The sequence below is a fragment of the Balaenoptera physalus genome (assembly GCF_965194825.1).
Source record: "Balaenoptera physalus genome assembly, chromosome: 9".
Classification (NCBI taxonomy): domain Eukaryota; kingdom Metazoa; phylum Chordata; class Mammalia; order Artiodactyla; family Balaenopteridae; genus Balaenoptera; species Balaenoptera physalus.
Genome location: NC_138888.1, coordinates 91,011,485 through 91,139,153, shown reverse-complemented (window position 1 = coordinate 91,139,153; position 127,669 = coordinate 91,011,485). Strand labels below are relative to the sequence as shown.

General features: G+C 39.3%; 1 protein-coding gene and 3 long non-coding RNA genes across 10 annotated transcripts; 3 read left to right on the top strand and 1 right to left on the bottom strand.

Annotated features, from left to right (window-relative positions):
* Positions 1-6,467: 6,467 nt before the first annotated feature.
* LOC309666669 lies at positions 6,468-11,607 on the bottom strand. The gene is made up of 3 exons (XR_014267224.1): positions 10,754-11,607; positions 8,379-8,498; positions 6,468-6,690 (listed from the first exon to the last, which is right to left on the bottom strand). It is a non-coding gene; the product is annotated as an uncharacterized lncRNA (long non-coding RNA).
* Positions 11,608-25,445: 13,838 nt separating this feature from the next.
* On the top strand, positions 25,446-115,999 carry LOC309666689. Its single transcript, XR_014267245.1, has 3 exons — positions 25,446-26,777; positions 27,098-48,838; positions 114,816-115,999. It is a non-coding gene; the product is annotated as an uncharacterized lncRNA (long non-coding RNA).
* TPBG (trophoblast glycoprotein) lies at positions 73,048-85,239 on the top strand. Of its 6 annotated transcripts, none has more exons than XR_014267176.1 (3): positions 73,048-81,615; positions 81,741-81,864; positions 82,947-83,081. XR_014267176.1 is itself a non-coding variant. In XM_082474208.1 (2 exons), the coding sequence occupies exons 1-2, from the start codon at positions 81,901-81,903 to the stop codon at positions 84,539-84,541; spliced, it is 1,911 nt and encodes a 636-aa protein (XP_082330334.1). In that variant the 5' UTR covers positions 81,884-81,900; the 3' UTR covers positions 84,542-85,239. The 6 variants fall into 6 exon arrangements, 3 of the variants coding, with proteins under 3 accessions (XP_082330334.1, XP_082330336.1, XP_082330335.1); XR_014267177.1 differs by adding an exon at positions 82,114-82,233 and having other exon boundaries at positions 73,048-81,864; positions 82,947-82,965; XM_082474208.1 differs by lacking the exons at positions 73,048-81,615; positions 81,741-81,864 and adding an exon at positions 81,884-82,216 and having other exon boundaries at positions 82,947-85,239.
* Positions 85,376-102,869, top strand: LOC309666655. 2 transcript variants are annotated; one of them, XR_014267202.1, is made up of 5 exons: positions 85,376-87,844; positions 88,405-88,458; positions 89,884-89,951; positions 95,076-95,138; positions 96,435-102,869. It is a non-coding gene; the product is annotated as an uncharacterized lncRNA (long non-coding RNA). The 2 variants fall into 2 exon arrangements; XR_014267203.1 differs by having other exon boundaries at positions 85,376-88,458.
* Positions 116,000-127,669: the final 11,670 nt, after the last annotated feature.

The window sequence follows — 127,669 nt, the reverse complement described above, 5'->3', positions numbered from 1 at the left end:
TATCTTTTGACTCAATAGCCACCAAGAGGCAAACCTAGTTTTCAGGTAACAGAAACCCATGCGTAATAGTCTCTCAATAAGAATCCCAATTACCAGTTCAGGAATGAAAGAGTAGTCATCACTACAGATCCTACAGATGTTAGAAGGAAAAATAAGAGACATTACAAACAACATTATGCTAAAAAATCAGAAGAGTGGTTTGCCTTTGAGGAGTTGGGGATAGGGTATGAGAAAACTTTCTGAGGTGGCAGAAACACTTTGTATCTTGACAGGGGTGTGGGTTACAAAGGTGTACGCATTGTCAAAACTCAACAAATATACACTTAAAATTTGTGCATTTCATTGTTTAAATTTTATTTCAAAAGAAAAAAACAGTAAACAATATGAACTTTAGCAATGATTTTTATGCTGAAACATTTAGGTGTAAATTGATACCTGCAATTTACTATGTAATGCATCAAGAAATATAATTTGTATAAAAAGATGAATAGATGGTAGATATGTGATAAAACAAGTATATTAAAAATGTTTACTGTATAATCTTGGTGGATATATAGTTGTTCACAATGAAATTCTTCCAAATTTGTGGTATGTTTAAAATTTTCAAAATAAAAAGTTGGAGGAAAACAGACTTAAAAATTGTATAAATCAATTACAATGTATGGACTTTATTTGGATCATAATTTGGACACATAAGCTGTTAAAAAAAAATGACGAGACACTAGGGGAAATCTGAATGCTGACTGGTTACTTGTTAATTGTTTTTATGCCTGTATAGGAGATGCTGTCAGTTCCCAGGTCCCATGGTCACTCACCCTTACTACTTCAGGGCATGCTACCCAGAATTCAGCTGCCATCATCTGCATCTCTTTGCTGAGGGCTTTCTCCGCCTGCTGAAACCTTTGCCTGCCCTTGGTTGTCTGCAAATGCTGACGAGTTAATGCTTGCCAGAGCAGCTTTCTGCCAATGTCTAACTTACAACCTTCCCTTTGTCTCACTTCCCCCTTTTCCCTCTTGGGTCCCCCTCTCAAATAGACTATTTGCATTCAAGTCTTTGTTTTGTTATTAGTTTCTGGAGGCACCCAAAGTATGACATTGGGATAATGGCATTTTAGTTTTTTTTTTTTAATTCTTCATTTTTGGAGATATATATTGAAATATTCACAGATAAAATTATATTTTGGGGATTTGTTTCAAAATCAAGTGTTTGTAGGGAGAGCAGGTGGAGTTATGGATGAAAGAAATGGCAGAATCATGATACTGTTGAAGCTCAGTGATGGACATGGGTGTTCATTATACACTTCTGTCTACTTTGTGTATGTTAGAAATTGTACTAAATGACCAGTAGGGGCTAAGGATGATAAAGGGAGGTCTGTTAAGAACCTTGGGCACAAACTCTGGCCTGGGCTCTATCAAGCAGACCCACCTGAGAAAGACATTGGTTTAAAAGTTGATCAGAGAACCTGCACATGAATATTCAGAGCAAATTTATTTGTAATCCTTCCAAACTAGAAACAACCAGAATGTCTTTCAGTGGGTGAACACTTAAACAAGCTATGTTATATCTGTACCTTGGAACACTACTTGACAATGAAAAGTAACTAACTTTTCATTGTTAACTAACTAACACAATAGTTACATCTGAAGATCTGAATAGTTAGGATCTGAAGGGTAATATGCTGAGTGAAAAAAAGCCAATCTTAAAAGATCATATATGACTGCATTTACATAACATTCTTGAAATGATAAAAGCATAGAGACAGAGACAGATTAATGGTTGCAGGGGTTAAGGACAATACGCAGTAGGTAGGGTAGCACAAATGAGACTTTTACAGTGATGGACCAGTTTTGTATCTTGTTTTTGGTAGTGGTTACTTGAATCTATACATCTGCATGGACCTGTACACTCAAACTCACTCACACACATGTGTGACTCACTCACACATGTGTGACTCACTCATTCACATAAATGAATTCATGTAAAAGTGACAAAATCTGAATAAGGTCTGTGGATGGTACCAACCTCAATCTCCTTGTTCTGTTTGTATTATAGTTATATAAAATGTAACTATTGGGGGAAACTGGGTGAAGTGTATAAGGGACCTCTCTGAACTACTTTTGCAGCTTCCTGGGAATCTATAATTATTGCAAAATAAAAAAGGTTTTCTAAAAAATAAAGAAATGGAAATAAAGTTAAAAAAAAAAAGGCATCCAGATTTCAAAGGTAGTTAGGGTGAAGGCCCTAGCCCTTGAGTTCCATATCCAGTGTTGATAGTGCAAAAGAACAAGCTTCCATTCCTCTATCCAGAAGCAGAAGGGATACAGTCTTCACTGGAAAACCCAGTAGCCTAGTTAGTACAGGGCCTGTAGCGTGTAAACCTGATTATAAGGCCCTCTCAGAAACTGTAAGGTGCCCAACATCTTAATACATTCCTTTTCTGCTTAAACTAGACAATGCAGGCTCTGTTGTTTGCAGCTTTGAATGCTGGCTGGTTTTTATTCTGATGGTTTCAACTGCATATCTTAATTTTCTGAGGGATTTGAAGGGGTGATAAACAAAGCTGAAGCGTATCTCTACACACCGAAGCCACTGAGAAATTGATATCATGCTAGAAAGTAGTAAGGATATGCAATATTCCTCAAGAATTTCTTTGTTTTGACCCTGATTAGAGCTGCTTGGTTATCTCTAGAAGCAGAGAGAACTGGAGCTTAGGCTGCCTTGCAACGACTGGTGGCCCTCCCTTTCTGAGGCTTTTTGTTATTCTGAAATCCCTAAGAAGCCAGAATTCTTGCCTGTACTTCTGTGTCCAGAAAATAGATTTTTCTTCTGTAGCTTACTCGTGATATGAAGCACTGCCCTCCCTAAACCCCCTGAGTGGCTCATGCTGGTTTTCAGATGGAAGGAAGACTATGCCTGGGAAACCTTCCTGCTTTTAAGTAGAGCTTAAGTGAGGTCTCTGAAAGGGGGACGCTGGACAGAGCTGTACAATTGCCCTGTACAGTAAGCAGATCAGGAGTGGACAAGAGGACGGGCAAAGGGCCACAGAAGCAAGAGAACAGACGGAAACATGTAGTTCAGGAAAAAGGAATAAGACTTAGAGAAATTATCCTGGTCTAAGTCAAAGAAGGGAGAGCCAGCATCTTTAAGGACCTCATTATTTCCCCTATTACCTCTATGACTGCTTTGCATTCAATGTGTATGTGGTTTTGGATCCTTGCTGGTGTTGGTCGTTTGCACCTAATTTACAAATTAGGTACAGCTTTTAATGTGATGAAATTCATGTACAACGTTTACAGGAGCAGAACCAATGAACAGCTGCATTTGAATGGAAGTTTTCTTTGGTCCCAAAACAGAAAAGGCCATTTTTATTATACATTTATTTCTTGATCCCAGTTTTAGGTTTGTGGGTAAAATGTAGCTGAATAAGCACTTTCTAAAAATTTACTTAATTGCCCAATAGACCTGCCCCCAAAGGGAGGTGACAGAGAGGATCAACATAGGTACACGCTGTGACTTGTATAGCAGTTTCTTCTTCACAGCTTTGTCCCTTCTATATCTTCTAAAACTTCCACCATTAGATATTTAGATTTTTGACAAAAAACAAAAACAAAACAAAACAAAAAACAGGGAAGTTGGGGGTAGCTTTGGGCCAGCCAAGGTCCACCATTAATTATCAGTATCATTGCCTACTTTTCTTCGGTGCTTTCCAGTTTGGAAGTTACTTTAACATCCTTTGTTTCCATCATGATTTTGCTTCTTAGCAACAATCTTGAGAAAGAAGTAGGGGCTTACATTATAATCAAAAGGTTTAAAATAAAAAAGGGGATGCCTAAAGGGGTTAAGTAACTTTTTCAAGGCCACAGAGCTAGTAAAACGATCCCTCATCACTCACATCAGAAGCAGAGTAAACCTGCTGCCCTCTCTCATGCTAACAGATTAAATGAGAGAAAAGAGCCCTGGGGAATTTCCTCTAATCACCCCACATTAGCTGAATAGCACAGATTGCCTTCTACTTCCTCTCAAATCCCACTGCACTTACCATCTGTAAAATTCACCTGAGCTCTTCCTCATATTTTGCCTTGTCTTTCTTTTATGAGTTGAATAAGTGAATGGGGGAATGGTGTACGCGTATACTTCAACCCCCTCATTATATAGTATAAGTATTAGTAACAGGAACCTAGACTTCTGTATTCTCACAAAATTTAGCACAGTGCAATGCTTCTAAATAATTTTTATTTGAACTTAACTAAATTAGATAATAGCATGGAAAATACAGACTTTGGCCCCGAGAAGATAAAATAGAGAAAAGGAAAATTTTAATAAAGGTATACCAGGTACTTTTGTGCCTATGGAGTCTATTACCATCATTTAAATCATCCTTTTGCTAAGATATTTAATTCCCTGACCTTCTTAGTGCACACGCCCACCTCAATTCAATCGTAACACTGGATCAACCTACACGTACCCCTCAAGCCTTCTTCACTCCTTACCTTGGCTAGCCTAGAAACAAGATAACAAGCAACAGAAAGATGAACACACACTTGCTTAAATAATGAAAGGTATTTGGACTGAAAAGCCCGAAGGTAAAACTGCCTTCAAATGTGGCTTGATGTTACAGCTCAAATGATGTGAGCAAGACCAAGCTTCTCTTTGTCTTTTCACTCTGCTTTCCTCAGGGTTGGCCTTCTTATCGGGTCAGGCATCGCTCCATTGCCTTCTAGTGTGTAGCAGGGCTACTGAGAATTCTGATGCCATTCTCGTTCCTGGTGCTTGGTATGTGACCTATTTTTCCCCATTGGAAGCCTTAGGGTTCTAAAATTTCGAAATAATCTTTCTTCCTCATATCCAGCAGGGAAAAACAAATATGTGTCCCTGTATTCACAGTGAAAGTCCTAGGTCATGTGCCCACCACTGAACCAGTCACTCTGGGCAGGTAATTCAGATAAACTGATCATTTTAAGCTCTCTTCTGTGTTCCCATATTGGAGCTAGAAACAGAATCAATTTCCCTAGAATCCCATGGATCCCAAATAGAAATCAGTAGTTACTGGAAAGGGAGAAATAGATACTAAAGAAATAACTAACACGTTCTCCACTTTCCTTTATCTTGACTGATGGGTGTTACTAGAAGAAATCAAACAACTGTGTAATTCACAAATGAAAATTTGTGATCTCTAATGTCTGCAGGATTCTCGTTACATTAATTGTTCTCCCTCCTTCACAGTTCGCTCTCTACTAAGTGCTTTTCCTTGGCTTAGTGATCAAGTATCTCTCTTCACAAAAACAAACAAAGCTTAACTCGAACCAATGCCGCTTAACTATTACCTTGTTTATCTCCCCTTGCAGCCAAGCACTTGAAGTCTTCACACAGTGGAATCCATAATAAAGGGAGACAAAAGCAAGATCCCCCGCTACCCATAAGATATCAATCATCACACTCTCCCAGCTACCACGAGTGATTACTACTTCTTTACCAATCTTCCGTCTAGTCTGCCCTCCCTGCAGATAAGATTTATTGAGATATCCAATCATAGAATTGCCCTCACTTTTTGGTAGTCAGTAAACCCCTATTTCCTTATACTCTCTCCCAAATTACCCAACTAATCCAGTAAAGCTCAAATCCAACAAATATGTTCTTTCTAAGGTCCCCTTATAGAAACACCCCTTGGTTCCTCATGGTGAGTGTTCATTCCTCTTGCAGTGAGTAATAAAACCAACTTGTTTAAATAAAGGTATGTACCTGGTGGTCTTTGGCTGGAGGGTGTTGGCAGCCCTTACTGTATCCATTGATGTAGTCACTGAAATCCATTAAGTACCCTTCATTTCTCTTCTGAATTACTCCAGCCTCCTCAAAAAATGGTTTTCCCTGTTCTCAGTCGTATTTTCTCTAATCTGTTCGGAAACTCAGATCTAATCATGTCACTTCCATGAAGGATGAAGTCTAAATATTTTAGCTTAGCCTGTGACACCCTCCTTACAACCACACCTCCTGTATTATTAGTCACCACCTCTCCAACTCCAATTCCATGCACCAGCCGTGACGAATTTGCTCTCAGCTCTTCCAAAGCATTTTTCTGAACTCTGGCATGGCCTTTAGACCTCTTCTGATGCCTAGAGAATCTAGCTAATTTTCACTTAGTTTTTACTTCTTAAAGACGTGGCTCAAGGACTTCCCTGGTGGCGCAGTGGTTAAGAATCTGCCTGCCGATGCAGGGGACACGGGTTTGACCTCTGGTCCAGGAAGATGCCACATGCTGTGGAGTAACTAAGCCCATGCGCCACAACTACTGAAGCCCGCACGCCTAGAGCCCATGGTCTGTAACAAGTGAAGCCACCTCAGTGAGAAGCCCGTGCACCGCAACTAAGAGTAGCCCCCGCTTGCCGCAACTAGAGAAAGCCCGTGCGCAGCAACGAAGACCCAACACAGCCAAAACTAAATAAATAAATAATATAATAAATTTATTAAAAAAAAAAGACGTGGCTCAAGCATTTTGTCCTCTGAGAAGCCTTCTTGGATACCTCTGGGAGTCACTGGTTTGTGTTTATTTCTCTCATAGAATGTACTGTAATTATTCATCTGTTTTCTCTATGAGGCTGCCAACTTCCCAAGGCCCATACCTTGTCTTATTCCTCCTGATACCCTCCCACAGGGGATCATACCCAGGGTTCTTCCGCATGCTCTGCGGTGACCTAAATGGGAAGGAAATCCAAAAAAGAGGGGCTATATGTATACATATAGCCGATTCACTTTGCTGTACAGCAGAAACTAATACAACATTGTAAGGCAACTATACTCCAATAAAAATTTAAAAAAAAAAAAAGGAAGAAACACCCTAGATTCTCAATAGGTATTTGTTTGTTGAAGGAATGACTAAATAAACATGAATGAATAAGTAAAGTAACGTAAAAATGAAAAAATAAATTAATGAATAAATAAAGAGGGAGAAAAGTAGGGAGCACTGTATTTGGAGATGCAAGCATACCCCAAGGGGAGATATTGATTGGCAAATTCATGCTCTGACAACTTAACATCTTCCCCTGGTCATATCTGCTGTCTCTTTCCCCCTGGGGTTGTGAGGGCAAGGTGCAAACTGAATTGAAAGAACTAATTAAAGTGAATAGATTCATATGAAGATATCTGTTGGGGGAGATAAAACCAGGCTATCTTGGTGGGGGTGGGGGAACATTTATTTCGCCTCTGACATTTACCTCACCTTTTTCAAGACAAGACATCTTAATTCTGATTTAAACTTTATAGTCAACCATTTAACCTAAGACCCATTACTTGCAGCTTATTGTTGCTGCAAACTAAAATCCCCAGGGAGCAGACGCCTTGCGAGAGTTGTGGTTTTATTTACCAATGTAAGTACTGTGTGACTCACATCCTCCCCTGAGGGGAATCTCAGCTAGGTAAAACTTTTCCAAGGCTCAACTTTTTCTGGAATAACTTTGTCATTAAAGACATAGGCACTGAATCAAAAGCTAATTGAATCAAAACTGTGGATAGTTTAATCTGGGATTCTAGACCCATTTAGTGCATAAATAATTGGTACCAAGTGTCTTTTATGCAAGGATGCCAACTGTTTCTGGGTCCCAGTGCAATTATTTCTAGTTTTGAAGGCAGTGTTTTAAACTCCCTCAATTTATTCACATACTCAATGACAAAAAAAGATTTCAATGTAATACCAATTCATAAAATATTAGCTGATGATCTTGATCTAACCTGTTTTCAAAAAATAAAGGGCATCCTTAAAAATCTTTTCTTTTTTTTTTAAATCTTAAAAAAAATTTTCTATTCACACTTTTTATGGGAATACTTTTCTAAACTTCTAATTTCACTGGAGAAAATCACAGCGAAGTCTTCTCATAAGAATGACCAGGAAGGACTTCTGTTCATTTAAATAATTGTAGACCCCGCACTTTATATGTTCAATTTCTTCATTTACTGGTGGTAAAATGACATACTGCCATAGAAGAGAGAAAAGGGAATTGTGGGGCTATAAGCGAGAGATCACAATCAGTTGAGAGGATCAGGGTAAACTTCTAAATTGAGTGATTTGTAAAGGAATTTAGGGATGAATAGGATTTGGGGGAGCATCTGAAAGCAATCTCTTACTTCCATGATTGCCAACATAGTGGAGAATTGTGAAAGACTTTGAAATGTACCCAAAAGATCTGGCTGACTTCAATGGAAAAACTAGGTGAATTGGCTCATAATATTGGGTTACTGGGCCTTGCATTGTCTGTGAGCTATTTTACAACTCTATTATTTGTACACAGGTGACAGCAATGCAGATAACTCCTGTTCAGAGACAAGAGAATCTGTCTGCGGCAGTCTAGTCCCTTTCCACTACATACACGCGGTGCACGCACCTCACCTCAAGTAGACTCCTGGTGCCCGAGTCCTAGTGCCCAGGTTGTCAGAAGCACTTCTACTGCCTCTCACTGAGGTCTCTTGTTGCAGAGCTTGATGTCCAAGCAGGCTCGGATGGCTTTTCCTGTGGAACACATAATATCTGTCCTTCCCAGTTCCTGCCCACACACCAACCTCTCACTCCTGTCCCTAACACACAGGAATCACTTTGAACATACAAGTTAAACTGCCTCTTAAGAAGATATAACCACAGACGCTGGAGTCCAGACCATGAAGATACAAATATCTCTTTATGTTCATCCCTATCCGTCACCTTCTTTTAGTACCTGAAGCATAAAATTCCCTCTGAGGATGAGAACTCTTACACAGGGGTCATTGGTACCTTCAAGTTCTCAGAGTATGAAGTTGTCTCCTAAGATGAAATGTTCTTTTGCTTCCTAGTTATGTCCATAAAACCCAGGAAATTTTAATAAGAAACCTAGATAATTTAGAAATGTTTTTTGGAATCACAGATATGCTTTAAAAAATAATTAACCATTACTACACTGTTTCCAGTTTTATGAAAATGGAACAACCTTATAGTTGCTGCCATTCCTGAGTTCATTGTAATAAAAATGGCCCTAGTTCCTGGTTAAAGTCAGCAACCTGTCAGTCCACTCTCTTCAGTAGATGTCTTCTACTGCTGCAGGCAAGAATTTGTTTTAGGTGCAATTTTGTTCATTAATAAAATTATATACCAGAAACTGACCAGTGCCCCAGTACTGTGTTGCAAACAGCTTTCCGTCAGGAGTGGGATCTGAAAAAGTTATTTCGTAGTGAGGGCACAAAGCCCACGGCCCAGCATCTATGCCTCCTTTATTCACACATCATTGACAAGGGTGGAACAGAAAGAGAGAGATTGTGAGAGGAGGATCTTAACTATCGAATCTCATGATTCTACTCTTAAGGGCAGCATAAAAGGGTGCCTAATAGGTTACCAGAAAGTTCAAGCACTAAGAGAAACCAGAATGACATAGAAGGCAGGCTTTTCTTACTGTATGCCCAGGAAAACTCTGAGTTAATGCCCACCCAGGGAGAAGAGAAAGAGATGCCAACACAGGCTATGTATTACTTTAATTGAATCTCTGTATGTGATTTGATGAAGACTTTTGAAGCAGGGTTGGGGGTTGGGGGGATGGCGAGGCATATTTAGGGTTGCAAGATAGCACATTCATCACACCCCTGCATCATGCCATGTTCCGGTTATGTAATTATGAAATAATTGAACTGCCCTCATAAAATTATATAAACATTAAATGATTACATTTTAGAAATGAACCGCTTGATCCTGCTCAGGTCCTAACCCATAATAAACTTGGCACCACTGGAGAGGGTTGGAAGTGAGACAAACAGTGAGCACGGCTTGGCATCCTGCCACTAAAATTCCTGCTGTGGAAGGGTGGCCCTTTCAAAGAACACCAGAGACCAAACTGGTATTGAATTTAAAAATCTGTAACAACAACGACCCCAACAACTACTTCAACTCCACCTCATGTCGATTCTTTTATTTTTTTCATGAAGATTGTCGACATTATTTTTATTTTCATAATGAAGAATTTAACCCAAAGTTATAACCATTTTCAAGCATTAAGAAAGTATAGAGAATAATAACAACAATCATCAATATCATTCACCGGCCTGCTTCACCGCATGTCAATTCTAACTACCAATTACGACATTGCTGCTAATGCCATCAGCCAAACGGGAGCCTCTGAATTGGGGGAGTAGGGGGATTCGAAAACCATAGAGATCAAGAGACCACGATCCTGTTTCTGAAAAGGAAAATTCTAGAGTAGTTTAGCCGAAATTAAGAACAGAGGTTTTGAGCCCTTTTTAATTGAAACTGCTTTAGACAGGTGTACCTCATTCAGTTACTCATCGTAATTAACACAGTCAAAGGATAGTACTGGGCCCAAAAATCCGCTCTCCTGAAACGTTCATTTTCATCATATTCATTTTCACAGTTATGAATATCTTAAGAAGAAAAGATTAAGACCAAAGAAATCCTTTCGTAAGCGCCAGGGAACCATGAGAGGAAGACCAAATTTATTTAAGGACAAATTTCCAGACGATGGGTTGTATTGGGAAATTTGGGATTTCACCCCCTGACTCAACAGATACGTATCTCAGCAGACACTCTATGAGGTCTGAGAGTCATCCATTCAAGTAACTCCTATTATTTGAAGCATGTTAGACTTGCCCAGCATGTTTTATATTTCAATTCACTTTCGTGTCTATCAGTTTATCCATAAGATCATGACAGAATGAAAGAATGCACAACTGGAAGAGGTCCTGAGAAATGCATTCGAGGTCTCTGAGGTAAGCATGGTAAGGACTCACCTCTGTCACCAGTCAGGAAGCAGGTAATGATTGACACATGCAGATTTGATCAGCTTCTCAGTGCTGGTACCGGAGAAGAACCCGGCTATGAAAGGCAGAAGTACTTTGGAAACAGCAGCTTATACGTACAGATCGAGATGGATTCCTGGTCCTGGGAATATCTCACAAAGCAAAGCCAGCCTCAATTCCAAGTGAGAGATCAGTCTTTGAAAGGGCACACTGATCCTGGGAAATAACAAATAAATTAGACCATAGTTTCTGATTTGGCTGTCATTTTTCTAATTGTTGCTTTCTTTCTATATGTGTGTGGGGGGCAGTTGTTTATTGATTTGAACTTTGCTAGCAGGGGGCCAACTTCTAAAACTCTAGTGTTGTCCACATAGAAGTATATCTCTTTAATAAATATAACTGATGAAACTTTGTACATATTCATATATTTCACATTTAAAACAGTAGATTTAATTGAGAAGAGTTGGAAGAGGAGAGCGCCTTTGTATTTTAAGTGGCATGATTATTGCAGTTTTCTCAGATTATTAACATTTTTCTCTCCTGAGCAGAATCAGTGTTTTATTTTAGTGAGACAGTCAGAAGAGGAGTGGCAAGAAAGCCTAAAGTTAAAATAGCAATGCAGCATCAATTACTCTGGATTTTCAGAGTTATGTTTTTTGGCTCTCCACAAAGCAGATTAAAACTTAAAATTCTCAGTGACACCAAAAAGGGCCCCCAGGATTGGATATCCTCATAGGAGGTACAACAAAAAATAGAATTAAGCCTGGGGGTTCCAAACCAGACCCTAATAGTAGCAGCTGTTTTCCAGGTTCATTTAAACAATCCCTAGATTGAAACAGACTTTTTAAACATCTGTGCCACTAGATGGCACTATATAAGCACTTTTATTTTCACTTTTCCTATCTTCCCAAAGAAACAGGAAGGAGGCAAAATATTAGGTAAGGGAATCCATTCAGTCCTTGAAATTGCTATCGTTTATTAATTTAACTAAATCTTTAAATTATAAGCCTAAACACCTTGTAACCGATTTGCCAATACCTTAATTCTCTAACAGCAGGTACAGTTCCATTGATGAGAGACTGGCTCAAAGGCCGCTTTAGATTTGTTATTTGGCAGACAGGAAAGTGAATAAGAAGGCAAGAAAATTGATAATATGTGAGAGGGCAGACAGGAAAAAGAAATACATTTATAAGAAAATGTCTAATCTTGAATTTTCTTTGGTTTCCATTCAAACTCCCAGTGCCTCAGAAGATTGTCAGTGTAATGTTCTATCAGTAGTACCACAATTTATTCTTTTGTTACACCATGGGGACTGGAGACGAAAAGGCCCGTGCTAGCAGGAGGCACAGGAGGAGATTATATATGCAAATCATTCCGTAGCTCTTGTACCAGGAGAGGGTTTGTCTTGTAATATTTCTTTTAAGCTGCACAGAGAAATCTTTGGTTGGTTGCCAAAAAGCAAAATTGGGAGGTTAAAAAGAAGGGGAAGAAAGGAAGAGACGATTTGAAAGGAGTATGCAAAGCTGTGAATGAACAGTCAGAAGATGTGTGATAACTGCAGTGTCTGTGATTTTTTTTTTTTTTTTTTAAAGAGCTGAGAATGGAGGGGATGCAGGGGTGGGTAAGGAATGCAAAGCAGTCTGGCGAAGCAAGGTTAAGTGTATTCAGGCCTGGGGAATTGAGGACATCTGGTCATATCCAGACCAAATGTAATCTGCGTGACTGGCAGTGGGTGAGTATAACCCAGGTCACCTGCTTTCCTAACCCAGGTCACCTGCCTTCCTAACCCAGGTCACCTGCCTTCCTAACCCAGGTTGGCTGCTTCTTGATTCTCCTTCCCAGGAGCAGTCAGCCACGTTCCACAGAGCGGAGGTGCCAGATGCTACTTCTTTCCCCGAAAAAGTCAAGTGGGGACTTCCTTGGTGGCACAGTGGTTAAGAATCTGCCTGCCAATGCAGGGGACATGGGTTCAAGCCCTGGTGTTGGAAGATCCCACATGCCGCAGAGCAACTAAGCCCGTGTGCCACAACTACTGAGCCTGCACTCTAGAGCCCGTGAGCCACAGCTACTGAGCCCGCGTGCCACAACTACTGAAGCCTGTGTGCCTAGAGCCCGTGCTCCGCAACGAGAAGCCACAGCAACGAGAAGCCACAGCAATGAGAAGCCCGTGCACCGCAACGAAGAGTAGCCCCTGCTCGCCGCAAATAGAGAAAGCCCGCGTGCACCAATGAAGACCAAACACAGACAAAAATAAATAAATAAATAAATAAATTTATATTAAAAAAAAAAAGTCAAGTGGACGCTGAGGGAGAATTTTAAAGACATCAAAGAGCCTGAGTGGACAACCGCATCCCTGTAGCTGTCAGTTCTACCGGTCCAGTAAGTTCAGGGAGGATGGAGATGAAGGAGCTGTAAGACGTGGGCGGGGATGGGAGTGAGGGTGGTGGAGGGCTGCTTTGATGGGCTTTCTTCCGCTAGCACAGAGTCAGTAAACTTGGTTTTCTTCCTTTGTATACTTTAGCTTACAAACATTGGCTCCTCTCTGAAAAGGTCACCCTGCTATTCAGGCAGAATTTGTGACTCTCAGCAGCTGGGAAAACCTTGGAACCAAAGAGAACCTATTAGGAGAGAAAAAAAACCCCAACTCATCGCTAAGCCAAGATATGGGGACAAGATTAACCTCTAAAAAAATTTTTTTATGACAACAAGAACACAAAATTTCTCTTTGATTCATAACCTTAATAAATTCTGCTTATCGTTTGCAATAATTCTAAGGTATTCTAAAAACACTTTTATATTAGAAAAGAGTTTCATATTAGTTTAAATTATTCTAGGAAAGAGATGCCCTATTCCACCACTAAAAGTTATGGAAAAATCAATAAGAGGACATTCTTTACTCTCACTAATGAAGAAAGAACCTAAAAAGGATTGCTGAATTTTGGAGACTGGGGAGTTGTGTTTATACCCACAATAAAACATTAGGCTACTACATCAGAAAAACCTTGGTTCATTTATTTTGACACAAGTATTCAAAATAATTTAGTTTCCTTGGTAAATGGTCTGTAGACTCTTTGAAGTGTTGCTAGCTAAAATATTATTAATGTGAATTCACTCAACACATCTCATAATTTTGCTGAGAAATGAGATGTGAACACTGCATTTTATGGGAGCAAAAACTGGAGGAGGGGAGCAGAGAGAGGAACAAGGATAAATAAACAGTGGGTTTGAATTTAAGGAGTTCAGAGCACCAGCAACTGGGAAAAAGAAATCAGGAAACTTGGATTTTGCTATCAATTACTCAGATTCAGCTTAAAAAATAACCTCTGTGGTTAATGAACACGCTGGGGACAGTTCCACATGAACTGTGGGCACATTGCTGGGAATTTCCTAAGCATTCAATGTCATCTAGTTCCCATGTGCTAAATTCATTCACTTCACAAATGTTCCCAATGTCTTCATCCATCTAGTATTTCGTTAAGTTTATGCCGGACATCAATTCTAACGTGACTATGATCCCAGCCCTACCCCAGGCTGCATTAGGGGGGCCTATTCTGTGGCCAGAAGCTTCACCAGTTGTCCCAGTTCATGCAGGATGGAGTGGTTTCTTAGGATGTGGGACTTTCATTGCCAAAATGGGGACAGTAGTAAACTGGGATAGTTGGTCACCCTATCACTGCTCCCCTCGTTCCCCTGAGTAAACGTCCGTTAGAGCTCTTATAAACGGACTGTCATTTTGATTCTCTCATTTGCCTCTCTCACTAGACTAAGTTTCTTGTCTCTCTGTATCCCTAGCATCTAGCACAGTGCCTGGTACTTAACTGATACTCACCAATGTTTGTTGCGTGCATAAAAGAATGGAGAAATATATGGGGGGGAACGACAACTATTTTGTTTCTTTCCCCACGAAGGGGAGAAACTATCCTTTCTGTGTTTCAATCCTATTATAGAGGGTTTTCGGAGAAATAGGGCCATCAGAAGAAGGCAGGGTTTCATCTGTAGCCCAGAGATCTCTCTTCATAAGGAAGAGGCCCGAGAAGCCACCATGAGCTGCCCGCTCTCTCCTCTTTTGTGCAACTCAAGGGTTTTCTCTTTAAAAAAAACTTCTTTCACCCTCTGGCTTCCCATTCTGGGGCTTCTACAGCATTTGTTTGTCTTCTCTGCTGCTCTGAGGGCACCTTTTTTTTTTTTTTTTTTTTTAATTGAGGTATAGTTAATTTACAAAATTGTGTAAGTTTCAAGTGTACAGCAAAGTGGTTCCATTATACATATATATGTATATATACTTTTTCAGATTCTTTTCCACTATAGGTTATTACAAGATAGAGTATAGTTCCCTGTGCTATACAGTAGATCCTTGTTGTTTACCTATTTTTTATATAGTTGTGTGTATATGTAAATCCCAAACTCCTGACTTATTGCTGAGGGCATCTCGAACTGTCTTTCTCTTAGTCATTTATGGATCACCAGAAGCTAGCACTGTATCTGGTCCATAGTAGGTGATTAATAAAGGAACAAAAGTAAATGTCAAAAATACAGAGGAATTCATTCACAAGCGTTCCATCAGACAGACATAGAAATCAGAGGGGCCGAACCTAACAAGGAGATGCTCATAATAAGAACATAGATCGAGTAGGCTCTCTGCATTATTTTATTTAATCCTCACAAACAAGCCTCATGAAGTTTGAATCATCCCATTTTACGAAGGAGGAAACGAAAGGTCAGAGAGATGAAGTAATTGCCCAAAGTCACAGAGCTCATGAGAGGCACAGTCCAAGCTGGTTTCACATTCTGTTTCATCTGACCTCCTTTTATCTAGGGATAGACGTTTTTGACGTGGACAGTAATAGTACCACATCTGAAGAAAGCAGGTGTTTGAAAAACTGGCTCCCAGTGTATATTAAAGATGGAGGAGGGGGCGGAAAGGACATACTGAGAAGGGTATATACATTGTGACTAAAAGAGTTTGTGGAGGGCTTTCCTGGTGGCGCAGTGGTTGAGAATCTGCCTGCCAATGCAGGGGACACGGGTTCGAGCCCTGGTCTGGGAAGATCCCACGTGCTGCGGAGCAGCTGGGCCCGTGAGCCACAACTACTGAGCCTGCGCGTCTGGAGCCTGTGCTCCGCAACAAGAGAGGCCGCGATAGTGAGAGGCCCGCGCACCGCGATGAAGAGTGGCCCCTGCTTGCCACAACTAGAGAAAGCCCTCGCACAGAAACGAAGACCCAACACAGCAAAAATAAATAAATTTATTAAAAAAAAAAAAAAAAGTTTGTGGAACCAACCACCCCCCAAATCTCCCTTTGGATGAGATATTAGACATGACTTACTCAAAGCTCTCACTTCCTCAAATACTCTAGATTTCAAGATTTGCAGGGAGGACAAGCAAGTGTCCAGACCTGTGCCTGATTTTGTTTTTATGTCTATTAGTGAGATATGAGTGAATATGATTATATGATCTTAAGAGACTTGGGAGAAAAAAAAAATCCAGTCTAGATTACACCTGGAACGCAAAACCCTGGAGAAATTCCACTTATGAAAAGAAGGACCTTTAAAGGAAAAGAAAGTTTGGGACTTCCCTGGCAGTCCAGTGGTTAAGACTCTGAGCTTCCACTGCAGGTGGCGTGGGTTCAATCCCTGGTCAGGGAACTATAATCCCACATGTTGCGCAGCAGGGCCGGAAAAAAATTTAAAAAAAGAAAAAAAGGAAGGAAAATTTGTACAATGAGGTACCACTTCACACCGGTCAGAATGGGCATCATTAAAAAGTCTACAAATAACAAATGCTGGAAAGGGTGTGGAGAAAAGCAAACCCTCCTACACTGTTGGTGGGAATGTAAGTTGGTGCAGCCACTATGGAGAACAGTATGGAGGTTCCTCAGAAAGCTAAAAACAGAGCTGCCACATGATCCAGCAATCCCAACTCCTGGGCATATATCCAGACAAAACTGTAATTCAAAAAGATACCTGCATCCCAATGTTCATAGCAGCACTATTCACAATAGCCAAGACACGGAAACAACCTAAATGTCTATCGACAGATGAATGGATAGAGAAGATGTGGTACATCTATACGATGGAATACTACTCAGCCACAAAAAAGAACGAAATAATGCCATTTGCAGCAACATGGATGCAACTAGAGATTATCATAATAAGTGAAGTCAGAAAAAGAAAGACAAATACCATATGATATCACTTACATGTGGAATCTAAAATATGGCACAAATGAACTTATCTACAAAACAGAAACAGACTCACAGACATAGAGAACAGACTTGTGGTTGCCAAGGGGGAGGGGATTGGGGGAGGGATGTATTGGGAGTTTGGGGTTAGTAGATGCAAACTATTATATAGAGAATGGATAAACAACAAGGTCCTACTGTATAGCACAGGGAACTATATTTGATATCCTGGGACAAAACATAATGGAAAAGAATATAAAAAATAATGTATATATGCGTATAACTTAGTCACTTCGCTGTAAAGCAGAAATTAACACAACATTGTAAATCAACTATACTTCAATTAAAAAAATAAATAAATAAAGGAAAATAAAAGAAAGGAAAGTTTGGGACTTCCCTGGCGGTCCAGTGGTTAGGACACCACGCTCTCACTGCAGAGGGCCCAAGTTTAATCCCTGGTTGGGAACTAAGAGCCCGTGAGCCGCATGGCGTGGCCAAATAAAAAAAATTTTTAAAAAAAGGAAAGTTTGAAAAACATTCTAGGACAGAAAGCCGTATGAATTTTAATAAAAGTAAATATGTATGTGTGTGGGGTTCAGGGTCAAATTTTAGTTGTATTATAATCATATATGCCAAGAAATAAAGCATCTTTACTTCCTATAACTGGTGTGGGAAGTAAATGAAGGAACAAGAGATATTTTTTTAATTTAATTTTTAAAAATTGTGTACAATTCTGTGGCAGAACAAGAGACTCTTTAACTTGCCCATTAAAATCACTTCTAGATTAAACAGTTGTGTTCAGGTACATATTTTGTCAATTCAAAGGTCAGCTCCCTATTGGGGATGTTCCTCCCTCTTTGTTTTTCTATTCAAGATAGCGTCTGTAGGGGAAAGTACTCTTGGCAACGTGGGCACTTGGCATTTATATGATTTTCTATTGGTCTTTACTATCTGGTGGATAGTCTGAAGGAATCTCTGGACCAGTGTCCACTGAAGTGTAACCGGAAAGTCCATTGTGCCTCTTCAGCAGTGCCCACCCCAAGAGCTGTTCATCCAACTTCTGACTATCTTCCTCTAGAAGGGGAGAGACTTCTTTCTTTTTCTTTCTCTCTGGAAAAATCTTCCTCTACCGCATATCCTTCTTTTTTTCTCATAGCACTAAGCACAGTGGCTCAGCCTCAGTTGCGGGTGAGTTGCCCTCTACACACCTTGGAAGAAACTCTTATTTGTGTCTGCCAAGTACAGCTCTCACTATGGGATCCTTGTCATAATGTAGAAACAGGAATTACTGAGAACCAAATAGCACCGAAACAGTGTCCTTATTACACATATGAATAAACTTGAAAATTGACAACCTTGCATCCATGACTGTAGGACATCTTTAGTAGATCCCATCTAACTCTAATCTTAAATGAAAAAACAGAGTAGGAAACCTTTTTTTTTTTTCCAGAAAAAAAATGGAAAGAAAACAATTCATTTATTTAAATATTTAATGAGTCTCTCCTATGTGATTGCCATGCATTTTGCTGGTTATATGTCCAAAAATTAGACGGAGCAAATGTGAGGAGGGGGGAATCCAAAAGCAAGTTATGATTTCACACACACACACACACACACACACACAGAGAGAGATTTGATTTGAAATAACAATGTGATCCTCCTACTTTTGACTTCAACCAGAGAAACAACAGAAGCCTATAATTAAGTCTGTATGTTTTGATTCAATACCATAGAATACGTGTTCTATATTTCTATAAGAAAAACTTTTGAAAGGTGAAAAAACATTGTATCTTGCTAGTCTCTAGAATAATTTTGGAAGTTTTACCCATTTCAAAAACAATATTCAATTATATTTAGAGTCTTTTAAAACTTCCACGAAAGTTTCCTCTGACAATGCAATCATCACGTTCCAAGGTTTTAAAAAAGTATTAACCTTCTAATATATTTGATAATTACATACTGATATGTACTGTATTAAGTAAACATTAAGAAAAAGCTTTTCTTAATATTTAATATCCACTTTTGACACTTGACTTCTGGGATGAAATAATGTGAACTAAAGATAGTTATCAATTTAATTAAAACTGAGTTTTCTAATATTGAGATTAGTTGACATTGATATCAAAGGCATAGCTGGTTAATTTACATTAACATTGGGACAAGAAAAATTTTTATAAACAACATTTATACCTCTAGCTTTTCAGAGATCTTTTAATATGGAAAGGGAAAGCGATCAAAAGATAATGGAAAGAACATTGGTTATAACAGCAAGAATTCATCTGAAAAGAACTGAAAGTACAGAGACCTGATTAACCCCAGCTGCACCAAACCACATGGGATGGAACAAATATTAACTCTCACCTTTACTTAGATTTATGCAATTTTCCTGGTTGCTCTGACTTATTCTGCTGCTAGCATGGTTAGTACACTCATTTTATTTAACATAAGTTTGTTCTAGCCATACTCACGCTGCACGTATCAGTGAGGTAAGGAATTGGCCAATGCAGCTTTCTAAAAACCAGGTAGATTTTTGTGGCAGCTGCCTGTCAATTTCAAACCAAGCTGAACTGAAGAGCTTTCGTTCTCTACCCCTCCCACCTGCGACCTCACCTCAGTCACATCACGGTGGACACAGAAGACGGGGAAAAGTCTCTGATCCTTTTCAAACCTATTTTAGGCGCATGGATCAATACATACTGAACGCCAACTTTGAGAAACTACAGAGACCTTCACCTTCTTTTATATTTTTCCAATATTGATCTTTCTTTATTTCCTATATTCAGGGAAAGTGTGGGATGGGTAGAAGGCTGCAAGCAAACTGGTCTTATGGAATTAAGATAAAGCAAACAATACGCCCCCGAATGTTGGTGCATCAATGAAAGTGCACAGTAGGCATGAATAGTGTTGGCATCTGGAATTGAGGGAATTGCTATGCTCTGAAGATCCTTAGGGAGCCATAATTGTGTTGGATATGTCCTAGTAAAATTATGAGGGAGGCAAATTTAGGAGATAGTAATAGCTAAGATTTATTGAGTACTTTCTATGTATCAGGCATTTTCTTACAAGCTTTATTTTATTTAACCTTCACAATCCCATCCTGAGGGAGATACTATTCATTATCCCCATTTTACAGATAAAGAAGTGAGGCACAGAAAGGTAAATTGCTGGACTTCCCTGGTGGCGCAGTGGTTGAGAATCCACCTGCCAATGCAGGGGACATGAGTTCGATCCCTGGTCTGGGAAGATCCCACATGCCGCGGAGCAACTCAGCCCGTGCACCACAACTACTGAGCCTGCACTCTAGAGCCCGCAAGCCACACTACTGAGCCCTCTTGCCATAGCTACTGAAGCCTGCATGCCTAGAGCCCGTGTTCCGCAACAAGAGAAGCCGCCACAATGAGAGCCTGAGCACCATAACGAAGAGTAGCCCCCGCTCGCCGCAACTAGGGAAAGCCCGCGCGCAGCAATGAAGACCCAACACAGCCAGAAATAAATAAATAAATAAATAAATAAATAAATAAATAAATAAATAAATAAATAATTTAAAAAGAAAGGTAAATTGTCTAACATCACACAGTTAGTAAATGGTGGAGTACTTATACTCAGGGCAGACTGATACAAGAGGCCATGCATCTATTTAATCGCTATGCAAAGAAGCTGCATAATCATGGTAGACCTCAGTTAACTAAAAAACAAACTGCAGTGCAGGAATAAACCCTGGTTTATTGGCATGTGGTCAGATGATCTTCAACAAAGATATCAAGAACACTCAATGAGAAACAGTCTCTTCAACAAATGGTGCTGGGAAAACTGGATATCCACATGCAAAAGAATGAAGCTGGACCTTTATCTTACACCATAAACAAAAATTAATTCAAAGTGGATTAACGACCTAAATGTAATGCCCCAAACTATAAAATTCCCAGAAGAAAATACAGGGGAAAGTCTTCATGAAAATGAATTTGGCAATAATTTCTTGGATGTGATACCCGAAGCATAAGCAACAAAAGCAAAAATAGACAAATGGAACTGCATCAAACTTTAAAACTTCTGTGCATCAAAGGACACAGTCAACAGAGTAAAAAGGCAATCTAGAGAATGGGAGAAAATATTTGCAAATAACATATCTAATAAGGAGTTAATATAAAGAACTCTTACAACTCAACAACAACAACAAATAACTCTAAAAAAAATAGGCAAAGGACTTGAAGAGACATTTTCACAAAGATAATATACAAATGACCAACAAGCATATAAAAGATGCTCAACATCACTAATCATTAGAGAAATGCAAATCAAAACCACAATGAGCTATCACCTCACGCACATTAGGATGGCTACTATTAAAAAAACAGAAATAATAAGTGTTGATGAGGATATGGAGAGATTGGAATTCTCGTCCACTGTTGGTGGGACTGTATTGTGTTGGCCAAAAAGTTCGTTCGGGTTTTTCTGTAAGATGTTACGGAAAAACCCGAATGAACTTTTCGGCCAACCCAATAGAACAGTGCAGCTTGGAAACAGTACAGTGGTTCCTCAGAACATTAAACACAGAACTATCAAATGGTCCAGCAATCTAGGTATAAATCCCAAAGAATTCCAAGACAACTGAAAGCAGAGTCTCAAAAAGATATCTGGACACCCGTGTTCACATCAGCACTAGTCACAACAGCCAAGAGGTAGAAGCAACACAAATGTCCATCGATGGATGAATGGATAAACAAAATGTGGCATTTACATACAATGGAATATTATTTAGCCTTAAAAAGGAAAGAAATCTTGTCACATGCCACAGCAAGGATGACTCTTGAGGACACTATGTTAAGTGAAATAAGCCAGTTACAAAATGACAAATACTGTATGATCCCACTTATATGAAGTATTTAGAGTAGTCGAAGTCATAGACACAAAAAGTAGAATGGTGGTTACCAGGCAAGATTGGGGTGGAGGTGGATTTGGGAGTTGTTTAATAGATACAGAGTTTCAGTTTTGCAAGATGAGAAGTTCTGGAAATCTGTTGCATGATGATGTGAATATAGTTAGCACTACTGAACTATACAGTTAAAAATGGTTAAGATGGTAAATTTTATGATATATATATATATATATATATTTTTTTTTTTTTTTTTTTTTTTTTAACCACAGTGAAAAAACCAAATAAACAAACCGGAGACACTGGCTAGCTGAAAGGCACATATTGACACTTTTCTTCTATGAGCTGTAAGATCTGTTCCTGCTCTGATATTATTTTAAAATATCTCGAATTGTGCACGGCAGCCCCTTATCTCTTTGCAGGACCTTTCTCTACAGTCGTCAGTGTCCACAATCTCCAGAGCATTTTATGACCTACCAATCCTATCCTGTAGTACTATTCAGAGTCTCAATTCTTCTGAGTCCATAATCTAACAACTTTGCAAATAATAGGGAGTCTCGGATTTATCAGATAAACCAATTCTGTTAACATACTATCTCACTGAAACAATACCGCATTCTTTAATCCAGATATATATGTGTATCCATAAGGATACCCTCAGATAATAAAACTATATCTGATGAAAGAAGTGTCCTATTGAAGGAAATGTTTTGTTGAGGAAGGGAGGCAGGAAGGAAGAGTGTTTTGCCCCTCAAATAAGTGAGTGGCTTCTCAGTCAACCAAGAGGAATATTAGGCCAGAGAAACAAAACAGTGTGCCTGGAAGGGACAACACAATACTTGGGGATTCAGGGAAGACAGCAAGGACAGGAATGTTTCCAGGAGAGCTGAGAATAGAGTCTAGTTGTTGGTCAATTCATTTATGTCTCATTAATATTCAACATTGACTGGATTGTATTACTTTCTTTCCCCACTGATGTCAGGTCATTATTATTGGAGCTGGGTTTTCCCCTCCCATTTGTGCATGCCCCAGGACATCTCCCAAAATGAGACTGTCACGCAGGGATGTATTGCAAGGGAGCAGCAGAAGAATGAGAAAGATAGTAAGGACGCTGGAAGAACCAGTGTGCAGTGGACATCACTCTGCCCAAGGTGAAAAAGCTCTAACAGAGAGAGACAAGATGGTGGTCACTAGCAAAGATCTCTCCTTTAGCAACAGCGTAGAGAGATCTCATATCTCTCCAGGTTCCACAGGCAACTTTTTCTCCTGTTCAGTGGCTTCCCAGAAGGTGATGAATTAATAGATTACAGCCAGAGAAATGGAGCAAGGGCTTCTAGAGAGGACAGATGATGATCCCACAGGCTCAAAGCCAAGAGGGAACTGAATCAGTACGACATCTCAGCAAGGGCTCTGCTAAACTTTAAAGTTCTTGCTTTTGTGTTAAATGAAGATCAACCATCAATCTCTCTCCAGTGTTCTGTGTAATGCAAAGTCACATCATTCAATGACAGATTTTTTCTGGTAAACTTTTCCTTTTATCTCTGCCAGAATAGCAAGGTTGTATATTCTTAGCATAATAAATGGATATACATGCACATATATGGAGACCATTTTTCATTTCTAAACAAATGAATTGGGTTCCAGAAGTTCACATTTGAATCAGTTGACTGGAACTTGGAATGACTGTATGTATAAAAATATTGTTAGAATTTAATGCTTTTATTTTTTATTTTTTATTTTTTTAAAAATTTATTTATTTTTATTTATGTTTTTGGCTGTGTTGGGTCTTCGTTTCTGTGCAAGGGCTTTCTCTAGTTACGGCGAGCGGGGGCCACTCTTCATCGCGGTGCGCGGGCCTCTCACTATTGCGGCCTCTCTTGTTGCGGAGCACAGGCTCCAGACGTGCAGGCTCAGTAGTTGTGGCTCACGGGCCTAGTTGCTCCGCGGCATGTGGGATCTTCCCAGACCAGGGCTCGAACCCGTGTGCCCTGCATTGACAGGCGGATTCTCAACCACTGCGCCACCAGGGAAGGCCCCGAATTTAATGCTTTTAAAATGATGCTCTATGAGGCACAAGGAATTCTTACAGAAAAATACAAGAGTAATAGTCTTTCCCCAATTCTCAGGGTAATGTAATTATTGGAGATCATTTTCTTGGTTTTAAGAGTTTTCCCCATATATTCTCTCTCAACAATAAAAGAACATTTGAGAGCTTATTGCGAGTTAAGTGTTTTGAACACATCATCTTATTTAATCTTCACAAGGATGCTATTTCATAGTTAGAAAAAGTCAAATGACTAATTTCCCCACAGGCTACTCCAATAAGTGGAAGAGCTAGTAGGGTAGTGGATTTAAACCTGTTCAGAAATTATTTCACATTTCTCCCACTGAGGGTTATGTCCCCTTCCCTAGAAACTGGGCTGGCCTTCGTGACTCACTTGTAACTAACAGATCCAGTGGAAGTGACAATGTGTGTGACTTCTGAGGCTAGGTCAGAACAGGTCACGCAGCTTCTACCTGGCTCTTTTGTGATGCTTGTTTTGGTAGAAGCTAACTGGCATGGGAGAAATCTGACCATCCTAAGACCTCCATGCTAGAGAGGCCACATATAGGCACCCTGGTCATCAGCCCAGCACATCAGGGAGCCATTTACATCTCCAGCACATGGAGAGGGTGTGGAGAAACAGGAACCCTGCTACACTGTTGGTGGGAATGTAAATTGGTGCAGCCACTATGGAGAACAGTATGGAGGTTCCTTAAAAAAAACTAAAAATAGAACTACCATATGACACATTAATCCCACTCCTGGGCATATATCTGGAAAAGATGAAAACTCTAATTCGAAAAGACACATGCACCCCAATGTTCATAGCAGCACTATTTACAATAGTCAGGACATGGAAGCAACCTAAGTGCCCATCAACAGAGGAATGGATAAAGAAGATGTGGTGCATATATACAATGGAATATTACTCAGCCATAAAAAAGAATGAAATAATGCCATATGCAGCAACACGGATGGACCTAAGTCAGAGAAAGACAAATATCATATCACTTATATGTGTAATCCAAAAAAATGATACAAACGAACTTATTTACAAAACAGAAGTAGACTCACAGACTTAGAAAACAAACTTATGGTTACCTAAGGGGGAAGGGGAGGGATAAATTAGGAGTCTGGGATTAACAGGTAAACACTACTGTATATAAAATAGATAAGAGGGGGCTTCCCTGGTGGCGCAGTGGTTGAGAATCTGCCTGCCAATGCAGGGGACACGGGTTCGAGCCCTGGTCTGGGAGGATCCCACGTGCCGCGGAGCGACTAGGCCCGTGAGCCACAATTACTGAGCCTGCGCGTCTGGAGCCTGTGCTCCGCAACAAGAGAGGCCGCAATAGTGAGAGGCCCGCACACCGCGATGAAGAGTGGCCCCCGCTCGCCGCAACTGGAGAAAGCCCTCGCACAGAAACGAAGACCCAACACAGCCAAAAATAAATAAATAATTAAAAAAAAAAAAAAAAAAGATAACAAACAAGGACCTAGTGTATAGCACATGGAACTATACTTGATATCTTGTAATAACCCTAATGGAAAAGAATCTGAAAAAGAATAGATGTATATACACTATATATATATATAAATAACTGAATCACTTTGCTATACACTTGAAACTAATACATTGTAAATTAACTATACTTCATTAAAAAAAAATAAATTTCTAGCATAGCCAAACTTTCAGCTGCCTGCAGCCCCAGTCTGACTGCAAATACATGAGAGACTCCAAGTGAGAACCAGCTGGCTGCTGTGTTGAAGTTGGGGTGACTGTTAAGCCGTAATAACAAGCAGAACAGCCAGTAATAGAATCCAGGTCTGCTGCACCCTAACACTCACCTTAAGCTACACATCTCACTACTTTCCTTAAACCTTTGATACTGTTACTACTTTTCCATAACAAAATCTACTATGAGATTCAATGTAGTATATATAATTATATATTTAGGCTATTTATCAATAATTAAATTTACAATAGTCATAGCTCTTTCAGTTCTGAAAAAAATTTCCCTGAATTTTATTCTCTCTTAAACCAGAAAATCACTACCCTACATATAATGGTAAAGCTCTCATTCACTCAACCAACATTTACTAAGTACCTACTATATGCCAGGCAGTATAAAAACTGCCGTACGTACAAAAATGAATTAATATGAGCCTCATCCTCTTGTCAATGATGGGAGGCTGGCAGAAAATGGGGAAGGATGTACATATAAACAAACTGGACAACAAAATAAGAAGAGTTCTGTAATGGAGGAAAGCACAGAGGAGATGCTAGTTGAGCAGTCTAAAAGTTGAGCTTCCAAGGTGATTGGAGGAAGGAGGGGCGAAAAACAGAGAAGGGAAAGGACCCCTTGGTCTAGTTCATCTCCTAACCTCAAGCTCTCACTCCAAGACTCTCTGAGCACCAAGCAGTCAGAGAAAGAGGGTCTCCTGGCAAAGCAGCTCTGGAGGGATGTTGAGCTTGAGAGAACCCAGAGGTAGACATCGGACTCTATTCTGTCAGGAGAGTTTCTTAATTAAAGATTGCCTATATTCAGTCTACCAAGCATTGACTTTGGAATAAAGACATTTCTGTTTTTTTCCTATAAAATAATCGTAATCGTTCTTACTCTTAAACTGATTTTTTGTTTCAGAGTAATGGCTATGGAGATTCCTGATTTCCCTGCTGGGGGAAAAAAAAAAAGCTTCAGGGATAGAAGTTATCATTATTGCTATAGTATAGTTCTACACAATAATAAGGAAAACATCTCTCTTTGTTCAAGCAGTATGCTCTGCTCAAGGGAGCTATTTTTAACACATTGTATCTCTTGCTTAATGGGGTAGCTAGCAACTTTTTCTCATATGCTTGTCTCACTCATTTAGCCTCCCACAGACAGAGACTGCCCTGTTTGTTTATTTAGTTAAGTTAGTAATTTTTGTGCCCATTTTTTTTTCAGCTGTTTTTTTTTTTTAATTAATTAATTAATTTATTTTTGGCTGTGTTGGGTCTTCGTTTCTGTGCGAGGGCTCTCTCCAGTTGCAGCGAGCGGGGGCCACTCTTCATCGCGGTGCGCGGGCCTCTCACTATCGCGCCCTCCCTTGTTGCGGAGCACAAGCTCCAGACGCGCAGGCTCAGTAGTTGTGGCTCACGGACCCAGTTGCTCCGCGGCATGTGGGATCTTCCTAGACCAGGGCTCGAACCCGTGTTCCCTGCATTGGCAGGCAGATTCTCAACCACTGCGCCACCAGGGAAGCCCTGTGCCCATTTTTATTGTCTTACATTTTATTTGTCTGCCCAGCCTCCTTCTGTTTTGGGAACTGTCTCTTTTGGGAACAGTTGGGGCTGTCGATGATATGACCTCACCTGTCCTACTTGGAGTGAACCTGTGACTCAGGCTGGCCAATAAGAATATTACATTCCCCCACAAACACTGTGATTGGTCCAAGGATGGGCATGTGATCCAAGCTGCGCCAGGAGGTCTTTCAAGAATTGATATGGATGGTCAGGGAGAGAGGCTTATTTACTTAGTTTGAGGTCATGCAGGACTATGTAAGTCTGGTGCTGTCAGGACTCATCTTCTCCATTATGTAGGCACAACCAGTCTGCAAATTAAAACCAACACACACACACACACACAGAAAAATTAGTAAATGAATGAATGCAGAGAATGATTCCTGGAAACTTCATTTAAGCCCTTGGTTCTGTACTGGAAGCCACTAACCCTTGAACTTTCAGGTGAAATAAGTCAATTTTTTTTTCCCGGCTTAAGCTAGAAATTGAATTGGGTTTCTGTCACTTCTAGCCAAGAGTCCTGGATAATAAAATTTATCCTTGTATATAGATTCTCTTTTGGGGATCCTGGACCCAATTCCAACATGTGTGTTGGGGGGTGAGGGGCTTCCTGACCCACCAGACACCCCGTATCCCCCCAACCTCCTCCAACCAACACACACAGACACACTCACTCCAGATACCAGTCACAAGCTCAGGCTGATACCTGTGCTTCTGCCTGACTAGCTATAGATCAGAGGTTCCCAAGGCTTCCTGCTTGGGTTCGATTAATTTGCTAGAGTGGCTCACAGAACTCAGAGAAATATTTTATTTACTAGATTACCCGTTTATTGTAAAAGGATATAACTCAGGAAGAGCCAGATGGGAGAGGTACAGAGGACAAGGTATGGGGAAAGGGCACGGGCTTCCTTGCCCCTCCAGGATGACACTCTCGCAGCATCTCCATGTGTTGCTTCACCAACCCAGAAGCTCTCTGGACCCTGTCCTTTCGGTTTTTTTATGGAGGCTTCATTACACAGGCATGATTGACTAAATCACTGGCCACTGGCAACTGATTCAACCTCCAGGAAGTGGGATTAAGAGTTCCTATCCTCTTATCACGTGGTTGGTTCTCCTGGCAACCAGCCCCCATCCCAGGGGCTTCCCCAAATCACCTCAGTTACACAACAAAAGACACCTTTATCACTTTCAACACTTAGGACAAGGGTTGCCAGAACTGTAAGCCACGATCTGCAGATGAAGACCAAATATAATGAGAAATACATTTCAGTCATCTGAATGACCAAATATATTTCTTATAAATCACAGTATCACAGATTCGTAACTCTGGAAACAACTTGAACCACCCATACGATATACCATCTCACTACTCCTTCCAAATTCCCTGACATACTCAATCCACGTGGTGTGATTATTAGGTGCAAAGGCTTTGAACACAGACAAAACTGGGCTTTGATGTCAGCTCTACCATGTACAAGTTGTGTGTCTTTGAGCAAACCAATGATTTCCTCAAACCTGTTTTCTCTGTAAAATAGAGATATTTTAGCATGCATCTCCCATATTTATTTGGAGGCGAATAATGTAAAGCACTCAACTCAGGACCTCTTCCACAGGCTATCCTGGACACTAAAAATGTGAAGAAGGGGCTTGGGCAACATGTATGTCCAAGGGTCCTTCTTTCCTTTATTCCTCAGGTCATGTCAAAGTTAACTTTACAGAGGACAGTATTCTCTTAGACATTTCATAATGCTCTCTGACATCACAGTATACCCTGGGGACTTGCAGGTCAGAGCCATATCTTCACGCTATGATTGCTCCCAGGAGTCAAGGTGGTCATTGACCCAGCTAGGGAGTTGGATTGAAACAAAGCCTCTTCTAGAAATTCTTCCATCACTCTCTTGGCAACTGCAGACAGAACCAGATGAAAGAGCACTGGGCAGTGGGCCAAGCTGGCTGGAAGTCCCTAGGGGTTGATACTGCAGCCTCCATTCTCTGAAAAGAACCAAAGACATCCCCTCAAATTAGTATTCAGCACCGGGGAAAGAATCAACACTGCATCCTTTTCTCCAGCTTTTGGTAATCTGTTTTTTGCCTCACTGATTTCAAAGAGGAATGTAAACTCTCGTCATGGTTGGTTGAGAGCTTGAGTTTAGAGGTAATAATAAAGAATTTAGCGTTGAGAAGTGTACATCCTCAATTGTGTTTGACTTCTCCCAGCACTGAACTCAATTTCTGGATTGGTTGTTGCAGGTTAGTTTTACGCTTCGAAAACTGCTTTACTGTTTCTTATAATAGAGAGTGTTTTGAGCTAATCCGTGGTGCAAAAGAGGTAGGAATCTTGGCAACAAGACCACGGTGAATACCACTCAGATACTTCCCTTACACCTTGCTCTGCCCATAACTCAGACCTTTTCCCAGGAATGGGGAAGGAGAGGCCTAACCTCTGTCTCCACAACAGCTTTCCAGGGTATTAGGAGGGGACAATTTCAATGTGAAACAAAGTTTGACTGCAGTTGCTTCTGCCTTCCAGGAAGTGGCCAGCAGTGGTCAAGCTGTCCTTCATCCTCCTCAGTTTCTGTTTGCAAAGTTACCCGAAATAAATATACAGTCTATTCTGGTGATTCTCCATCACCCAACCCCACCCCACCTGTTCTGGGCCACAGGTGAGGAATCCTGCAGACTCCTTTGCCAGGGCTCCCTTGCCCTCTAGCTTCTTCTTTTTTTTAAAGATTTATTTATTTATTTATTTTTGGCTGAGTTGGGTTTTTGCTGCTGTGTGCGGGCTTAGTTGAGGTGAGCGGGGGCTATTTTTTTTTTTTTTTTTAATTTATTTATGGCTGTGTTGGGTCTTCGTTTCTGTGCGAGGGCTTTCTCTAGTTGCGGCAAGCGGGGGCCATTCTTCATCGCGGTGCGCAGACCTCTCACTATCACGGCCTCTCTTGTTGCGGAGAACAGGCTCCAGACGCGCAGGCTCAGTAGTTGTGGCTCACGGGCCTAGTTGCTCCGTGGCATGTGGGATCTTCCCAGACCAGGGCTCGAACCCGTGTCCCCTGCATTGGCAGGCAGATTCTCAATCACTGCGACGGGGGCTATTCTTTGTTGCGGTGCACGGGCTTCTCATTGCGGTGGCTTCTCTTGCTGTGGAACACGGACTCTAGGTGCGTGGGCTTCAGTAGTTGTAGCTCGCGAGCTCCAGAGGGCAGGTTCAGTAGCTGTGGCTTGCTCCGCGGCATGTGGGATCTTCCCGGACCAGGGATCGAACCCACATCCCCTGCATTGGCAAGCGGATTCTTAACCACTGCACCACCAGGGAAGTCCTGCCCTCTAGCTTCTGGTTGGGTTCAGCCCCTGGGAAGCATCTGCAGGAGCTCAGAGGGCAAGAGGAAGGCAAGATCAAGGTACGTCTTCCTCTGCTCCCTCCCAGCTTTGAGGCCTGTAACCCCTGAGATAACACCTCTTACTGAAACCGAGCAGGACCCTGTGGGGCTCCTGGGCACAAAAGCCTTCCTGTGTCCCCCATTTCTTGATTACAGGAAATAGGCTTCATTCAGCCTCCCTGACCTTCCCTGAGTTGCAATGGGCAGGTTCAAACAGATGCTAATTAGGGAAGGGAGGGGATGGTGAGACAAGGGAGGGACAGTTAAGAAACAATAGTGCGGCCTTGGGGCAGGGTCCTGGTTCCCCCTCAAGGGATATATCAACACACAACAATATCTTTGAGTTGTTTTGCAGACACTGAAACCCCCAGCAGGTGGGAGAAGTTAACAGTGTGCTGCCCACCAGCACGTAGACCCCAGACCTGTTGGAACCAGAAGGTTGACGATGCTGAATCCCACGTACCTCACCACCAACCAATCAGAAGAACGTCCACGAGCTGATGACGCCCTCTGTGGACCAGTACTATAAAACTCCTCACTACCCGCTCCAGGTCAGGACACACAGTGCTGAGGGCATGAGCCTGCTGTGCCCCCCTTTTCCTGGCAAAGCAATAAAGCTGTTCTTTTCTACTTCACCCAAAACTCTTGTCTCCAAGATTTAATTCAGTGTCGGGGTGCAGAGGCTGGGTTCGGCATCATTACCGGCTCTTCCCCAGCCCCGACTGTCAGAAGCACAGAGACACCTCTGCTTCCCTCGCTCCTTCACACCTGGGGGGGGGGCGTGGCTTCCTACTGACCTTGTCCCGGGGCAGCAAGGTTCCTTGTTGGTTTCTCTAACCCGCCCACACCTCTGGAAACAGTCCCTTAATTAAATTCTCTTCATTTCAAGCCCTTTGAGTGGAATTTTGATTTCTGCCAGGATTTTGACTGATACACAATTAAGTTAAAAACAGTTTGTTTGCTATGCAAGCACAATTTCAAGACAAATTTTCTCAATTCCCTTTCAGTTAGACTAAATCTACAAAGTCCCTTCTACACAGAACTGCTGGAACTCCCATGAGTAATGTCATAATTCAATCCGGGGTAGATGGTTCTTTTCAGGAAAACATCATAAGATGTTTATCTCGGTAAAGGAGGGCCCCCTTGTCATTTGCCTGGGGGGAGGGGAAGAGAGATGGAGAGAGAGAGCTTATTTGTATTTCTGCAGGAAACCTTGAAGAGAGGAGTGAATAAATGAGTAAAGGGCCTGGGAAACAGGGAGAAAGAAAAGCAAGCAGGGTCATGGAAGAGAGGAAGGAACCTCAAGGTCTGGCAGGAGACAGGCAGTGAGAAATTCTCAAAGGTGGGAAATGGCCCAAAAGTGTCAGGAAGACTGATGTCTGAAATCGTTTAAGGTTATTTTGTGTTCTGTGTTGAAATGACTGCTGTTGTGTTCTCTTTACCCTCTCTTCTCCTACCACACCTTCCCTCCCTCAAAAGATCAATACAAGTCAGCTACAAGTAACAGCTTTGTGAAACTAATGCTCCGGGGGCATGAAGAAGAGAGGAGGTCCAAGGTGGACCCCTTGAAAGAAAATGGAGCTTTGTTCATACTGAGAGGGATGTTAGGAGGAAGGAAGTGTGGAAAAGCAGGCAGCTAGGAACCTTAAGGAGAACTGAACTCCTCAGAGATGTTGGGGGTAGAGACGGGACTTCTTTCATTTTGGATGTAAAATGATATAAAATGAAATAGCCCCAGAAGTTTGGAGAGTTTAAGGATATCTTGGCTGGAGCAGTTGGGTTACACTTGAATACTATTATTTCATTAATACTGCAGCCCATTGGGACTGTTATGGGACTATGGTCATGGGAAGCTTATATGAATCACTGAGAACAAATACGGACAATAAAATTAAGATTAACCCTCCATGAAAGTGTGTTTCTGAGTTTGAAATTTTTAAATAGAATTTCTGAAGTAGCAAGTGAATGCACGGGTGTTTACACTGACATTCTAAGTGCCTAGGATGGTACCTGACACAAAGTAATTGCTATGTTAGTGTGCTTGGTGTTTTACTGTTTCAGATGAGAACCTTCCATTAACAAATAACTTCTTAATAGACAGGATCATACAATTACAGTAGGATAGACAGACAAAGAGATAGATGGGTAGATAGATGGATGGGTGGATAGTTAGAAGGGTGGATAGATAGATTTAAAATATTAGGGTTTCCCTGGTGGCGCAGTGGTTAAGAATCTGCCCGCCAAAGCAGGGGACACGAGTTCGAGCCCTGGTCCGGGAAGATCCCACATGCCGTGGAGCAACTAAGCCCATGTGCCACAACTACTGAGCCTGTGCTCTAGAGCCCACGAGCCACAACTACTGACCACGTGCCACAATTATTGAAGCCCGCGCACCTAGAGCCTGTGCTCCGCAACAGAAGAAGCCACCGCAATGAGAAGCCTGCACACCGCAAGGAAGAGTAGCTGCCACTCGCTGCAACTAGAGGAAGCCCATGCACAGCAACAAAGACCCAATGCAGCCAAAAATAAAATATAAAAAATAAGATAAAATATTAAACAAATAATAGTTCTTATTTCATTGTTGTTGTGGTTGTGACCTTGGCTTCACTGCTCAAAGAGTGGCCCTCCTTTTGTTCTTTGCACATAAATTGTACCTTCTGATTCTCATAAAGGTCATGCAGCTACATATTTTAAGACATCCAGATTTAACTCAAGAACACGAGTGTAACTGTGTGTTTATGGTCTATTGAAAGCACCACTGATGGAAGAGATAACATGAGATTCACAGGAAAGCAACCACAGTGTTATTCTTGTCTACTGTGTGCAGCCCCACATTTCAAACACTTTAGATACATTTGATACTTAAAGCTACCTTCCTATTATTACCCCATTTCACAGTGGAGGAAATTGAGGCACAGAGAAGTTAATTAACTTGTTGGAGATCTCACAGCTAGTAAGTAGCAGGGCCAGGATTCAAACCAAGATAGTTTGATTCCAGAGCTGAAGCTCTCAATGACTAAGTTACCTAATCTGAAAGCCAGAAATAACCAGCCAGGTAAACATTCCACCTTGGTCCATCTCCCTAAATATTCTATTGTCATTTGGGGGGGCACAATTCTAAAACTGCATAAAATATACTAATTCTATATCACTGAATATGGGAAGGATATCATCTAATAGGGGGTTATTCATTCTTTCCACAAGTATTTAGTGAGCACCTACTAAGCACCAGAAACTCTTCTAGGAAGTGAGGCAACAGCTGTGAACATGTGGACAGAAATCTATCCTTCATGGAGTGTAGATTCTAATGAAGTGGATATGGGCAAGAAACAAAATAAGCATCAATACTACGAAGAAAAATAAAGTGGAAAAGGATGAATAGACAGGGAAGGCCTCCACAAGAGGGTTGTTCATTTGTTTAGGAGGCCATGGGGAAGGAAAGGATATCTGTGTTCTCCTTTCCCCTTTACTTCTATTCTCCTTTCCACCAAGATGACGCTTGAGCTTGAGTGGGAGTGAGGTCACCCCAGGAGCCTGCTTACCACAAGTCTAGAAATTCACTCTTCAACCAATGCAAAGCCAATATGTTGCTATTATGTGGTTGCAGTTACCTCATCAAAAGCGTGTTTTAGGTCCTTTTAGGTTGCTGGGCCTTCCCAGGCAGTGCTACCCTGTGCTGGGGGCATGCACTGTCTGTAGTTCTTGAAAGATCCTTCTAAGCCAGAGCAGCTCCTCCTCCACCTGATCAACTCTCCACTCAAGTGATGTGGAGATTTGCACTCCGCCCAATGCTGGGCAAGTCAGGGTCCTCTCACACGGGATGTTTGGTTTATCAGGAGATGATGGGATTCCCTGAGCCTTGATCTCAAACTTGTCTGAAGTTGAGACATTGACTGATGAGATGTTCCCTTCTCTTTCTATTTTGTGTGTTTGTGCTAAACAGGCAGTACAGAACCTACAGAGACAGTCACTATAGAAATATAAAGCCATGGTAGGAGCTAACGCTGATCAAGCATGGGTTTTGCAGGGATTCACACAAACGATCTCACCTGAACACTCTGAATGACAGTCCCCACACCAGGATAAATAAAATTGGAGCAAAATCCCCAGCATGAAAAGAATATATTTTGATTCACCAAAGGGTTTATGTCTACTCTTGAAAAAATCTTCAGAAATCCTAAATGGTTACCATTTACTTTTTTTCTCTCTGCTTCTTGAGGAAGGCCATTTCCTCGTTCCTAAAACAGAACCCCGACCTACTTGCCTGGTTTTGAATATTACAAAAAACATAAGCTACAGACTCATTGTAACGGGTGATGCTGTGACCGAGGGGCATTTTTATGCAGCAGTTCTCATAGTCAGTGCTTGACTTCAGTCTGTTCAAACAGGGTGACAGTGTCAGCAGAGAGATGTGTTCTCCAGGAGAACCCAGATTGCACCCTTCTTCCCTCCACACCTGTTTCCTCCGCAGCCAAAGCTAGGTAGCAATGATCACTTGCCACTGTCACCCTTCCCTCCCCTCTTCTACGGTTTACTCCTGGCTTCTCAGTCGTTCTCAAGCTTTAGAGGAATTAGGGATCCCCATGGAGGCCACTAGACACATTTCTGAATCCCTCCTCCCATTCTACAGATTTTTTTTTTTAGGAATATTATTTTCCCCCAGCTTCATTGATATATAATTGGCATATAACACTGTGTAAGTTTAACGTGCACAAGGTGATGATTTAATATACGTATATCTTGTAAAATGATTACTGCAATCAGGAAGTTAACATGCCCGATACCTCACAGTTTTATCATTGTGTGTGTGCGTGTGTGGTGAGAATTTTACAGTACTGTTAACTACGGTCACCCTGCTGTACATTAGATCCCGTCCTAAAGATTTTGATTTAAGAGGCTTGGGTCAAGGCTCAAGATAATGCCTTTTTTTTTTTTTCTCGGTTGTGCCACGTGGCGTGCAGGACCTTAGTTCCCCGACCAGGGATTGAACCCCGGCCCTGGCAGTGAGAGCACCGAGTCCTAACCACTGGACTGCGAGGGGATTCCCAAGATTCTGCATTTTATGTATTTTTAAAAAATAAATTTATTTATCTATTTATTTATTTTTGGCTGCGTTGGGTCTTTGTTGCTGTGCGTGGGCTTTCTCTAGTTGCGGTGAGCGGGGGCTACTCTTTGTTGTGGTGTGCAGGCTTCTCACTGAGGTGGCTTCTCTCGTTGCGGAGCATGGGCTCTAGGTGCGTGGGCTTCAGTAGTTGTGGCACGTGGGCTCAGTAGTTGTGGCTCACGGGCTCTAGAGCGCAGGCTCAGTAGTTGTGGCGCACGGGTTTAGTTGCTCCGCGGCATGTGGGATCTTCCCGGACCAGGGCTCAAACCCATGTCCCCTGCATTGTCAGGCGGATTCTTAACCACTGCACCACCAGGGAAGCCCAGATTCTGCATTTTAAATAAGCATTCCACATGATTCTGTTAGAAGTTTGAGTACCACGATTTGAAAACCAGTGTTAGTGGCATCAAAATAATGTCTCAGGAGAGGATCTACATAGAATTTTAGATTTCAGATATGTTCAGTGTAGAAAGAAAATTAAACCTGAGACCTGTAGAGACATAGCATTATGGGATGTTTGGGCTGGGACAGAAGATCAGTCTAGTCTCATGCCTTCATTTCACACACGAGGAGATACAGGCTCTGGGAAGTTAGATGATATGCCCAGGGGTTTATAGCATGTGTGTGCAGAATCAGGGCTAAAAATAAGGTCTCCACTCCCATTCAGGTTTTCTCTTCTCCATCTTACATTCTAAAATGAAGTAAAATCAAGAGGATTAATTAGAAAAAATTCTTTTGTCTTTTGCAACCTTTTGTAGGGCTCTAGAGTTTTTCTAATTGTCTCTCAAAATATAACTCCAGTCTATTTAAACACTTTAGAAGCGTAACAAAGGAGCTGACTTCCACAAAAGCAGAAAAGAGAACGGAAAAAATACAGCTGGTAGAGGACAAGCTTATCTCTGCGAAGAGATTCTAAACAATGATTTTATGCTTCAAATACCTGTAATTAGACCCCTCTGTATAACCACTCCAGTCTCCTTTTGGCTTTTCCACATACGATCTTTCTTTGTGCTTCAGCACAGCAAGGTCAAACAGTGTCTGACTGATGCACGCAGGATGAGCAAAGTGCATGTGTCATGACTGCTAATACGAGTGGCATCATTATTTTCAAGAACCAGATATTAAGCACCAACTACGCCAACATGGAAAAACAATCCTTGGACCCTCGCATGTCAAATGCGTCTCCATTTTGATAAAATAAAAATTGGTTTCACAGTTGTGCTGCTGAGCAGTTTTGCAGAAAATTTGTAGCTTTTAAACACAGCCAGTGATTTCCATGTGGAAAAAAAGACAATCCTAAGTAATATATAAAATTATTATATAAATGGTATTGGCCTGATTGCTTAGAATATCCAGCACCCCAGACATTCTCTTCTGCAAAGGAAAGGATTCATCAGAAGGTAAACTGCACATTCAGAACTTGAAATCTGACTTTCTTGAAGGAAGAAAAGTCTCCATTCTCTTCACAAGAGACAGTGGAATATACTAGAATAGAAGGAACGCTGGTGCCAGGTCCAGGCGACAGAAGACCTGGCTTGGCTACTATGACAGTTTTCATTTCAGTTGCTCACGTGCCCATATGAGGCTTTTGCAGCCTATCGGACAGGCTGTCGTGAGGCTTCCATGAGTTCCAGATGATTAAACAAATATTGTTATTTAGTAACTCAGACATTCATTCACAATGAAATAGTATATATATATATATATATATATATATATATAGTATATATATGAACATTATAACACGTGGTATATGGAGGAAATGGTGACAATATTTACCATTAAATAATACCTATTTCTGGTGAAAGAGCAACCCAATCTTTTGCAAGCCCAGCCTGGCATAAAACATGACTGTAAGGTTATTCTGGGCTCCCGCAGGGGCTTGGAAGCAGCTTGTAGGTGCTGACTTGCTCCAACTCCCAAATCTCCAATTCAAGCAGGAATTAAGCCAAGTATCAACAGAAAGAGAGAGGCATGTTTGCAGGGGAGGGGAACACGAGTAGAGATAAATGAGAGTTACACTCTCCCTGCTAGTTTATCAGTTCCTTGTACATGAGTCCAAACTGAACATTTTCTCTAAGGGGATCACGCACTGCAAGATCTTTGCCTCTGTAATTTGTCAAATCAAATTCACTGAATGAGAAAAGTCAACAGCTGTGGTCTGAGTGCCACTTAGTCATAACCAGAGTTTGGAGCTGGAAGGGATGCACTTTTAGGAAGCTTCTTAGGTGATTCTGATACCTAACCAAGTTTGGGAATCAAATTCAGGTTTGGAAATTTGTATTTAGCAGTTCTCAATCTCTGTTAGAAGCAACAGTGAATTAAAAAAAATTACCCAGATTTTATTTTTACTTGGGCATCGAATTTTTCTCTCTTCCAGATGTTTCTAATGTGCAGGAGGGTTAGGAACAATCATCTAATTTAATTCCCTATTTAGTGAGGAAACCGAGCTCCTCTCCTCTTGAAGGGGGTAAATAAATTTCTAAAAGCATTTACAAATGATTAATACTCAATTCAACTCAAAAAATCTGTATTAAGTGCATGCATGTCTATGGTATAAATCCTGGTCCAAATGACTTTATCGTAAGAGGGATGAAAACAATTCAAAATTATACAAGGCAGAATAATGCAAATGACACAGGGCAGGAAAAACAAGGTTTTTTGGTATTTCAAAGAGCTGAGAAATAACTTGAGATCTTTATCGGGAATATGGTAAATGATTTCTTAAAATCAGAGGGTGTTGACTTCTGAAAGTTAGTGAGTTCTGAACCTGTGTAACTGTAACAATATGATATGATACTACAATTCCATCTCATGCTTTCAAAGCTAGTCTGTGTGCCAAAGAATTGTAAAGACTTTGCTTATCATAGTCACCAGAACTACAAAATTGTCCTGAAAGGAACATCGCTACAAATAAGAGGAACCTTTGATTTCTTTTAACTTAAGTGTTTATTTTACGGAATTGCACTCGCTATTTCCAAAGTCCTGAAAAATTACATGAGAATGATTATAAGTGACGGCATGGGATATGTGGTCGTTCCTGGTTATCTTTTAAAATACTTTTTAAACTTCCAAAATATGTTCTACTATGTCACTGCTCCAATTTCAGGGGTATCCATCTAATTCAGAGCCTTATCACCTATCATCTTTTTTTTAAACTACTTTATTTTTTTGGCCACGCCGCACGGCTTGTGGGATCTTAGTTCCCGGACCCAGGCCCTTGGCAGTGACAGCATGGAGTCCTAACCACTGGTGCCAGGGAATTCCCATCATCACCTATCATCTTAACCATTTCAAAGTCTTTCTAGTTTTCTCTCCTCTAATTCCTTACCTCACTCAATTCATTCTACACAATGTTGTGAAGTTAGTCATTCTAAAACACCACTATAAAATGTTTCAAATATGAAACTTCACTTTGCTATACATGATTTTATAGTATTCATTTTTATTTTTTTCTCTTTTTGGAGTTTACTATTTGTTTATCAAGGTAATAAATTTAATAATTTAAGAATCAGAAAACATTACAAGGCTTATAATAGAGCACAGCTCTCTCCTGCTTTATCCCTTTGCGTTCCCAGTCTCTGCTCCCCACAGGAAATCTTTCAACTATCTCAGTGGTTTCTACTGGTATTATTTGATATGGTATGCTCATACTATTATTTCAAGATTTTTCAATATTGGACATTGCCTGTTGATTTTTTATCGAAAAAAGGGGATTTAGCACAATTATACCTGTCCTGCCCCTTCCTGGAAATAACTGGGGATATACCAGTGGATAAGACAAAGTCCCCATACTTATGAACTTACATTCTGGTATGAAAAGGTAAAAAAATAGACAATATTTCTTGGATAATTCCAGAAAGTGGGATCCATGATATGAAGACGATTAAGGAGAAGAGGATAGGATCCATGTCCCCTTCCTCCATTCACTGAATCTATTGAGAGCTCTAATGAAATGTTTGATGCTTTCATTGGTATAATTAGATAAACATTACTCAACACTGAGGCATAAATTATACTATGATTACCCTTCATTTATTGTACAACTATTTTCTCTGAGTCTGAAATGGCCTCATTATTGCATCTGCTTAGTTTTTCATGTATTGAAAACTAATTCATTCCTAAATATGCTGCCAGAACTAGAAAACTTTTCTCAATATAATCAAATACTACAGCTGATCTCTCAGTTTCTCCCTCTTCCTCCTCTTCTTCCTCTTTCACTATTCCTTCCAGAGACCCATGTCCTCTTGCTCCAGTCCTGTCTGGGAGCTTCCCAGGACTGCAGCACAGCTGTCACCCTGGGACTGTTTTTATCCTCCTCCAGGGTTTCCCTCTGCTCTCTCCTCGGTGCATCTCCTTTCCTGGACACCTCATCCTACTCCTTTTTTTTTTTTAAATTAGTTTCCTTTTATTTTTCTTAAAAGTTATTTTTATATTCATTTTTGGCTGTGTTGGGTCTTTGTTTCTGTGCGAGGGCTTTCTCTAGTTGCGGCAAGCGGGGGCCACTCTTCATCGCGGTGCGCGGGCCTCTCTTTGTTGCGGAGCACAGGCTCCAGACGCGCAGGCTCAGTAGTTGTGGCTCACGGGCCCAGTTGCTCCGCGGCATGTGGGATCTTCCCAGACCAGGGCTCGAACCCGTGTCCCCTGCATTGGCAGGCAGATTCTCAACCACTGCGCCACCAGGGAAGCCCACCTACTCCTTCTTGATTTAGTCCTCCAGTAGCTTCTGGAGAAAGAGCGCACAGGAAGTGAATGTGTGCAGCCTTACATGATTGAAATGCTTTTATTCAACTCTCATCCTTGATGGAGAGCCCGGTATAGTATTCTAGGTTGGAAATTATTTTTCCTTGGAAATCTGGAAGGATTGCTCCATTGCTAACTGGTGTTCAGTAGTGCTCTTGAGGATTCTGATGCCATTCTTGTTCTCAGTCCTTGGTGTGTGACCTATCTTTTCCCATTGGGAGACTTAGGGTTTTAACATTTCAGAATAACTGGGCTTTCACAAGATCTTTTTCTTTTTTTCTGGAGAGGCAAAAATGTGTGGTGACCAGGAGCACAGATTCTAGAGCCAGACTGCTAGATCTGTCACTTAATTAGCTCACTAACTTTGGAAGGTACTCCACTTTTCTATGCCTCTGTTGGCTGTAAAATGTTCTGTAAGATGTTATGGAAACACCTGAACGAACTTTTTGGCCAACCCAATAGTAATACTTCAAAATGTTTAGAACAGTGCTGGGCACAAAAGCCCTCTGTAAACATTAGCCATTATTATTATTGTTATTATTATTAACTTATTCTTTATTGTGCTGGATATTTAGTAGACTATTTTAATTTGGAAACTCAAATTTTCCCAGTTGGGACATCTGCCTGTGTTATTTCTTATGTATGTATGTATGTATGTATTTTATTTTGGCTGCACTGGGTCTTAGTTGCAGCATGTGGGATCTTGTTGCAGCATGCGGGATCTTTCAGTTCCAGCATGTGGACTTCTTAGTTGCAGCATGCAAACTCTTAGTTGCGGCATGCACGCGGGATCTAGTTTTCCGATCAGGGATCAAACCCGGCCCCCTGCACTGGGAGCACAGAGTCTTACCCACTGGACCACCAGGAAAGTCCTTGCCTGTGTTATTTCTTTTGTAACTTCCTTCCTTTCTTTTTTATAACTTCCTTCTTTTCATTTTTTCACACTTTATTTCTGGAATCCTTGTTATTAATCAAATTTTCTCAATGTTATATTTCAATCCATCTGCTATCATACTTTAAATATCCAGTATCTTTGTCTTACTTTTTGAATGTATGTATGTGTGTATATATACATACACACATACGTATATTTATGTATATATAGTATACACGTATGTGTACTATATATGTATGTATAGTATTTTATATATATATATAAAAATAAAGTTTTTAAACAGATGCAGTATTTTCTCTTTTCTTTCTGAGGATATTTGTTATAAGGTTTGCTTTTATTGTTAAAATTTTTCTCTGCTTTTTTTCTAGCTGTTATGTTGAAGGCTTTTCTTTGGTGATTCTTGACTGTCTATTCATACTTGAAGTGAGGCTTTTAAGCTGTAGGACTTCTCAACCAGTGAGCTTTGCTGTAGGGAGATTGGGTCACGGTGGGAATTCCCTGAAAAGACAGATGGGCCCCTGTAAATGTCAGTTTCTATAGGTCTTTGATTTTGACCTGGTCAGTGTTTTCTAGTCTCTTGCCTGAAAGTATAGCCAGGCTACACTGTTCCGGAAGCTGAGCTGTGGCAGGGGTGGAAGGGAACAGTTTTTCATGCAGATTCTCACACAATCCCCTTGTTTTTAACAAATGAGACAGAATTAAACTTAAAAGCTAGGGGCTTCCCTGGTGGCACAGTGGTTAAGAATCCGCCTGCCAAAGCAGGAGACATGGGTTCGAGCCCTGGTCTGGGAAGATCCCACATGCTGTGGAGCAACAAAGTCTGTGCGCCGCAACTACTGAGCTTGTGCTCTAGAGCCCGTGAGCCACAACTACTGAGCCCCCGTGACACAACTACTGAAGCCCGTATGCCACAACTACTGAAGCCTGCGCCCCTAGAGCCTGTGCTCTGCAACAAGAGACACCATCACAATGAGAAGCCCTCGCACTGCAACGAAGAGTAGCCCCTGCTCGCCGCAACTAGAGAAAGCCTGCGCCCAGCAATGAAGACCCAACGCAGCCAATAAATGAATAAATTAATTAATCAAATAAATCTATAAAAAAAATAAACTTAAAAGCTTTTGCACAGTAAAGGAAACCACAAACAAAATGAAAAGACAACCTACAGATTGGGAGAAAATATTTACAAACAATGCAACAGACAAGGAATTGATTTCCAAAATATACAAACAGCTCATACAGCTCAATATCAAAAAAACAAACAACCCAATCAAAAAATGGGCAGAAGACCTAAACAGACATTTCTCCAAAGAAGACATACTGCTGGACAATAGACATGGGAAAAGATGTTCAACATCACAAATTATTAGAGAAATGCAAATCAAAACTAAAATGAGGTATCACCTCACACTGGTCAGAATGGCCATCATCAGAAAGCCTACAAATAATAAATGCTGGAGAGGGTGTGATGAAAAGGGGAATGTAAATTGGTGCAGCTACTATGCAGAACAGTATGGAGTTTCCTTAAAAAACTAAAAATAGAATTACCATATGACATGTTAATCCCACTGCTGAGCATATATCCAGAAAAGATGAAAACTCTAATTTGAAAAGATACATGCACCCCAATGTTCATTGTAGCACTATTTACAATAGCCAAGACATGGAAGCAACCTAAATGTCCATTGACAGATGAATGGATAAAGAAAATGTGGTACATATATACAATGGAACACTACTCAGCCATAAAAAAGAATGAAATAATACCATTTGCAGCAACATAGATGGACCTAGAGATTATCATACCAAGTGAAGTTAAGTCAAAAAGAGAAAGATAAATACCATATGATATCACTTATATGTGGAATCTTAAAAAAATTATACAAACGAACTTATTTACAAAACAGAAATAGACTCTCAGACATAGAAAACAAACTTATAGTTACCAAAGGTGAAAGGGGAGGGAGGGATAAATTAGGAATTTGGGATTAACAGATATACCCTACTATATATAAAATAGGTAAACAACAAGGACCTACTATTTAGCACAGGGAACTATACTCAATATCTTGTAATAAACTATAACGGAAAAGAATCTGAAAAACAATATATATATGTATATGTATAACTGAATCACTTTGCTGTACACCTGAAACATTGTAAATCAACCATACTTCAAAAAAAAAAAAAAGTCCCCCTTGTTTTTAGAATGGTGTCTCCTGGTCCAATATCTCTACTCTCTCTAGGGTGGATCTAGGTTTTGTGGGGCCTCAAGCTTATATCATTTGGAGGGCCCTCTTCTGGACAAAGAAAATATAAAATTATGAAGCACGATTAAATACAAGGCCTTGGACGGGACCTGTGCATGGGGAGCCCGAGGCCTAGGCTTCAGTAGCTTCAGGGTTGGGCTGGCTCTTCATCTTGCTTCTTGCAGATGCCGGAGGCATATGCCTGATGTTACTGGCTGAAGAGGGCATCTGGAGGTCTTATTGTTACTTATCATCTTTCATCTAATTCTCTACTTTTTGGCCGCATCCCACACCCTGGTTCTTTGGGAATAATCAGTATCTTACCATCATGGAGCTTTATGGCATTTACAGTTCAGTTGGTACACTTCTTGCTGGGGCATCTCTCACTGCAGGCAGCTGGGCTTCCACTTCCTCTGCTGAGCTAAGTCTCATCACTCAGTCGTCTACTTTCCACCTTCTAGAACCTTGTGGATATCTCTTAGCTGCTATTATTACCCACCTTGTTCTCTTTGTCATAGTGGATTTATTCCTTTTTTATTCCACTGAGGCCATTTATGTGGGGTTTTAGGAGAGTATAGAAATAAACAGGCTCAATTTGCCATGTTTAATTGGAAGCCTTATTCTGTCCTTAGATATTTTTATGTTTGTCATTAACTCTATTGCTTTATTTTATTCATTTAAATAAGTTTATTATAAAACTAAACATTAGTCGTACTACATATCTGAAACTTAAATACCTCAATGTTCTCATAATCTGGTATTTTTTGAGCCAATAAATCAACACGTTGGCCCAACAAGCTAGTGTGCTCTCATATTAATCAAACTGTGAATATTCTGTAAAGGAGAATATACCAGAAAATCTCTACAATTTTTTAAAACAAAACTACAAAATGATTCATATTACCAAAGGAGCCTACCAAAAAATCCCTGTTTTATGAAAAAATACTTTGTCTAGTTTATTTTTCTAGATGATGTTCAATAAATGTTTGTTAAATAAATAAATGCTCCCAGAAAGTCCTATCTCATCCACTCAGATGACTTCATTTCTATCAGAATACTTCCTTTCCCAAACTACTCTCCAAACTCTTAGCAAATGAGATGTGGAAATATTTATGGTAACGTTTTCCAAACTCCGCTCCTTGGAATCTCAGATTTGCAAGAATACTAATATGTAACATGTAAGAAAACAACGTGCAGTCAAGTACATTTTATAAACTCTGATTTCAGTAAAGGTCAGTAAATTTCTTTACGTCAAGGACTTCTTAGGGTCTTAACTATGATAATATGCATTGTGAATCTTTAAGTGCGGGATAATTACAAGCATTTCTCAAATAGATTTTATTACCAATCCTGTTTAGACAGCATATTATTTATTCCTTCCAGAGCAAACTGCATCAAAATACAGTTTAGAACATTTTTGCCAACAGTATATTTCCTAATTCTGGACTTGTAAAAGACAGGTCCTGAGAAGGAGTTTTTTTTCCTCCCATTAAAAATTCTATTCTACATGTTGATTTCTCAGGATTACCCTGTCTTGAAACTCTCTGGAATATCAGGCCAACTGTCTTCCCACAGGAGCTAAATGATGCAGAGTCCAATAAAGCCTGTGTCAGAGAACATTTGATGTTAGACTTATTGGGGGGAAAGCAGAAATGAATAGCAGATGATATTGGGATGGTACAGCCCAAGACAGGCCATCCAAGGAGTCCTGAACTGAGTATCTTGCTCATACCTTAGGATCAGGGTTAATTTTAAGGAGAGTCAGGTAGAGAAAGGGAACACACCAAGGGTGATCATTAAGCACTCTCCTTTCTCTCTCTGCCCTTTAGTGTTTCCCAAACTTTCTCTCTGTATGTATGAAACATTCACGTTTTACGGCCCGAGCCTCCAATTCACTGAATCAGACTCTCTGGAGAAGGGGGTGAAGAATCTGTATGCAGAAAAACTGATTCTCAGGACAGGCAGGTGTAGGAAATACGGCACTTAGAGCCACAATGACAGGGCTTGCTGGCCACTCCTGAGCACGACCTCACTCTGCTCTCAGATCCATGATAACCCTGTTGGAGTATCTGAACTCACTCTCTGCCGTGTGTATCTGCTGTGCTCGAGATTCTGATTGCATAATTTCTGAGCCCAGTCTCCCATCCTGGTTCTGATTTCTCCCTCTCTATTTAATATTTTGGATTGGCATTCAACTGAATGAATTCTCTCCTGGATTAATCTTGCCAGGGCAGCTCAGAAGAAAAGATCTGAATACCTTCTCCTAATATTTGAGGGAACTAAATGTTAAATAGATTCATGGTAACTAAAGAACAGCTGTGGAAGGGGATTTAAAAAATTGGTTAACGCAGAATTCAAAAGTACAAAAAAAGTAATAACTAAAAACTCTGATTCTTCTATATTGTTTCTACCAGCTCTACTGTTCTCGTGCTTGGAAGCTACTAGTATCTTATGAACCCTTCTGGAGATAGTCTAATGCATTTATAAACGTTTATGTATATGTGTGTACACATTTCTTTTACACAAAGGTGTTATATACTCTGCTCTGTACCTTGCTTTGAGAAAATTAGGTGAAAATCCAATTTGTCTTGGAGATTTTTATAGATTGAATTGGGTCCCCAAAAAGATATGTTGAATTCCTAACCCCCAGCATCTTAGAAAGTGACCTTATTTGGAAATAAAGTCATTGTGGATGTAAAGAAAGTTAAGATGAGGTCATACTGGAGTGGGTTGGGCCCTTAATCCTATGTGACTGGTGTCCTTATAAAAGGAGGACGCAGACGCACAGTGAGAATGTGATGTGATGACCGACATCGGAGGCAGATACTGGAGTGATGCAGCTCTAAGCCAAGGAATGCCAGGGCTTGCTACAAGCCATCAGAAGCTAAGAACAGACAAGGAACGATCCTCTCCTATAAGTTTCAGAGGGAGCAGGGCCATGCCGACACCTTGATTTTGGACTTCTAGCATCCAGAACTGCGATATAATACATTTCCATTGTTTCAAGTCACACAGTTTGTAGCACTTTTTTCAGCAGTCCTAGATCTTTCCAAATCAATAGAGAGCTGCTTCATTCTATTTGACAGCTGCATTAGTATTCCATTGTATGGCTGGACCATAATTTATTTTTCTTTTTAATTAATTAATTAATTTGGCCGCACCGCATGGTTTGCGAGATCTTAGTTCCCAGACCAGGGATGGAACCCGGGCCACGGCAGTGAAAGCGCCAATTCCTAACCACTGGACCACCAGGGAATTCCATGGACCATAATTTACTCAGTTCTCTATTGATGAACATTTTCAAACAACTTTGCCATTAAAAACAATGCAAACCGAACAACTACATATATATATGTCATTTCACACAAATGTGAGACTATCCTGAGCTAAATACACAGGAGCGATGGATGCTTAGATTGAAATAAGACGTTTTGTACATGAACAAGTAAGAAATTATTATGACTTGAGTAACCTTAAGTTTCCACAAACAGAGAGTATAATAAGATTGTGCTTAAGCCAGTAATGATGCTAAATGGCAGGGCTCTGTCCTCACTTCTCCCCCATCCCTCTCCCTAACTGTCCACCTGCTGTGTGACCTTTGAGACAAGCCTCTCTTCTCTTCTCTGGATCTCTGCTGCACTTGAGATTTTAGTATGTTTTTCTTTTTCTTTTTCTTCAAGTATAGTTGATTTACAATGTTGTGTTAATTTCTGCTGTACAGCAAAGTGATTCAGTTATATATATGTGTGTATACATACATTCTTTTTAAAAATATTTTATTGGAGTATATTTGCTTTACAACGTTGTGTTAGTTTCTACTGTACCGCAAACTGAATCGGCTATACGTATACATATATCCCCTCGTTTTTGGATTTCCTTCCCATTTAGGTCACCACAGAGCACTGAGTAGAGTTCCCTGTGCTATACAGTAGGTTCTCATTAGTTATCTATTTTATGCATAGTATCAATAGTGTATATATGTCAATCCCAATCTCTCAATTCATCCCACCCCTTATATACATTCTTTTTTATATTCTTTTCCATTATGGTTTATCACAGGATATTGATACAGTTCCCTGTCCTATACAGTAGGATCTTGTTGTTTGAGTTTTTAGCATTTTAACATTAAGTTCTTAGGGTAGATACGAGAATCAAATTAAAAAAAAAAACTTTATGAAAGCAATCGCCCTACATAAAGACAGGAATTGCTATTGTTTTTGCCTGTTGTGATAACTTTATATTCCCTTCATCCATACTCTATCCTCAATAGCACACACACACACACACACACACACACACACACACACAGTTGCACTGGGTAATATCTGTTTCTCACATTTGTTGTCATGTATTTAGTAGTTTCTTACTGTCTCCTCCTTTATATTTGCCCACAACAGTTAGCATACTGTCTTTTCCACAAACATTACTACCTGACTAATAACTATCTACTCGGTGCTTTTATTGCTAAATTTTTCATCAATGAAAATTCTTTATTTCCTGAAGGCAGTCTGAGGCTTTACTTTTACAGAGTAGGGTTTCTATGAACCTGGTTCTTCCTCTTTCTGCTTTTCTCAGATTAGAATAATGGTTGGGGATACTATCTTTTTTTTTTTCCTTTGGCTGCGTTGGGTTTTCGTTGCTGCGCGCGGGCTTTCTCTAGTTGCGGCGAGCGGGGTCTACTCTTCCTTGCGGCGTGTGGGCTTCTCATTGCAGTGGCTTCTCTTGTTGTGGAGCATGGGCTCTAGGCGCGCAGGCTTCAGTAGTTGCAGCATGCGGGCTCAGTAGTTGTGGCTTGCGGGCCCTAGAGTGCACGGGCTTCAGTAGTTGTGGCACGTGGGCTTAGTTGCTCAGCGGCATGTGGGATCTTCCCGGACCAGGGATCGAACCTGTGTCCCCTGCATTGGCAGGCGGATTCTTAGCCACTGCACCACCAGGGAAGTCTGGGGATACATTTTTTAACCAACGCATTTTAAAAAATCAGTACAAGAGGACTCCCCTGGTGGCTCAGTGGTTAAGAATCCGCCTGCCAATTCAGGGGACACGGGTTCGAGCCCTGGTCTGGGAAGATCCCACTTGCTGTGGAGCAACTAAGCCTGTGCACCACAACTACTGAGCCTTCACTCTAGAGTCCGCAAGCCACGACTACTGAGCCCACGTGCCACAACTACTGAAGCCTGCGAGCCTAGAGCCTGTGCTCCGCAACGAGAAGCCACCACAATGAGAAGCCCGCGCACCGCAAGCAAGAGTAGCCCCCGCTCGCTCCAGCTAGAGAAAGCCCGCGTGCAGCAACGAAGACCCAACGCAGCCAAAAAAAAAAAAAAAAAAAAAAATCAGTACAAGATACATTTAGTTGTCACAGATAATCCATGATGAGAGGCACACAAAGGAAGGAGGTAATTTCAGCTTGATTTCCTAGATCATGAAGACTTTTCTTTCTAGAAAGGGTTTAGGATCAGAACTCTGGTCACATGGTTGTTATTCTTAGTATCCTCAGCCTTGTCGCCTGCCAAGAACTGTCAGAGCTAAGAGTAGGCTGTTGTTTATATGATATAATTGGTAAAGCGCTAGGAAGAGTCCTAAGTCTTCACACGTCTCCCCTACAGCATTCCAAAGTACTTAAAATTCCTACCTTCAGAGTTAATGCTCTCTTGCTCAAATGTAAACAGCCTGAAGGGATATCATAACAAACCATTATCAGTCATCAGCAACTGAGCCCGAATTGGTCTATTAGATTCTTTTCCTGCTAACTCTAGATGGCCAAGAAGAAAGTGAAAATTCAAGAAGATTTCACTGAAGCCAGCCTTATGCTCTTGCTGCCATCGTGAGAGAGAAAAGTCAGGCCAGATACACATCCCCCATCACTCTTTCCACTGACCAGGAGACCAGAGCTCTTTTGCAAAGAGGAACTACTGGGATTGGAGAGGTCTAGAGAATTGCTCTACAAGGATCTTCTTTCCTTGCTTGCAGTCAACTGTCATGAAGAGGTAGCTGTTAAGTTTTTCTAAGCTTTCAGCATGACAAGTTGATGACTCTGGCAGTCAAAATGGTTCATCCCATTCTTTAACACATAATGCTGAAGTGCCTATTTTTTGAACCAAGCTATGTAATGCGATGAAAGTATTCTGCACTGTCCTGTTTTCCCTTTTCGCCGTTCCTTTGATCACTGTGGGTCCACTGATCTCCATCTATTGCCAGAGGCTATTTGACTTTTTTTTTTTTTTTTTAGAAATTCACGTTCTTTTATTTATTTATTTATGACTGTGTTGAGTCTTCGCTTCCGTGTGAGGGCTTTCTCTAGTTGCGGCAAGTGGGGACCACTCTTCATCGCGGTGCGCGGGCCTCTCACCATCGCGGCCTCTCTTGTTGCGGAGCACAGGCTCCAGACGCGCAGGCTCAGTAATCGTGGCTCACGGGCCCAGTTGCTCCGTGGCATGTGGGATCTTCCCAGACCAGGGCTCGAACCCGTGTCCCCTGCATTGGCAGGCAGATTCTCAACCACTGCGCCACCAGGGAAGCCCTATTTGACTTCTTTGATGAATATTTATGGCTAAAAAAGTAGTCACTACTTTCTAATGGGTCTTACCTACTGATGCTAGTTCCCACGCCTGAGATCTGCTTGGGGATTGGCTGCCTTGTTTGTTGAGATAGGTGTCTTTCTCTCTCTCTCTCATCTTTTCAAGTCTCACCAGACTAGAAAAACTGTTGGAAGGAGGTGATCTAGGTAGACCTGCCCAGATTCTTAGCCACGTCTTTCCAGAATTCACATTCATTTCAGGAGCAGTAAAGAATTGCAAATTGAAAAAACTGAAAGTGCTCCATGGAAGAAATAACTTACTTTGCTTGAGAACAGCCAACAAATTACAGGTGGTTTCATAAATTAGGTTCACGCACAGATGTTTCAACTCAAATACTGCTTTCTGTTTTTGACTTATTGAACTTGTCATATTATCTCTTTGTGAAATTGATCCGTTATGAGAAAATTTTATCTAAATAAAGAACTCTCCACTTCTTATAATAGTATTTTTATTCGGTTACTGGCTCGTTCTCCTCTGCCTAAAAACATGAGCAAGCCTCTCTCCATCCTAAAATTTTTAAACATCCCTTCGTGGGCACTATTTCCTATTCAAGTGAATGTTTCACGTCTCTCCTTCTCTTTCTGGTAGACTTCTTGAGAAGCCTCCATGTCCTAACTTCCCATTTTCTCCTTAACTGATTGTAATAATATCATTAATAATAATAATAGTTAATATTCGTTGAATGAATGGTGTGTGTGTGCCAGGCACTGTGCACCTTACACGTATTATCTCATTTAAATCTTCCAAGCATCCGATGAGGTGGTATCATCAGCAGCCCTATTTACACAGATGAGAACACTGAGGCTTAGGGAGTATTTGTATGTTGCTCAGCAAATCAGACAGTGAGTGAGTGGCAACAGAAAAACTCTAGTTTCCTCCTGGAGATGCTGTCTAAATTACTGCTACAATGCACAATGTGTACTGTCTCTACCAACTCACTGCAGCCAATTATAGCCTAATCATCATATCCATGGGTTTATTTTCAATCTTCACTCTACTTAATCTTCCCACAGCACTTGCCACTGTTGGACCTTTGGACCTTCCTACATCCTTCATTTCCATGGTAGTACACTCTGTTGTTGCTTCCACATTTCTAAATATCCTTTCTGACTTCCTGATTTGTCCTCCCATTCTCTCTTAAATGTTGGGCTTATCTGACTTTCCGTTTTCCTTTAAATGTCTCCCCTGGGTGATCTCAATGACTCCTATGTCCTCAACAATCACCTCAACTCAAATTCCACTGTCCCTTTCTCCTGAGCTCCAGGTTCATCTCTACATATAGGCAGTAGAAACATACAAATCAATTTTATTATCTTTCATTTAAAGCCTGTTCCTCCCTCTGTATTTCCTCTGTCATTTAAAACAAAGATTATCTAAACATACAAACTGAAGTATGGTGCTGGGGGGAAGGTTTTTTTTTTAAACATTTTTCTCTTTCATGCCCACATTTAATTGGTTATTATATCTATTGTACTCTAACTTTTTAATTAAAAAATTCGTCCACTCATTTCCATCACCATTCATGCTGCTTTAACTCAGACTCTCACCCCAAGTATTGTGTACTGTGCTTTATTGTAGTCCCTACAATAGTTAGCCCAATTTTGTACACAGATATAGACAATCAGGCATTTGTTCAGTTATAGATGAATATCTATTCAACACTTAACACTTCATGAAGATTATTCTACTGTCTAATACTTATACAGAACTTGCTCTCATCAGACATAATTCTAAATTAATCTTCACAATTTTTTTTTGAAGTAGGTACAATTATTATTCCCATTTTATAGATGGAGAAACAGAGAAAGGAACTGACCTGCCCAAGTTTATACAGCTAATAAATGGCAGAGCTGGAATTAGATCACAGTTTGGCTTCAAATTCATGCTCATAACCATTGTATTTCCTTATGTTTCCTTTTGCTCTGCTTCTTTGTGTTACACCAAGGTCCTAAATATTTTTCCATTATAGCTATGACAGACAATACTTATTAAATTCCCAAACTTAGAGATATAGATCTGGAACTAAATTCACACTCTCAGCTTCCTCCAACCTCTCTTGTAATCCTAGAGCAATTCAGGACCAAAATTAGTTCAGAGTTTTGAAGGAAAACTGGATTTTAAGGTAGGGCCACTGGCCCAACAACATGCAAGATGCACACAATCAGCATGGTTCCTAGAACTCAAAGCAAAATTCGACCTCGGGAGTAGGACCTGGACCTCTTGGTGAGTGTTAGTGCTGCCACGTTGGACCATGGGTAGCACTGAGTTGAAAAGCCAAGGCTATAAGGCAGGACAAAATATAGTATGGAGCTGCCACTGGGACAAGGTGAGGAGATGGTCTAGAAGACCCAGTGAGTGAAGGTAAAAGAAAAGTCCGTGTGGAGGAATGGATTAATGTCAATAAACATAAAGGGGTCAAGAATACAAAGAAACTGAGAACCAAGTTGGGTCATGGAACTATGGGGTTGAGCCCAGAGCAGCAACGGGTTCTTTATCACACTGTGTATCTCACTATCCTACTCCCTCCCTGTGCTTCCGACAGTCAACAATGGAACCAAGAGGGACGGAGAGCGGCCAGAAGAGAATGTGTGGAGGACAAGTGTGCCTTTGGAACCAGGGTAAAATCACTTCAGATTTCTTACTCTCTGTGGTAGCGTGGAAAGGTTTTTGAACGGAGTATCAGAAGACCTGCATTATAACTTGATTCTACAATCAATTGGAAATGTGACCTTGGAAAAGCGCCTTAAACTCTCTGGAGCTCACTTTTCTCATTTGTAAAATTAGGCTTCAACATGGTGGCCTCTGATAGTAATACAGTTACAAAGTTTAGGATCCTTTACACAGCGGTCTTGACACTTTTTTGAACATAGACTCTCTTCAGTAAAGAAATCTGAGCAAGTACCTCCATTTAGGAATGTGCTGCCCGGACAGGTTTATTGTAAGTTATTTAGAAATATATAAATTTGTACATGTACCACTTTACTAATATATTAAGTATGTTGTGAAACACAAAAATAGAAACATAAATGCCCTAGCTGCCTACTGTTTGTTTATTGATTAAACAAACAAAATAGTTAAATGTCAAGTGCGATGTATATTATCATTTAGAATCTCAGGGCACAGTATACAGGTAGGGTGAGGTTTATCATTATCATGGATGCAAATGCCTATTTAAAATAGTTCTAGACAATTTTGATTTTTTTTTCCACTTCTTGTTAGATCTGATTAGATTGCCATTACTTTCATATTGCAATTTGGCTGACAGAGAGCTCTTTCTTGGGTTCAGAAAAGTGTCAGCAACGTCAGTTTCTTGTTCACTGCCTCTTACAGGTTAGCATTATCTTCATTATGAAGTTTCTCTGCAGAAATCTTTTCAAAACGTGTATCCATTAAATAAGCATTAGTTCACTAGATCACACAGCACATACATTCACGTCACCTGACTTCTCGGGTTCCCTCAGTAGCAGCCCCTGAGGGAAGGACTGAGTGCAACTCGTTTTCTTGGGAGCTGACTCTCGGAAGCACAGGGAGGGAGTAGCATAGTGAAATACACAGCGTGATGAAGAGCACGTTGCTGCTCTGGGATCAACCCCAATCGTGACCTTTTGAGAAGCCACGTGCGACATACCTCAGTCCTCGTTCCTGGATGAGGGCACGGCAAGGGCACTTAGGCAGCAACTTCCATTCCCCATTGGTTGATGGATGTCGCTGGCGGCTTTACATACCCTTCACTTCTGGGTGGCAACTGTCTTTGGCAGAGCAAATTCCCATGGTGCTGGAGAATCAGGAGGAAGAAGAGAGATGTTGGTGCTAGAGGTGGGAGGCTTTTAGCTTGTTGCCAACTGCTGACCGCGCCTAAGGTGAACTCAGGTGGGCCCGGGCAAGTATGGGGTGTGGTATCTGCAGTATCTGCTACGCCTGGTGATGGTGATGATTAAGGTTAGGATTGGGACCCTCTGAAAAACTGAAGCAAACAAAGAAAGGAAAGCACAAGCATCTACTTCTTCCCTTCTTTCCTCAGGATGTACTGAGTACCAGATTTTGGCTATCTGTGTCTTAAACATTGATAATAGAGTATAATTTCTTTAACATTTTTAGACAATATATGTAAAATATAAGTCCTAATATTTTCTTTCCACATTTAGAAGGTCATCTTGTATACCTCCTGGGAGCCTGCCAGGTGTGGCAGGCCCCAGCAGCCTTTATGCATCCAATGCAAAATTGTAGGTTTCTGCATGTTCTCCAAGGTCAAGTGTCAGAATATTCTGGAGACCTCTGGAGGGCGCTGAAACATCAAGGAGCCCTCTTACAGGAAGTACTTCAGTGAGCTGCTGACTATTCAAGAAAATGGACTAGTGGAAGACAATGATATCCACATATAAGTTGATCTATAGGACATGTTTCATTATTATGTTATTGATTTTATAATCATGGTGAAGCTAAAATTTTCTCTAAACACATTTTTGGCATTGTCACAATTCTATACTTGAAGTTAGAGAAATTAATTGAACAATGTGACATTCGAATGACATCGATTAGTTAACTCCTATATGCTAAATCGCTGTAAAAAGTGGTATGGGTTATAAAAAGATGAGTAAAGTCAGTTTCTTACTTGCAATATAATAGGGGGAGTGAATATTGCAGATAAGTAACCATAAAGCAAGGTGGAAAGTGATAAGATCCATAAGAAAACTACCAAGGGCTGTGAAAATTCTAAGATAGAAAAATTATTTCTGCACCAAGAAATTTATTTTTGCTTGTGGTAACAGCTAAGCCCAGCCCAAATTCCATGCCCTGGAAATTTCATTAAACATGGCCCACTTGCCGGCCCACTAGGTGAAGTTTAATAATAAGCAGAGTTGGGCTTAGAAAAGACAGAGAGGTCCCAGATGGGCCTTTAACTCAGTGATAAATGCACTGGGCTCTAAAAATGCTCTCAAGAGACAAAGCAGAATACTTCTCTAATTCTCAATTATAAAAAATCTAGCATCATGTGGTCTGTCTTTAAGCCACAAACTTTTAGGAATACGAAAGGAACATTGGAAACAAAAATTGTGCAATATTTGTATTGACAATATATTGTTGCAGTTTACTTGAGCATGAAAACATTTTTCTCAATAAAGATTTTATCATAAAATGGAACCGTGTCTTTTTTTCTTAACCAAAAGTCAATTTATAATGAGATTATACACATGAAAGAATTTATAGAATACTTTAATAGGAAATCAAGTTCAGCAAAGTTATTGACAATTATAATAAATAATATTTCATGCTCAAGTAACTAGAAACTCTGTACTTTTCATATAAGGTACAACTTGTGATCTAATAAGTACATTTTTGATTCTGTCCAAAGACTAAAAAAAAAAAGTTATGATGAATTGCCTGTGATAACATCTGTCACACTGGCCATATAGAACATATATTAGAGAACTCTTTGAAAACATATTTCAGTCACAACTTCCAAACTAGTATTTACATGTAATTATACATAATTATATTTTAATTAATTAAAATATAATTTTAATATAATTATGTCTAATTATAATTATATATATTTTATTTATGTGAATCTGATAAGCTTTGTTTCAATTTCAAAATTTCTCATAACACCAACTTACTGAAGTACCAAGCTAAATTCCATTGTTTGAGGCAATGAATATCCCAATATTGAATCTATATCATGAAAAGTCTATTATTATTTTTTAACTTCTTTTTTTACACAGAGTAACTAATTTTTTTCTTTAGGAAAGAGTAAGAGAAACATCAGTTTGCATTAAAAGTGCTGTGATATAATTTCTAAACCTTTTTTTCTGAAAACTTAAAAACTTATTCTAAAATTCCTATTATCTAGGAAAGCATCAGATTGATTATTTAGGTATTTCAAACTACACCAAGATTGAAGTAGATGATAGAGAGCTTTTAATTAGTTTGCAATTTATCCATCCAACCATCCATGTAGTCCTTCAATAGGTGCTTTCCTTGACACTGAAGATACAAAGAAGAAAGGACTACAGACTGGTGTGGAAGTCAACCATGTAAACAATGATCATACATGAGGTGTCATAACTCACACGGGTAGTGAAAAGGATGGAGCAGTCCATGCTATCTGAGGCCAACACGTTTCAAGAAGAAGGTGATGTTAAGCCAAGTATAAGAGAATGAATCTGAGTTTACCAGGCAGGCAAAGAAGATGTGTGTGGAAAGTCCTCTGAGCAGAGTGCTGAATATTCAGAAAATAGAAATAAAGAAAAAATATGACAGGTTTAGGGAACCATAAACTGATTGCTATTGCAGGAGAATGGGATACAAAGAGTACTTTGAGGCAAGTGGTAGGACGGGCTGTCAATATTACACTAAAGGGTAACTACCTTATTCTGGAGGTAATGAGGTACCTTTAGGGCATTGAGCAGAGAATGAACTGCTCAGAGGTTTGCCTTTAGAAAGACCTCTCCAGTGATAGTATGAGGGATGAGTTAGAAAAAGGAGGAACTGGAAGTACTGGGTTTTGAACATGTATTTCTACTCTCCATATGGAATGTCTTCTGTCCTTCCAGATCCACCTATGTTCATATCAAGCTCTTTAATCTGTGAGATTGAAAGTTGAACACTTCCACAAAGCTCTCCCAGGACTCTCTTATTTATGGTCATTATTATGTTTGAAACTTACTTGTCCAATGGTGTTCCTTTTTTTTTTTTTTTTCCAAATTGGAGTATAGTTGCTTTACAATGTTGTGTTAGTTTCTGCTGTACAGTAAAGTGAATCAGCTATACATATACATATATGCCCTCTTCCTTGGACTTCCTTCCCATTTAGGTCACCACAGAGCACTGAGTAGAGTTCCCTGTGCTATACAGCAGGTTCTCCTTAGTTATCTATTTTATACATAGTATCAATAGTGTATATATGTCAATCCCAATCTCCCAATTCATCCCGCCTCCACAATGGTGTTTCTTTTTAATTAAAAAATTTTTGTTATCAGTTTTAACAGTTTTGACATATAATTTACATACCAAATAGTTGATCCATTTAAAGTACACAATTAAATGGTTTTTTAGTATGTTCATAGAGTTATACAACCATTACCAAATTAAAGCAATTTTAGAACATTTCCATCACCTCCCCAAAGAAATCTGTACCCATTAGCAGACCCTCCCTATTTCCCCCACTACCAGTTCCAGCCCTGGGCAACCACTAATCTACTTTCTGTCTCTATAGATTTGCCTATTCTTGATGTTTCATATAAATGGAATCATACAATATATGGTCTCTTTTAACCGGCTTTTTTTCATGTAGCATAATATTTATAAGATTCATTCATGTTATACCATGTATTAGTACTTCATTCATTTTTATTGTCAAATAATGTACCATTATAATGTTGACATTATTATAAACAAATGTACCATACTTATCATTTACCAGTTGTTAGATATTTGGGAACAGTGTTCAAACTGTCCAAATAATGTTCAAGGTGTGAAAACACTTTTCGGCTAGTACGCATAATGCTATGAACATTCATGCGCAAGTTTTGGTGTGGACATATGTATTCTTTTCTTTGGATCTTTACCTAGCCGTGCGACTGCTGAGTCACGTGGTAACCTTTTACTTAACATTTTAAGCAGTTGTCAAACTGTTTTCCACAGCAGCTGCACCATTTAACATTCCCAGCAACAATGCACAAGGACTCCAATTTCTCCAAATCCTCACCAATGCTTGTCATTACTTGCCTTTTTTGATTATACTCGTCCTAGTGGGGGTGAAGTATTATCTCATTGTGGTTTTGTTTTTCATTTTCCTAACAGCTAATGATATTGAGCATCTTTTCAAAGGCTTATTGACTATCTGCACTGATATATCTTCTTTGGAGAAATGTCAATTCGGATACTTTGCCCATTTAAAAAGTAGGTTTGTCTTCTTGTTATTGAGCTGTAAGAGTTCCTTGCATATTCTAGATATAAATCTGTTATCAGATATATGATTTATACATGTTTTCTCCCATTCTGGGTGTTATCTTTTCATTTTCTTGATAGTGTTCTTTGAAGCATAAAAGTTTTTAGTTTTCATGAAATTCAATTAATATACATTTTTGATATTGTTTGTACTTTTGGTGTCATATCTAAAAGACTTTCCCTGAGAGGGCAGACAGCAGAAGCAAGAAGAACTAGAATCCTGCAGCCTGTGGAACAAAAACCACATGAAAAGGCAGAGGGCTATATACCAGATGAAGGAACAAGATAAAACCACAGAAAAACAACTAAATGAAGTGGAGATAGGCAACCTTCCAGAAAAAGAATTCAGAATAATGATAGTGAGAATGACCCAGGACCACGGAAAAAGAATGGAGGCAAAGATCGAGAAGATGCACGAAATGTTTAACAAAAACCTAGAAGAATTAAAGAACAAACAAATAGAGATGACCAATACAATAACTGAAATGAAAACTACACTAGAAGGAATCAATAGTAGAATAACTGAGGCAGAAGAACGGATAAGTGACCTGGAAGACAGAATGGTGGAATTCACTGCTGCGGAACAGAATAAAGAAAAAAGAATGAAAGGAAATGAAGACAGCCTAAGAGACCTCTGGGACAACATTAAATGCAACAACATTCGCATTATAGGGGTCCTAGAAGGAGAAGAGAGAGAGAAAGGACCTGAGAAAATATTTGAAGAGATTATAGTCAAAAACTTCCCTAACATGGGAAAGGAAAGAGCCACCCAAGTCCAGGAAGTACAGAGAGTCCCATACAGGATAAGCCCAAGGAGAAACATGTGAAGACGCATAGTAATCAAACTGGCAAAAATTAAAGACAGAGAAAAATTATTGAAAGCAGCAAGGGAAAAATGACAAATAACATACAAGGGAATTCCCATAAGGTTAACAGCTGATTTCTCAGCAGAAACTCTACAAGCCAGAAGGGAGTGGTATGATATACTTCAAGTGATGAAAGGGAAGAACCTACAACCAAGATTACTCTACCCAGCAAGGATCTCATTCAGATTCGATGGAGAAATCAAAAGCTGTACAGACAAGCAAAAGCTAAGAGAATTCAGCACCACCAAACCAGCTCTACAACAAATGCTAAAGGAACTTCTCTAAGTGGGAAACACAAGAGAAGAAAAGGACCTACAAAAACAAACCCATAAAAATTAAGAAAATGGTCATAGGAACATACATATCGATAATTACCTTAAACATGATTGGATTAAATGCTCCAACCAAAAGACACAGGCTTGCTGAATGGATACAAAAACAAGACCCATCTATATGCTGTCTACAAGAGACCCACTTCAGACCTAGGGACACATACAGACTGAAAGTGAGGGGATGGAAAAAGATATTCCATGCAAAGGGAAATCAAAAGAAAGCTGGAGTAGCAATACTCATATCAGATAAAATAGACTTTAAAATAAAGAATGCTACAAGAGACAAGGAAGGACTCTACATGATGATCAAGGGATCAATCCAAGAAGAAGGTATAACAATTATAAATATATATGCACCCATCACAGGAGCACTTCAATACATAAGGCAACTGCTAACAGCTATAAAAGAGGAAATTGACAGTAACACAATAATAGTGAGGGACTTTAACACCTCACTTACACCAATGGACAGATCATCCAAAATGAAAATAAATAAGGAAACAGAAGCTTTAAATGACACAATAGATCAGATAGATTTAATTGATATTTATAGGACATTCCATCCAAAAACAGCAGATTACACTTTCTTCTCAAGTGCCCACGGAACATTCCCCAGGATACATCACATCTTGGGTCACAAATCAAGCCTCAGTAAATTTAAGAAAATTGAAATCATATGAAGCATCTTTTCTGACCACAATGCTATGAGATTAGAAATCAATTACAGGGAAAAAAAAACGTAAAAATCACTAACACATGGAGGATAAACAATACGTTACTAAATGACCGAGATCACTGAAGAAATCAAAGAGGAAATCAAAAAATACCTAGAGACAAATGACAATGAAAACACGATGATCCAAAACCTGTGGGATGCAGCAAAAGCAGTTCTAAGAGGGAAGTTTATAGCTATACAAGCCTACCTCAAGAAACAAGACAAATCTCAAATAAACAATCTAACCTTACACCTAAAGGAACTAGAGAAAGAAGAACAAACAAAACCCAAAGTTAGCAGAAGGAAAGAAATCATAACGATCAGAGCAGAAAAAATTAAATAGAAACAAAGAAAACAGTAGCAAAGATCAATAAAACTAAGCGCTGGTTCTTTGAGAAGATAAACAAAATTGAAAAACCATTAGCCAGACTCATCACGAAAAAGAGGGAGAGGACTCAAATCGATAAAATTAGAAATGAAAAAGGAGTAGTTACAAAAGACACTGCAGAAATACAAAGCATCCTAAGAGACTACTACAAGCAACTCTATACCAATAAAATGGACAACCTGGAAGAAATGGACACATTCTTAGAAAGGTATAACCTTCCAAGACTGAACCAGGAAGAAATAGAAAATATGAACAGACCAATCACAAGTAATGAAATTGAAACTGTGATTAAAAATCTTCCAACAAACAAAAGTCCAGGACCAGATGGCTTCACAGGTGAATTCTATCAAACATTTAGAGAAGAGCTAACACCTATCCTTCTCAAACTCTTCCAAAAAATTGCAGAGGAAGGAACACTCCCAAACGCATTCTATGAGGCCACCATCACCCTGATACCAAAACCAGACAAAGATACTACAAAAAAAGAAAATTACAGACCAATATCACTGATGAATATAGATGCAAAAATCCTCAACAAAATACTAGCAAACAGAATCCAACAACACATTAAAAGGATCATACACCATGATCAAGTGGGATTTATCCCAGGGATGCAGGATTCTTCAATATACGCAAATCAATCAATGTGATACACCATATTAACAAATTGAAGAAGAAAAACCATATGATCATCTCAATAGATGCAGAAAAAGCTTTTGACAAAATTCAACACCGATTTATGATAAAAACTCTCCAGAAAGTGGGCATGGAGGAAACCTACCTCAACATAATAAAGGCCATATACGACAAACCCACAGCAAACATCATTCTCAATGGTGAAAAACTGAAAGCATTTCCTCTAAGATCAGGAACGAGACAAGGATGTCCACTCTCACCACTATTATTCAACATAGATTTGGCAGTTCTAGCCACAGCAATCAGAGAAGAAAAAGAAATTAAAGGAATACAAATTGGAAAAGAAGAAATAAAACTGTCACTGTTTGCAGATGACATGATACTATACATAGAGAATCCTAAAAATGCCACCATAAAACTACTAGAGCTAATCAATGAATTTGGTAAAGTTGCAGGATACAAAATTAATGCACAGAAATCTCTTGCATTCCTATACACTAATGATGAAATATCTGAAAGAGAAATTATGGAAACACTCCAATTTACCACTGCAACAAAAAGAATAAAATACCTAGGAATAAACCTACCGAGGGAGACAAAAGACCTGTATGCAGAAAACTATAAGACACTGATGAAAGAAATTAAAGACGATACCAACAGATGGAGAGATATACCATGTTCTTGGATTCGAAGAATCAATATTGTGAAAATAACTCTACTACCCAAAACAATATACAGATTCAATGCAATCCCTATCAAATTACCAATGGCATTATTTACAGAAATAGAACAAAAAATCTTAAAATTTGCATGGAGACACAAAAGATCCCGAATAGGCAAAGCAGTCTTGAGGGGGAAAAAAATGGAGTGGGAGGAATCAGACTCCCTGACTTTAGGCTATACTACAAAGCTACAGTAATCAAGATAATATGGTACTGGCACAAAAACAGAGATATAGATCAATGGAACAGGATAGAAAGCCCAGAGATAAACCCACGCACCTATGGTCAACTAATCTATGACAAAGGAGGCAAGGATATACAATGGAGAAAAGACAGTCTCTTCAATAAGTGGTGCTGGGAAAACTGGACAGCTACATGTAAAAGAATGAAATTAGAACACTCCCTAACACCATACACAAAAATAAACTCAAAATGGATTCAAGACCTAAATGTAAGACCGGACACTATAAAACTCTTAGAGGAAAACATAGGAAGAACACTCTTTGACATAAATCACAGCAAGATCTTTTTTGATCCACCTCCTAGAGTAATGGAAATAAAAATAAACAAATGGGACCTAATGAAACTTCAAAGCTTTTGCAAAGCAAAGGAAACCATAAACAAGACGAAAAGACAACCCTCAGAATGGGAGAAAATATTTGCAAATGAATCAACGGACAAAGGATTAATCTCCAAAATATATAAATAGCTCATGCAACTCAATATTAAAAAAACAAACAATCTAATCCAAAAATGGGCAGAAGACCTAAATAGACATTTCTCCAAAGAAGCCATACAGATGGCCAAGAAGCACATGAAAAGATGCTCAACATCACTAATTATTAGAGAAATGCAAATCAAAACTACAATGAGGTATCACCTCACACCAGTTAGAATGGGCATCATCAGAAAATCTACAAACAACAAATGCTGGAGAGGGTGTGGAGAAAAGGGAACCCTCTTGCACTGTTGGTGGGAATGTACATTGATACAGCCACTATGGAGAACAATATGGAGGTTCCTTAAAAAACTAAAAATAGAATTACCATATGACCCAGCAATCCCACTACTGGGCATATACCCAGAGAAAACCATAATTCAAAAAGACACATGCACCCCAATGTTTATTGCAGCACTATTTACAATAGCCAGGTCATGGAAGCAAGCTAAATGCCCATCGACAGACGAATGGATAAAGAAGTTGTGGTACATATATACAATGGAGTATCACGCAGCCAGAAAAAGGAACGAAACTGAGTCATTTGTTGAGACGTGGATGCATGTATACACTGTCATACAGAGTGAAGTAAATCAGAAAGAGAAAAACAAATATCGTATATTAACGCATATATGTGGAACCTAGAAAAATGGTACAGATGAATCGGTTTGCAGGGCAGAAATTGAGACACAGACATAGAGAACAAACGTATGGACACCAAGGGGGGAAAGCAGCGGCGGGGTGGGGGTGGTGGTGAGATGAACTGGGCGATTGGGATTGACATGTATACACTGATGTGTATAAAATTGATGACTGATAAGAACCTGAAGTACAAACAAACAAACAAACAAAAACAACTAATACTAAACTTTCTTTGGGTTATTTTTATGCAAATATGTTAATTAAAAAAAAAAAAGATGTTCAAGGTGCAATAACATGTCTTAACCTTTAAGAGAATGTACTGGAATGTACCAGACCCCTGGACTCCTAAAAATTTAATAAAGTGGCAGTCTCCTGAGGAAAAAAAAAAAATGTCTACTATTTTTCCTGAAATGAAAGGGACTCAGAGTGATGTATTTTTGAATTTTTATTTGTTACTTTCCTTGCCTTTTTATCTTTTCTCTCACTTTCAACCTCTTGGCCATGGCTTTGCCCTGTTGTCAGTGCCCATGCTTCTAGGAGAACATTCTCCTACTTGACTAATTTTTGGCTTCTGATATACCACGCATGGACAGCTCGATAATCATGGTTGCAGAGTTGTATTTAGAGTAATAAATAACAATAATGATAAAACAAAAAAACAAAACAAAAAAATAAAAATAAAAATATATATATTTAAAGTATATAATGTGATGATCTGATATATGTATATATTGTGAAATCATTACCACAATCAACACATCCATCACATCCCATAATTACTTTTTTTTGTGGTCTGTAATATCTACTCACATAGTCACCATGTTATACATTTGATACTCATAACTTATTCATCTTATAACAGTAAATCTGTACCCTTTGACCAACCCTATTTCCCCTACCCTCAGCCCCTGGCAAACACCATTCTACTCTGTGTCTATAAATTTAATTTTTTTGATTCCATATATAAGTGATACCATATAGTATTTGTCTTTTTCTGTTTGGCTTATTTCACTTAGCATAATGCCCTCCAGGTTTATCTATGTTGCCACAAATAGCAGGATTTCCTTTTATTTTATGGCTAAATAATATTCCCTTGTGTATATATACCATATTTTATTTATTTATACACTGATAAACAGTTAGGTTGTTTACGTCTTGGTTACTGTGAATAAAGCTGCAATGATCATGGGAGTGTAGATATCTCTTCGAGATACTGATTTCATTTTCTTCGACTATATACCAAGAAGTGGGATACTGGGATCATATATTTCCATTTTTAATTATTTGAGGAACCTGCATATTGTTTTCCATAATGGCTGCACCAATTTACATTCCCACCAACAGTGTACAAGGGCTCCCTTTTCTCCACCTCCTTACTAGGGCTTGTTATCTCTTATCTTTTTGATAAAAGCTAACTAATGTGAAGTGATACCTCATTGTGGTTTTGATTCGCATTTTCCTGATGATTAGTGATGTTGAGCACCGTTCATGTACCTGTTGGTCATTTGTATGTCCTCTTTGCAAAAATGTCTATTTAGGTCCTTTGCCAAGTATTTAATCAAAATTGCTGTTGTTACTGTTTGACGTGTTTCCATTTTCATTTTAAGAATATATTTTTGCTTTCCCCTTTTGATCTTTTCTTTGACCCACTGATTGTTCAGGAGTGCATAGTTTGCACATATTTGTAAAATTTCTAGCTTTCTTCCTGTTATTGATTTCTGGTTTCATACCATTGTGTTTGGAAAAAAATATTTGGCATGATTTCAGTCTTCTTAAGTTTGTTATGTCTTATTTGGTCTAACATATGATCTCTCTCAGAGATGTTCCATGTGGGCTTGAGAAGAAACTGTATTCTGTTGCTTTTGGATGGAATATTCTGTATTTATCTTTTATGTCCATTAGGTCAAAAGTGTAGTACAAGTCCAATGTTCCCCTAGTACTTTTCTGTCTGGATGATTTCTCCATTGTCAAAAGTGGGGTATTGAAGTCCCTGACTATTATTGCATTGCCATCTATTTCTCCCTTCAGATCTGTTAAAATTTGCTTAATATGATTAGGTGCCCCAATGAGGGTGCATATATATATTTTTTTTAAAAAAAAAAATTTATTTATTTATTTTTGGCTGTGTTGGGTCTTCGTTTCTGTGCGAGGGCTTTCTCTAGTTGCGGCGAGCGGGGGCCACTCTTCATCGCAGTGCGCGGGCCTCTCACTGTTGCGGCCTCTCTTGTTGCGGAGCACAGGCTCCAGACGCGCAGGCTCAGTAGTTGTGGCTCACGAGCCCAGTTGCTCCACGGCATGTGGGATCTTCCCAGACCAGGGCTCGAACCCATGTTCCCTGCATTGGCAGGCGGATTCTCAACCACTGCACCACCAGGGAAGCCCCGGTGCATATATATTTACAAATGTTATATTCTATGGATGAATTGACCCCTTTATCATAATATAATGACCTCCTTTGTCTCTTGTTAAGAGTTTTTGACTTAGTCTATTTTTTCTGATATAAGTGTAGCTGTCTCTGCTCTCTTTTGATTTCCATTTACATGGAATGTCTTTTTTCATCCCTTCACTGTCAGCCTGAAATGAGTCCTTAAACCTGAAATGAGTCTTCTGTAGGCATCATATAGTTGCATCTTGTTCTTATTTTATCCATTCAGTGACTCTATGTCTTTTGACTGGAAAATTTAATTTATTTACATTTAAAGTAATTGTTGATAGCTAAGGACTTACTATTGCCATCTTGTTAATGCGTTTTTGGAATGTTTTGTAGTTCCTTTGTTCCTTTCTTTCTTGCTGTCTTTCTTAGTGATTTGGTGATTTTATGTACTGGTATACTTTGATTCCTTTCTCTTTCTCTTTTCTCTATCTACTATGGGTTTTTGCTTTGTGGTTACCATGAGGCTTACATAAAACCTCTTACAGTGATTAACAGTCTATTTTAAGATGATAAGTTAACTTCAGTTGCTTAACTTCATTTACAAAACTCTACCCTTTTACTTCCTCCTCCCATTTTATGTTTTTGATGTCAAAATTTACTATTTTAATGTTGTGTATCCATTAAAATTACTGCAACTATAGTTATTTTTAATATTTTTGTCTTTTAACTTTTATACTAGCGTTAAGGGATTTACATATCATCAGCAAAATGTTAGAGTATTCTGAACTTGACTATATACTTACTTTTACCACTGTGCTTTGCATTTTCATATGTTGTCATGTTACTAATTAGTGTCCTTTCATTTCAGTGTGAAGAAATCCCTATAGCATTTCTTGTAAGGCGGGGGAAGTGGTAATGAATTCTCTCAGCTTTCGTTTGTCTGAGAAAGTCTTTAATTTTCCTTCATTTCTGAAGGACAGCTTTAGTGTGCAAAGTGTTCCTATTGGCACTTTTTTTTCTTTCAGCACTTTGAATATATCATCTCACTCTCCCCTGGCCTTCAAGGTTTCTGCTGCAAGGTTTCTGCAACGTTTCTGCTGCGAAATCCACTCATAGTTTGATGGGGGTTCCCTTGTATGAGAGGAGTTTCTTCCCTCTTGATGCTTTCAAATTCTCTATTTGTCTTTGACTTTTGACAGTTTTATGACACTGTGATTCTTCTTTTGGTTGAATCTCTATGGGGATTTATGTGCCTTAGGTAGCTGGATGCCCATATCTCTGCCCAGATTTGGGAAATTTTCACATTATTTATTTAAAAAGCCTTCTGATCCCTTCTCTCTCTCTTCTCCTTCTGGGACTCCCAGACTGCAAATATTGTTTCTTTGATGGTGCCCCATAACTCATGTAGGCTTTCTCCACTCTTTTTTTCTCATCTGACTGGATAATTTTAAATGAATTTTCTTTGAATTCATACGTTCTTTCTTCTGCTTGATCAAGTCTGCTTTGATTCTCTGTATTCCATTTTTCATTTTGTTCATTGTATCCTTCAGCTCCAGAATTTATGTTTGGCTCTTTTTAATGATTTCTATCTTTCTGCTTACTCTCTCACTTTGTTCATGTATTGCTTTCTTGATTTCATGGAGTTGTCTCTCTGCTCTCTGAGCTTCCTTAAAACATTTTTTTCTCAATTTTTTTTTGTCAGGGAATATGTAGATCTCCATTTCCAGGTGGTCAGTTACTGAAAGATTATTGAGTTCCTTTGGTGCTGTAATGTTTCCTTGATTTTTCATGTTCCTTGAAGTCTTTTTTTAAAAAATAAATTTATTTATTTATTTATTTTTGGCCACGTTGGGTCTTTGTTGCTGTGCCTGGGCTTTCTCTAGTTGTGGCGAGTGGGGGCTGCTCTTTGTTGCGGTGCGTGGGCTTCTCATTGCGGTGGCTTCTCTTCTTGTGGAGCATGGGCTCTAGGTGCACGGGCTTCAGTAGCTGTGGCACGTGGGCCCAGTAGCTGTGGCTCATGGGCTTAGTTGCTCTGAGGCATGTGGCATATTCCTCGATCAGGGCTCAAACCCGTGTCCCCTGCATTGGCAGGCAGACTCTTAACCACTGCACTACCAGGGAAGTCTCTCCTTGAAGTCTTGCATTGCTATATTCTTGATTTTCAGATGTTAAACCAACCTGCATTCTTGTGTGTAAATCCCACTTGGCCATGCTGTATGATCCTTTTTCTATGTTGCTGAATTTGACTTGGTAGTATTTTTAAAAGAATTTCCAATTTATGTTTATATGAGCTATTGGTCTGTATTTTTTGCTTGTGATGTCTTTGTCTGATTTTCATATCAAGGCAATACTGGCATCATTGAATGAATTAAGAAGTGTTCCCAAGACCTAAATAGAATTTCTCCAAAGAAGACATATAGATGGTTAACAGGCACATGAAAAGATGCTCAACATCACTAATTCTTAGAGATATGCAAATCAAAACTACCATGAGGTATCACCTCACACCAGTCAGAATGGCCATCATCAAAAAGTCTACAAATAATAAATGATGGAGAGGGTGTGGAGAAAAGGGGACCCTCCTACACTGTTGGTGGGAATGTGAATTGGTGTAGTCACTGTGGAGAATAGTATGGAGGTTCCTTAAAAATCTAAAAATAGAGTTATCATATGATTCTGCAATCCCACTCCTGGGCATATATCTGGAGAAAACTCTAATTCGAAAAGATACATGCACCCCAGTGTTCATTGCAGCACTATTTACAATAGCCAAGACATGGAAGCAACCTAAATGTCCATCAACAGATGAACGGATAACGAAGATGTGGTATATATACACAATGGAATATTAATCTCCCATAAAAAAGAATGAAATAATGCCATTTGCAGCAACGTGGATGGACCTAGAGATTATTATATCAAGTGAAATAAATCACACAGAGAAAGACAAATATCATATAATATCACTTATATGTGGAATCTAAAAAAAAAAATAAGATAAAAATGAACTTATTTACAAAACAGAAAGAGACTCACAGACATAGAAAACAAACTTACTCTTACCAAAGGGGAAAGGGGAGGGAATAAATTAGGAGTTTGGGGTTAACAGATACACACTACTATATGTAAAATAGATAAACAACAAGGACCTACTGTACAGCACAGGGAACTATATTCAATATCTTGTAATAACATATAAATATATATATATATATAAATTACTTTACTGAATACCTGAAACTAACACAACATTGTAAATCAACTATACTTCAATAAAAAAAGAAATGTTACCTTCTTTTCTATTTTTGGAAAAATTTGTAAAATATTAGAACTCTTATTTAAGTGTTTGGTAGAAATTACCTGTGATGTTGTCTAGTCATTGGCTTTCCTTTGTAGGAAGTTTTTCTGATTACTAACTAAGTCTCTTTACTTGTTAGAAGTCTATTCAGATCTCCTATTTCTTTCTGAGTCAGTTTTAGTAGCTTGTATCTTTTTAGAAAATGTTCTGTTCATCTAAATTATCTAATTTGCTGGTACACGCTTGTTCATAGCATTATTTCATAATTCTTTTTATTTTTGTAAGGTTGATAATGTGTCCTCTTCCATTTCTGATTTTAGTAATTTGAGTCTTTTTTTGTTAATAGCTCTTTATTGGAGTATAATTGCTTCACAATACTGTGTTAGTTTCTGTTGCACAACAAAGCGAATCAGCCATATGCATATATATGTCCCCACATCCCCTCCCTCTTGAGCCTCCTCCCAACCTCCCTCTCCCACCCTTCTAGATCATCGCAAAGCACCGAGCAGATCTCCCTGTCCTAGGCTGCTGCTTCCCAGCAGCCAGCTATTTTACATTCGGTAGTGTATATATGTTGATGCTACTCTCACTTCACCCCAGCTTCGCCCTCCCACCCCATGTCCTCAAGTCCATTTTCTATGTCTACCTCTTTATTCCTGCCCTGCAACTAGGTTCATCAGTACCAATTTTTTTTTCTTTAGATTCCATATATATGCATTAGCATATGGTATTTGTTTTTCTCTTTCTTACTTCACTCTGTATGATAGTGAGTCCTTCTTTTTAGTTTAACTAAAGTTTTGTCAATTTTGCTGATCTTCTTGAAGAACCAAATTTAGATTTTGTTGATTTTCTTTATTATTTTTCTTTTATCTATTTCATTTATCTCAGTTCTAATCATTATTATTTCTCCCTTATCCTTGCTTTGGGTTTAATTTGCTCTTCTTTTTCCCGTATCTTAAATGGAATGTTAAATCATTGTTTGAGATTGTTTCTTTTCTTTTTTTTTTCCATGTAGGCATTTATAGCTATAAATTTCCCCCTAAGAACTGCTTTACTTGCATCTCATAAGTTTTAATAGGTTGTATCTTCATTTTCATTCATCCTAAAATATCTTCTAATTTTTCTTTTGATTTCTTCTTTGACCCATTGGTTATTTAGTAGTGTACTGTTTAATTTTTTCATTATTTGTGAATATCCCAAATTTCTTTTTGTTACTAATTTTTAACCTCTCTCCATTGTGATCAGAGAAATACTTCTATAATTACAATCCCTTTAAATTTCTTGAGGATTGTTTTATAGCCTAGCATATAGTCTATCCTGAGCATATACTCAGACAAATGTGTATTCGGCTGTTGTTGGGTGGAACATTCTAAATATGTCTGTTAGATCTATTTTGCATATAATGCTTAAGTTTTCCATTTCCTTTTTTGATACTCTACTTAGATGTTCTATCCATTATGGGGGGGTATTGAACTCTTCAACTATTTTTGTCAAACTGTCTATTTTTCCTTTCAATTCTGTTTGTTTTGCTTCATGTATTTCAGAGCTTTGATGCTATGGGCCTATATGTTTATAATTATTATAACATTCTGATGGTTTGACACTTTTATTATAAAATGCCCTCTTTATCTCTAGTACCATTTTCTTTTCATTTTAAAGTGTATTGTATTTGATATTATTATAGTTATTCCAGCTTTCCTTGGTTGCTGTTTGTATGATATACCTTTTTCCATTCTTTTACCTTCAGTCTATTTGTATCTTTGAATCTAAAGTGTTTCTCCTGTAGACAGTATATAGTTGGATCATGTTTGTTATCCAGTTTGACAATTTCTGCCTTGTGACTGGATTATTTAACCCATTTGCACTTAATATTATTATTGATATAACTGGATATATGTCTGCCATTTAAATTTTTGTTTTCTATTGTCTAATGTCTTTTCTGTTTCTGTTCTCCCTACTGCTCTATTTTAAATTAAGGGAATATTTTCTAGAGTAATATTTTAATTACTTTTTCACTATTTTTAAACTTATTTTGTTAGTGATTGCTATAGGGCTTACTATATACATATCATCAAAATCTATTGATACTTCAGATTTATACAAACTTAATTAATGTGATATAGAAACATTAACTTCTATGCAATGCTATTCTCTTTCCCCTTTCCCACTATCATTGTTATACATGATACATGTATATATGTTACTAAACCACCAATAGTACTAGATTGTATAATTTTATGTGTATTAAACCTTACTGTTTACTGTTTTTGGTTCTCTAGGTATGTTCCAAGGATTCAAGTTACCATCAGGGGTCATTTCCTTAGCTCAACACAGCTTTGCTCCCATCTACCTTCTTGCTGCTGTTATTGCCAGATATATTACATTTCTATATATTCTGGCCCAACAGTACAATTATATATATATATATATATATATATATATATATATATATATATATAGTATTTTATACAATTGTGTTTTATTTCAGTTAAGAAAAGAAATAAGAAGAAACATTCATTTATACTATCTTTTATAGCTAAAATGAATTATTTTATTAATTGAATAAATTAAGTTTAAAATAAATTAAATGTTATAGACTGAACGACTGTGTGGCTCCCCCCCACCCACCCCCAATTCCTAATTCATATGCTGAAGCCCTAAAGCCCAATGTGATAGTATTAGAAGGTGAGGCCTTTGGGAGGTGATTAGGTTTAGATGAAGTCATTAGGGTGAGGCTCCCGTGAGGTTACAGCTCTTATAAGAAGAGGAAGGAACACCAGAGATTCCTCTCTCTGCCGCACACAAGGAAGCAGTCCTGTGAGCATACAGCAGGGATGGTGGCTGCCGATAGGCCAAGACGAGAGGCCTCAGAATGTAACCTAGCCTGCCAACACCTAGATCTTGGACTTCCCAGACACCAGAACTGTGAGAAAAAACATTTACATTGTTTAAGTCGCCCCATTTATGGCATTTTGCTATGGCAGCCTGAGGTAAGCCATTAAGTGAACAATTAAATTCAACTAGGAGTAGTTTTTGTTTTTGTTTTGTTTTTTAAAATTTATTTATTTATGGCCGTGTTGGGTCTTCGTTTCTGTGCGAGGGCTTTCTCTAGTTGCGGCGAGCGGGGGCCACTCTTCATCGTGGTGTGCGGGCCTCTCGCTATCGCGGCCTCTCTTGTTGCAGAGCACGGGCTCCAGACGCGCAGGCTCAGTAGTTGTGGCTCACGGGCCTAGTTGCTCCACGGCATGTGGGATCTTCCCAGACCAGGGCTCGAACCCGTGTCCCCTGCATTGGAAGGCGGATTCTCAACCACTGTGCCACCAGGGAAGCCCAAGTAGGAATAGTTTTTGAAGCCATCTCTAAGATTTGTTCTGACCTCAGGAGGGCTCTTCTTAGCTCTGTCTTTCAATGACTCCCCAGTCAACTGGCTGGACTATGGTTCTGCTTGTTGTTTTTTAATTATAGGAGCTTTTTTTTTTTTTTTTTTTTTTTGGCATGTGCCCTTAATTTAATAAGTTAAGTGTTAGTTTCTTTAAGATATATAAATCAATTGAGAAAATTTTTTTAAAAACCCATTAGAACTAAATGGGCAAAAGATATGAACAGATGGATTTAAAAAGGAAATATGAATGGTTTTTAAACATATGAAAAGATTGTCAACCTCATTTATAATTAAAAAATACAAATTAGAGCTATGCAAAAATTATATTTTCATGTGAAAGATTGGCAAAGATAAAAAAAATGATAACATAGTCCCAACGTTGCTGATGGGAATATACATTGTTACAATAATCTCCAAACAGTGTTTCACAATACCTATCAAAATTATAAAAGCCCATATTTTTTAACCATGAACTTCACTTCTAAGGATTTATCCTAGAGCTATACTGGCATATGTGAAAGATGACATGTGTACTCAGTCATTGCTGCATTGCTTGTAATAGCAAAAAGCTGAAAATCTCTTAATAGGGGTTGCTGAAATAAATCGTGGTATATCAGTTTGTGGTAGATTGCACCAGGAGCTCCACTTTTCAGCCCATCCTCTGTACAAGCCCCTTGCCATTTTACTTTGCAGCACTCATTCACTGTGCACCTGAGGGGTCTAATTCCTTATTCCTTGGCTTTAGCATGTGATTTGCTTTGGCTGACAGAGTGGTGACAGATGTGATGCCAGCTGTATCTTAAAAGGGACTTACATGGATTAAGCTTGCTTGCTCTCATGCTTCTACTGCCTTGGCTGTTCCACTGGTCTTGGGAGGAAGGTAATAGCCATTTGGAGCAGAACTGTCTTCAGACAAGGTGTTTCAGTCAAGCCCAACCTAGAATAGAGCCCACCAATCAAATCAATTTGCAGAAGCGTGAGCCAGCCCAGATTAGCAGAGTTTGCCAACCAAGCCCAACCCAAATGATCCAATCCTCAGCCAACCTACAGATGCATAAGCTATGCTTATAAAGAATTGTTTTAAGCCACTGAGTTTGGACGTGGTTAATTACACAGCAATAGGTAGCTAATAAACAGTCTAGTGAATACCATCTGCCCATTATTACCCTAAGAATGAAGAATCTCTGAGTCTCATTGTTCAATTAAACATAGTGCAGAACAATGTGCAGTGTTCAATTATTTGTGAAAAGGAATTTGCATACACGTGCGTAAGATCTAACTGTAAAGATACACACAGAAACCTGATAAAAGTCGGTTGTCTGTGGAGTGGTTAACTGGATAGCCGAGGGATAGGATTGGAAAGAGATTTCCCCTTGTATTACCTTCCTGCCACTTTTGAAGTTTCAACTGTTTAAATGCATTATACATTTCAAAAAAGAAATTAAATTATTTTTAAAAACTGAGGCTATTCATAGAGCTCCAAATTCTTCTAGCATCTAATAGAGCAGAAAAAATTCTGAAATCAGTTCAATTTTTCTTCCCTCGCCCAGTGCCAATTTTGCTTCGATAATTGTAGGATTCTTTACTATTTCCTTAAATCAGGAGTTTCAATGATGTTTGTCTAGGTGTAGAACTCTAATTTATTATTATTTCTTCATAGCTAGAATATATATGTAAAGAACTCTTAACACTCAATTGTAAGAAGATAAATGGCTCAATAAAAATGGACAAATGAATTGATCAGACACTTCATGAAAGAAGATACACAGGTGGCAAATATACTCATTAAAAGGTGCTCAACATCACTGCGACAATTAAAAGCAAAATTAGATACCACTACACGTTTTAGAACATCTAAAATTAAAAAAATCTAACAATATCAAGTGTTGGAAGGATGTGGAGCAACTGGAACTCTTCTTCACTGAGGGGAGGATTGTAAAATGGTATAACCACTTTGGAAACTAGTTTGGCATTCCTGAAAAAGTTAAAAATGAATCTACCATATGACCTATCCATTCCACGTCTTGATATTTACCCAAGAGAAGTGAAAGCATATGCCCAAAGACTTGAATGTGAATGTTTATCGCAGCTTCATACGTGATAGCCCCAAACTGGAAAAAGTCCAAATGTCCATCAATAGGTAAAGGGATATACAAATTGTCCTATATCTATATCATAGAATACTACTTAGTAAAGAAATGAAAATCAATTATTGATGGTCATAACAACATGTATAAATCCCAAATTAATTATGCTGAGTGAAAAGAAGCCAGATAAAAAAGAGCACATACTGTATTATTCCATTTATATAAAATTCTAGAAAATTCAAACTAATCTATAGTGACAGAAATCAAATTAATGGTTGCCTGGGCATGGGTTGGGGTGAGGGTGACATGTGGATAGAGAGATTATAAAAGGTCATGAGAAAACTTTTGAGGGTGATGAATATGTTAACTTTCTTGAATGATGGTTTCAAGAATGTATGTATATGTCAAAACTTATCAATTTGTTCACTTTAATTATATACAAAAGAAAACTGAAAAAGAAACCAAATATTAGGATTTGTAAAGCTGAGTAGTAGACACAAGCTTTTGTTATACAATCCTCTGCTGTTATGTGTTTTCTATATTTAATAACAAAATATTTTAATTCAATTAAAAAAGAAAACTAGATTTCCCACACTTGAGTTAATTGATTTAATAAACAGATGGAAACAATAAGTTTCCATGAAAACAAGGCTTTTGTCTGTTTAATTCATCATTGCATCCTCAGTTCTCAGGACAGTGCCTAGAAGCACTTATGCCCTCCAAAGTTATTTAATCTAACAAATAATGAATAAACTCAATTTATTCATAACTACTGATTATTTTCTTATTTTAAGGAAGATTTCCAATTCCTTAGAGTAAAGCTTCGAAGTTATGGAACAATTTTAATGATTGCCTGTACTGTGGAGGGTGCCAAGAGAATAGGAAACCTTCAGCATATATATAATTACTTGTATTCAGGCAGCTTGCAACACCAAAGCCCTACTGCTTGTTGACGGGTGGAACCCTGATTATTGAACACTTACCGGTCAGTGGCTGTGCCATACTAGTTGTAAACTATTTTGAATATCACGTCTTTGCAAATGTCATCACACCAATATTTTGTGGGTTCAAGTACCTCCTGATGTCACACATTCCTCCAGCAGGCTTTTGTTCAAGTTCAATAATAGGTATCCTCTGACATGCCCTTTGCACCCAACTCCTTTATTCTACCATTTTAAATGAATTAAAATATTTTCTTATTAAATATAGAAAACACATACTCAACACCCACCCACTGTTCAGGCCATATGATTTGATGCTGGCTTGATTTTGTCTCTCTAGTTAAACTCTTTAACTTCATTCTTTTTTTCACTGCCAAGGTAATGTGATAAAATTCTATTCCAAAATACACAATATTTTTAGCCTTCTCTTCCTGGACTTTTATATGGGGAGCTAAACCAAATCTGATAAATATTCACTTATTGGCTTTGAATATTTCAAGCAGTGCTAGCAGGCAACTTATTGACCTATGTGCTTTAGCTCACTGGATAAGACTTGTAAAATAGATTAGAGACACCTGGGTCATATATCTGAGTTTTGGCCTAAGTCTATCTGCTGAACCTCTGCCATGGACATGCAATAGACTGCCTGTCAATGTGCCAGGATTAGAAAATTTTTAAGGAAAATTTCTGGCTTTGGAGGTGGCTCTGTTTGGAAGACAAAGTGAATTCCATACAAAAAAGCTACATTAGTAAACATTTATTGAACTGTATTAAATTTAATTGAAATTAATTAAATTTGGATGGTAGCTACAACTGCAACTGCTCCCATTGCTTGGCTGAATTCCAGTTTTGGTTTAGAACCCAGTTTGGGCAAGGACTAGAGAAATGGAAAATCTTCAATGTCAACTTCAAAGTTGAATTAATTTACATTAGAAAAAGAGTATTAGGTAACACTGCTGATTTAAATATTTATCACAATTTCTTTTAAAAAGACAATAATTTCAACCAAATAAGCCAGGTCTTCTTCAAGCAAATAAATTCACTGTTCTGTCCTTTACTCCAGGTATTTTTCAGCTTCCTTACAGTCAAATTTGACTCTTCAATCTAGGGTTATTAGGATTTCTCTTGGGCATCATTTAAAATAGAGAAACTATCTATTATATTACATGTTTTAGAATTATAAATACCTGTATTCTCGCCTCAATATTGAATAAATTACCAAGATTTATAGATTCTACCTCTTAAGTATCTATACAGGTTACTTTCAAACTTTTTAAAACAAGTATTTTATAAAGCCCCTTTATATAAAGCATATCTTCACACCAATTTTAAAATATATATTATACTAACTATAAGAGGGAAATAAGAGGAGCATAATTAAATGTTAACTAACATGTAGTATAACATATAAATAACTATACTAGAAGATCTAATGAAGTGGTAATTTACTTCCACCTACTTATAAACAGGCTAGGATTTAAGAGAAATTAGACTAAGATTCAAATGAATAGTGAAAAGATAATAGTTTGCCTTTACATTAGACATTTTGAAATAAGAATTACTGTAAATGCAATAAATACAAATGCACACTAATACAGTTGGGTTGTATTAGTGTCTCAAATAGCATGAGTGGCATAGCTGTCAGCGATAAAATTTTGGTAGAGTCCCAAACAAAACAATAATTTTTCTTCAATGAACATGGTAGCTGCATTCCTGGAAAATTCAGTGTATATTAAAACCATTTTTTAAAAAAATTTATTTATTTATTTTTGGCTGTGTTGGGTCTTCGTTTCTGTGCAAGGGCTTTCTCTAGTTGCGGCAAGCGGGGGCCACTCTTCATCACAGTGCGCGGGCCTTTCACTATCGTGGCCTCTCTCTCTTGCTGCGGAGCACAGGCTCCAGATGCGCAGGCTCAGTAATTGTGGCTCACAGGCCCAGCTGCTCCGCGGAATGTGGGATCTTCCCAGACCAGGGCTCGAACCCATGTCCCCTGCATTAGCAGGCAGACTCTCAACCACTGCGCCACCAGGGAAGCCCATTAAAACCATTTTATAACTATTTGCAATTTAAATGTAGAATGGAGTTGTTTCTAGGCTGAGATGATTATAATCAGGTTTTTCACCTACAAGATTGCCTAGATGGATACTTGAAAGTCATGTGGGAAGCAGGATAATTTTTCATTGTATGATATTGTCTCTCTAATTGCAGGATAGCTAACATCCCTGTCCTGTACACACTAAAGGCCAGTAGCTCTCCCCAATGATTGTGGCAACCAGAAAATGCCTCCACAAATATCCAAAATGCCCACTAGGGGCCGTGTCACCCTGTTGAGAACCACTGGTCTATGTAATCCGTTCCTGCCTTGTCAATCTTTTAACACTGCTTTAGTTTAGTTCTCCAACATGCATCACTTGGATCTCCCAATTTCTCTCCCTGCCCTCAGTCTCTCTGCCTATAACCTACCCTTCAAACAGATTGCAGAGGTGATCTTTGTAAAATGCACATCTGATCACGTCGTTCCCCTGCTAAATATCTTCGCAGGCTCCCCAGCTCTATAGGATGAAATCAAACTTTTTCCAATAGAGGGCAGTAATCTGATCCCACCATGTTTCAAATCTGGCCTTATACCACTCTCTCCAATGCGTGCTGTGCCCTTCCCCACGTAGTCTCTAGAACTGAACAAGTTCTCTAAGTCTTTTCACCAACTTGCCAATCTTTTGTCTAGCAAGTTCCTACTAATACTTCAAAATGCAGTTCAGGCATTACTTCCCCCATGAAGTCTTCTCCAGTCTCCCCACTCCACCACGACCCTTGCAGTCACCATATGTTTTGTAACTGTTAGGTAGTGTGCCTTCACCACTAGACTGTGAGTTATCTGAAGACAGGGATTTTTATCCTATTTACCTCTGTACCCCAAGAACATCAAATAGCTGGAGGGCATACAGTAACGACTTAAAAAGTTAAATACACTTAAAGCTGAATAATCCTGTAATGTTCACTATTTGGAAAGTTCTGCAGATTGTTATATAATTGTTTTATTTATGTTTCAAGGTTTTCTCATCCTTGAAGAATCACATATTTACATCCAGTTTAATCTTTCCAATTTTACAGCCTTTTAGCTTGTTCTTTCTTTAGTATTTATTTAATTTCTGATAAATCCTGAAATGTCATTGCTATATTTTTCTTTTACTAGCTCCAACCCCCATTGTACTGACTCATGAAACAAATATGTCCTTTTCAACCCATTCCCTAGTTAATATTTTACTTAATTTAGTTTATATATCTCAGACAAGAAGCTTATTTCTTTCTCAAATGATTTGAAATCAGCACATGAGAAGAGTTTTCTTTTTAATCGTTAACAATTAAAATATATTTTTCCCCCCAAATTGACTGTCAAGTTGATTGTTCTGGTTTTAAGGGCTGGTTCACGGTTTTACGACATGTGTGTTTGACATTCACCAATGTTTGACTTTGTTTTAGAAATTTTTTGGATTTGAGAGTGTTCACCTTTATCAACTCCTTTGCTAATTTAAGGCAGAGACCAAAATTAACTAGTCTTAAATAACCTTGATGTTTGTCCATGCTGCACCACATGGTTTCTCTCTTCTAGTTACTATGAGGGTAGCCATAATCACCCATCATTTAAAAAAAATACATTATTCCTTGCCTTCCCAGGATTTAGCAGCAATATTTCAAAAATTTACTAATGACTTTCCTTTGGGTCATTAGAAGAAAAACGGTTCCTGCAGAAACAATGTGCTAAATAAATAATAGTGCAGAGACATTTTCCTGGAGGCTACAAAATGACCTATGAAATACACTAGATTGGTTCTTCTCCATTAGGACATTCAGATCCTTCTTATTTTATTTTGGAATGGAAGAATAAATGGGGGAAAATGTGCTCTGAAATTCTCTGTTCTGCTTTAGAGCATGTAAATAGCATCATGCACAAAAAAATTTTCAAGCTGTCAGGAGTAAAGCAAGTATGATAATTCCGGATAATTAGATGCTGAAGACAATCAAAATAGAACTGATCCTAGTAAGCTTTTCTCACTTGAAGGAAACTTCTTTAAAAAGTAGTTACTGATCTTAATGTCTTTCAATAGGGCAGTTAAAAAATGTGGCAAAACAATCCACAGTACGGAATATTTTGCAGTCTATAAAATAAAGAAGAAAGCATACCTATATGTATGGACACAGAATGATATATGGTTGTTTTAAAACTAAAAAAAAAAATCATGAATAATACATATACTATGATCCCATTCATATAAAAAATAGCAAAAACAGAAGTAAAATATATGCAAAGAGAGAGATTGGAAAGATACACATACTAAACTGCATTCAATGTTCTGCATTGAAAGCTCTTGTTTCTGTGTTTCTTCCACCAGGTTATGAATTCCTTTGTCACCAGACCAAATACAGGATGCCCAGTTAAATTAGAATTTCAGGTAAAGAACAAAATTTTTTAGTGTAAGTACATCCCAAATATTGCGTGGGACATATTCATACTAAAAAATCATTCATCGTGTATATGAAATTCAAGTTTAGCTGAGTATCCTGTATTTTTATTTGCTAAATCTGGCAACTCTACTTGAAGGAGACCTTAGACTATTCATCCTTGGATTCCTATCACTAACACAGTTACAGGGATATGGTGGGTGCACAATAAATGGCAAGAGGGTGAGTAATTAAGAAGAATACAAAAATAACAGGCAATTTTGCCTGTTATCTCAATTCTCATGGAAATGCCATAACGTTTTATTAGTGGTCCTATTTTACAGATTAAGAAACAGAGGTATACAGAAGCCACACAATGAGTAAGTGGTGGAGCTAAAAATGACCCCAAATTTCTGAGTCCTGATTCAGCAGCCATAACCAACTGCCAGCTGCAGGCAAGTAGAAGAAAATCAGGAGAAAGAGAACCAGGGGAGAGGCTTTGGTTGTGCCTAAGTGATACAGAGTAGGACTTTGCACAAACTCCTCAATTTTGCCTAGAGGCGGAATGTGAGATATTTAAGAAAAGCAGACAAATCTGGGCCTGGTCCCTACCTCCACCACACATTAGAACAAGTTACATAATTTATTCCTGCCTCAGTTTTTCTCCTCTTTAAAACTGCAGTGAGAGAACCTACCTGAGTACTGATGGGAAGAATAAAACAGATAATTTCTGTAAAGTGATCAGCACAGGGCTTGGCAAGTAAAAGACACGGTCAACGCTAGCTATTCTCAGTTCAGAGCCCCAGTTTTTTCATTTGTAAAACAGAATAACAACACGAATAACAAGACAATAGTACTAATGGTATCTATACTGCCGAGTTGACTCTAAGATCGGATGAGAATATATCTTTCTAAATTCTAAAGTGCTTCTCACTCTCCTTAACAGAGCAGAACCAGAATTAATATCATGCCAGAGCATTACTACAGTTTTTTTCCCATGAGTAATTACTTTTGTTTAAAAATTATCAAAGAACTGATTCTTTTCGGTGTACAAAGTTCTATGAATTTTGACACATGTATAGATTTATGTAACCACCACCACCATCAGGATACAGAACATCACTACAGCTTTTCAGATTCTTTTGTCAAAGTGTTTCACATTCGTGTTAAAAAACACTTTTAAAAACAAGAAAAAGAGATTTAGATAAACATGCTGAAGATACAAGTGAACGAAACTGGCTTTTTGCACAAATCGTTGCAGTCTCCAACCTCTCCATGTCTTGTCTGGGTCATTTTGGCTATTGGCTCTGCAGACTATCTCTTCCCACAAAAGTAATAAGGAATCAACTTAAGAGTTGGGGCCTTTTGTCACACTAAAGGCACACGTCACAGGCACAAACTTCGGCATTCTTTATTCGATCCTTTTCATATTACCAGATCTTAATTTCCCCAACTGTTTTCTCTAATTGCCATTTTCTTTCTAAAACGAACAAGCCTTGAATAACCAGCACCTTCTCATCCTTTCAGGGAAATTATTTGATCGGGAGAAGGGAGATACAGAGTCACTGAGAGATCAAGGATTGAGCTTGCAGGACCCCAAACCTCTCCGATGTAACAAATCCCCCCTATACTCAGTCATTCAGTCTCCTTTCCCGACTTCAGCCTCTGGGTTCCCTGCCTACCTGGCGCCTCCTGGGGCGTTAGACATTGGTACCAAACTTCTGCTCTCCCCAGGCGGCCTCCCTCCCACTCCCACCCCATGAACTCTCCCATCTTAAGTGACTTGCACTGACACATCGCTGCTACATCTGGTGAGCGGGGCGGGTCCGCTTTCCGGGTGACTCACGTCCTCTCTGTATGCCTTTTGTTTCTAGGACGCTTTGGCGGCCGTTTTCTTCCTTCTGCTTTTAATTTGGGGATAGGGAAAAGCTCATGAATCAAGAGTGAATCTCTTCTCCACCAATCTTTCCCCCCTTCTTCTTAAAGTTAGCTCTCTCCCTTCACAAGTTCCGTAACTATCCGGAGAAGTGCGGGGGCGGGACAGGTAGGGACGCGTTAATTACACCTAAATCTGAAGTTGGCAGTCTAACGTTATCACTTCGGTGGGAAGACTGCGAAACTCCCTTGCAGGCTGCTGGGCGTTTTACCGCTGCCGCTGTGCATTTTCAGCTCCCTTCTTGACGCTGCTGCTTCGCGTTGCTCTGTCACGCCTAAATCTACCCGGTTACTGCCTTAAGTGCCCGAATCAGGACGAATTCCACGAGATTCACCAGTGGTTTTGTTCCTGTCCAAGGTAAGTCCAGTATGCAAAACGAGGAACCACCAAAGGATGTCGGGGAAGGGGGAGAAGAAGGGATTCCCTCACCTTTTCCGGCGCATTCCTCGTCAGTTTCCACCAGGACGAGGTGCGCAGCGCAGACCCCCCCCCCCCCGCCTCCTTTATTCAATCCCCCCACCGAGGTCTGCCGAGGCTGGCCGCGCGGCCGGAGCAGCCCCTCCGGCAGGCCTGCCCTCCCCCGCCCCCCGGATTGGTTTTTCCCAGCTGCGGAGGTTGGGCCTGGGGCTGGGGTGCGAGGAGAGTCGGCGCGCAGCTCGGACCCGAGAAGTCCCCGCGACTCTAGTGGGACCGGGAGTTGTCTCGGGAGGTGGCGGGCGCGCGGAGGTGAGCGGTGGGGAGCGGGCGGAGGCGGTGGCTCCGGGGCCCCTCCCCACCCTCGGGCAGGAGAGGAGCGCAGGTCCGGGTTCCGCCGTCGCTTTGTTCGCGGCCTCTCCCCTCCCTTTTGGAGAGGACTGGAACGCCCTCGGATCCGAGGGGCTGGCGGGGGCGCCGGCTGGGGGGCGCCAGCTATCCGCTCCTCCACTTAATCCGAGAGGGTTCTGAGAGATCAAAATACTCCTGTAACGGGAAACTTCCCTCTCGTCCTCACCTGGACCGGGAGGAGAAGTCCGGGCGGGGGGCGGAGACCCCGGAAGGCAGGTCGTCTGCGGAGTCGGTGGGGGGAAGGAGCTGGGAGAGTGAGAAGTTTGGCCGGGAGGTGCTGGGGATTAAGCGAGAAGTTCGATGCGGGGGAGGGGGGGGGGGACGAATCGGATCGGGAAAGGCGGAGGGCGGGAGCTGGAAGGGTATATATAGCAGGGGCCGCAGTAGAAGGCAGACTTCGCGCTCCGGCATCTCGGGTCGCGCGCCCCTCTCCCGGGTACGGATCTGCGTGTACGGATCTGCGTGGCGCGCTGGAGGCGGCGAGGCTCGGACGGGCTTAAAGGAGGGAGGTCTCGGGTACCGAGTGGGGACGACTTGGCTGGCAGAGGCCGGTTCCTGCACTCGGGGAGCTGCGGGCGCCGCTGCCCCTCACGCTTCTCTCCCGCTTGTCCCAGGTCGCGCCGCGGATCCTGCGCAAGGCGCCAACAAAAGAGGCGAGGAGGTGCCCCCCGGGGGCGGCCGCTGGAAGCGGAGCGCGGAGCTGAGCGTCCCGACCCGCCGTGCGTACTTTCTGGAGGGAAGGGGCGGGGGGCTCGGCCCCGGGAGGGGGACGCCCGGTGGCGAGGGGCTTAGCCAAGTTCCGGCGGCGGCGGCGGCGGCCCTCCTCAGCTTTCACAAGAGGAAAGTTTTCTCCAGACGCTTCCGGCCGGCCCGCGCCCTCCGGGCCCAACCCCCCGAACCTTCGGAGCGGGCAGCGTCCCAGCCCAGCTCCGGGGAGACCCGAGCCGCGATGCCTGGGGGGTGCTCCCGGGGCCCCGCCGCCGGGGACGGGAGGCTGCGGCTGGCACGGCTGGCGCTGGTCCTCCTGGGCTGGGTCTCCTCGTCCTCCCTCCCCTCCTCCGCGTCCTCCTCCACCTCCTCGGCGCTCCCGGTCTCTGCGGCGTCCGCCCAGCCCCAGCTGCCGGGCCGATGCCCCCCGGCGTGCGAGTGCTCCGAGGCGGCGCGCACCGTCAAGTGCGTGAACCGCAACCTGACCGAGGTGCCCGCGGACCTGCCCCCCTACGTGCGCAACCTCTTCCTCACCGGCAATCAGCTGGCCGTGCTCCCCGCCGGGGCCTTCGCCCGCCGGCCGCCGCTGGCCGAGCTGGCCGCGCTCAACCTCAGCGGCAGCCACCTGGAGGAGGTGCGCGCCGGCGCCTTCGAGCATCTGCCCAGCCTGCGCCAGCTCGACCTCAGCCACAACCCGCTGGCCGACCTCAGCCCCTTCGCCTTCTCGGGCGGCAACGCCAGCGTCGCGGCCCCCAGCCCCTTGGTGGAACTGCTCCTGAACCGCATCGTGCCCCCTGCGGCCGAGCGGCAGAACCGGAGCTTTGAGGGTACGGTGGCAGCGGCCCTGCGAGCGGGCCACGCGCTGCGCGGGCTCCGCCGCCTGGAGCTGGTCAGCAACCACCTCCTCTACCTGCCCCGCGACGTCCTGGCCCAGCTGCCCGGCCTCAGGCACCTGGACCTGCGCAACAACTCGCTGGTGAGCCTGACCTACGTCTCCTTCCGCAACCTGACACACCTCGAAAGCCTCCACCTGGAGAACAACGCCCTCAAGGTCCTGCACAACGGCACCCTGGCAGAGCTGCAGAGCCTGCCCCACGTCAGGGTCTTCCTGGACGACAATCCCTGGGTCTGTGACTGCCACATGGCGGACATGGTGGCCTGGCTCAAGGAGACAGAGGTAGTGCAGGGCAAAGCCAGGCTCACCTGTGCATTCCCGGAAAAAATGAGGAATCGGGTTCTCTTGGAACTCGACAGCTCCGACCTGGAATGTGACCCTATCCTTCCTCCATCCCTGCAGACGTCTTACGTCTTCCTGGGTATTGTTTTAGCCCTGATAGGCGCCATCTTCCTACTGGTTTTGTATCTGAACCGCAAAGGGATAAAAAAGTGGATGCATAACATCAGAGATGCCTGCAGGGATCACATGGAAGGGTATCATTACAGATACGAAATCAACGCGGACCCCAGGTTGACAAACCTCAGTTCTAATTCGGATGTCTGAGAACCACGCGAGGACAGAACGACGACAACTATGCATGAGACGTAGACTTCAGCTTTTATCCTGTCCTAGGCTGGCTCCACCTCCACCCTCCACTGTAGCCGCCACTGACCTTGACTGAAAGCAGTGAAGGGAATTTGCTCCCTTCTTATGTAAAGTTTCTTGGTGTGTTCTGCTACTGTAAGACAATGAACAACTGTGCTTAGTGTTTTATCCTCTTCCTTTTCTGGGAAATCAACACGTCTAGAGGGGTGTTTTCAAGTTTCAGCATGAACATGGCCTCTTGGCTGTCTGTTTCTCTTAGTACAGTTCAAGGTTATCAAGTGTACTCCCACAGATAGCATTCAACAAAAGCTGCCTCAACTTTTTTGAGAAAAAGACATATTTCATAAATATCAGTTTTATTCTCATGTACCAAAATCGTGGAGAGAATGATTGCATTCCATAAACTGCCCGCAGACCTTAGCAAGCTCTTCAAAGTAACTCCATAGCACACAGGAGCGCCTGCATCCGAGAGCATGCTTACATTTTCCTGTTCTGCATATTACAAAAAATAACTTGCAACTTCAGATAACTTCTTTGACAAGTTACTTTTTTGATTGCAGTTTATATGAAACTGTGCTGAAGTTTTTTTATAAACTGCATCGAGATCCAGCAAACTAAATTGTTCAAAAAAAATTCAATAAAGATTCTTAAAAGAATTACAGTTGTGTTCAAGTTTCCTATTTGAAAAAAAGATTAGGGGCAGTGATATTAAAGGGTCTTGGTTCTGATGATAATTAAGGTATTAGTTATTATAGCTGAGAATGAAATGGGAGCAGTGTCATACAGACAGACTCTGGAGATAGTTTTGAGATGGTGGATCCTTTCAGGGTTTACATAGAGAATTTGAATATTCATGTGAAAGTTAATGCTATTCATTAAACAATTTTGTAAAAGCATTATAAAGTTGGTAAGAGGGAAGAGTTCTGTGTGATAAGCAGTTCACAGTGTGGGGCTTTTTCTAGACTAATTAAGTTGTTAGGACAGAACAAAATTATTTACGTAATAAAACTCCATGTGAAATTGATCTGTGGATTTTTAGAGCTGAGTAGGAAACAAATATAATGCAAATAAATGTGTGAAAATGAAGTGTCTTAAGACAGAATATTGTAAAATAAAAGATTTAAAAGAGTAACTTTAAAAATTTATAAGGTCATAATGTAAATTGGAACTTAGATTTTCCTGAGAATATATTTTTTTAAATGCTTAAAATGGAACCTATAAGGTTGATAGTTTGATTATCAGAGACTCTGCTAATGTATTTAAAAAATTGTTATGTTTAGGATATGAATTTGAGGAAATAACCAGAGATAACTGTCTATGTTTACAAACGAGTGTCTCAACTAATCATAGGTTCTTATGTTCAGTTCAGCACTTAAGAATTTGGGGACATTTTGATTTTAGCTAAACTCTATGTTAGTATATACACCTTTGTGAAGAATAAATCACACTTAGGTGTAAATAAAAGCAATTGGTTAATCAAGTGATATTGTCAATAATAGACAAGATTTTCTTTTTTTCAGAGTTTATTATTTGCCAAGTAAGTTTAAAAGTAAATTCCACTAATCTCTAAACTCTTATATAAAGTGACTTTTAATTTAGCCATTATTGCTTAATTTAAAGTGTAGGTAAACTTGTGTCAGTAAGTCTTAGGGCCCTTCTTTCCCTTTAAAATGATCATGTTCTGGAGTGTTTTATATTTGAAATAAAATTTAGGTTTCCATACTTTTATAAATGAAATAGAATTAGATAGTACTTTAGTTCTAGAAATCTTTTTTTTACAATAGAAGCATAGAAACCTTTTCCCTCTTTGAGTTAAATTCAGAAGTTTTCAAAATAGAGCTAAAAATATCTGAATCTGTTCCTTGTTTAGATTAGATTAGACAGACAGAATATGATGTTTTAATTTTAACTATATTAAGTTTCCTAACGCTCATTTTATGAAATAGTATGCATTACTTTGGGGTTATACGTCAGATCCTATAATTACCTAAGAAGAGGTTAAATATATGGTACTTAATATTCCATTAAACATTTTAAATGTTCAACAGGAATTCGTAAACTGGCTGGCTGCCATTATTTCCTAAGGTTGATGCCAAAACATAGCCAAAAACTAGCGAAAACATCTAATAAATAAAAGCACACCATCTTCGGAATACACTGGCGATGGGCTTTCATTGGTAAGTCTGCTGTTATTGTAGAAAACAACAAATTGTAATATTTATAGAGTCTCCGTTCAGAAGAATGATTTCTCCTTCATCATGTGATAATCTAACAGTTAAAAACTGAGCTCTATCTAACATCCGGGAAAGCGGTAGATTTGTCAGTCTAGCTTTTCTTGTCATCAACTCACTGAAGCAGAATCTGTGATACAGTGAAGCCGAGTTTCTGCCCATTAGGTGATGGCTTTTTTGAAGTTTATGATTTCCTGCTTCTTTTTCACCCCCTTGCTTCTTCCTTTGTATAAACTTCCCAATTTTATATCATATCACTGCTTGCTCTTCCCCAGTACATGGCAGTAGACATTCTTAAGGTAAAAAATATTACTGTTTGAAAACAATTCCTATTGTGTAGTCATAATACTCTAAGTCTATAAGCTTATAAGGCATTCTGAGTTCCTTGGCAGATAGGTGCTATATAAATCCAATAAGGATTATAGGCAAAAAAGGAAATGAAAGTATCGCTTTAAGTGCACTTGTTTTAAACACTGTTCCTTAGTACCATTATGCATTATTGATCCTAGAAACCTACAAATAGTCCATTTTTAAAAATTATTTTGGTTGGTGATACATTTTATTACTCAGCTTAGCAAAGGTTTCAGCAGAAAACACCATTTATCCTTTACAAGTTTCATTTGAAGAAAGTTAGAAAAATACTTAAAAATTTAAGTACTTGATAAATCCCTCAATTTAAAAAGCTATTAAAGTGTCCAATACGTTTCAATTTAAAGTGGCAAGAATTTAGGCTAATACAGCTATTTGACCCTGAATTGTAACTCGCCCCTTTCAATGTAACAGTTCAGTTTGCAACATTAATATATGTATCGTCAATTTTGCTGCCCCATGGGACTCAATGGTGACCCATGAGGCACATTTACACCTTATAACTGATAGATCTTTCTTATAAAATAAGGAGTCTTTGAAGCACATTTGATAACATTTTTTAAAGAAAAAAGAGCTACTTAAATTGATTCTACTGATAATAGACAAGATTTTCTTTTTCTTTTTTTTTCAGAGGTGGAGAAAGGATTGGTTGAAATAAATGGTAAATTCTTTTAAAATACCTTGATTGGCAGCAAATGTGGATTATGCTCATCTCAATATTTAATCGGAAATAAGTTACAGCTTTGGTTTCTGACTTTTTAATTAAAGTGGATGGGAAAAAAGCAGGTCCCAAATGAACTACGATTGTTTCCTTAGGGATTCCGTTTGACTCTGTCCCTTTTGGACTAAGGTTCCAAATACGAGGCTTACCTTCTTTAGGACATCAGAGGCTTTGCAGCTCTAGCTTGGGAATCTTTCCTATCATTTCTGCTGGTTTGCAAGTTAAAACCAGTTTGGCCTGTGCTTCCTTTCTGCTCCAAAATCCAGCCTTCAGGGAGCAGCACCCTGCAGTGAAGAGAGACATTTTTCAGATGAGATTCAAGTTTCACTTTTACACTTGCGCAAGGATCTTTCACAGTAAAGGAGAGGGAAGGAGGAAATTATATTTCTAGATCATATATGAAAAATACCTTGATGATGTATTTTTAAAATCTTTCAGTAATACTGCAGCACTGCACTAGAAAATAATTAGTTTAAGAAAATATATTCTGTATTGTCCAGGTGATCCTGTCTTTTAGGAGGAGAAAAACAGCTCCTTGAGGATGTTTTGTACAGGTATTTTTCCATCCCTAGTAATGTTTGATTAAAAATGCAGGCTGGTTTTATGTTTTGCTTTATCTTAAAACATTTTAGCAGCTCTAATTTTGTCATGGGTTAAAAAAATCTAGATTTAAGAACATTTAATATATGATTTATGTATTTTTGACAAGAAAAAGAATTCTTAGTATTTCAAAATTGGATGGGCTCTTAAATGTGTCAAGCCCAGTTTCCCATTCTACAAATGAAAACCTGATAATTGTGACATATTATTGTTATATAGCAACAACCAGGACTAGATCTCAGGGTTCCAGACTCCCTTTCTAGTTCTTTTTTTGCCACATGGTGGTATTGCTAATTACCTACCTTGAGACCTCTGAAATTCTCTTGTCTAATTTAAAAAAAGGCAATTGACGTGAATTTGTTTTATTGTTTTTGCTTTGTGCTCAAACATTCACTATATTTGTTTAAATTTCACTTTCAGTGCATTCAAAAAATTAGTTTCAGACCCCTGAATATGCTTACATAAAGCTCCTCTGAGTCCATAGTATGATAGGAAATATTTCGGAAATTTAATGGTGATATTTCTTTGGAAGAGAAAAAAACTCTGGGAAGCTGTGCTAGCCTGTGTAATTCTATCTTAAAAGATGAGTTAGCTCAGCTGGTGAGAACACCAAACAAATGAGACCAAGTTCACGGGCCGTGAAGTCGGTCAGTCACCAGGTGAGCAGTCAGCTTTGCACGCTCTGCTCGGCTCTCCCGGCTGGCACCCACTCCAGGTGCAGGCTACCACCCATCCTCTGAGGACCGAGACCAAACAGGGAATCCAAATCGACGGAAATCCATCATCACCCTGGAAAACCAGCGGACTGACGGGCCAAACCCCAGCAGCTCTGCTGCTGCTGTGCTAGTTCACTGTCTCTACATACACAGGACCAAACTCATGACAGTCCCTATGTCCTGTAGCATGCATGCCACAGATCACAAAAGGTTTCTCATCTTATGTGAATTCTGAGAAAAATCTATCATCGGTGCCTTTTAATGTGTCACGTGGGAAATTCATTAGGTTTGCTTGGCTACTGAAAATGAAAATGTGGTATAAGATTCAGGACCATGGTTACCATGTCACAAACCTGTATGTAAGTGTTTATAAAAACAGAAATGCAGTTTAGCTGACGTTTTCTGATGATAGGATTTATTGGTGGTTCCCATTTGGACTTGGTGAATGTAAGGATACATTTGCTTTTAAGGAAGCCAGAGCTTAAAATATAACCAACTATAATATTTTTTGTGAAAAGTAAATATTTGAGAATATGTTTTCCAGAACCTGAAGATGTTATCAAGATAGGCTTTTTTAAAGTGGAAGTTTACAGTTCTCCTGACCTCCCTTTCGCCCCCCCGCAGTCCTATTTGTACAACTTTGTGTTTTCTTCCCCTAAAGAGAACCACAATACATAACATTTCAAGGTGACGACTTGCACGCAGGAGAACTGGAAAGACCGAAACATCAGGTCAGTCAATTTACAAACGTTCCTTTCTGTGCGCAATGCAGATTCTCTGAGTTTGACGATACAGCTAGTTAAATGCCTTCAAGGAAGACTTTAATCTTTCAGTTAGACACATTCTGTAGTTATTCTTATAGATCATGGCAAACACATGGCTAGCAAACATTTAAAGGACATATTTTTAAATTAACTCATGTTTCTCGTAGATTATTTAAAAATACAGTGGGGACAAACACCATGAATAATCTTATCACTAATGAGAAGTGCCTTAATGTCGAGATAAAGTGCTTCCTGTTGGCATCACGTTGTACCTGCCTTTCCACTCACAATGTTGTGATCATCCCCTACTACCATTAAAAACTATTTTAATAGTTTAAAGTACGGCAGACAATCACATATTTTACACACATAGGATGTTTCTTGCTAATGTTCTCATAAGCATTGTTATACCTACCTGTGTTTCTACGTCTCCCATATTTTCCCCTTAAAGTAGATCCTTGAATGAGAATTACTGCAGCAGAGGGTAATCTTTTTCTTCTAAACTCTAAAAATATTTTTGATGTCTATTTAAGAATATTAAATGTAGAACAACATCGTTCACTATATGATTTTCTTAAACAAAGTACTGAATGGTCTGTGGACAGGATTTTGAACAGAAAGAAACTTTAAGTTGCTAATTAACTTGTCACTGTTTTTCATCCACAAATGTCTACTCTTTTTTAAAATACCAAAATTAGAAGATAGCTAAGTCCATAACCCAGTTGTAAGAGTGTGTATGTGTGTGTTGCAGGGTTGGGAGAGGCGGTATGGGGTGTGGAGGAACCTCTGGGAAACTAGTTACAAGTTAGCAAGCAGTTTTTAAGACAAACCTATGTTTTCCTGAATTCTACTCTCTTTTTAGATGATTTGTGTGTGTGTTCTTAGAATTAATTTACATTCATGCATGTGATTTAACTGTGCTAATCTTACTGTTAATCTGCTTTAATATTTCAGTGAAGTCCTATGAATCATTTATTCAGTTCACTCAATAGATATTTATTCAACGCTTTCTATATACCAGACACTGTTGTTGCATTGGATTAAAAAATGAGTTTCTGACATAAAATTACTTCTGATCCAGTTGAGAGGATAAACAATGATAATAGCTAACATTTTATTGAGTTCTTAGCATGAATCAGATACTAGGCAAAACCCTTCACGTGTAAGATCTTATTCTCATTGGAAGAGAAAATAGAGGTTTAGAGATGCTAGGTGACTTGCCCAAGGACAACCAGGTAGCAAGAATCAGATGTGGGATTTTTTTTTTTTTTTTTGGTCTGTTTCCAGGACCTGTGCTGTCAACCCCTGAGCTTCAGGAGCAATAAGATGTGAATGACTTTGTTATAGGGTAGAATGTGATAAAGCACTGCCAGAGATTCAAACTGTGTGATATGGGGTTCAAAGCAGGTAGAGAGCTTGTCTAATTGGAAGATTCAGAAAATCTTTCATGGAGGATTGGCTTTTAAGATGATTTTGAAGAAGGGCCGATAGAGACAGTGGGTAGAAGAGAAAACTCAGGACAGAGCATAAGCAAAGAGAATGGAGGCAATTAAAGACCAGGTGTGTTCTGGGAACAATAGCATTTGAAGCATGATGTTTATCAAGGAGAACAGTGGAGAGTGAGACTAGAAAGATAAATCTGTAGTTATGATCAATAGTTTCTATTTAATTCAGTGGACAGTGGGGGAGTTATTGGAGGTCTATGAGCAGGGGAGTGATACGCATAGATGTGGTTATCCCCTAGTGGGAGAGATCCACACCCCCTCCCCAAATAAGTTTGGATATCAAGCCTGATATCACACACACATCAAGGTTTATTACTCCCATATGGGATTTTCTGGGAGGGTAGAGCTTGGCTTTGTTTTTCATTGTGATTAGGGGGTGGGACCAGAGTGAGAGTTGGGGTATTTGTGGTTTTAACTACCCAGCAGGTGCCAAGGGATGAAGCTCATGGGCCTTCTTATGAGCTTGCCCCAATGTGGGACAGAAAGTGGAGGGGGGGTGGGTATGGGCTTAAAGCTGTCAGTACTCAGACATCACAGGTGAAATCAGACTCAATTATAATTCACCACTGATGTTTGAGGATGTGCTATGTCTCATTTAATTGATGTTGAACTTATTTAAGTAAGCTATTATAGCTCTCTGAGGCTTACAGCATGTGGCCATTAGTAAGGTGAAAGTTCCATTGAATGTCTCGTTCTAGAGTCTATGGTATGTGTTTTGAGAAGTGAAATGCATGCCTTGGTCACCATCAGTAATGTCTGGAACTCTGAAAGGGATAAGAAATGTCTTGAGGAGGCCTTTTATTTTGGCTCTAGTATGGGCAAACTTTACGTGGACCTTGATTTTTATCTTAGGTATCTACAGGGCAATCAACTCCTTGGATAAGGAGTTGTTGCCATTGGTCAGACTAAATGGACAGATAATTGGTAATGCCTCCAGATTCCGTAAAAACATGCACTTTGGACCAATTTTTGATCAAGCATTTTCCATCACTAAGATGACTGCACGAAGTTTGGCCAGTTGTGCTGACCCTTGAATCTCGTCCTTGATCTAGGCTGACTTGGTTAGGTGGTGGATAGCAGCAGCTTGCTAGAAGGCTCCATCACATGTTATGGTGACCTTATCACAGGTAAAGTAAAGTTCATCCTGAGTAATCACACACACACGCACATACACACACACACACTCTCCAGGTGGCCAGCAGATCTCATCCCTCTTTCCCCTTTGGTAACCATAGATTTGTTTTCTCTGTCTGTGAATCTGTTTCTGTTTTGTAAATAAGTTAATTTGCATCATTTTTTTAAGATTCCACATATAAGTGATATCATATGGTGTTTGTCTTTCTCTGACATATGGTGTTTGTCTTTCTCTTCACTTAGTATGATAATCTCCAGGTCCATCCATGTTGCTGCAAACAGCATTATTTCATTCTTTTTAATGGCTCAGTGATATGCCACTGTATATACGTACCACGTCTTCATTATCCATTCATCTGTCGATGGACATTTAGGTTGCTTCCATATCTTCTTGGCTATTGTAAATAGTGCTGCTATGAACATTTGGATGCATGTATCCTTTCGAATGAGAGTTTTCTCTTGATATATGCCCAGGAGCAGGATTGCAGGATCATATAGTAACTTTATTTTTAGTTTTTTAAGGAACCTCCATACTTTTCTCCCTAGTGGCTGCACCAATTTACATTCCCACCAACAGTGCAGGAGGGTTCCCTGTTCTCCACACCCTCTCCAGCATTTATTATTTGTAGACTTTTTGATGACAGTCATTCTAACCGGTGTGAGGGGATACCTCATTTTGGTTTTGACTTGCATTTCTGTAATAATTAGCAATATTGAGCATCTTTTCATGTGCCTCTTGGCCATCTGTATGTTTTCTTCGGAGAGATATCTATTTGGTCTTCTGCCCATTTTTCAGTTGGGTTGTTTGTTGTTTTGATATTGAGCTGTTTGCATATTTTGGAAATTAATCCCTTGTCAGTCACATTGTTTGCAAATATTTTCTCCCATTCTGTGGGCTGTTTTGTTTATGGTTTCCTTTGCTGTGCAAAAACTTTTAAGCTTAATTAGGTCCCATTTGTTTATTTTTGTTTTTGTTTCCATTACTTTACAAGATGGATCCAAAAATATGTTGCTGCAATTTATGTCTAAGAATGTCCTGCCTATTTTTTCCTCTAGAAGTTTTATAGAATCCAGTCTTACATTTAGGTCTATAATCCATTTTGAGTTTACTGTGAATACAGTGTTAGACAATGTTCTAATTTCATTCTGTTACATGCAGCTGTCCAGTTTTCCCAGCACCACTTATTGAAGAGACTATCTTTTATCCGTTGTGTATTTTTGCTTCCTTTGTCATAGATTGACCATGAGTGCATGGGTTTATTTCTGGGCTTTCTATCCTGTTCCATTGATCTAGGTGTTTATTTTTGTACCAGTACCATACTGTTTTAATGACTGTAGTTTTGTAGTATTGTCTGCAGTCAGGGAGCATGATTCCTCCATCTCCGTTCTTCTTTCTCAAGATGGTTTGGCTATTCAGGGTCTTTTGTGTTTCCATACAAACTAAAAATTTTTTGTTCCAGTTCTGTGAAAAATGCCATTGATAATTTGATAGGGATTGCATTGAATCTGTAGATTGCCTTAGGTAGTATGGTCATTTTAACAATATTGATTCTTCCAATCCAAGATCACAGTACAACTTTCCATCTGCTTGTGTCATCATCAGTGTCTTTTATCAGTGTCCTATAATTTTCAGACTACAGGTTTTTTGCCTCCTTAGGTAGGTTTATTCCTACCTAAGGAGGCAAATGTTTTGGGATCCCCAGCTATAATTGTTTAAATGTATTGGGATCCCCAGCTATAATTGTAACTTGGGCACCAGTACTGATTAAGGCCTTTAAGGCCAATGGGTGCATCTTAGCTGATGTTAAAATTAATTTAGAACCAGTGTTGTAGAGGCACAAAAGCCAATCAGTGCTCTGTTGGATAAATTATTTTAGTATATTCTGGATTCACAATTGAATCAAATTGGGTCAAATTGCTGAACTCTGTTTCATTTCTGATTCCTCCCCCTATAGCAAAGTCCCCCATACCTTTACTTGGTGGTTACTGGATATACTTTGGAGGGTTCTACTTTACTCTGCTCATATTTATAAGTTTCCTCCTACAGAGAGTCCCAACTCAGTACTGTCAGGGTTAGGGGCCTCTCCATCATGATTACTGCTTTACTGGGTTGAGAGACACTGGTCTTAAGTCAGTTTTGAAATAACTCTTTGGCATGTTGATAAATCTCTGCACTCAATAGAACCCATAGTCTTTGTTGGTCCATTCTGCAGTTATCCAACAGAGTAATGGCATCCTTGGCACTTAAAAAAATTTTTTTTAAGTATAGTTGACATGCAATATTGTATTAGTTTCAGGTATACAACATAGTGGTTTGACATTTATATACATGACACACTTCTTATTGGTTTGCCCAGATGTGAGGCAACAAATGAAGAGGGAAGAGGGGGGCTTGAAAGTATCAGAGAACAAACATCAAAAATGGAGTCAGACTCTTATTGTTTTGCTCCAGGAAGACTTGTCTGGCAGTGATGTAGGGAGAGACAGGAGATACGTGGCTGTTTCAATAGTTAAGGTAAGATAGTACTTTATATTGGTTTTTATCTCACAAATCAAAAAGAAAAAGTTTCCCTGATCAAGTCTAAAGATGGTGCCACTATTTAGTGTGTCAGTTCTTAGGGCCAGCTGGTTTTGACCTTTGAATGAATGAATGAATGGAGGAGACGGGCTCTCTCTAACAGCCAGGGTACTTCATACTCTGTCCTTTCTTCATCTTTTCTATCCTTCGATTTGTGTTCTAATGAGAAATGAATTCACCAGAGAGACTGCTTGAGCAAATCTGCAATTTTAATAATTTAATACTGGCTAATCAAGTTAAGTGTTGGGTGGTATTATGTTCTAATAGTCCTGAGAGTAAGTTGGTCACATACAGGTAGGGAGTTTTAAATTAGCTTTTTACTGTTAACTGCAGAGACATTTTGTATTACTTAAGAAAGTGCTTTGGCACCAAGTGCTATATTAACATTAAATTATTTTGTCCTCTTAATGGGAGAGTGTAGTAGGGACTATTTCATAGATGAGGAAACCGAGGCACTTTGGAAGTTAAATAACCTGCCCATTGTTCACATAGCTAGTAAGTGGTAGAGCTAAGATTTGGAAGCCAGGATCCTAGAATTTGAATCTGGCTCCAGAGTCCACTTCTTAACCACTGTGCTATATTGCTTCTCTTCTCACACGTACCATGATAACCACAATACTCTACATTCTTAGGAAAATTCAGACTATATATAACAGGTCTCTCTTTAACAAGTATGGTATTTGGGGTTATGGATAAGTCACCAAATAATTTAATTTCAGTTTCAAAGTCCTTAGGTTTTCATTTTTTGACGTTAAAGTATAAACACAAAATCACTACATTTCAATGGTATTTAATGTATGTGAAGAAATGGTAAATATAAGGCCCCGAATAAGATATTGTATATGGAAGAGAGCAATGTGAGAATTCCATTTGCAAATCTGAAATGGAAAAAAAAAAATCACAATAGCTTAAAAAAACAGCACTTTCTTTAAGACAAATAGTATCACTATTTTACTTTCAATATCTAGATGGGTTCATAGACTTCCTTTGTGGCTTTAAATCAGTTGTATGCGACCGGCTGCATCCATTCTGGGGAAATGTTTTCCACAAAGTGAAACTTAGTTTTGAAAATCAGTATAATAAGACCAATGTAGAGAAATCAGACAGTTCAAGCCTTCTCTTCAATGTTTGGACCTTAATTATCTGATCTGAGGTCTGTGTTTATCATTTGAATCAGAGTGGTTGTGAAATTTTCCCTGTTAGAGTGTAGAATAATTTATCGTGTCTTTTCAGCTTAATCTTGGCTGGACAGTTGCCCTCTGGGTGGAGAAACTGAGAACAAGTGCTCCTGCCCTTCTTGTGTATCTTCCAGGGTGTTAATCCCACTGTTCTCAGCAAGGCCCAGCTTCAGGGATTCCTCTGCGGTCTATATAAACCCTCCCTGACGTGTGCTGCGATAAGGAGATTTTTCAAGCCATCTGCATCTTCGTGTACAAACCAGCTTATTTTAACTGACTCTGTTGGTGGCATCAGCAAAATAACCTCTCCATGCAAAGAAACAACTTTTTCAATTAAATTGACATTTAGGATAAATACAAAATGCATTTTTAGGTTGCCTCTTCTTCCCCTACACTTGACTGTTTTGCTTGTGCAGGTTGCCACAGTGTTAGCCAGATGATCTTTAATAAAAGATACAGCAACATAAATAAAAAGCAAAGAACCATTAAATCAGATTTTTCCATATGTCTCATCTATCCCTTGGAGGGAGGTAAGTTGCTTTTTCCTTGGGAAGGCCTCACTCAATCCTATGACTTTGTGTTAGGAAAAAATGGCATTTAATTAAACATAGTCAGCAATGTTGACGCTTAGGATGTTTGACAATTTGTTACTATCCTTTGTTTTGCTTGAGAAACTCAATATGCAGCCAACATTTTGCCAAGAGAACTGAGTGCAGAGAGTTGATGGTACTAGACTGGATGGAATTAGTTTGGGCCCATCTTCAAATTGAATCGAGTTCCAAGCTGGGTTGAGGCTTAACTCAAGAGGACTTTCCTACTGGCAATGCCTTCTTGGAGGCCCTGACCGGCTCCAAAGGCTCTGGCGGTACCATAGTCTGCAGTGTAGATCGAGTGCATTAATTTGGATTAGGCTTAGTTGTGAATGGCAGAAAACTCAGTAGAAGTAAATTTACTTCTTTCTCTTACAAGTTCATAGATTTGAAGTCCAGAGGTGATATGGCAGCCCTGCTCCATGAAATCCTCAGGAACTCAGGATGCTCCTAGCCCACTGGTCTGTCCCTGGTAGGCAGCCCTGATCCTTTTGGTCTAAGTTGGCTTGAGTCTGGGATCCCTTTAGGATGAGCCCTTGGGAGTCTTCCTTCATCCAGCAGCTAGTGGACCAGTCTTGAGAAAACAGCACATTTGCCAGGATGTTTTTTCACTTGTTTTTGTTTTGTCAGCAGAGAGGATAAGGTCAGCCTCTCTCTATTTGTAATTTTGTTTCTGACTGTTACCCCTGTACTTTGCTTATTGAAAAGCAGCATTTGTATTAATTGCAAATGTGGTGAAAGCTCTAAGGTTTTTTTTTTTTTTTTTTGGAGGCGTATATGACGTTTCTTTTTCCCCCTGTAGCTAAAGTGAATCATCTAACTGTGGTTCAAATTAGTGAGGTTTCCAGTTCAGGAAATATTTATTCAACACTTCCTAAGGGTCAAGGACTATGCTAGAGGATATGGGAATAAAAGATGAACAAGACAGGATTGATGCATTCTCGTAGTGGAAATGAGGCAAGCATACAGATAACTCGAATACAAAGCAAAATGTGAATATAAAAGCTACACAGTGTTGTGCAAAACCAAAGGAGAGGTAACTTTTACTGGATGACTCAGAGAGGGCTTCACGGAGTCAACATCATTAGATCTGGGCTTTGGAGGACTAGAGGCAACTGTTGGTCGCCATTCCCATCCTCCTCCTGGATAGTACAGCCCATCTCCCGTTTTAGAGGCTGAAAGCACTAGATGCTTATATTTCTTGCCTTCTTTGAAGCTAGAGAATGAGCATGGATGAGTCCTTTTAATTAGCACCTTAGCAGAGTTTTGCTAAGTGCATGCTGGAAAAGCTTTTCCTTCCCTTAAAAAAAGGTATATGAGAGGAACTCCTTTCTTCCTCTCTGTTGACATAGGAAGGAATGCCTGGAGCAGTGGCAACTATCTTGTGACTATAAGGAAACAAACCTCAAGACAATGGGCAACATGCTAAAGACAGCAAAGTAGAATGAAAGAAAGCACATGGCTCTTTCTATCTCAGAACTTCTTGCTATGTAAGATAATCAATGTCTGTATTGTTTAAAGCAGTTAGTTGAGTATTCTGCTACAGGAAGCTATAAGCATCTTAACTGAGAGAGTGGGATTTTCCCAGTCAGTTTGGGGTTATGGTAGGTGGTGGGGTAGGATGAAGTGGTGTTGGAGAGAGAATATTCCAGTCAACAGAAACAGTGTGAACAAAAGTGTGGAAAGGAAAAACCCAGGTTATATTAGGGAAATAGCAAGTGGTTTGTTTGGAGCCAAGAGAAGAGAGGATGGCGAGTAATGGGAGGTAACTGGTAAGATAGTTTAGGACAAGAGCATGGAAGGCTTTGTAGGCATATTTAAGAGTTTAGAACTTATTCAAAAGAAACAGTGAGCAGTTGAAGGTTTTTGCGTAGGGAGAACTGTAATCAAAACTATGCTTTTTTTGAAGAATATCACACACACACACACACACACACACGCACACATACTTTCTCATGGTTACACTTTTTTCCTTTTGAATTTTCTGTGTCCTGTCATCAAGAACATATCACTTACAAAGACAAAAAGAGGGACAGATTTTTATGCATTTTATACCACTACTGGTTAACTTTGTGCAACTCTTTAACAATTTTAATTGCATAAGGTAGTTTCCCTTTAACTAACTGACTCTCATTTAAGCATCTTTAAAATGAAAAGATGTGATTTTTATGGACATTTGCAGATGAGAAAAACACTTATCAGAGATGCTCATTCTATTTTAATGTGCAATTATTTTGTAGTTTTACCAGGAGTTGAAGCAATTTAATCAACATCAGTTCCTTTACCCTCATACCACTACTTACCCTTTAGGTTTTTTCCTGAAATGAATTTTTTTTTTAAAGGACTGAAGATGATGCATTATAATATTTAAACAAGTACAAAATATGTAATTGGCTTATGTAAGTGAACCAAATAAATCTGACTTCATGATTTGGCAGTAAAATGTTATATCATAGCTCTAAATTATTATTTAGATAATATGTTCTTCAGGAAACAAGCATATTATTCATTAGGAGTTTCAGTTTATTTCAGAAAGTGAAGGCAGATTATGTCAGAGTAAACAGAGCGATTACTCTTCCTTAGTAAAAACTGAGCAAACCTCAACTTGGCTTTGGACTTCTAGAAGGACAATAGCAATCCAGTAGACATTACTCTTGTTCTGAACAAAGCTTTTTAGAATTTTGCCAGATGATTTAAAGCATAATTCTGTTTTCATAAATTCTGAAAATACCGCATATAAGGCACAAAGTATTTGATAAATGAGGGCAAAATAATAAACTTGGCCCACTAAAAATTATTATATCAGACAAAAATAGCTGTTGCTGTTTGGTTTGTCATCAAGAATTATTCTCTTATTTTGGAACATAATTTGTTTGTTACACATTGTTTGGGACCATTGTAACGAACCTCCAACTGTATGGGAGAATTTCTAGAAAAAAAATTAAAGTCGTGCTAGAAGTCTGTTATACTAGCATGAGTTGATTTAAAAAATATTTTAAATGTTTAAAATTTAGAATTAAAAAAAACATTGTTGACTTAACTTTAATAATTAGTTCTGAAAATTAAAAAACCCATCTCTCCTTTATAAGAAAGATGCGTAGCTGTGTTTCAGATCAATGCTTCTCAAACTGTAGTGTGCACGTGAATCATCTAGAGGGCAGTTGTCTGGGGTGCAGCCTGAGATTCTGCATCACTAACAACCTCAATGCCCATGCTTCTGGTCCACTGACTACATTTTGAATAACTTGGTTTTAGAGGAACAGAAAAAAGAATTGCTCCCGTTACCAACCTCCTGTTACCAAACCAGAAAAATGTATTCTGCAAATTATCTGATAGATCAATTTAATCACATGTAAACTGGTCATGAAATGCTGTGATCAGGAAAGGCCATCATTCAATACTCAGCTATTTGCAACTGCAAAAATGCATGAAATTTTAACTTAGTTACATTTTCTAAAACGTTTTTCTTTTGTGCCCTTAATCACTCTATAGCCCTGATGTTCTTCCACAATGGGTTTAAACTAGTCTAGGCTGCAGACTCCAAACATCAAATACAAGCTCATATTTTGGATCTGTGTGTGGAAGGAAACTTGGAATTCGTCTTTTCCAAGTCTTTGAACATATTTAAGTGCAGTCATTTTCATTAAATACTCTTAGCAAGTAATTAATGCTCTGTTTGGAGCTACACGTGAGCTCCTGTCTTTCAAATGCTGGATTTGTGTTTGATACCATTTTGCAGACATTCAGGCTAGTTACTGGTCTTTCATAAACACTCATGAAGTGAGAAAGGAAGGAATTTAGGCAGAACTAATCCCGTAGCTAATAACAGACGAGATATAATTATATAGAGGTTGTTTTTTTTTTTTTTTAAATATTGAACTCTGGGCATTTAACAGAAAGCTATTTCTGCAAAGCTGATTTTTTCCCCACCCCTTGACTAAAATCATCTTGCACAAGTAAAGGTGAAGGGAAGTAAATATTTATCTCACTGGTTAGGCGCAGCCAGGCGTGGGTGCAGGGCATGCTGTGTAGGACTCCTTCCCCTGCACAGAACTAACCCCTCCAGGCAGCTCCTGAGGACAGGGAGCCAGATGCAAATTAGTTTTTTTTTTTTTTTTTGAAAACTGGCAGTTTTCTCTGCCTTACCTGTGGATGTCAGCAAACTAGTCATTAAATATATTTCTGTCAAAGTTCATTTGTCATGTTTCGTGTTTTTTAAAGATCAAGTCTGAGGTCGGCGATGAGCACCACGAATCTTAACTGGAAGTGATACCTAAATTATAAGCTACAAGAATGCCAGACTCTGGTAAGTCAGTTACCGGCCTAAAGATATTTTCCTTTCACTTGAAATTCTCAAATTGTTATTGTTTCCTCACTAGCATGTAGATCTCAGTTTCTATAGTAGGAAAAATTCCCTCATTAAAAATGAGAAGTAATAAGAAATAAATATCCAAGAAAGAAAGAACGGAAATGCCATTATACAATAAGCCAAGAGACATTATGACCGAAGATGTATGGTATCTGATACACAATTGCCTGCTCATTAAATGCCAGAACATTTAGTAATACTTTAGTGTACAGCATTTAAAAACAAATTTTACATTAATCTAAAGTGGGGGGAAAAACGGGATACAGACCCAAAAAAATTCTGTGTAATTGATATGATCACTATAAACAAAAATGCATAGAAAAATATCTAAAATGCCGTCACTGATTATCTTTGATTGATGGGCTCATGGGTATCACTTGCTTTTCTTTTTTTATTGACGTACGGTAAGACCCCTAATACAAACCTTCAAGTTTCGAGCTTTCAAAGATGCGAATGTGCATTCGCATGTCCAATCACGTAAGTTCGCTCCCGTGTCTGGCGTGCATTGTCACGTGCGTGCATCCTCTACAAGTGGCTGTGCTTTTGTGTACTTTACTGTACAGTACTGTATAGAGTACGGCAGTACAGTATCTTTATTTCAAGCCCAGGATGTCCAAAAGCAAGCGTCAAAGCAGCAGTGATGTAGCTGGTACTGCAAAGTTAGTACCAGCTTACAAACAAATTGGACTTACGAACATACTCTTGGAACGGAACTTGTTCCTGTTACAGTTGATTTACAATGTTGTGTTAGTTTCTGGAATACAGCAAAGTGATTCAGTCATCTATTTGTCTATCTATTCTTTTTCAGATCCTTTTCCATTATAGGTTATTACAAGGTATTGAGTATAGTTCCCTGTGCTCTGCAGTAGGACCTTGTTGTTTATTTTGTTTATAGTAGTGTCCTTTGGTAACCATAAGTTTGTTTTCTAGTGCACAGCATTTTTAACCCCAGCTACCACCCTTCTTCCTCCCCACATCAAAGTGATTTAACCTAAGCTGAGCATTCAGTGAGTATCTACTCTGTAGCAGGCATTACCCAAAACAGCATCTCACCCACGCTAACCTTCCATCGTGGCCTCTGCTCTGGAACAGAGCCCCGACCCCTTACTAGTCTATGGCTTTGTATCAGGGGAAGTCCCAAGCAAGCTTTTGGTAACCAGTGCTATACAGACATGAACAGATGGTGTCAGCCAGAGAACCTCATCTCCAACATCCATTAAGATTCTCTCTTAGGGGCTTCCCTGGTGGCGCAGTGGTTGAGAATCTGCCTGCCAATGCAGGGGACACAGGTTCGAGCCCTGGTCTGGGAAGATCCCATATGCCGCGGAGCAACTAGGCCCGTGAGCCACAACTACTGAGCCTGCGTGTCTGGAGCCTGTGCTCCGCAACAAGAGAGGCTGCGATAATGAGAGGCCCGTGCACCGCAATGAAGAGTGGCCCCCACTTGCCACAACTGGAGAAAGCCCTCGCACAGAAATGAAGACCCAACACAGCCATAAATAAATAAAAAATTGAAAAAAAAAAAAAAAAAGATGCTCTCCTGGTCCCGACTAGGCTTCATAACAAGTATTCTCAGCCTGCCAGAGGGGGAATGGAACCTAGCCAAGTGCTCCATTACACCTGCACAGCCGGCTAAGATGAAGAACTGTGGGGGAACATTTTGATTGGTTAAAAATACTTCCCTTTATAAAATTGCCTCAGGATAAAAGTACAAAACTTAAACCATTAATTAATAGGCATAAAACAACAGTGATAATTAAGATAGCATCAAAACCTCCTAGAGGAAGCCAGAGTAAACAAAAGGCAATTAGAGATGCTACTGAAATTGTATGTTTCGTCACAAGTTTTCACTTCTTTTATTAAGAAGATATGGGGGTTTGCCCTAGATTTAATTTTACATCAATTTATCTTTCAGTGTTTATAGTGTTGGTCAAAAGATCAAGATTGTATTGAGGATGATACCGACCTATTCTCTGTCCACTGATTTTCTGAGCTTTTAATACCACCGATAACAGCCCATATTACGGTTCCTACCCAGGCAATCCTAAAGCATTTAGAGGTGCAATCCAAGAGGTGCTGTGTAAAACCAAAGTGATGGCTTGGGACCATTATTAGCCTGATTTTGAGAAGGAGTAATAGACTCCAAAGGTTTAAGAATCATGCTCTCGGGCTTCCCTGGTGGCGTAGTGGTTGAGTATCTGCCTGCCAATGCAGGGGACACGGGTTCGAGCCCTGGTCTGGGAGGATCCCACATGCCGCGGAGCAACTAGGCCCGTGAGCCACAACTACTGAGCCTGCGCGTCTGGAGCCTGTGCTCCGCAACGAGAGAGGCCGCGACAGTGAGAGGCCCGCGCACCATGACGAAGAGTGGCCCCCGCTTGCCGCAACTAGAGAGAGCCCTCGCACAGAAACGAAGACCCAACACAGCCAAAAATAAATAAATAAATAAATAAAAGAATCATGCTGTCATGGCAGGAGCGGGCAAGAGAACCTTCACTGATTTGATACCAGAACTGCAACAGGCTTCAGACACTGGAGCTCCTCCAGGAAAGACGTTTCTTTCTGCTTTTCTGAGCAGATCTGATTTAGCCACATTTTGGTGTAGAATGCTATCTGTTAAAGAAGTTCCAAATAACACTAGGAGAATCTGCTTGACGGTGCATTCTGTGCACGTGAGTGTGTTTCCACCCCTAACTCTCCTGCTCTGAACCACCAGGCAGCGCTGGTGCAGTGACATTTCCTGCCTGTATAGTTCCCTCTTGTGCTTCCAGGCTTTATCAACACTTCTCTTTATCTTGGATTACTTCTCCGGAGTCACTTAAAAAGAACTGGAAAGTTATAGGACTATTTTAACATTAACAAAGTGGTATTTTCTCAGGAAAGCAAACAAGAGCGAATCTTTTCATTTTCTTTGGCTGTCAGTTACGAGATGAGGTGGAATGGAGTAACAAAAATTAGCTTAATGGAAAAACAATGTCTGTATCTTTTAGAGCAGCTTTGCAGTTAGAAGATACCAAGTACAAGTTTTAGTGTGTTTATATATATACACATACATCTATTTATTGCAAACAAATAAGATGCCGACACACAAGGAACAGGAGACTTAATACATTTGCGAACTCCTCTATATCCTTGATATATCACTACTGTTAATTTATATTAAAGGAGGAAAACATCTGGCAGGCCGGATAATATTTCTGAAGACTAGTTTTAAGTAGAGTGAAATTTTATATGGTGTATTTTTCTTTATGTTCCAGTGTTTTTGCAAAATTGTAAAATAATACAAATTAAATGAAGTTTTTTTTTTCTAGGAAAAATAATTGTGCATTTTTCTGTTACTACTTAGCATTGGGAAAATTGTACCTCCTGGGGATAAAGTGTTAATAACAATGGTAAATGTCTACATTTAGTAAAAGGGGTTCATTTACATTGCACAAAAATCCTTATTTGGATGAAGCTTTTACATAGGGTAGTTGTTTCTGAATAATTGGTTTCTTCCCTGCTGTTTAAGTAGCTCTTCATTGGACCCTCCTAACACTTTCAAAAGTGAGTTGAACTCACTGTGACACTTACTGTTTAAAATATGCATATTTCAAAAAAACAAAACTGAGCTAGCCTGTTCTACGAGGCTCAAACATTTAATAATATATTTTTGGAAAAAATTGTTTTTTCCTAGTTGAAAGCCATAGCAATTTATACTACATACACGTTTTAAAAATTATTTTCTAACTCTGTTCAATAAACAAATGTACATCTTCAAGAAATCAGTACTAAAAAATAACCATTGTATATCATTTTCCCCAATATTTAGAATATATTTGTTTCCCTTTTTCTAAAAGTTAATCTAATTTATATTTCCTTTTAAAATAATTGTTTTGGAAAATTGCCGAAATTGAAATATTTGTTCAGATAAAATGTGTACTAGGTGAGTACATGAAGTCAGTGGGTAGCTTATTTATATTACTTAATTCCACACCGATTATTCATAATACTTATGCATCTAATGTCATTTTCCTGGACCATCATAACATTTTCCTGTGTGGAAGAGGTGAAAAAATATTTATTACAATTCCAAAGATGAAAGAAACTTCCGAATAATGCATGGTTACATTTTTTTTCCTGGCAGTGGCAAATGAATATTGGCTTAACTGTTTTACTTGAAGCTTTCATGAATAGCATGAGAAATATTTGATCGTCTCTAAAGAAAATGCATCTTCTTATCAAACCCACATAATTAAAGCAGGAGACCCAGTGTTTCCGTATCTCCCACCTACTAGCTCCAGGGACAGACCAGGGACAGATTCTCCTACGTTTACTGTCATTTAGATGACAAAGGGCATGCATTTCAGTGTGAATTTTGGAAAGGGAGAAGAGCTCAGAAATTGTGTGCTGACTTCAACTACTGCAGCGTTCCATTTGTATTGTGAGTATTGCAGAATCTTGGATCATGTGAACAGGGAACCATATTTGGAGAAGCAGTCACAAAGTGCGATGAAGAACTTGGACTATGGCATCAGAGAGGGCTAGGTTCAAATCCTGGTCTCTCTCGCTTCCTGCTGAACATAAGCAAGTGGCTTTTGTGAGCCCTGATTTTCTCGTTTATAAAGTAGGTCTTACAGTGGTATTTACCTCAAAGTGTCAACACAGTCAAATGAAATAGTTCATGTAAAATGCTTGGCACACAAAAGTAGACAATAAATGGTATATGTTGTTGTATCAGTTTCCTCCCCCGCCAACCTGATATGCTCAATGATGACTTAGATCATACACTTACATTTCATCTAATTAGAAAATTATGCAGTTTTCTTCAGTTGTGATAATTGAAAAATTTAAGAGTACTAATACCTTTATGTAATACATTTATTACATCATATAATCATAGTTTACTTGTGCTCAGTTTAACTGATTCCTATGTAGTACGATAAAGAGGGTAGAACTATCTCATGATCCTCATTTTTCAGTGGGGAAACCGAAGCAAAGAAAAATTAAGTGAATTGACTAGAGTTACACAATCCATAGCAAACTAGGAAGTTGAGTATTTATATTAAAATTCCAAAGATTTAGAACTTTTATTTGAACAGAAGAAAGCAAATTTATATCATAAAATATGTAATTGTACATTATATATGTAATTGATTCTATAAAGATATTTAGCACATTGATTTCGAAAGCACAGAGTTTTCCTTTGCAGTTGAGTTTTCATGCTAATAGTAGAAAAGGTTTTCATACACTTTAACTGTATTTGAATTTATTTCTAGAATACTGGCAGGAAAAAAAAAAAAAAACTTACTTTTGAATGATGGAAAAGTCTTCCAAAGTATGGCAAAGGAAAAAAATCTTTTTTCATGGCACTTAATGCCAAGTTAATGCTTAGCTTAGCTTCTGATACACATTTGGTGTTTCTTGAGGGCTTTTTTTTTTTAGAAATTCACGTTCTTTTATTTATTTATTTATTTACTTATGGCTGTGTTGGGTCTTCGTTTCTGTGCGAGGGCTTTCTCCAGTTGCGGCGAGTGGGGACCGCCCTTCATCGCGGTGCGCGGGCCTCTCACCATCGCGGCCTCTCTCGTTGCGGAGCACAGGCTCCAGACGCACAGGCTCAGTAGTTGTGGCTCACGGGCCCAGCCGCTCCGCGGCATGTGCGATCTTCCCAGACCAGGGCTGGAACCCGTGTCCCCTGCATTGGCAGGCAGATTCTCAACCACTGCGCCACCAGGGAAGCCCCTCTTGAGGGCTTTGACACTGCTGTAGTCATCATGCATATTCTTATACAGTCATCACATCCTTTATATTTTGTATAAAATTCTATTCTCTGGCCATATATAAATTGCCATTTTGCTAGTCACAATTTTTTTTTACATACAATTTCTCACTTTTGATTTCACCAAGATGCACATTTATCTACCATTTTATTAAAAAATGTCCTGCAAGACAAAGTATTCTTGCTGATAATAAGTACCTGACAGATTAAAACAATAATATGGTGGCCCAATTCCCTAGTCTATTATTCAAAGATCTTTTCACCTAATTAACCAACCACCATCTGCAGACCTGTGAGAAGAATTTCTCTAATTTTATTCCATCTTCCTTTGAGATAGAGAGATGAATGCCTGCTGATCTTATCATTTTAAAGAGTTCAGTGATTTTATCGTAAGAGAATTCATAAATCCAGCCAACTTGATTAGTCTGTTTATCCCATAGCTCTAGGTCTCCTATATTCACATATGCCATTTCAGACTTCCAAGAAGTAGAAAGATCTCACAAAAGAAAAACTTTTACATTATTTAAACAGTGTAGTATCCACGAAATAAACAGTATACTCTTCTCGGTTCACCAAGCAGGTACTTCTTTGCCCTCTCTGGGTCCCCAGTGAACTGCAACTCATTAAACTCAGATGCATTTGGACATCAGACCCCTTCTCTAATAAGGAAAGGGGTCACCTCAAGGAGAAATGCAGAACTGCCGGGCCGATCCACCTCCCACCAGAAACCTGCTTTAATGAGCATGTCCTTGCTTCGCAGGGCAACCCTCACGCTCTCACTTTGCTCTCAGGCAGAACACCTGGGATTCTTCAGCCTTGCCATGTGTGGAGAACAGCCCGAAATAGGCCTGCTAAGATTTCCAAGATGGATTGCTAGACTCTGTGAGTCACCTCCGAAACCTGAAGCTCTGTGCTCTGTGATTTCTGTTTGCATCATTAGGATGAGGAATTTCAGCAAAGCTCACCACAATTACTTGTAGCTAATCTTAGCAGATATAAAAGCAAGCGTTTTCTCTTTCCAATCCATACACATACGAAGGGCAAATAAAACCCAGGGTTGCCTAACCCTTTCACAGCTACCTTCCTCAACAAAATGCTCATCAACAAAAGCTTTTCCGTATAAATAAATACGGTGTTCCACTAAAAATGAGAAATATATTTCCCAACTTGATGCGGTTTTGAACATTTACCTTTACATGCAATGCCAGAAAAGAATGATTAGACCTGGGATATTAAGCATACAGATTTCACACTGGGTCTTCATAACAGGGAGATAGGTCAGGCTCTGGAAGGACCCATGGGTCAGCTGGCATTCTCGTGAGACTAGAGCATGAACCCAATTGGGATCAACAGAATACAGAGAACTAGAGTTATCATGCAAAGGCTGTGCTTTACCAAAGTGAACTCCAGTACCCACATCCTGTGTTTTCCCCATATTTTATGATTAAAGGGACATATTAATGCTAGAGGGCTTTGTTTTGGTATATGTACCAATAGCAAAGTGAGAGGTAGAACCTGGAAGTAACTTGGAAACAGAAAAAGGATGATGTAAGTTAATGGCCTAATAAATATGGATTCAATGATCATTCACATCTAGGTTGCCTCTTATTTAAAGGAGAAGCATATACATTGTTACGTAACTTAATACCTCAAACAGATTTAAAGGTCATAGCAGGTTGGACTGTTTGGGTATACATGTACTCTGGCAAGCAAGAAAAAAGGAAAAGTGAAAGAAAGAAGAATGAGGGAAAAAAAAGGATGGTAAGTATAAAGTAGGAAAGGAAGAGCAGAGAAAGAAGAGACACAGAAATGGTGATTTTTGGTGCCACAGACTGTCTATTCCAGGTCCAAAAGATACACAAAGGAAAATGTCTGAATAAATTAAGCCATCACCTCTCAATTACTTAGGACATAGGGAGAAAGGGAGAACATGGTGAAGGAAATGAAGATAAAAATTTAAAAAGCTAATTTCAGCTGGTGGTTTCAATTTGCCCTAATGATCTAAGCACATTTTTCAGAGCTTAAAGTGTTTATGTCAGGTTCATGGAATTACAATCTTTAATGCCTCACATTCATGTCCAGGTGATAAATGATGACCTACATTTCCAACACCCCCTTAGCCAATGTTCTCAAATCACTTTAGCAATATTTGCCCTCACAAACTTTAAGAGTACCAAGCATTGGTTTGTAGAAAGGAGAAAACAGACTTAAATAAATAAGTGAAATCAGTTGTTGTTCAAGATTCCATTGTGAAGGCTGAGGCTGAGTGAAAATACAGATCAACTCATTCTGTTCACACATGCTATCTTATATCCTTCTTACTTTCGACCAAAGTTATTGGTTCCCAGACTGGGCAAAGCTGTAATTTTAGAAACTTCTAAAGAGTACAGGAATTCTTTTAGACCAAATGTGACTCACAATACAAACACATGAGCAATTGTTTGGTTCTGTAAGTTCCAAGACAGGGCAGGTTTGGTCAGAAATGTAATTACCTTAAGGGCAGACAGTCTAAATAATAACTGGAAGAAGAGGTGTTTTTATAGAAATTAGTTTATGGGGGTGTAGGATCCATGCCTCCAGAAACCAGGTTTCTGACCTCCTTCAGGAGAGAACATTTTCTTAAAGTTTGAAAGGGTACAAGGAGCAAGGACATTGATTGGTTCTTACTTCTCTGAGGGGACTCGCAGGAGACAGGTGTCTGGAATCAGCTGGCCAACACTGGTTTGTGAGAGCCAGTTGTTCAATTTTAAGGAATTTTGTGAGCCAGTTTTTAATTAGAGCTATTAATAAAAATTATATTAAATAAGCTTTCAATTAAATAAGTGATAGTAAAAACATAGGTAGTAAATACTCAGAATTCATCACTTCCTAATTATTTTATTATATTTTACTAGTATCTGTACTGTTGAGGTTATTTATGTCTATCATATCTGTATGGTAGGAATGTTATAAATAGCATGCTTCTATGCATCTCTTTCTGATTTCACTTTCAATAACTTCATGTTGGTAACCTGAAGTAGCCAATGGTGAGAGTATCGACACAAGGGAAACCGGCAAGCAGCAGGGCTAATGATTTGTTGTTTTGTTGATTGTCTAGACCAGGGTTCAGAAAACTAGGGCCTGCCCATCACGTATCTTTATAAATAAAGTTTTATTGGAATACAGCATTGCCCATTCACTTATGTATTGTCTATGGCTACTTTCACACTACAATGGAAGAGCTGAATTGGTTTGAAAGTGACAGTGTGGCTTACAAAGTGTAAAATATTTAGTATCGGTTCCATGATATAAGTTGGCCTACCCCTCATCTAGACTTAAAAAAGTGATGAGGAAAATGTTAATAATGCAAATTAAACTAAAAGCATGTTGTTGTTTGCAGATGTTACATTGCAAATAGCACAAAAAACTGAGGGAAGAATCTTCCAGTACTGTAAAACTATTATCTGATTCAGCAAAATAATCACTCACGTTCTTGATAAGTGAGTGAAATTTCAACATAAATATGCTAAACTAAGACAAATTTTAGTGTAATGAATATAATCTGTATGGGATTGAGAAACAGTTAACCTAAAACAATAAATAAAACAGCAAGTTATTTTACCAGCAAAATAGGTTTATTCGGGAGCAGCAAACGATTGCCATTTGGGATGTACAAATATGGCAATCCACATGCAAGTCCAGCAAAACAAAGGAGAGGAAAGAAACTCTTCTATAGAAGAGAAGGGGAAGTTGGGAGGGGCTGTTATAAACAAAAAGTCCACTGAAAGAAACTGGGAGTTTGAAGTACAGTGGTTTTTCATTGGCTGAGCTGTTGACAGGCAAGGAGAAAAAAATCTTTCTTCCTCCTTCTGGTGGTAGTAAAGTGGTGTCACTTCCTGCCAGAGGTGCAAAGTATGTCTCTTTCTGTTGGGATGTGTAGTGGTGTTGAGTGGTATATGCATGACAGCTCCCCCTTCTGGCCTCCCATCTCCATTTTAGTGAGATTTTCCTTTATTAATTTTCACATTTCTCCCTTTTGATCAAGACCTTTCTCTGAAAGCACTGCTGATCAAGAGTCTGTTTGTTTTAACTAGCATTCAGTGGCTTTTTATCTCTCAATGCCAGGAAGGACCTTTCCTGGATGTCATGTCCCTCATCAGAGGGAAAGTGCACAGACTGGAAACCTACTGTGGTCACATTTGAGTAATAAGGAAGGGTAGGAGGGATTTGTCTCAGACATCTTTCATCTAAAGTCTGTATCTCATTCATCTACGTGTCACAAGGATGGTTCAACATAAGGTAAATCAATCAATGTAATACACCACATCAACAAAAGAAAAAAACCACATGATCATCTTAACAGATGCAGAAAAAGCATTTTATAAAATTCCACATCCATTCATGATAAAACCTCTTACCAAAATGGGTAGAGAGGCAACATATATCAACATAATAAAAGCTATTTATGACAAATCCACAACCAACATAATACTCAATGGTGAAATGCTGAAAGCCTTCCCACTAAAATCTGGAACAAGACAAGAATGCCCATTCTCACCACTTTTATTCAACATAGTATTGGAAGTCCTGGCTACAGCAATCAGACAAGAAATAAAAGGTATCCAAATTGGAAGGGAAGATGTAAAATTGTCATTATATGCAGATGATACTATACTATATATAGAAAACCTTAAAAACTCCACACAAAAATTAGTCAAACTGACAAACGAATTCAGCAAGGTAGCAGGAAACAAGATTAACATACAGAAATTGATTGCATTTCTTTATACTAACAATGAAATATCAGAAAGGGAATGTAAAAAAAAAAATCCCTCTTAAAATCACATCAAAAAAAAAAAATACTTAGGAATAAACATGACCAAGGAGGTGAAAGACTTATATGCTGAGAACTATAAAACATTAATAAAGGAAACTGAAGATGATTCAAAGAAATGGAAAGATATCCCATGCTCTTGAAGAGTATTGTTAAAATGGCCATACTACCCAAAGCAATCTACAGATTTAATGTGATCCCTATCAAATTACCCATGCCATTTTTCACAGAACTAGAACAAATAATCCTAAAATTTATATGGAAGCATAAAAGACCCAGAATTGCAAAGCAATCCCGAGAAAAAAGAATAAAGCAGGAGATATAAGCCTCCCAGACTTTAGACTATACTACAAAGCTACAGTAATCAAAACAGCGTAGCACAAAAACAGACATATGGACCAATGGAACAGAATAGAGAGCCTGGGAAAAAACCCACACACCTACTGTCAGTTAATCTTCAACAAAGGAGGCAAGAATATACAATGGAGAAAAGAGTCTCTTCAGCAAGTGGGCAAGAAAGCTAGACAGCCACATGTAAATCAATGAAGTTAATTCCTCACATCCTACACAAATATAAACTCAAAATGGCTTAAAGACTTAAACGTAAGACATGACACCATAAAACTCTTAGAAGAGAAAATAGGCAAAACATTATCTGACATAAATTGTACTAATGTTTTCTTTGGTCAGTCTCCCAAGGCAAAAGACATAAAAGCAAAAATAAACAAATGGGACCTAATCAAACTTACAAGCTTTTGTACAGCAAAGGAAACCATAAACAAAACAAAAAGACAACATATGGATTGGGAGAAAATATTTGCAAATGATGTGACCGACAAGGGCTTAATTTCCAAAATATACAAACAGCTCATACAACTCAATAACAAAAAAACAAACAACCCAATTGAAAAATTGGCAGAAGACCTAAATAGACATTTCTCCAAAGAAGACATACAGATGGACAACAGGCACATGAAAAGATGCTCAACATCGCTAATTATTAGAGAAATCCAAATCAAAACCACAATGAGGTACCACCTCACACCAGTCGGAATGGTCATCATCAAAAAGTCTACAAACAACAAATGCTGGAGAGGGTGTGGAGAACAGGGAACCCTCCTACACTGTTGGTGGGAATGCAAATTGGTGGAGCCACTATGGAAAACAGTATGGTGGTTCTGCAAAAAACTAAAAACAGAGTTACTGTATGATCCTGCAATTTCACTCCTCGGCATATATCCAGAGAAAACTTTAATTTGAAATGATACCTGCACCCCAATATTCACTGCAGCACTATTTACAATAGCCAAGACAAGGAAGCAACCTAAGTGTCTATCGACAGATGAATGGATAAAGAAGATGTGGTAATATTTATACAATGGAATATTACTCAGCCATAAAAAGAATAAAATAATGCCATTTGCACCAACATGGATGGACCTAGAAATTATCATATTCAGTGAAAGAGAAAGACAAATACCATATGATATCACTTGTATGTAGAATCTAAAATATGACACAAATGAACATAACTATGAAACAGAAACAGAATCACGGATATAGAGAACAGACTTGTGGTTACCAAGGGGGAGGGAGAATGGGGGAGGGACTGAGTGGGAGCTTGGGGTTAGCAAATGCAAACTATTATATATAGAATGGGTTAATAAAATCCTACTGTATAGCACAGGGAACTATATTCAATATCCTGTGATAAACCATAATGAAAAGAACATAAAAAAAGAATGTATGTATGTAACTGAGCCACTTTGCTGTACAGCAGAAATTAACACAACATTGTAAATCAACTATACTTCAATAAGATACATTTTAAAAATAAAGTCTGTATCTTAGAATAGTAAGTATAGCGAGCACACACTAAAAACTGAAGGAATTAAAGAAATGCTTTGGGAAGATGCATTGTAGGAATAAACATGAAGTAATTAAACAGTATTGTTATCTCAAAAGAAACTGTTTGGAACTAAATGTTTTCTCAGTATTATAGCCTATAGGTTGCAAAGTCAGAGACTATGAGTTCAGATAAGAATCCAGAAGGTTGGTTAGCAGTACCTGATAGGGGCCTTTCCAGCGAGGTTGAAGAGAGTCCTTCTGGAGGTGTCTTTTCCAATAGATGGAATATCCAGGTTGCAAGATGTGATGCTTAAGGTCTTCGTTCCCTGAGAGCACAATGTGAAAAGATTACTCTAACAAAACACTGTTATTTTTAACAGAAGCAATTAGGCCTGTGCAATATAGAAGTATATCTTCTTTTTTCAATGGTGGGTCAAAAGAAGCAGAAGCCAATTGCATTGGGTGTCTTATGATTATCTCAAAGGGTGAGAGTTTATAAGTTCCAAAAGGAGTGGATCTGAGAGTTAAAAGGACCAATGACAATGCTTTTCGCCAGGGTATTTGGAAGGTCTCTATGAATTTTGCCAAGTGGGTCTTTTTTTTTAAATTTATTTAAGTATAGTTGATTCACAAAGTTGTGTTAGTTTTAGGTGTACACCAAAGTTATTCAGTTCATACATATATATTCTTTTTCAGATTATTTTCCCTTATAGGTTATTACAAAATATTGAGTATGGGACTCCCCTGGTGGCACAATGGTTAAGAATCCGCCTGCAAATGCAGGGGACACGGGTTCGAGCCCTGGTCTGGGAAGATCCCACATGCTGCAGAGCAACTAAGCCCAGGCGCCACGACTACTGAGCCTGAGCTCTAGAGTCCGCAAGCCACAACTACTGAAGCCCGTGCACCTAGAGCCGGTGCTTCACAACAAGAGAAGCCACCGCAATGAGAAGCCCGTGCACCACAACAAAGAGTAGCCCCCGCTCACCGCAACTAGAGAAAGCCGCCCACAGCAATGAAGAACCAACGCAGCCAAAAAAAAAAAAAAAATTGAGTATAGTTCCGTGAGCTAATTATTAGAGAAATGTAAATCAATTGGGCCTTAATACTGGCCTTAGTACATTCGACTAACCCTAAGGATTAAGGATGTTAAGCACTGTGAAAGTGTCGTAAAACTGGCCCAAAGCACAGATTTGTCATAGTACCTGGCCAGTAAAATGGGTTCCTTAATCATTTTGAAGTTCAAGAGGAGTTCCCCAGGTAGGAATAATATTTTCTAACAAAATTTTAGCCACAGAAGAAGCAGTAGCCTGTCTATAAGGGAAAGCTTCGATCCAGTGAGAAAACACACATACCATGAGTAAAACATATTTGTATTTATATCCATGAGATGGGGGCAGCTGTATGAAATCCATTTGCCAAACCTTGAATGGCCCATTCAGCATTTCAAAATACCCAGGAGCAGTGCAACCAGGTTTCCCTGGATTGTATTCTGGACAGGCAGACAAGGGAGGCACTCTTTGTGGCTTTAATTAGTATTTCCCCAACCACATTGGTTCATGAATACTATCATTTTGTCAGTGTCAATGCATGTACAATCGCAAGAAGTGGGAATCTGAGAATTCCTGGTGGGACCAGTCTGTTATTTAACCTGAACCCGAGTTCTCTCTTTTTATCAAACCAACGGTTATTAGATCTCCAATATTGTTTGTCCTTTTCTGGGATCAAATGTTGGGCATTTCTCACCAATTTTTCTAGACTGTTATTTTGGGGAGCATCCCTTTGGACCATAACAGAAATTTGGCCATTAATTCCTTTGAGAGCAGCGTTCTGGGCACAAATATCAGCAAGGTGGTTTCTTTTAGCCTCTAGGGAGTCAAGCCTGGCACGCCCAGGGATCTCAATAATAGCCAAGGCTTCTGGGTAGAGTATGGCATCTAACGGATTTTGGATATAAGAGCCGTTTAAAATTTCTTCCCCATTAGAGGTAGGAAACCTCGTTGTTTCCATAGCACCCCAAAGTCGTGGGCTGCTCCAAAGGCATACTGACTATTGCTATAAATGTTTGTCATTTTGCCCTTGGCTAAATTATAAGCCCAAGTAAGAGTGTATAATGCAGCGTGAAGTAAGTCAGAGACAGAAAAACAAATACTGTATGCTAACACATATATATGGAATCTAAAAAAAAAAAAAAAATCGTTCTGAGGAATCTAGGGGCAGGACAGGTATAGAGACGCAGACATAGAGGATGGACTTGCGGACACGGGGAGGGGGAGGGGTGGGCTGGGACGAGGTGAAGGAGTGGCCTGGACATGTATACACTACCGAATGTAAAATAGATAGCTAGTGGGAAGCAGCTGCATAGCACGGGGAGATCAGCTCGGTGCTTTGTGACCACCTGGAGGGGTGGGATGGGGAAGGTGGGAGGGAGACGCAAGAGGGAGGAGATTTGGGGATGTGTGTCTGTATAGCTGATTCACTTTGTTGTAGAGCAGAGGCTAACACACCATTGTGGAGAGGTTATGCTCCAATAAAGATGTTAAAAAAAAAAAAAAGAGTGTATAACGAAGCAAGTTGGGCCAAAGTAGCCATTGGTAAAGGTGCTGCCTCAGTGATATCAAATGGAGTTGCAACAGCTTATCCAGCACTCTATTTACCATTTTCTCCCTTTAAATAAGAATCATCTGTAAACCACGAAAAATCTGCATTGGTTAGAGGAATCTCCTGTACATTATTACCAGGTGTAAGACTATAATACCCTTATGGGTCAATGATGGTCCCCATGTTTGGAGGTGAGTACTCCAAGGGCATTCCCTTCCTTCTCACATATAAAAGGGAAAAGGGAAGCTGATAGTTAGAATGTCTAAGGGCAGGTGGTCTCAATAAGCTTTTCTTTACGCCTTCAGAAGCTGTGTCATCTTGACCTCCCCAATTAATGGGGTCAGGTTTGCTGGGTTTCAATAAAGCATATAGGGGCTAAGCCATAAGAGAGAAATTTGGAATCCAATTTCAACAGTAACCAGCTAGCCTGAGAAAACCTTGTAACTGGTTCTTAGTTTTAGGTTTGTAGAAGTTCAGGGTGCCATGAAGGCTATCAGGATCCAAACGTAGCCACCGTTCTGAGATCAGGTGCTCTAAATATTGAACCTGAGTTTGAGCAGACTGCAGCTTTTCTTTGGAGATTTTATGTCCCTTTAAGGTCAAACGTTTTAGTGAGTGGATGCTGTCTTCCTGTGAGGAGATTCGAGAAGGAGAGCATCTATATGTCGTAAATCATCTATATACTGTAACTAAGTAGAACCCGCAGAAAACTTTATACCAGCTTTCAAGGTTTGTGAAAAGTAAAACAGACTTTCTGTGAAATCCTGGGGCATTCTTCTCCAGGTGTAATGTCATCTCTCCCAAGTGAAGGCAAAAAGATATTGACTTGCCTTACCAGCTAGAATACTAAAGAATGCACTACATCAATCAATTACAGTGAAAATGTGCTCCCAGTGGGAATGGATGTCAGTAGGAACAACAGCATGTCGAGGGATAATGGCGTTGTGTATCGCTCAGGGGTCCTGGACAAACCTCCATCCTTGGCCCTTGGGTTTTCTCACAGGTAAAACAGGAGTATTACAGGGACTACTGCAAAGGATGATGAGGCCCTGAGCCTTGAAATCTTCCGTTATGGGCTTTATTCTTTGAAGGGCTTCTTTACTTATACGGTATTGACTAATTCTGGGGAGAGATTTTGAGATCTACTTGAATCTTTTGTGGGAGGTGCACTGTGGATGTTTCCATTAGAGATTTTGCCCATAAGGGTGGGTGATGGTAGCTGATTCAATAGGGAAAAATGATCAGTGTTTCCAGAACCAGCTCCTGTACTGTCAAAGGCAGAGAAAAAGATGTTAATTAATTAACATCTCTTGGTTAATTCTCTTGGTTGGCTAATTTGATGGTTTCTGTCAAATTCTAGAATTATTTTCCCCTTTTGGAAGAAAGAAATCCTGGCATGATACTTTTCCAAGAAGTCTAAGCCTAATAAATGGATAGGGGCAGAGGAGCTAAGGAGAAAGGGTGTGCATCTGTCAAGGGGCCTAAACAAAAGGGAATCGGTTCAGAGAGAGGAACCTCTTGAGGTTCACTGGAGACACCCCCTATTTGAACTGTTTTAGTACTACGAGGCAGGAGCAGTGGGGTTGAGCACCAAGTGGTGTGGCTCCGGTGTCAGTTAGGATAGAGAGAGATTCATTCCACATCTGGAGAGATGTTTCCTCGGAGCTGATTAAGGAGGAGGATTGGGAAAAGCGACTGGAGTTGCTCGGAAGTCTGTCACTGAGAAACGGGAGGACATTGGAAAGGCCGGTTAGAAAGCTAAAGATACCTGAAACATTTACATTTGTAACAACCTTTTTTCCAGTGTCCTGGCTCTTTGCAATAATAGCAGAAACTAGAAGGTTTTGGTCCTGTTTAGGGAACTTCATTTGCCAGAGTTGAAGATTAAGAATTTTAGCAGTCTTTTTGGCGACTCTTCTAGGGTTTGAGTATGCTGATTTGCCAAATTAACTAAATCTGGAGTGAACATAGTTTCCCATTCCATCCTGGTCCTTTCAACTAAAAGAGAAAGGTCCTGATTAAGCCCGTTAATAAACATGGAGTTAAAGCCTAACCAACCCAGTGGACTTAAACATCTGAAGAAAGACAGGATTTTCTTTAAAAATAATCTGAAGTCAACTACAGTAGTCACGGACAGCGTCGTCGGATTTTTGTGCGCAAGACTGAATTTTGTTCCCATCAGCAGGCTTAGGAAAGGCTGCTGTAATTGCTTAATGGGGGTTTTCAATGAGTGCTGCAGTCTCTTGACAAGTTAGGGGTTTGCCTTTCTAATCCCTTCCAGGATGTTCCCATTGGGCTAGTTTCAGCCAGTGTTTGGCTTGACCCTCACCAGCAAGCATGTGGACTAACTCATATAAATCTGAGAAACCATGTAGGTAGGTTTGAGTAACTATGTGAAATTCTTCAGCAGACATATACGGGGGTCCTCGGTTACTTTAGGGAACTCTTGTAGCTCACAGTTTGGCCTTAGTCCAGGGAACCTAAGTACTTGGGGGTTTATTTGGAACCTCAGAAGATTTAACACTAAAGGGGCAGTTTCTGCTAGGTTCAGAGAAGGAGGAAAATGGCACGAGAGGCGGAGCCTAAGACAGAGGAGCCCGGGAGAAAAACGTGAGGCTTTGGAAGGCATCCTATCTTTCTTTAATAGCTTACCTCAATTAATTGAATTATCGTATTCTGCACAGAGGCAATTTTTAGACTCCTGATAATGGTTGGAAGCCTCAAAATACCAATCAAAATAAACATCCAATTGAGTTTGGATATTTCAGAGCCATGGCTGTCTAACAGATTTTAAGAAAGGTGAGTTTGGAGAGTTCAAAAGTGCCCCATAATGGCCATTGATGTTCTAAGTTACTTTTGGTTAAGTCATAAATCAAATAAACACGAGGAGGGATCACAACTTTTAAACTAAAATTGGCTGGGGCCTGGGAGGGAGGGGTGACCTCAAAACATTTAGGTAACTGGGATCCAATTTTTCAGAGGTTTTTCCCTAGAGCAAAGAATAATTCTTAAATAGCCTGCAGGCCAAATACCAGCGCAGTTACAGTAGGAACTGCCTGATTTCAAAAGAGCCAGACGGAAGTGTGAGTACTCACAGCCAAAACAAGGCCTTAACAAATAAAGGACAAAGGCTTTAAACAGATCCTCAATAAAGGCTGAAGAGCTTCAAAATGCAAAAAGAGCGGAGCTTGGATCCAGCAAAAAAACTTACCCTCAGATTTCAGGGTCAGCAAGAAAGCAGGAGTTCCGTGGGCTCCAAGGTAGCGACACCTGTTTGTTCACCAGCCTCGGAGCTGTCAGCGTTCTTCTCTGCATCTCTGTGGGGCCTCCATGTAACGTTAACTTAAAACAATAAAAAAGCAAGTTATTTACCAACAAAACGCGTTTATTTGGGAGCAGCAAAAAATGTAACTTGCGACACGCAACTACGGCAAACCACATGCAAGTCTGGTGAAGCGCAGGAAGGGAAACTCTTATAGAGAAGCGGAAGTTGGGTGGGGCTGTCATAAACAAAAAGTCCATTGGAGGAAAGTGAAAGCTCAAAGTATAGTGGCTTTTCATTGGCTGAGTTGTGACAGTCTCTCATTGGCTGGGCTGTTGTCAGGCGGGAGAAAAATCTTTCTTCCTCCTTCTGGTGGTAGTAAAGTAGTATCACTTCCTGCCAGAGAAGCAAAGTACCTCTCTTCCTGTTGGGACCTGTATTGACATGAGAGCTTCTCCCTCTGGCCTCCTGACTCCATTTTAGTGAGGTTTTACTTTATTAATTTTCACATAGTTTAACAGTAGATCATGTCAGATTTAATGACAAATTTTATTGGGAAAGGAGTTAGTGGATCACCTTACACCCATGAGAATGGCTACTATCAAAAAACCAGAAAATAAGTGTTGGTGAGAATGTGGAGAAGCGGGAGAACACTTTTGCATTGTTGGTGGGAATGTAAAATGGTGCAGCCACTATGGAAAAAAGCATGACAGTTCCTCAAAAGTTTTTAAATAGAACTACCATATGATCCAGCAATTCCACTTCTGGGTATATATACAGAAGAATTAAAAGCAGGATTGTAAAGAGATATTTGCCCATCCATGTTCATAGCAGCACTGTTCACAAGAGCCAAGAGGTGGAAGCAACCCAAATGTCCATCAATGGATGAATGGACAAACAAATGTGGTATGTGCATACAATGGAACATTAGTTAGCCTTAAAAAAGGAAAGAAATCTTTTCACATGTTATATCATGGATGATCTTGATGACATTATACTAAGTGAAATAAGCCAGTCACAAAATGACGAATACTGTATGATTCCACTTAAGTGAAGTATCTAGAATAGTCAGATTCATAGAAACAAAAAGTAGAAGAGTGGTTGCCAGGATTTAGGGAGAAGGAAGAATGAGGAGGTGTTGTTTAATGGGTATAGAGATTCAGTTTTGCAAGATGAAAAAGTTGTGGAGATTAGTTGCCCGACAATGTGAATATGCTTAACACTATTGAACTATACACTTAAAAACGGTTAAGATGGTAACTTTTGTGTTATATGTGTGTTACCACAATTAAAAAAAGAGTTAGTGGATTGAGGTACAATGCCATTAGTCAAATCATGGTTGAATTGCAACCATGGGTTGGCTATGGATACAAGAATTGAGGAAAATCAAAACATCCAGTGAGAATCAGTTGGTCATATGGCATTTACCTTAAAGAGTATTGCATATTTCATTATCATTTGTAAACCATGTGTTACTTATCCTTTATATGAGTAGAGGGTTGAATACAATTACATATAAATATATGCACAAACATTTTTGGGCCCAGAGAGCTGGCTGTTTACATTTACCAGCACACCACTTTTAGGACTGGGCTCCCAGCCATGAACTAACGTCCGGGCTGGTGGAAGGACCTTGGCCTGGGTCGGGTGCCTGGGCTCTACTTCAGACATCTCCACTAACTATATGGACAACTTGCTTAGGCTCTCTAGTCTCAGTTTCTTCATCTGTTAAATGAGAGCCCGATTGGGTAACCTGACTATTTTCTGCTGTAAAAGTCTATGACCGTATCAGATTGTAAGCTCCATGAAAGTAGGGGCTGCTTTTCATCTTTGCATTTCTAAAAGCACTTAGCACAGTTCTTTGCACACTCAACTAATGTCTGTCAAATTAAGTGAGCAAGTAGAATTTTTCTCAAAACGTTGGTGATTCCTAAAGATGACAATGGCTAAAGCAGAAGCTGCTTTATCTCATTGAATCCTTTCAACTCTATGCAGTAGGAACAGTTATTAACCCCACTTATACAAACAAAGTAAAAGAGAGTCCCAATATCTCACAACTAGTAAATGACAAACTAGGATTGGAACTCAAGTCTGTCTCATTTTACAAACCCTCTTAACCACTGCCCTATGCTGCTTCATATCACGAATTAAGGTCTTCTCCACAATTCTAATCATGGGGAAGCTCTCTGTAATGCTAGAAAGTGAATTGACAAGCAATTCTTTACATCCCTTCACTGCAACACCAGAAGTGTTATCATCTGTGTCTGTAATTAGTGATTTAGTGAGAATCACTTGTAGTTCCTCTAAAATGCAAATTTCTGAGCCCCACCCTAGACCTATTCAATCAGAATTTCTGGGATGAGGCAAGAAAGCTGCATTTTTATCTGAACTATTATGATTTGAGGGTCCCGAACCACATTTGGGAGAAGCACTGGCCTAGAGCAGGGACTTTCAAACACTTTAAACCACAATTCACTTAACAAAACATTTTACATTGTCACCCAGCACTCACATACATATTCCAACAGAAATGTGAGCATTTTGGGACTTCCCTGATGGCTCAGTGGTTAAGACTCCATGCTCCCAATGCAGGGGGCCCGGGTTCGATCCCTAGTCAGGGAACTAGATCCCACATGCATGCTGCAACTGAGAGTTCACATGCCACAACTAAGGAGGCTACAAGCCGCAACTAAGACCTGGCATAGCCAAATAAATTAAAAAAAAAAAGGGGAGCATTTTGATTTTTTTATTGTGTGCTTTTATTCTACACGAATAAAATTAGCGAAATGCCACCATGGGTTTCGCAGTTTGTAATTTTAAAAAACAATAGTCAAAAGCTGCTGTACCTCATAAATTATGCAATAAGGGGTTTTGAGTAAGATTGAAAAATAGGAGTAAACCTACATTCCCAGCAGGAAAAATACTGCTTGACATTTCAAAAAATTTGTTCTCCCCCCCAGCTTTATTGAGGTATCACTGACAAATAAAATTGTATAAAGCATACATTATGATGATTGCTACACATAAACTTTGTAAAATGATCACCACAATCAGATTAATAAAACAACCATCACTTCAGAGCAATTATAATGTTATAATAAAAGAGGCACCTAATCAGAGTGGAGGAGTCAGGTAAGGCTGTCCTGAGGAGGTGATATTTGAGCTAAGTCTCAAAGGGTGAATAAAAGCAGAAAGAAGCCGAAGAAGGGGGAAATAGGACATTCCTGTTAGTTTGGGTGTCCCTGAAAACAGAGCCTGCCATAAGGACTCAGGACTAGGTAGTTCTGTTGAAGTATGATCCCAAGAAGCTCGAGTGAGGCAGAGAAAGAAGAGAAAGTCAATAAAGGTGGTGTTTTGAGTTCATTACAACTGTGGACCACTGGGACTTTATTCCAGTGAGGACTTTTGAAGGAACATGTAAAATATACTGAAGAATTGCCTCTCTCAAGGGCAAGTGCTAGGGCAAGGGCATCTCTCCGTTGACTCCAGTCCTTACTGGAATATGGTGTGTGTTCGTGCGTGTGCGTGCTGTGATGGAAGTGGAAAATTGACTATCTTATTTTCTAATGGGTAAACACCCTCATTCTTTGAAGCCAGTGACAAATGGGGTGGAGTTGAGGGGTTCAACGTATCTTGTACCATTTTCCAAATGTTCTTTATTTCAAGTGAGAGTTGAGGGCAGCCAAATTTTTCATAGTCTACTTCCACATGCCTTACAATTTGGATAGATTCTTTCCACAGTCTCATGTAGGTAATACATCCAATCTCAGTTTTTAGTGTTGTGAATGTTCACTTCTTTCTATGTTCTCTGTTTTAGTGGAAAGTTAAAATGACCTCAACAAGGACTGGTCTTTTGACATTTTGAACCCTTGTATCAGTACAGTGTGTTTACCCTACCATGCATTAGTGTCAGGAGAAATGCTAACATCATCTACAAAAGGAACATTTGTGGAAATCAACTTTTGCTTGATATGAACATTTTTAGAACTGCTTCTTAGGTTCTGTTATTCCTAGTTTTTATGAGTGCAAGAAACTAATCAGGAGAATTATATTAATTTATTCATGATCAGTAAGCAGTAGAGACCAAACTGAATCTCGTAAAGTTAAAAAGAACACTGTACTAATACAAGAAAAATATGTGGATAGGAAAACGATTTACTAATTTAAAAGCAAAATATAAAATTCAGGAAATTTATCAATAAAATGTGATTTTCTCACAATTATCTCTCAAATTACATAATCAGATTAGAATAACTTTCTTTGTAATAAAGTAATTTGTAATAGAAGCTAATCTCTTGGATTAAAAAAATGAGTTTTAGTGTAAGAGAGATAAATCATTGCTGGAAATATTATTCAAATATTAACTTGTTCTTTATTCTTTATATTTTCCAGATTTTATTTTCAAAATGGCTAATTTATAGTATTTTCCCCAAACATTACAATTTGTCATTTCTTATTCTTTCAAAGTTGGCATGCTGAGATTGCTTTTTAACAGATTCAACTCGTTACTTCAAAATGAAAAAGGGTTTAGGTGCAAACAGCTGCTTCAAAGTACAGGTTTATGAGATTTAAGAGCTTTTTAAAACAGCACTGACAAGAAAAATACTCTAAATAATAATTGAAAAATATATGGGAATACTCCATCACTAGTACGTATTTTAAAGTCCAAATTTATTTTTTCTTTTCTTGGAACTTTTGAGTGAATCCATTTTTTTTGTGGATATCATAGTCTTAAATAATTAATTTTTCAGGGGTAAAAAACCTTTGACTTCATTGGAGCCTCTATGTCTTATGGAATTAGGTTTGAGGCTGTAACTGCTCAGAAATAATCATTTACACAATTCACTGACCTCTTTATCAAAAGACACCTTATAAATGCACATCATAACACTGTAGAGAATAAACATGCAAGTACTGTCAAATCTATTCTAAAAATGGAGCCACTGAATTACAGATTACAATTAGAATGAGAGACTAAATGATATTTAGTGCCATTTGCAGGGCTTACTTCTTGAAATCCATGCCTGGCAAATGATTACTGTCATATGTTTAATATCTATTTGTTTTTTAAAAATACATCTTTATTGGAGTATAATTGCTTCACATTGCTGTGCTAGTTTCTGCTGTACAACAAAGTGAATCAGCTATATGCATACATATGTGCATATGTATATCCCCATATGCCCTCCCTCTTGCATCTCCCTCCCACCCTCCCTATCCTACCCTCTAGGTGGTTACAAAGCACCGAGCTGATCTCCCTGTGCTATGCGGCTGCTTCCCACTAGCTATCTATTTTACATTTGGTAGTGTATATATGCCCATGCCACTCTCTCACTTCGTCCCAGCTTACCCTTCCCTCTCCCCGTGTCCTCAAGTCCATTCTCTATGTCTACGTCTTTATTCCTACCTTTTTATTTTTAGATTCCATATATATGCGTTAGCATACGGTATTTGTTTTTCTCTTTCTGACTTCACTGTGTATGACAGACTCTAGGTCCATCCACCTCACTATAAATAACTCAATTTCGTTTTATGGCTGAGTAATATTCCATTGTATATATGTGCCACATCTTCTTTATCCATTCATCTGTTGATGGACATTTAGGTTAATATCTATTTGAACACAAGGATCCGATCATTTTGCATACCCAGACTTCAGGGCCACCTTCCCCCAAGGTACATAGTCAGCGTGCTATTAACTATTGATGTTTCCATGATCACTAGCAGCATCTGTTCCTCAACGTTTTCAACGTGACATTGGAGAAATATTAGAACTCCAAACTTAGAATAAACTTCTAAAATTATATGTGTGGAGTGCTTTTCCATTTAAAAACCAGGTAGATATGCATAGTACTGATAAATGTTTAGCAATCAGCTCTCTAGTGGGAAAAAAGCCCTGATTTAAAGCATTTGTAATTCCAAGCTTCCAATATAATAATGACTTCACTGAATGCGGTGTTGTTTATATAATATTTCCACCACACTGATTACCAACATACCTACATAACCTTAGGAGCATGATAATAGTAAAATACTTATGAAGTGATGAGTTTGAATATTTATTGCCTTTGTTTTTAATATAGTTTATTTAATTGTAAATTTATGTAATTTAATATTTATTATCGACTGTGTTAAAAAAAAAACAGGCTTACGAAGGTCTTAAAAATTGAACAAGCAGCTCTCGTGAGCTGGTATGAGCCAGCTCCAGCATACCACTGGGCTATAAAGATATTATTATTGCTGATTTATAGATGAGGACACTGGGGCTGAAGAGAGGGAAAAAAAGTTAGCATTTATTGACCACACAGTGTTGGACACAATAATCAATCATAACTCATCTAACCCTCAAAACAACTCAGTGAGGCAAGAAGTATAATTCTGGTTTTACAGATGCAAAAACAGAATTTTCCTAATGTCATAATGCTATTAAGTGACAAAATCAGAATTAGAGCCCAGTTTCTCTGACTTAGGAGTCTCACTTTTTTTTATGCCCCCTATCTCTTGCCCACATAAACTATGGAAGAAGACCACTGGCTATCAGATCAGGCACTGTGAGATACAGCAGTGGATCATCTGCCTTTTAAAACACTACTTTTTAGTGGTGACTGTGGCTATAGATTTCAAAAAATCACAATATATCAACAGTGGAAAATTAATACTGTCTGCATTGATTTGATTTCAGAATTAAAGATACTGGTTTTAAAATTTTAGTAACTAAAAAGCTTGGGTAAAAATAAGACTAAGAAAGAATAGAGAGAAATATATCATAGTACAGTAGTTATAATATCAAACAGTATGACGTAATGATGAGTGGAGGGTGTAACACAACCGAAATGGTAAATAATTACTTTTTGAGCACTCAGGATTATGAGGAACAATGCTCAGTATGGAGATGAGACAGATATTCAATAAAACAAGGTCTAAAGTGAATCATTATTCAAGATCTATAACTTACTTTTTTTTTTTTAAATTATTATTATTATTATTTTATTTATTTATTTACTTACTTATGGCTGTGTTGGGTCTTACTTTTTTTATTGTATGTTGCTCTTAATTGGACATCAACAACAAAAAGAAATCAACATAAAACAAGCTGACATCCATCGTCACTGATAGATTCTTTGCAATTGCTCTGAAGATTAATGTAACGTGATATCATCACATAATATTAAAAAGGTTCCAAAAGCCTTAGTACGAAGGCTGTAGAAAATAAAGATTTAAAATAACATGAAAAGATTCTAATTATGATTAAAGTACTTGCAAGAATAATGAAAATATATTTAGAAGTGAAAGATCGACCTTTCAAGAAGTCTCGTTGTAAGCACAATATTCATTCAAATTAACTATTTTTTTTGAAGCCATGTAAGGTTTGTGAGAAATTTCTGTGCAAATATTATGGTATTCACAAATAAAAGTAGTAATGTATTGTATTTAAAAAAAAAAAAACAGGTTTGTGTATTTCACATAGCATGGATAAGATCAAGAAGTTTACAACCACCAAGTTCCAAATCTCTTCGTGCCATAGGAACTAAGACAGGCCTGGGACCTTGGACCCCTAGCGGCAGTGCTGCAGTGCTTGCACGTGGACACACCTCTCCTTGAGCAACAAAATACAAAGAAACTGTAGGGGACTAAAAATAACTGCGTGTATGCACAGTTGGGGCAAATTATGGACAAAAAGATACAAAAGACCAAAATACTCAACTGCCACTTCTGAAGAGCCGGGTCGGGAGCGAAAGCAGAGCACATGCCCACTGCACTCAACACCACCTAAGGGGTGGGCAAAGCACCTAAGATACCCCTCCGGCCCGACCCTTGGACCCACCCCTACCCTGACCTCATATAAGGAACAAGCTCGCCCCACCCACCTTAGGGAGCGAGCAAGGGAACCTGCCGTTTGTTCTCACTCCCCCTGCAGCAGGGGCCCGCATAGAAAGCCTTGCCTGAATTTCTTGTCTGGCCTCTAGTCAATTTCTATTGATTGGGGAAGGCCAAGAACCCTGGTGGGTGTCAGATTTATACTCAGTTCAGGACTGAAAAGTGCTT

What these genes read in the sequence shown, in the direction of transcription:
- TPBG (XM_082474208.1), top strand. Translation starts at nt 81,901, where the DNA reads ATGTCGGGGAAGGGGGAGAAGAAGGGATTCCCTCACCTTTTCCGGCGC. An exon ending in ACCGGGAGTTGTCTCGGGAG is followed by an intron (nt 82,217 to 82,946) that starts GTGGCGGGCGCG and finishes CGCTTGTCCCAG; the next exon opens with GTCGCGCCGCGGATCCTGCG.